Here is a 123,940-nt window from a genome sequence, read left to right on the forward strand (position 1 = left end):
AGATGTCTCCTAAAGCTTTTAACCAGGCTTTTTCCAAAACTTAAAGGAATCTATCTCATTTTCCTTTCAATTTTGTCTCTCTCTGACATCCTCCTACAGTCATTTCAACTTAAGCTATGCAATTAACCCCATGCAGTAAATCTCTAAAGAGAATAGAGTTATATTCCACAACATTGTAGATCTGGAGGAGATTTCCAGAAAATTCTGGTAAGAACTTTACCTCAGAACTTTATCAACCTGTAAAAAAATTTGTCCTGCTACTGATGCCTTTTCCTGGTCTTAAAATCAAGAGTCATACACTCTTAGAAGTGTTAGAAGGGGAAAAGGGATTTTACCTTGGTATTTATTGTAAGGATCCTTAGGTGCACACGTCCAGGTCATGTGCATCGAGATGCACCACGCCAAATGCCCACCCCAAAAGATCTGGTATAACATTATAGATCTTACTAATTATCATATCTATCAAAGATTCCCCAGTGAGAGGCTCAAGTGGGCCCCCCTCCCCAAGCAGTCTTCCCCTGGATGGTTGTATCTTAGTTTCTGGAGAGGACCTTGGGGTCCTGGGGCACACTGATCCCTAGCTACAAAGCTTCTAAAATGTTTAGTCTCCTAGCTTGACAAACAAGTCCAAGAATGTAGGCAAAAAGCACTAAGAATACAGAAGTTGTAAAAAAGGTATAACAGGGGTATAAAAGAAAAGGCAAAAAATCTTCATGGCATCACTACCATGTTTTCAGGCCCTGTGCTTTGCTTAGCAATACTGAGATTTGTAACATGAGGCCTTTGGCTGACAAGCTCCTGCTGTTGGCATAGCCAGTAACGCCTTTCCAAAAGCTTTCTTCCTCTCAGGCTATTTCCGTGCTGAGCTTGCAAGTACAAAAGCAGTGATCTGGGCTAATTTCAGGATTTGGAGATCACAGTCCCCTTCCTTGATTATTTTGGATATGCAATTCAATGCAGTCTTTAACAATGCAGCAAGAGAGGCTTTTTTAATTTATTACTTTCTTTGACTTTTCAGTTGCTTTAAAAGACTGGGCTCCTTCAAGTTGAATTCTACTCTGAAGTTAACAAAGTTTAATTAACACTTGTACTGCTTTTTGTTGCTCTGCAAAGGTTTCATTGACTCAACCTATTGAAACAAAATAGGGGATAGGTGGTCACCTGAAGGAGCAAATCAAATGACTGGGCTGAGTCCCTTCATGAGTGGACTGTCTTGGGAAGATGCAGGAAGAGCTGGAAAATGTGTGCGTGAGGACTGACCTGAGGGGTGGGTTGCAAACTCAGCTCAGGCTCTGATATCCAACAGGATCTCTGGGCTGATATTGGATGTTTCTGGGGCCAGTATAAAGGAGTTTTAATGGAAATGATAATGAAAATTATCATGGGATCATATTAAAGTATGAAGATATTTTGGAAATTTAGAGCATGGAGAAACAGAAAATATGTTCTGTGTACTATCGTGAATCTAAGCATTGTCAGTCGTGGACAATTATTTAATTTAATGTAGAAATTTCAGCTTGTAAACAGTATAACCTGCAGTAATGGCTTTATTACTGGAAGATCTTTTTCTGAAATTGAAGGTTAGACTTCAAAATTACAGCTTTGCAAAATGACATGTTTCCTCTGATATATTCACTGTGTTGCACCCTGTTGGTATTGGTGACTTATGTCAATCATCACCGCATTAAGTAGGGCATGATGCACAGGGAGAGATGTTAAAAATTAAATAATAAATGCTCTTGTCTTCAAACTAGAAGGCTTTACCAAAGTGTGGTGAGGAATGCGAGATTCCTATAGTCCACAAATTCCAGCAGGCATTAGCACTTAGCAGGATGAGGTCCAAACTAGTGGTGACAGTGCTTTTACTGGTAAAAGTTAATACCAAGTATGGTAAATAATTATGAATTGAAAATCTTGGTGGTTTATGTACAATTTACTCATGAGGCAAAAGGTTCTTGTTCTTTGCCATATGTTCTTGTGATCCATGTGTATCTCTGTAAAACATTATGTGTAATAACGGAACTAAGAACTTGTTTGCCTTTGCCTTGCCTTGTACGGCACTGAAGCTCCTTGTAACCCTTCTCCTCTATACACTGAGAGAGAAACTTCTTAGTTACTGGAAATTGATTTAAACCCCAGTGAAAACCCAGTAAGGGAAAAATAATTTTAAAGGATTAAGTACATACACATTTCTTGAATTAAACTGACCATACTGTATGAAATTACCAGTTTTGGTTACTCTGTTCCTTTAATTTTCTTACATCTGAACTTGTCTTGTAAAAGAAATTAATTAGAATAATTTTCTTACCACATGTTAGCCATTTTAAATTGACAGCAACATCAGCGCAATTTATCTTCAGTACACGTTCCCTTGTCAGAGTTGTTCTGCTGCTGATAGGTAAAATTAAGTTGTATCCAAACTCTTTTTAAACTGTTCACTCCTTTTCAAACCTTTTACATGTAATTAATAGTCATTGTACCATAAGAAACCTTCAAAACTTAGCTTGTGAGTCATGGACCATGGCCATGCTTGAGAATGCTGAGAAGTAAATAACTCCAGTAAACATTTAATTTAGATTTAGTAATTGATACAGAAATGTTTAGGGATGTTAAGCTGTATAGTGCAGGAAGGAAAAGCTATTAACTGAAGTAATGTAGTTAGTTTAGAAGAAATTAAGATCTGTAAATGTGAATATTAATTGAAGTTCTGATTTCCAATTCTAAACTAAACTAATTAGGTTGTTATTTAAAGACTTGAAATAATTTCACCATATTATATAACTTAGGTTTTGAAATTTTGTGGAATAAATGTAGTTTTTAAAAAATAAACTTGCTATAATAAATTGCTGGGTTACTAATGTGTAAGAGGGTGGTGGGAGCAGTAAAATTCCTTTCTGCACATTCCAAAGTACATTCTATTGTTTTCCCAAATCCATGAATAGAGCTGAATGTATCTTGAGGCATGAACCCCAGCTTCAGCAAGAAAATACCTGAGCCCTGATTTAATTTTTGAAGAAACCTAAGAGCTTTAGGACTCTAGAATTTCAGCTGCTCAACACTATTCATCTGGGAAGTAAAGACAGAGAGAAATTTTCCTGTTTTCAGGATTGGTTGATAAAGTGAAGTAAAGAGTTATGGAATTGATTTTTCGGATTGCAGGGTCTTAAGAGAAAGAAACAGCAAGCACATGGGCTATAGGAACATGGAGAGTCAGAAGGCTCAGTAGATATTATCCAAGTTGCTTCTGATTTTCCTCTCCCTTCACTGAATGGCATCTCAAGCCAGACCAAGGCAGTGGTTGAGGGTGGGAATCTTAAGGTCTTTTAAAGCAAGAAGACAGATTTAGGATAGGTTCCTAACACAAATTTCAAACCTGAAATATGTTTTTGGCTGCTGAGACTCATTCCCCTAACACATCTGTCCCTCGCTGTTGCTATTCACTTTTAGTTGCTTTGTGCTTATGCAGGATGCATTTCATGGACACACAAATTAACATTTAATTCCTGAGAAGAGAGAACTTCAATCTAACTTGCTTGTTTGATTAACTGTGCTTTACTCCAGATCTACCCTCTCCTTTATTTAATGGATACAGGCTTCCAGGTCTGCAAAATTGTAATGCACAACTTCATTTGATGATGGGTTGTTCATTCTTAGAAGTCCTGTTGATTCCTTCAAGGGCTTCTCCAGGAATTAGTGGAGGATGTAAACTGATTTATACAAGCTGAGTCTCCCCATACATATTTGCTTAGAGAGTTATGTCAGGTTTTGGGAGATCTTACACCTATTAGTACTTAAAACTGGAGTTCATAAATTCTTTATTATATTTTACTTATCAACCATTATTCTAACAATGGAGTGTTAAGACCAGCAGATAAATCAGCAACTGCTATTCCATGCAAATATTTTCATCTTGTAGAGTTAGTGTCCTACAGAACACTATAAACTACTTTTAATTTCTAGAGATTCAGAAAAGCGTTAAAAACAGAATTTGGGTGGAGAGGCAGCACTCCAGACGTACAACTGGTCAAATAATACATATTAACTATTCCTGATGTTAATAGACCAGAGCCAGAGGGACTCCATTGATTTCAGTGAAGTCATTTAGCTAAAGATGACCTATGTTCATTAAAAAAACCAGAAAATCACACAATAGATTTTTTTCTTGCCTACAGTCACTTTGTTACTGCAAGGTAGTTTGTTCTACAGAAGTGGAATCCAGACTCTCAATATCTCATTGCTTAGTGGTCTTGAATCTTGACTTTTAGTTCAAGCTGTTTAAAATATACTCCATGAAATCTAGTTCTTAATTGAAGTTTGCATTTCAAACATTTGCAGAGTTTGTGTATATTTCTAAATGTCTTTTAATAAATGAGTGCCAGTGCTTTCATACATCTTGCTCTAGTGCCAACAAGGAGCAGTTGTTAATATTCCCTAACTACACTCAGAAAACATGAAGGCGTGGCTTGCAGTTTGTGCATGGGGGTTTAAATGAAGAAAGAGCTCTGTGAATATCAAAGGGAACCGGAGGGGAATAAAAGAATTTGGAGCTGGAAACATCTTTTCTCTTGTGCTCTTCTGTTTTTATCATCAATACATGCACACACTGTTTTTGCAGATACGTTAAAAACAAGTGTACAAATATTATTTCAGGAGTATATGAATTTCTGCATTTACAAATCTTGAATGATCCTTCTTCACTGCAGTGTATGTGTTCCTGGATATGTAAAAAGAGAGAATTTGGTACAGATACAATGTGGAGATAGTTGTGACTGAGTCTTCTTATCTGGATTTTTTATTTGTATGTAGAGTATTCAACGATATTCCTTGATCTAGTTTTCACAGGAATGGAGGTTTTTCCCCAGTAGGGAGCAGTTCCAGGCAAGGCACACATTTCTGTCTCTTATTCAAGGTTGGCAGAAATGGCAAAGTTCCTGACACCCAATCCTTTCAGTCCTGAGTTTTCTGAACAATCTGGAAATCTTTGATAGCTCAAGTAATACTCTTTTGATGATGCCTAGTGAAAGATTTTCATTCTAACATTGGGCCATTCTTGCAAATGTTTCACCTTCTACCGGCTTGATACGAGTAAAGCCACAGGTCTGGGATGGAGCCACACAATGTCATTGCAGGTTGGTCCTTACAAAGAAGCTGCTGTGTAGCCAACAGAGGTGTGTATTCATAGCTCTTTCTTGCTTTTAACAGGGATTCCATTAGTTTGTACTAAGGTGTGAAAGCACTGAAAGAACACTGATGAAAGGAGCCTGCTTAATTAAATTTAATTTTATTTGTGCAGAGCAGGCACCACAAGAATGTAAACAATACCTTCTGAAAAGGTGGGTGAAATGTTGTGGTACTACTTGATGCAAATAGTCAGCAATGGGAGAACACATTAGGTAAAACACTTCTGGCCTGAAAAATACTTGTTGTCTGGTGTGCAGGCCTGGAAGCAGCTACCTATGTCTAATCTCATTTCCTGGCTGAACTGGGTGCTGGGCCAAAGAGTTAGGTGCAAGTGCAGATTTTGGCAGTTATAGTATCTGTACCAGCATGAAAACAGACCAGGCTTTCTACCAGAGGGTGGAACACTGTCCTAGCTTGAACCTTTCTAAAGTGCAAGGAATGTTTCCTGGAAAATGTTAAATACTGTTTTAAATTGTGTTTTTCATGAAGGAAGCAACATTTTCTCAGGGGACAAGAAAACCCTGTTTCACTGAGCACTTGGAAGTATCGGGAGCAGTAATGTGCTGTATTTAATGGTGCATCTACCTTGATGTAAATTACCTGGATGTGTGCAATTTTTACATGACAAATCCTGTGCTGGTGCATTGATCAGAACATGCTCTATTTTCTGTGAAGCAAAGGTGGTTTGTTTTCCTCAAGGCCACGGCATGCTGTGGAGGTCTAGGACTGTGACCTGTTTTTTTCTGGGGCGTAGTAAATTGTCTTCTCAGTAACTGGTGAGTGAGTGAGTGAGTGGTTGTGTGGTACTTGGCACTTAGTTGCCACCTGGGGTTCAACCACTGTGGACTGCTCATGGGAGTGTGTTCTTGTATCACCCAAGTACCCTTTTCCCTGAGCTAGGCTTCTTCTTACACACTGATGGATTCAAAGCAATTTTAAATCCCCTCTGTGTTAGTGCAGCCTAAAGGGGAGCTAATTAGGCTTTGAACATCTGCTGAAATACAGCTCATACAGCTGTGTCCTCATACAGGAGAGTTCCTGCTTCTTGCTGCTGCCCTGCTAGGTGAGTTTTCTGTCTGCCTGGCTGGGTGTGTGTGAGTGCAGGGAACTGTTCCAGTGTGGGCTGCAGCTCCCAGCCATACTCGGGGCACTGGTTACTGTCTTGCTCTCCCGAAAATGGAGGATTTCCTGTTGTCTTTGGAAATCTGTATTCTTCTCACAGATACCCCAGGCCTCTAAAATTGACCTTGACCATTTGGAATTTCACTCTGGACTCCTTCTGGAGCAGCAATCTCCATACTTTTATAGCTGCTGCACAGTGGATAATTTCCCAAGATGTGAGGCTTGTAAGTCTTGTACTGGGAGGCTAATCCCCTCCTTTTCTAAACAAGATAGACCTGGCTGCTAATTCTTCTCTGGATGTATGGGGTAGTGGTGAATATAAATCCCATTAGCAGTAATAAAACTGAAATGTGTAAATCCCTGCTATGCTGTTGGGAGCACTAATTTCCCAGTTTCTCTAACCTTCCTGCTTCACTAAAATCTTGAAGTTCCTCTTCAGGTTGCCCACGTGCAACCTCCCATATACCTTATGTATTTCTGTGATGTCCTTTCTTGTGATATGCCAACTACTGTGAATTATTCTACCTTCATTTTGCAGACCTTTGTATTCCTAGGTTTTCGTACTGTTCAAATAAACTCAATTTAACTTCTAATCTCTATCTCCATTTGCACATGTAGGCATCTTTTGTGATTGTAATTTTATTAAACTGTTATTGTAATATGATTCAATAACACAGTGAAGACACTATCTAACTACTCAGAAATGGGTAGCCCAGTTCTGTGCCAAATACATTCTCACAAGGCCATCACTCAGCAGTGCCCTGGTTACATCCTCTTGTTCAGGGCCTGGTCATCTGGGCCTGTTCCACATCTCTTACTTGCAGTAGTTCCTAATGTTTTCTGTTGTCCATCTGTATGTTTGATCATTTTTTTCCCTTCCAAGTCTGTTCCCCAGCTTCCTTATCAACATACCATGTAGGTTATACATTAAATATAAACAAAGATGCCACAATGTTGAAACTCAATTATTCTTCCTCTTTTTGAATGAACCATACAATTCCAGTATATATTGTTGCATGGTAATTTAAACAGTTATCAGTAGCTAGGGAGAGAAAAACATAAAACTATAAAGGATGGGTTTTTTTGAGCATCTTGAAAATCATCACATACAACAATCTTTGCTATTATTTTAGGTGCTAAACAAGGCTTGCAAACCTTCTTCCAAGCAGTTCAGTATCTCAAATTGCTTGAACTCAGAAGATTTCACTTCTCATCATGGTCTGTTTTGCCTTTTGTTTGTTTAAGTTCTGTGTTTGCAAAAGGAGCTGGCTGCCAATTTTGCTAGTCCTGGAGTCCTAAAATCATGTTTGCACAGTGCATCACAGCACTTTGTAAGGCTGAACTATCTAAAAGTTCCAACTTGTCCTTTTTTCACAAAGTGTCTCAGATATTGGAAAATCTGGACTACGCTATCAGCTAAATATGCAGAGCCTAAAAGCACCAATGGAAAATTTCCACAGATGCATATTGGTCCTAAAAAGAGAAGTTTCTGAACTGGGGGTCTATTTCAATGAAAGAGCAAAGGACATCCTGGCTGTATTTAAACTTGTATCTTCTCTCGATAAAGGAAAGTACTGAGAAAAGTAGGGGATAACCAGCTTCAGTATTCAAATTTTTAGATCAAGTACATCGCCTTTGATGGCCAGTATGATATAAATGGCATAAAAGTAATTTAAGTGGCCATTGTAGAGTTGTCCAAATCTCTTAGAAAATGAGAGAGGAAGAGCAGCGAATTACAGTGCTATCAAACAATTTCTAGCTTTTCTGATGTTTATTTTTTGGAAGAAGAAGAAACACAAAGTCTGTTTTCATTCATTCTGCAGTACAGTCTCATTGTACATGCAGGAACAGCATATATGGTGGTGTGTGATGATACAACTTCACATGCTGTAAAATGGTAGCTGACCTGGAAAACCATCAAAGAAATGTGAAAAAATCAAGCTACCCTGCCAGTATGATATATCTAAAAGGAGACTTCAAAAAAATCTTCAGAGTCACCTTTTGCATATTTTTATCCTTTGTATCTCTGTTTTTTCTGTTTTATTTGCATTTATAGTGCATACACTATCTCATATTTTGCTTTCACCTTATCGTAATGTTCTTAAACGCAGTTGCTTCATGGTTAGAGCAAAGGCTGGAACAAATTTCCCACTGCAGTTTCTTGTCTGTGTCTGTAGTTTGGAGTCAGTAAAACCTTCCTCATTCCAGCATCATTGACTGATTCAATTTGAATGCATCTCTTTTCCATGTATGAACTGTATCACCAATATGCAGAAGGTCAGCTCACTAAAGCAAGGAGTATAAACGGTGCGTTTCAATTCTTTTTCGCATTTTCCATCTAAATGACAAATCAGTGTTGATGCATCACTTCATAGTCACATCTAATGTGTTTTCTCTGAATTACATCTCACCTGAAGGCCACTTGTCTCTGTTAGCAAGTATTAAACAGTCAGTGATAGTTTGCTCTGCCTACCTTTCCCTCCCCAACTGCAAGTTCATACTAAAAGCATCCTTATTAACCTCAGCACATAAACCCAGCACTTTCTTGCTGATCAGGAATATTCATATCAAGATTTTGAGGCAAAAAATCCAAATGGAACTTCTGTGCTATGCAATAACCACTCATATTTGAAGAAGGAAACTTCTCAGAAGAGAAGCAATGATTTGTCAAAGAGGGAGTGCTAAATGCTCTCTGTCAGGCCAGCAGCAGCTGTCTTCTTGAAAAAAGAATTCAAAGTAGTGCAGTGCAGTGGAGACACTCTGAGCAAGCTGCAATAGGGAGTTTTCACTGCCATTCTACAGCTCTTTGTAAAAAAGTAGAAAGCAGTCTAATCTCTCCATTCTGAAATATCTTGAGGTATTTTTGCCACATCTTTTCCTGACTGTTCTATAGAAAACTGGATATGACTGTGTCATACCATAAAAAACCCAAAACAACTGCCTACAAGTTTTCTCCAGGGGTATTTCAAAGTGCTAATCCTAATATCAGATCGAAAAAGCTCTGCTCTACAATTTTAATGTTTTTAAATGTAAATTGAGTCACTGAAATAATTTATCTGATTACTAATATTATAATAAGGAATTTGAGAAAACTGAGAATTAAATTTCTTTACACCTTTCTTTCAGAATAGCTGTTACTCTCAGAATATGTGTTCCTTTAAATATCCTTAATTATCAATAGTAAAAAAATGGACTTTCCTGAACATTACAGACGGCCTCAACAGCTGTGAAATAATGGTAGTTGTTGCATTGTTTTACAATAAAAAAGTGGCTCTTAGTTTTATTGCAAGTAGTTAATTTAAAGAAAAAACTCTTGCATTACCAAAACTCCTGTTATTTTTTCTTGGGTCTCTATAGATTTTTTATCTCTTCAATCCTTTGCATTTACTTCTTTAGCAAAAATACATGTCCCAATGGCTTAGAATGTATTTTTTTGTTCTTCACTTCCTATATTGTAGCTTCTGTCCTTTTGTTTTATCAGTTCATTTTTCTTGTATCTCACATATTATATTTATTGAAAAAGAACACATCTTTGTAATGAGTTATATCTTCTTTCACTAGCAACTAATATCCCCCTGTGCTCACTCCAACCTTCACATTTAAAGACAATGAATCTGCTCCACTTTTGTTCTAGAAATAAAGAAACTAAATCTTAATTATTTTTTCAAGTTACTATGTCTGTATCTAGCCATGCATATGTAACTGATCACCATATATGTACTATTGAATTTATTTTTAATCCCAAATTTTATTTTTCAGAATAAATATAACATCTGAAATAATTAACTTGTGTTTATGTGGACACATGTCAAATGCTGAGACACCTATCTTACTGATCTTGGTTTCCTTCAGTCCAGAATTTCTGACACTACACTGGAGCTATGCAAGCTTGTATTTGCATTTTATGCCTTCCTTATTCAGGCTGGATTCCCAAAGATAACATGCAAGTGTCAGGCATGAAATTTTTACAATCCTCCTGTATTCCTTTCTTCATGAATTTGTAGCATGCTATAAAAGCCAAGCTGCTTAAAAGGATTTTATATTTTAGCCAAGCTTTCACCTCCTAAGTGTATAAGCCTTTATAAATATATCCTTAAATTTGCAGTTGAAAACAGTTCATAATAAGAAAACTAGCTACATTTTTTCTTCCATAGCAGTGTTACTACTTCCTTTAAAATAAATTGCTTTGAGAGGAATTTTTGAAGACAAAGTCTAGAAGAAACGGCACTACATCAAGCTAAATAAATCTGTCTAAAAATATCTAAAGCAGTCTAATACTACATTAAAGATTCTATTTAACTCCAAACAAGAGCATCTAGTGTTTCAATGGAAAGCCTTCCAGAATCCTCTGTAGCAAAGAGAATACAAATTCACGAGATCCTTTGAAATTTTTGATTCATATGGAAAGAAGAACATTGACTCAGGCAAATTTCACCTGAACACAGTAAGGTGTTCTGAGCTGCTGCACTGTATGTATGTAGAAGTGCAGTTCATATACCCCATTCAGAAGAGGGTTTTGGTGAACCAGTAGCTTATTTTGTAGCTTTTTAACCTGTGGAATTTATGGAACAGCCACAGTCAAAACATACCAATTTGACAAGTCAAGGAAATACATCATCAGTATTTCTCTGGAGAATAAAGGGTGTTGTTGGATTTTCCCCTCAGCTATTTCAAGATATTCTTATCATTTCTGAGGTGGGCTAGGTCATGGCTAAGTCATGCCATGGCATTATGCTTGTGCTGTGATACGCACTTTGCGCCCTGCTGGGAACAACGTTGATGTCCTTGGTACTACCAAGGGATACACAGGTCATGCAGAAAACTTAGGCTTGCACTTAAGCTGCATATGGAAAATGGACAGAAGTTTAAAATGTCACACTTTGGTGAATTTGTGTAGTTCTATAGGTTTTTACTCTAGCAGATTTAATGACATGCCTGTTTATATTAGCTATAGATAAGAACTTTCTGGAGAAATTCTGATCCTCCCTACTTAATCCTTCTCCAGCTTCTGCCTTCAGAGCTTTTTTCATTATTCCCTTCTCCTGGAAAAGAAATACTTGCTACTTCATACTTCTCATTACCTCCAATAAAACATTCTTTTTTCAGTCTTCCCTACAGAGTTTCCTTGCCAATGGGTACTGTACGATACCCACCTTTGCCTGAACTGCTGGCACCAGCTTCTGCAGAACTTGAGGACAGATGGTATATTTTATCTGGTTTTTGTGTGTTCTCAGAAACATTGATGGGCCTCTGTAAAGTTAGTAAAATGTTTATTATTAATATTGCATTGGTTTTACCTCCTTTCCAATCAGAAGAATACTGCAAAAGGTGTTTTTCTTGTTTTGGTACTGTTAGAATCAGGGAATTACAGAAAAATAAAAATGATTTTATGAGAATTATTTAGGCTTTCACCTTTTTTATAATTTCCTCCATTTCTTGGCTTTTGCTCCTGCTCACGCAGATTTCTCATTTTAATCGGATTGCTCTACCCATCCCAATTATGTTTTGTGCTTTGCATTGTGTCTCTTAGCAGCACCTCATTCCAGGAGGGGATAACTGGGAACCAGATTTCTGAAAATGGAAAAGCTGAGCAATAAGCAGCTAATGTATTGGTCTGGATGCTTCCTAGGAGCTCCAGAGAAACAGGCAGCAGCACAGGTCCAGCAGAAGTTGAATACATCATTTTATGTCCCAGGGTAAGGTCCCCAGGAAGCTTAAGTCATTCTTAGACTATGTATAGCCTTTATGCTATGACAGAGGGGATTATTTTTGCACAGACCTCTTTTGCCTTGCATGGAAGGAAGAAAAACTGCTTACTGTGGTCAGAACACTATTCTGCTTTTACATGGAAAGCAAGCTATTTACTTTTTCTGGCATTATTTCCTTTTCCTCTGAGGAACTCGCATTTTATAGAGACAGCAGTCAACAGGGAGGCCATGCTGCTCTGCAGTTTGCTGCCATTAACAAAATCAAGGGCAGCAATGGTCGAGAGCCTTTGGACAAGCAGCTCTTCACTCTTGCAGGCCAAATGAATTGTGAAAGCAGAGTCTAGCTTAGTCTCCATGGAGAAGGATGGCAAATTGTGTATTCCTGCACAACATATGTTTAGAGATTCGTTTTTCCTTTTTCTATCAGGCTTTTTCCTTCCATCTATGACCTCAAGCAGGCTGCTCCTTTGTCTCAAACCACCATTTGGCTACATCCTCACTCTCTTTCCTTCAAAGCTCCTGCTTTGATCTCCCTCAGCAGAGTGCCAGCAAAGCTGACAAAGGCAGAGGTTTGCATTTTCATCTGCTTGCTAGATTACTAGTTGAGAGCAGCAGAGAAACATTGTGCAACCTGTCAATGCAATTTAAAAAACCATATTATTCTAAGTTGCCACAGAGGGCTTGTTCAGTGGAGCAGAAGTCCTCCAAGAACCAGTTCTCTGGGGCCGTTCCCCTCTTTCATGACAGAGGAAGACATTGCTATGGCTTCCCCCACAAATGTTGCAGGGTATAAAATTAGCCTGCTGATCTTAGGAGAACAGCTCAAAATAAAGCAGTTATTTCCAGTTTGATGAAGTTCCACTCCATTTAACTAATCACAAAAATATCAATTTTCATATTTGACCATCTCTGTAAGGAGAAACAATTTACTGAGGGTCATCTCATGCTCTTGCAGTCCAGCTCACAGAAGACCCCTCTCAGCATCTTCTGCCAAACTGAAGAAGGCAAAGAGTCACTCACCTCTTTATATTAATATTTTTTAGCATAACATCTGCCCCTCTTGGTTTTCACTCTGTGATCAAAATCCCCTCAATTCTGAGTAAAAGCTTAGTAAGGACGTTGGGGTATTGCCTGTGGGTGCTTGGAGACTCTGCTGGCATCAGGCGTGGAATGAGTTGCTCTGAGATGAGCTCGTTCCCTGGTATTTCCTCCTGTCAGAGCCACAGATGTGCTTCATTTCATTAGGTGTAGCTGTGGGCATACTGCCATCCAGCTCTACAGCTGACTTTATCTCACTGCTGTTGAAGGCCAAATAATCATAATCATTTCAAGTTGATAGCACAGTATATTTCCCCAGGGAATGCTATTCAAATTAAATCAGTCATACCAACAATAATTTTATAATTACATAAAGGGAGCCGTCTACTTCAGTAACTTTTCTGAAAAAACTGCGCATTCTATCAAATGGTTATTGCTTCTTCTGGAGTTTTTTCTCCCCACAAATCTTGATACTCTCTGCCTTCTTTTATGTGAAAAAAATCGTTACTCTGATAATTAACATGGTTAAGTTCAATCAGTGTCGAAATAAAAACAAATGTAAATTTCAGAATTCATCTCTGATGTAGTCACTGGCTGCCACGAGATGATTTTCTGTTGATGGCAATAAGTCATTGATTAGCCTCATTTTGAAAGCACTGAAGGCCAGATTAATTATTCCAGTCACACTCAATGGAGAATGACATTTTCTTGTGAAACTACCATGACTGATATTTATTGGTCAGTCTCGGGCTCTGCAGCTCCAAGTTCAGCAAGGAGCTCTATTTTGAATGTCCAGAGTAATTTCCTGGTGTCACTTGAATGCTTGTAGGAGCAGATGGGCGTAAGGCCTGGAGAAAAACTGAGCCTGAGGTAGTAAGCTGGGTCACAGAATCAGAGAATTATGGAGTTGTTTGGGTTGGAAGGGACCCTAAGGCCCATCTAGTTCCCGGGATTGGGAGTGAGGAGTGATGGCTGATCTCTTTGCAAGCGGGTTATTCAAATATAACACCACTCCTGCCTTTTTGTATTAATCCTCCCATTTTTCTACAGCAGAGCAATAATTAGAGTAGAAAAATAACATCATTTCTTCTACTGCAAGCAGATTGCTGACCATTTATGGTGCTCTGAGTTAGATAAGGAAAGCCAGTTTAGGAGCAGGATGAGGCCTCTTTTTTAGTCTAGATCAAATTGATTGCAAAAAACCTAGAGCTAATGTGCTCCACCTTTTTAGAATGGGATGATTTATATCTCCTTTATGCACAGGAGATAAAATGTTCTGCTTCTTATACTCTCCACAGAAATAAAACAGAACTAAAAATAAGTCCTAATGCAGACAAGTTTAAAATAGAGCTCACAGCAGACAAGTATTCATGAGAAAATGAGTTAATGATTTCTGACTGGTTGGGGCATATATCGAAATATTAAACATAACCTTTCCTAAGTGTGTGTGGTTTTATTGCATTACTAGCAATGAGTAGAATCAAATGGCAGGAATTGTGAAATTCTTCCCTGGATGAGGCTGAATCAGTGTTTCACACATAACTTCAGCAGTGTGAAGGTGAACTTTGTATGTCCCTTCATCTCTCATTTTCCTGTACTCTGAACTACTTAAATGTGCAGTGACTGATTACTTTAAGGTGGTCAGGAAAGTTTTCACAAGAGACGTGAACTCTGAACGGTCAAAATCTAGTAATGAATTTGATTTTCAGTCACAGGATACTTCTGGATTTTATGCTTGTCTTAGTTTGTCACAAGTGTTCCTGTTATCATCAAGGTCTAGTGAAAAGCTCAAGTTCAGGAGATTTCTGGTGGGTAGGATAACAATGAAATTCTTGATTCTGACTGTGACTGTGGCTTTTTTTCTGGTAGGTGTTTTTTTTGTCCATCTTTAGAAAATCATTTAAAACTCAAATGAACACTTCTGCTGTCAGAGAGAGATAAAACTGATGTAAAGTTTCTATCATAGTATCCCATTCTCAATTTGTCAGTTCCTGAGAAATAAAATACTGGGTTATATTGTAATCAGTCACTGGTATGTTTTGGGGGCTAGGGTTCTGCAAACAAAATTCCAGAATTAAGTTTGCCTGTCCATTTCAGCTGATCTAGAAAGAAATGCTTCAGCTCATTTCAGTTTTGCTGCTCAGGAATGTCTCATCAAAGAAGAAAAAGGTCTTTTCCATCATTAATTTCCACATCTCCTCAAAATGGAATAAAATTACTTGTCCACTGAAAAATATGAGTCTCATTCCGAGCAATTGATTCGTCAAAGTGCATGTTGCTACTTCTCATGTATTAGTCTCCTTCCATCACAAACCACATTAATGTAGCATATTGATGTAATTAGTCTTTTAACACCTACAGAGACACTGCACATGTCACACTGTGCCTCATCAGTGGAATAAAGTTAACAGGGAGAACTGTTATGCATGCTGTATATACATGATCTTATAGTCTACTTTTTGTGCTGATTTTTGGCCTTTGAATTTCCATCTGGCCACAGCCTGTGGCTGCACCTTAGCAGTCCTGCATAGCTGTAGGCAAGGGCAGTGCTCAGCTCTCATTGGGAAGGTGGTGCCTTTTTCTTTTGATTTTTTTGTAACATATCATGGGGTGGTCTTTCTGTGCTGCTGCTGACTGGAAAATAATAATGTTGGAAGAGAAGCTGTCACTCACCTTCTGTGGGATTTGCCCCATATAGCATAGGGCCATCCATGCATCAGTGAGCAGTGGCCACCCTTGTGTCAGGAGATGTCTTTTGCCTTAGGCTGTCATTGCAAACTTGCCTTGTTATTCATGAAATGCACTAATTAAGCATTCTCTTAATTATAGTGATTACAGTTTCTTCATCTTAGTGATCTTCCTGTGATTCAACTTGTGTAACATCAGTTTATTGCTTCTTCTGATGAAGCATGTGAAATGCTTTCTTTTAATTTTTGAATATTAGTCTAGAAGTACAGGTTTCACAGTGTTTCCTTTCCCCAGGACAGAGATTTGACAGAATGTCAGAGGTTAGCAAGCCTAGTCCCGGAAGGGACGTCCTTGCTAAGGGGTGCTTACAGTTTCCTCTGGGAACTGATAGAACCTATCAGCTGGCCAGTTTGAATGTGGACAATTCTCTAAGCCACTTAAAGTTGTGATCACCTCTGTGATCCACATTTAAGAATAGGCAAACTCCCCCTCCAAGCTCTCTCTCATTTCCGGCGCTGGCACAGGTGGCTGCGGGCCCCGTGTGGGGCCCAGCGGGCCCGGCCAGGCCCTGCTTGGGCCAGGCCGGGCCGGGCCATGGCCATCCTGAAGCCATGGACCTGTTCCAGCCGTGGAACCCCCCCACTGCCTTGCCGTGGGCAGCCGGAGCGGCTCGGCTCTTCCCCCTCTCCACTGCGATAAGAAACATTCAACATTCCAGCTGCAAAGCTGCAAGACCGAGGTGAGAGTAACCCTTTTATTGCTGTGAAGAGCTGAAACCCTGAGGGAAGAGAGAGAGGAGATGCTTAAAGCTGAAATTCTGTTGTGAAGCTATGATATATCAGAGTATCCTGTTGTAATTTCATGAAGATATGGGGGGTGGAGTGTTCAACTCGTGAGCAAAAGCACCTGCGCTGAGATAGGCAGATGCTGACGCAGCTGTAATTTCATGAGAAGTTTGGACAGGGAGAGATGAACCAGATGAGGACTTTTGCTCCAAACGGGAAAGGAGAAAACCTCAGTCCCTAGAGATGAACCAGATGAGGACTTTTGCTCCAAATGGGAAAGGAGAAAACTTCAGTTCCTAGAGATGCTCCCAGAGATAGTCCTAAAGATGAAGATGATGAAGACCCTTTGCTCCCAGGGAAGGAGAAGGGCCTCTGGTTTTGTTTCTGAACGGCTCAACCTTAAAATTGTACCCCAAAAAACTTCAAGAGTGGACCCTCGAAAGCAGTTGCAGGAAAAGCTGCAAGTCGGGGGAAAGGACTCACACGCAGGCAGAGAGACTCCTCTTCCTAAATGGACTGAACAATATTTGGAAGTGGGCGGCTGTCTCGTTGTGATACTGTTTTCATAGCATGAGCAAGAAGAGACTTCTCTTTCTAAATGGACTGAACAAGGTTATTATGGAAGTGGTAAACAGACTGAACATCTTAAGGGTTGTCTTTTCACATTGTCAGTGGGAGAAGGGAGGAAGGTGGGGGGAGGAGGAGAGTTCTGAAGGTGGTATAATTTTTTTTTCTTCTTTTAGGTCTGTTAATAAACTTCTTTATATTCTTTCAAGTTTGGTGCCTGCTTTGCATTTCTCCTAATTCTTATCTCACAGCAGATAAACAGTAATGAGTATTTTGGACCAAACCACTACACTAAATTGGTGTTTCCGCCCGGTTACAAACCGAACCCGCGACACCTAAGCATTGGAGCCTTCATTGTCATTATAGAGATATTGTTTCCTTCTTTGGCCATGTCTGGCCATTAAGTTTTTGATCAAAATTTCAGTGTCACTAGAAAAACAATCATTTCATTCAGCTGGGATTCTCTTGCATGCCAGTTTTTCCTCAGTCAAACCCTTTTACTTCTTTCGCCCCAGAGCATGCTACCAGCATTTGTTGGGTCTGCCTTTGTCCTTTAATAAACTAATTTATATTCCCTAATATAATTTCTTCCTCTTCAGTCTTTTCAACTCCTCGTTGCCCCAGCTCTACACCTCTACATAGTGAATTTGTTTCTTTCCTTTCTTGCTCCGTTTTTTTTGGTCTTATTTTTATCATATAAGTAATGGGAGCAAAAGAAGTTGTGCAATACTGCTTCTACTGATTAAATTAGAACTAGAGTATCTGCTGCTTGGGGCAACCTTTAACAGCTTGATAATGTGATAAACTGGAAACAGACAGACCAGTAAAACTTCCTTCTTTGCCTAATTCTGTTTTCTGCGTACAATAACTACGTCATTACTATCCTCTGTGCTGGCAGCAATGCTTAGCATTAATCCAAATTAAAGAATTCATGAGACAAAGAAATAGTGATAAGCTTGGACTGGCCTATGACCAACATCATATGGATTTATAGGAGAAAGAAATGCAGCTATGAATAAATAGCCTTTCAGGACTTAAATTTTGGCCTCACTACCTTGACTCTGGGCACTTTAATACTGTTCTTTGAGACCAGCCTTTAGAGTTTAAAGTCTGTTCTTCAAATGACCACTTTTCCAATTTTTTAAAATTACTTTTATTAATATTGTTGCTATTGATAACACAGTTCACAGAAGACTCCCAGGTAAGACTGCAAAGGCACACAAACCACATCCTCTCTGAGTGGCTAAAGACCAGGGCCCTGGGACATTTAATGCCAGATGATAGGAAAAAAGTTATCAAGTGGGAATAGTATTTTAATTATTCTCTAAGTATTATAATTAAACAATAACTGCAACATATGCTGGTTATTTGCCACTTTTACTCACTGGACTTGTATGTGGTAAAGCAATGGCATTGCCAGAATATATCAGTCTGCAGAAAATGAATTAAGCAATTGGTAGATTAATGTCAGGCTGACTGACCTGCACCTGCTTCTGGGAGCTAACATATTCTGTTTGGAATTTTTGATTTAAGGAGGGGAAGTTCTGGTTTTAGATCAAGTCTTTGAGGGCATCTCCCACCCTACATAGTTAATGACAGGGAAACCTTTGCCATTAAAATAGTTCTGCTGCTTTACATTTTGAGAACATTGGAATATGCAGTAGATATTTGAAGTACATCATCAGTGTCAATAAACAAAAAAGCCCAGGAGGAAATTTGGCATTTTGTCAAAATCCAAGTTATTAAAATACCATTCTGATTCTGACCTTTTGATTTCTTCATTAGATTCATGCAAATCAGTTTCAAAAACAGTATTTTGAAATTAAGAATGTCAGCAACTCAAAATGAAGTGTTTTTACTAAAATTTGTGTTACTTGTTTTGGTATTGTTGACTAGTGCTTTTGAACCTTTTTTCATTACTTATGTTCACTCCATTTTGGACCCTGCAAAAGTTTACATCCTGAAATTCCTTGCAGACTAAAAATTTCTTTGACCAAAATCCTGCATACTGGATATTACAAATGGCACCTCCTGTGGTATGAAAACCTGTCTAAATATACAGAAAGATTATTTGTCTTTAGTCTCACATAATTTGAGATTTTCAATGCTCAGCCTTCCTGAGTGGCAGTTGATCAGTGTTTGCTGGGCTTTTGGAGGCCCTTCTACATTAGAGGTAATTTCTTTTCCATCCAATCTCTACTGCTTGTAGCTCCAGTGGAAAGTAACCATCAGCTACTGAACTGACACTGTGGCAAAGAACAAGCCAGGCTTCATTTGTATATTTTTCTTCCTTTTCCCTAAACCAGATTTTGGTGCTTTTAAGATGAAATACCTTTTTTTTATGGTGGGAACATAAATAAGACAGTAATTTCTGGGATTCTAGGTGGGATGTGAACATGATGGGGTTCATAGATTTCATGAGAATTTGAACATGGGTTGTTTTGACATCTGTGGGAGCATCTGCAAGATTGCACTTTAAATTCTCACATTTTGGCCTTCCAATATAATTTCAAAATGACAATAATGCAATCTTACTGCAAATAGGAACAGTTGGTTCCTTAAATGAAAATGACTGGTAATTGCAATTTAATTTTTTTATTAGAAACATAATTAATTTTTTTTCCAAGTAATTTGCAATAATGCCTGTGTGTTCAGGTGTTGCTACTGTGAGAGACCACTAAATATTTGAACACTTTTTTCTTTGATGGACAGCAATGGCTAAATCCCAAACCACAGATTTTTGTTAGGAGCATCTATGTTCGAGTTATTTTCTGGTACTTGGGGAAGAGACAGGAGACAGAAGAGGTTTCTCATTCACTCCCAGCCACTTGCTGGCCCTGCAGTTGGTGGCCTGGGCTGTTCTCATTAGTGCTGCTGATGGAGAAAAGCAGTGACCTGCTAAAGCATTGAGGCTTGGTCCTACCATCACGTCCCCAGAAAAGTAAATTCAGTGAAACCTGTGGATTATTCCTGTGAATAGGAAAGAGACTAAATTTATGGGTAAAAAACTTTGCTTAGGAAATACTACTGTGTGGTTTTGAATATTATGGTATGGTCAAAATCTCATCCTGACTCTGCTGAAGCTGTCGAAGGTCATTGGCTTGTGCTGAAGTCAGCAATGGGGGCTGTTCTTTGCAGCCATTGAAATCTTCCCTGTATTTTGGTGACAAATATGTGGTTATTATCATAGCACTATTCTATTCATTTTCTGAATGGGCAGAGTGAAAAATGTAGTGCAAACAGGGATATATATATATAGCTAAATTTACAGAATGTGTCCTGATCCACTTGTGGTGTGCACGTCAGTGACAGGTGAATACAGAGGGACCTTCCTTGTTTTTTGTTCCTCTCCTGGATTTCCCATACTCTCATAGCAAAGTAAAACAAGCTTTGAATCTCAAAGCCTGTTTGGATGGATGGGTATACTCTACCCATGTTAAAAGACATGCAGTTAGGGATGATACAGACCCAAACTGTGCTTATGAGCAATAAACTAAGAGAAAAACTCTAGATCTGTAAGTCTGTTAAAACCACAGTAACTTACACTGATGCCGAGATGTGTGCCAGAAAGTCAGAACACTGTATTTTTGCATGTAAAACACAATGCAAAAGGTCCAGCCTGGTGCTCTGTACCTGGCTGGAGCAGTGCTACAGTGCAATCCCATCTTGTTTCAGTGCTAGACAGTGCTTCAGTCACAGAAATACTGCTTCATAGTACATTTCATAACACATTTTCACTGCTGCTCATCCTAACATTTTAATAATAGAAGTATTATTATAATACTTAATACTTTAATAATAGAAGTATTATTACTGGAATCTTCCAGTATCTCAAAATATTTGTGAAGTGCTATAGATAAGTACAGGGGGACTAATTTGCAGAGTTTTGCACATATACTCTTTATTACATTTTATTTGTTCAACTTCCATCATCATTCTACAGCTTTATAATAAGAATGATAAAAATCTATTATGTATTTCGTGTCATTATTTGTATGACTCAGTACCTGTAAATGTAACTGATATGAGTGAGGAATGAAGCTGCATAGTTGCTCTGAAAACAAGGCTGCTTGTGGGACTAAATGGCAATTGGTTATGTGACATCAGGGGACATTTCACACATTTTGTTCCAGCATGTCACATCAAGTCGTTAACAACAATTACGATTCTTTTTTAAGTCAGTAAATCTACAATATTTTCAAGCATATGTATCCTTATTCTCCCACCCACCTCTATTTCTTTTTTCCCCTTGTAATCTCAGCACAAGCTTTCTGATTTTTCTTCTTACGTGCTCCCTAAAGGAGCTGGGCAAGTCTCAGAACCAAACAGTTCTTGTTCAGCTCCTCTCTGGAGCCTGGACCAGATGGTACAAAAGAACATGCATCCCCAAGGAGTTGCATAAAAAGCCTGTGGAGGCCTGGTACACAACAGAGCTGTACTGCCTAAAACATTTGCATAAATCTTCCTGCAGTTCCATTAAACAATGTCTGTGGCTGGGAGGAAATAAAGGTTTTGGGATGCTTCTAGCTGGGGGTTTCTTTCATTTGATTTTTAGAATATTCAGTGCAACATCCTAAAGAGGTCAGAGGAATGTCCTCAAGGGCTTGCCAGGGTTGTCAGCCAGGACCAATCAAGAAATTAAACTTGATGAACCTCTTACCTTCTAAAATTAATGTTGTTCAGCTCAATCTATGTAGTGTCATTTCATCCCTAGAAAACTGACTTATCTTTTGTAGAAAATAAAATTAAGTAAATTAGTTTTCAATCTATTATTTTAAGTTTATTAGAATTACAACATTTAAAGGGCTATAGAGAAAAGTTCTGCTAAATTGTAAGCACTTTTTATGTGTTTAAATTAACAAAGCCTTACAACACCTGTTGAGAGATGCCTAATTTTAAACTTGTTCAAAATTATCTACATAGTCAGCAGTTGAATTAGAAACAGACCCAATGAGTCCTGATTAACTGGACAACACTTTAGGTAAATGAGCCACCTAAACACCTTCCTTGTTACCTGTGGCTCGTTTGATTAAGTAGCAGAACTGTTCTTTAGAGAGAGGTTGATTCCCTCGTGATTTAAGTTTTGCATCAAGTAACATAAGCTGTGTTAGAAAGGATGAGTAAGGAAGGCTTGAGAAGGCCTAAAGAAGGGAGGGTTTGGAACACAAAGTTGTATGAATCTGGCTTGGGAGAAAACTCTTAACTTTGCTCTTAGCAATCCTGCAAAAGACAGATGCCTTACTCCTAGAAATGTGTAGTTCTGTCATGAATCATCAGATGATGTTTGTGGAATATTGTGTGAAATTCATTACAGACCTGAGGCAGACGATTCAGATGTGTTACCTTTAATTTTCATTGATTTTCCTCACTAAGGAGAAAACACTGAGATAATGTGATTAGTATTAAGAGCATCCTTAAGGAGTTGTTTTTTAATTTCTGTTGAAAAACAAAGTATTTGGGGAATTTCTTTAGATACAAAACAAAGATAAGGTTATGTGGGAATTCAGACTTTCTTTCACAACCACAAAGAATAAAAACTTTTTTTTTGTGAAGTACTGGGATAACCAGAATTTCTGTGTCTGTTCTGAGTGACTTAATTTCTTTTAAGATGGAGATAATCAGTCAATGAAAATGTAGTCATCTGGTCTGCAACCTACTTCCAGTTCTCATTTTGCTCCTACTAGATAGATCTGCCTGCCAAGCATAATTCTGGTGAATTTTTGAGATGCGGGAACTCTCTGAAAAAGATTTTACTTTAGTTGCCACCCAAATGATTTCAATCCATGTATGCACTTGAAAGAATACTATGAATCACTTGCCTATTCAGCTCTTCTCCAGTTCTCATTCCCAGCAGCACTGACAATGATAACACAACAGTACTTTTGGTCCCAAATCCATGTTTATCTACCAGGAATTACTGTTGCTGTGTCTGTTATAGCTTTCTCAGCTGTAAAAAGAAAATCAATATTCATTTGATGTTTGCAGCTGGAACCTACACTAGGTAGAAATGTAACAATTTTGCTGTTGTCAGCGTAAGTCCAGAACTGAGCTGACAAACAGAAATTCAGAGGAATGACTGAAAAAGCTTGTTAGTATGCCTGCTCTTAACCCAAGGAAGAAGTGAGCATTTGAACATTATCAAAAATGCTTTTTGAGCAGAAGGTTTGGTTACACAGCTCTTGATTCAAGGGTTTTTTTTTAAAAAATAAGATCTCTTCGTTAAAGAATTTGTTAAAGGTAATATTTGGAAGGAGGGCCTTAAAAATACAGAACAATGCTTTTTAACACTTTTCCCCCATTTGCTTCATTAAAGTATTCCCTCTGACTGAAAGTGTGTGCTGCTCTTCTGTTTTTACTTTTCTCTTCTTGCTTGTCTTCCTAAAGACAGAGAACCAGGGACTCCTTCAGTTCCTGTCTTTGATCAAGCTTTGCTCTTTTTCTGAGAATAACAGACTTCTGGGGCCTCAAGTTAAAATTTTTCAGGCTTTGTTTTCTTTTAAATACAAATGTATTTCTAACTGAAGAGTCCTGTTTTCAAAAGTGCGTAACACCCTTGGAAAGAAGATTTTAGCACATTTGTAAACAGGGTTTGGTCTCTTTTCAGGTTGAAAAATTCAACTTCCCTAAAAATAGATACAATATTTCTGTGGTTAATGTAAGCATGGAGTCATGGGAAATTAATTCCTTGATAATAAGGAAATATCTAAAAATCATTGGGCAGAATCTGTCACAATCTGTGTCAGAGAGATTGACATGGGAGAGATATTCCATTCTTAGCATCCAGAGCCAATGTGCAGGTTCATTTTGCTGCAAAAACCAGATTGCTTATGCAGGTATTCCTTCAGTAACATTTGTCTATCCCTCTTGTATCAAAGACTGCATAAAACTGCAATAGCAATGATAAAAGTGTAGTTAAAAATAGATATGCAATGTAGAATACAATAGTAATTTGCAAGAATGGAAATCCTTCCTGGCGAAGTCGTGCCCTTGAACCTGGAAGGGATCCTGCCTGAGCTACCACAGCTCTTGGCTATGTACAAAACGAGAAGCAGAGGCACAGTCCTTAGAGACTCACCTGGGAGTGCTCGAACCTCAAGGGCAACAGCATTATCCTGGTTCTCAATGGTCATGTGAGCCTTGGAAAGTTGCTCCTGACAGTGAAGGCAGTGCTTGTCAGGGGGAGATCAAAGGACAGGTGTGAGAGTCGAAGCAAAGCTTCTTTCTGCCAAAATATCTGTTATGTTTCCCTGATCCTTGGAAAGCATGAAGGTGGGAAAAGCTGCTCATTCATCAGTTCAGTGGGTACCACCCAAAGAGCATGGGAAAGGAGTTTTTATTTAGGGACTTTTTAAAATCAAAGCCATGCGAAATTAAAAGCAGGAAGGTAAGGGAAAGGGAGGTGTGTGTGAAATCATTTGTGCTGATTGTAGAAACAGTGACCAAATTAATCAGACCCAGATGGCAACATTGCTGAAGTTTTGTTTTAAACTATAGCTCTGATTTGCAAGCTAATGCTTTCACTGCAAAGACTTGGCTTTTTTGGTCATTTTTTTAGTTTTCCAGTGTTAATTTTGTTCAGATCAAATGCTTTGGATATATTTAGCAAAAATGTTCTTACAGAGATTTAAAAATATGAGGGTTCTTCGAACAAACTTTATGCGAAGTTGTCAGAAACCCACGCTACTGGTTAAATTGTCAGGTAACTTTATTTCCTGTGAGGAGGAAGTTGGATGTAGATTGTAGTCGTAAGATGATTCATGTATTTCTTGCTCATCTCCCAACTGCTTCCCTCCTACATATAATACAAGATGCAGTTTCTCCTACAGATATCTGTGCAAGTCAGTCTCACACACATTTTTGTTCTGTACACAGACAGGTGAACAATCCAGATATAAACAGATTGAAATAGTTTGACAAGGAATACAGTTCATAGAATTTTAATTGATACAGTAAATCTTCTGCATTTCTGCTCACTTAAACCAAAGAACTCAAACAAGATTCTTGAGATTATTTTATTCCAGTGTTTAAAAATATATGATTTTGTGCCACATTTTAAGGATTAGTATGTGTCAGTCTTTTAAACATAAGCAGAATGTCTTTCTCTTTCAAAGGAGCATAAGCATTTTAAAACCACAAAAGAGTCCTGAATTGATTTACAATGATTAGAAATGCTGTTTATGTAGCCTGCTTTTTGGCAATGTGCAAGTGTAGTATCTGATGTGTAAATACTGCATTCTGAGCACAAAGGGTCCAGTTCCATCAGCTCTTCCATTCAGACAGTCTCATTAAGATAAATAAAAATTCTCAGGCGGGATTAAACTTTGCTACACTATGCATAAATATTTTCTCATACTATGAAGCTAATGAGTAGACTTTTTTTTAATGTATGAAAAAGAAAGGAGATCTTTGTTCTTTTTCCCATAAGAACAGAGGTTTTTCAGTGCATAAGTCATTTAGTGACATGTCATTCAAGATAAGAAAATAACACTTTTGTAAAAACAAGCCCCCAAATAATATTTTAGTATTCAAGAATGGAATGCATGACACTGAGGTACATTTATCCTACAAATTGGCTTGCACTGAAATTGGGAATCATCTAATATAATGACGAAAAGCTCTTCCAGAGGAAAAAGTGATTCAGCTGACACACTGGCAATTACTCACACAGACTTTTCAAGTCTGTCTTTAAATAAAACATTTGTTAAAACATTTCGCTATATGCCTCATGTCACCCACAGCAAGATGAATGTTGCATTACCTTCTATCAGTTACTTTCAATTAAAAATATTTAAAAGCATGTTGATGTAGCTGGAAATGCAACAGGCTTTAGATTTTTGGAACAGTGAGATTTACTTTTTGGCGATGACTAGCAAAGACTAATGAAATGCGTATACTTGTTAATTTGATGGCTACAGAGTTTTATTCATTCACAGGAAATCTACATCCAATTTATGCTTCATAACCACCACTGATCATAACTACTGTAATTGCAGAGCCAAGTAAAGCCAGATTGGATTGCCTTTGCTTGCCCCGTTGTTTTCAGCCCCGTGCAGTGGTTAGATATTTACAGCAGTTGTTGTGATTCTTTGGTTGCTCTTTTCAGTACAGAGGCTTTAGGATAACACGGCATCATAGCCAATGAATATTACCAGAAGGCATTAATCCAGTCAGTTTGGCATAATTTATTAGGCAGCACACAAACTAATAATCTGTTCCTGTGTTAAATATTATGGCACTGAAGAAGAGAAAGATCCCATTTTTTAAGCTGAAAGAAAGTTCAAGGCAGGATTTGTTGAAAGAAGCCATATATTTAACTTAGTTAAATTGTTATGATTAGAAATAAGGTTTGCACACAGCTTCTTGTTCTTGGAACCAGTGTCCCTGAAGAAGAGAGTTAAAGAATACCATATGTACCTGAAAACTGATCTTTTTTCTCCCCTCAGGGGTACCACCTGGGGTAATAACTGTCCTATATCTGCCTTTGGACCTTGCTTTGTGTACTAGTTTGAAAGCAAACCAGTGAGAGATTCCAAGTCAAAACTACAATTTAATAGGAAAATTAGAATAAATGCAATAGTACAGAAACACTGACAGGGTCAGGATACAACCTGACACCCTGTCAGGCACGGTGGTGGTAGCAGTCCGATTAAATGGTGGCTGCAGTCCTGTTGAAGTGGTAGATGTGGTTCTGTTGAAGTGGTGATCCTGTAGAAGGGTCTGGTCCTTGTCTGAAGGTCCAGTGGTGGTTCCGTAGCTCTTGTCCTCTGGGAATCCAGTAGGTAAGGGCTGCCTGTGGTGTTCCAAACCTCAGATTATACCCAGGTAGGAACGCTTGGTTCCTCCCCCTGGCTGGAGCATCTCACAATGGGATGATGTAGTTTTATGAGTCATGCAGTGAGACTCGATGGCCCATTAACAGAAGATATCCCCGGGAGGGAGTTACAAAGGATGTGTCATGGAAGAGATAAAGAACACTGCCCCACCTGGTTTTAACAGCTTATGAAGATGGTGATAGAATACATACTTTTGGTTACATCTTACATTAACCTAAGACACTTTGCTAGTGTCTTAGACTCATATAGCAACATCTGTACTGTTAAAGCTGTGTGTGCATCCACTTTATATGTCCGTGTCCCATGGATATATAAGGTTTGGCTGAGTATTGATAGCAAGCACCCCATCAATAGATTTTATGCTACTAAATCCTTAGGAAAATTTAAAATCTGGAAGTGAATGCCTTGCTTACCAAGGATATTCTGCTAGAAACTAGCCAAAATTATATCTCAAATTAAAAACAAAGTAAGAAAAATGTATCTTAGTCACCACAAAAGAAATGGATATGAATTTCTAACCTCTCTAAGGAACATTCAGCACAATTCTGTGAGCAACACCTGGAGTTTGTGGTGTATTTGTGTATCTCAAGGCACAGTGAGTGGAAAGTAATTATTAGGACACAGCAGTCTGTGCCATTTGTTTATGGTAACATGCACTGTTTTTCAACATATATATGATAAAGGTCCCACTGTATTCTGTTCTCGTGTTAGTCTGTGTATGCAGAACTACATCTCAATCAAAGCTCTTTGTTTCTGCTCTCACCAAGAGCTGTACTTCCTGCTCACCTTAACTGCAGAAGGAGTCATTTGAAAACCAGATCTGTCTGGGGTGGGGGTGGGAGGAGGATACAGTGGGGGTGCTGGCATAAGTGTCATCCTCACACTCACCTGCCACAAAACCTCAACCCCATAATAAAAGGGTGACCCTGCTTTCTAGCTGCAACTCTCTCAGTAGAGATCAGTGGAGGAGTCCCTTTTTTTGATTGCTTGATTACTACCTCAACAAAAAATTGGTGTGTTTAAGACTTGGGATAAAATGAAAATTGAAGGAAACCCCAGCACGTGGAATTGCTAAGGAAACAGAAGCTGGGCTTTGGAAGTTTGAGTTTCCTCTAGTCCAGGGAACCTTTTTCTTGCTTTTAAAGGTCCAATATAAACTGAGAAAGGAGTGATTTTTACAGAGTTGTGGCAGCTTACAGAAGAGCTGAATGATACTCAAGGAAGAATGGCTTTAAACTGAAAGAGGAAGTTTTTACTCTGAACTTGGTGAGGCCTCAGCACAGGGCACCCAGAGAAGCTGTGGAGGCCCCAAACCTGTTCAAGGCCAGGTTGGATGGGGCTTGGAGCAACCTGGTCTAGTGGAAGGTGTCCCTTCCCATGGCAGGGGGTTGGAACTGGTCCCTTCCAACCCAAATCATTCTGTGATTCTATAATTAGTGAAACAAAGTTGCAGCTACAGAAAAGTAATTCTCTCTGGACTCATCTGGATATATTTTAGTGCATAAACCCATGTACCAGTACTCAGCAAAGATGAGATAAAATTGTGACTTTAGAAAGTTTGTCTGTTCTCCCAAGTGTTTTATAGAAGTTTTCAAACATTTAAATTACCTGTTCAGGACTTCAGAATTTCAACTTCCTTCATGTTTATTAATTTATAATAACTTTTGTTCATTTACATGGGGTAATTTAATATTCTTTGAATTTTTAATATCTTTTCAAGATTGATATTTATTATGTGTTTATAACATTCTGTTTGAATGCCATTAAGCAGTGTGGTAACAAAATAATGTAGTATATCTGCTACAGAATGTTCAGCAACCTATACTATTGTTTCTCTGAGAAAAAAAGGACCCTTGGGTATTGAGAGGCTCTAAGCAGGAGGCTGTGCTGGTAGAAGGGAATTTGAGATAGCAGGATTCCTTGAAGGTCCTCAAGAACCAGAACAGAATTTATTTGTAACAAGTTTACTATAATTGAAGTTAGTAATTGCCTCGAGATAGCATGACTCTCATTAAAAAAAAAAAAATTGTCAAGTATAGTACATAGAAACTCATGAGCAAAATTAAATTGTGAGCTGAGATGGTAAAGTAAACCATCAAAGGTGATATGTGTCCAGATTAACTCTTAAGAAAACATCAGAGGCTTTAAAAAAAAAAAAAAAAAAAAAAAAAAATCTGCTCTCCCTCTCCTCCTACTTCCCTTCTTTCTCTCTTTTTGGCTGCTGATTGTAATGTCTACACATACATCCTAATGTCTGTGGGGCTCCTTATGGGTAGTAATAAATAATAGTATCTCCAACTGATGTTCCTAGAAATGACAGCTTCTGAAATATAGTCAGTGATCTGACATATAAATCTTCCTTTGGAATCTTAGCAAATTCTACTTCTCTTCTAGATTTGTCAGCTGCCTTTCAAATTCATGGTCTCTGTGGTTTGGTTGATGTATCTTTCAAACTACATGGGATAATCAAAGTTGCCCTTGCTGGATCCCATTAGAATCTTTTTAAGAAACCCCAGGGGCCTTCACAAGGCAATAGACTGCTAGAATGGACATCCCCAGAGCCTGGTGCTCTTGAATTGCTCATTAATCCTGCATGGGTAGCAGAAAAGTGACTATGCAGGTCGCTCATCTGGGAACCAGTGCTAATCCAGATGAAAATTAGAGGATTCTTGCTTACAAGGTGGCCAAAGCTTAAAAAAAATTGCACAAACAATATTGACCCTTCCAACAATTTTTTCTTCTTTTGTGGGGGGGGGGGGGGGGAGGGGGGAGGGAGGTGGTAGTGGTGGTGTGTGTTTGGGGTTTTTTTGTTTGTTTCATTTTATTAAGCCATTGTGGCAGATCTGTGTGGTTCATTTTATACTTCTGGTTCTTAACCAAGCCCATTGTTCTAACAGCCCACCTAGCACACTGTCTTATCTAAAATGCTAACAAGACTACTACAGCATGTAAAAACGAAGTTGAAGTAGGTAAATCCAACATGTGAATGTTTTGTCCATTTTTCCTTTCAAAACTCTGCAGTGGTGCTGATGTGGATTCCTGAGGCTCTGAGACAGGACAACCAGTTGCACAGGAGTCTGGCATTCATGTAAGTCTGCTGTTCTCTTGATGCCAAAGAAAATATCCTCCAAGGTTTCCAGACAATTTTTAAGATTAAATAGAACAATCAAACTTAATTAGCATATTTTATCAGTCAGATGACTCCAAATGTTTTTATGAGAGTTACAGAGTACATTTGAATGATTTAGATGGTTTTCATTTCTTAGCAGACCTTTGTTTATGGTAAGTCAACATACCTGCATCTACTGAGACTCTTGTTCTACATTCCAAATTGTCTTGGGGTGACCTTATGATGTGTATCCCATATCGCTGCCTATGCCCAGAAATTAATTATTGGCCTTTCTATGCCTCTGAACTGAGCCTGAGAGGGGGAAGAAAAAACTGAGCAAAACTTTCTCAAAGCAGTTTGAAACTTGTTCAAGGTCACATAAAGATAGCAGGTTTTTTTTTCCAGCTGGGGCAGGGGGGAGCGAGGAAGCACCCAGCTGGCAGCTTTTCCAGTCAGCTTTTGGCCAGTTTTTTTCCAGTTCCTTGTTCTCTGGAGAGAGGCTGAGAGCTGAACTTTTCCTTCTCTGGAATTTCGGATTTTCTCCCTTTTCTACTGGACTGCCTGATTGCTGTAACATCAGAGCACATCGGGAGGACTTTCCACCGGGCACAGAGGGCCTGGCCCTGGGCCAAGCCCCAGCTCCGAGGAGACCAAAGGGAGGACTCGAACACTTTCCCAGGTTTTTCCTCTACAGCGAAAGATTTTACCATTTAACATTATTTTCCTTTCCCGTGTGCTTGTTAAATAAATAGTTTTATCTTCTTCACTTTCCTTCGAGGAAAATTTATTTTTTTTCCCGAACCTGGTGGGGGGAGGGGTGGTTGTGCCTTCTCTCAGAGTATATATATATTTCTAAATTTGGCCAAACCGGAACAAATTTAGTGGCGCCCAACTGTGTGGCTCGAAGGAAAGTGAAAAAACTTGTGCTAAGTACATTTTGGGTTGAATTTACTTATTCTGTGTTGGAGTAAAGTAGTCACCATGCTAGTTGAGTTCATAATGTCTCTCTGGCTCGATGTACTCATGTCTTTCTGGTCCTTAGGCTTCATTGAGGTACTAGTGCTTTTTTGGTCCCTAGGGTTGTTTGCCTATCCACAACTTGCTCCAATCTTGTCCTTGATATGTAAATTTTACAGAGAAGGGAGACGAATCAGGATTTCTATTTTGCTGTGCTCAGTGATAATGATTTATAAGAAGTTGATAGAGGTACAGGCAGCTGTTCGACGTGTGTATGATAAGTGGTTTCTCCGTCCTAACCCCAGTCCTAGCTTCAGTAGCCTGTTTTGGGAATTTATTAGTAATTGCACCCAGATTGTTAGAGGAGGAGGAGATGGGGTTTCCCTTGCCTTTAAATTTGATAGGTTATCTTTTGAGAATGTTCAGTATCCCCTGGATGTTAAAGAGACCACCCTCCTGGTATTTAATCTGGTAATCTTCCTCCATGTAATTCACAGCTTGTCTAGAATGAGAGCTCAGATTTCCAGGGTGACTGCTGAGACACCTGACCCAGAGGTGGAAAATCCTGAGTGGTGTGGGGAATGGGAGGACATCGGCCAAAGCCTAAAGAAATTCTCTGACCCGATAGTTTGCGATTTCCCATCTGAACAAATTCAGAAACCAGCTGAGGTGGGAAAATATCTGAAAGAGAGATACAATGACAATTCTAATGAGAACAAGCTCCTTGCAATATGTTGGGCTTTGGCATATGCCTATCGCACACTGCAGCAGCAAGTAAAGGTAGAGAGGCAAGAAGATCAATCAGCAAAGCCTGCAGACACCCCAGTCACTCAGGCTGCAGATAAACCAGACAGCCAGCCCAAACCAGATGGAGAGTCTAAGCCACTGACAGTGGCTCCTGTCACGAGGAAAAAGCACACAACCAAAACTGATCGCCCAGTGAAAGATGATGATGATGCAGGGGAAGGAACCTCAAAAGATGCAGGGGAAGGAACCTCAAAACCACCAGCGGACTCAGGCACAGAAACCATTACTGAGTCCGTGTCCATAAAGGACCTTCACAGCCTAAGAAAGGATTACACCCGACGGTCCGATGAATCCATAATAAGTTGGATGGTCCGTATTTGGGATGCGGCAGGTGATGATGTGATGCTGGATGGTGCTGAAGCGAGGCATTTGGGATCCCTGTCACAAGATCCAGTGATCGACCAAGAGATGAAAAGGGAGGCTAACTCTACCAGTCTCTGGAGACGAGTTTTGACAGGCGTGATGGAAAGATATATGTGTGGAGATGATCTCTACATGCAGCAAACCCCGTGGAAGACCATAGAACAAGGGATCCAGCGCCTGAGAGAACTAGGGGTGGTAGAGGTTGTCTTCACACATGACCCAGGATTGAGGAGTCCAGACCGGGCCAGAGTTATTCCATACATGTGGCGAAAACTCATACAGCTTGGGCCACCAGAATACGCTTCTGCTTTAGCAATAATGAGACCAGACTACGGTGCAAATGAGACTGTGAAAGATATGGCAGTGAAGCTCCGAGCATATGCAGACTCTGTGCATGGCCCAACACATGCAAGAATCGCAGCTGTGGAAACACGTATGCAGAAAATGGAAGATAAGATAGAAAAGAATCTCCAGGAGATTAAAGAGTGCCTTCTCCGCGGACGTTCCCCAGAGAGAAGGTACATCCCACGAAGTGAGCTGTGGAATTTCCTGTGTGACAGTGGGGAAAACATGAGGAAGTGGGGTGGACAACCCACGTCTGCTCTGGCAGCACGAGTGAGTGAATTGAAGGAGCGCAAGTCTCAGAAAGGAAGTTCTACCAAAAAGGAAGTAGCTCCAGTTGCCTGTAGCCAAATTGCCGGAAATGATGGAAAAGACGATGGCATGTCCAATTCCCCTGAAGGAACCTCTAAGATACAGGCCCAGGGAAAGAAGGATAACCAGGCATAGAGGGGCCCTGCCTCTAGCCAGGTAGAGGTCAGGGAAAACCGTGGTTTTTGGACTGTGTGGATTCGTTGGCCTGGTACATCAGAACCACAAAAATATGATGCCTTGGTTGACACTGGTGCGCAGTGTACAATAATTCCATCGCAGCATGTGGGGGTAGAATCTGTTTCTATTTCTGGTGTAACAGGTGGATCACAAAATTTGACCTTGGTGGAAGCTGAGGTGAGCCTGACTGGAAATGAGTGGAAGAGACATCTCATTGTGACTGGCCCAGAGGCCCCGTGCATTTTGGGCATAGACTTCCTCCGGAACGGGTATTTTAGAGACCCAAAGGGACTCAGGTGGGCTTTTGGAATAGCTGCTGTGGAGACAGAGGGCATTAAGCAATTGAACACTTTGCCTGGGCTATCAGAGAACCCGTCTGCAGTCGGCCTTCTGAAGGTGGAAGAACAAAGAGTACCAATTGCTACCTCGACAGTGCATCGCCGACAGTACCGGACAACTCGAGATGCTGTGATTCCCATCCACAAGATGATCCATGAGCTGGAGACCCAAGGGGTGGTCAGCAAGACCCACTCACCCTTCAACAGCCCCATCTGGCCTGTGCGCAAATCTGAAGGAGAATGGAGATTGACTGTGGACTATCGTGCCCTGAATGAAGTGACTCCACCGCTGAGCGCTGCTGTGCCGGACATGTTGGAGCTCCAGTACAAGCTGGAGTCCAAAGCAGCGAAGTGGTACGCCACTATTGACATTGCCAATGCATTCTTCTCCATTCCTCTGGCAGCAGAGTGCAGGCCTCAGTTTGCCTTCACCTGGAGGGGCGTGCAGTACACCTGGAACTGACTGCCCCAGGGGTGGAAGCACAGCCCTACCATCTGCCATGGACTGATCCAGACTGCACTAGAAAAGGGTGAGGCTCCAGAACATTTGCAGTACATTGATGACATCATTGTGTGGGGGAACACTGCAACAGAAGTGTTTGAGAAAGGAGAGAAAGTTATCCAGATTCTCCTGGAAGCTGGTTTCGCCAGAGCAAAGTCAAGGGACCTGCCCGAGAGATCCAGTTCCTGGGAGTGAAATGGCAAGATGGACGGCGTCAGATTCCCACTGAGGTCATCAATAAGATCACAGCAATGTCTCCACCAACCAACAAGAAGGAAACACAAGCTTTCCTAGGCGCTATAGGTTTCTGGAGGATGCACATTCCTGAGTACAGCCAGATTGTGAGTCCTCTTTACCTGGTTACCCGCAAGAAGAACGATTTCCATTGGGGCCCTGAACAGCAACAAGCTTTTGCCCAAATCAAGCAGGAAATCACTCATGCGGTAGCCCTTGGCCCAGTTAGGACAGGATCCGAAGTGAAGAACGTGCTCTACTCTGCAGCCGGAAGCCATGGCCTGTCCTGGAGCCTTTGGCAGAAGGTGTCCGGTGAGACTCGAGGTCGACCACTGGGATTCTGGAGCCGAAGCTACAGAGGGTCTGAGGCCAACTACACCCCAACAGAAAAGGAGATCTTGGCAGCCTATGAAGGAATCCAAGCCGTCTCAGAGGTAATTGGCACTGAGGCACAACTCCTCCTGGCACCCCGACTACCGGTGCTGGGGTGGATGTTCAAAGCAGAGGTTCCCTCTACCCACCATGCCACCAATGCCACATGGAGCAAATGGATTGCTCTCATCACACAGCGCGCCCGAATCGGAAAACTGAATCGCCCTGGGATTTTGGAAATAATTACCAACTGGCCTGAAGGTGAAAACTTTGGTCTTGCTGATGAAGAACAAGTGACACACGCTGAAGAAGCTCCACCGTACAACCAACTGCCATCAGAAGACACACGCTACGCTCTTTTCACCGATGGTTCTTGTCGCATCGTAGGGATGAAACGAAAGTGGAAAGCAGCCGTATGGAGTCCCACACGATGGGTTGCAGAAGCTACTGAAGGAGAAGGTGGATCAAGCCAACTCGCTGAACTCAAAGCTGTTCAACTAGCCCTGGACATTGCTGAAAGGGAGAAGTGGCCAAAGCTCTACCTCTACACTGATTCATGGATGGTAGCCAATGCTCTGTGGGGATGGTTAGAAAAGTGGGAAAAAGCTAATTGGCAGCATAGGGGAAAACCAATCTGGGCTGCTGCAGAGTGGAAAAACATCGCTGCCCGAGTAAGAAAGCTGGTTGTGAGAGTCCGCCATGTAGATGCTCACGTCCCCAAGAGTAGGGCTAATGAGGAACACCGAAACAACAAGCAGGTAGATCAGGCTGCAAAGATAGAAGTGTCACAGGTAGACTTGGACTGGAAACACAAGGGAGAGCTGTTCTTAGCTCGATGGGCCCATGATGCCTCAGGCCATCAGGGCAGAGATGCCACCTATAAGTGGGCACGAGACCGAGGGGTGGATCTAACCATGGACAGTATCTCCCAGGTTATCCATGACTGTGAGACATGCGCTGCGATCAAGCAGGCCAAGCGGGTGAAGCCCCTGTGGTACGGTGGGCGATGGTCCAAATACAAGTATGGGGAGGCCTGGCAGATTGATTACATCACACTGCCTCAAACCCGCCAAGGCAAGCGCTATGTGCTCACAATGGTAGAAGCCACCACTGGATGGCTGGAGACCTACCCTGTGCCTCACACTACTGCCCAGAACACCATCCTGGGCCTTGAAAAGCAAGTCCTTTGGAGGCATGGCACCCCTGAGAGAATTGAGTCTGACAATGGGACTCATTTTAAGAATAGCCTTATAAACACCTGGGCTAGAGAACATGGCATAGAGTGGGTGTACCACATCCCTTACCATGCACCAGCTGCAGGCAAAGTGGAACGGTGCAATGGATTGTTGAAAACCACTTTGAAGGCACTGGGTGGGGGAACTTTCAAAAATTGGGAACAGAATCTATCAAAGGCCACCTGGTTAGTTAACACCCGAGGTTCCACCAATAGAGCTGGTCCAGCCCAATCTGAATCCCTGCATACAACAGATGGAGATAAGGTCCCAGTAGTGCATGTCAGAGGTCTGTTAGGAAAGACTGTGTGGATAAATTCTGCCTCGAGTACAGACAAACCCATCCGTGGGGTTGTCTTTGCTCAGGGACCTGGTTGCACATGGTGGGTAATGCAGAAAGATGGAACAACACGTTGTGTACCACAGGGAGATCTGATTGTTGTGTGAAAGCCACCTGTAGTGTGAAATGCCAGTATACCCCTGCTTGCTGATTGTCACTGTCACTGTTTGTACATAGCTGTATATATATATTTACATATGTATTAATGTGTGTGGAGAATTAGAATATCTTAGTTTGGACATTGAGCCAACAATATGGGATAAGGGGTGGAATGTCTTGGGGTGACCTTATGATGTGTATCCCATATCGCTGCCTATGCCCAGAAATTAATTATTGGCCTTTCTATGCCTCTAAACTGAGCCTGAAAGGGGGAAGGAAGAAACTGAGCAAAACTTTCTCAAAGCAGTTTGAAACTTGTTCAAGGTCACATAAAGATAGCAGGTTTTTTTTTCCAGCTGGGGCAGGGGGGAGCGAGGAAGCACCCAGCTGGCAGCTTTTCCAGTCAGCTTTTGGCCAGTTTTTTTCCAGTTCCTTGTTCTCTGGAGAGAGGCTGAGAGCTGAACTTTTCCTTCTCTGGAATTTCGGATTTTCTCCCTTTTCTACTGGACTGCCTGATTGCTGTAACATCAGAGCACATCGGGAGGACTTTCCACCGGGCACAGAGGGCCTGGCCCTGGGCCAAGCCCCAGCTCCGAAGAGACCAAAGGGAGGACTCGAACACTTTCCCAGGTTTTTCCTCTACAGCGAAAGATTTTACCATTTAACATTATTTTCCTTTCCCGTGTGCTTGTTAAATAAATAGTTTTATCTTCTTCACTTTCCTTCGAGGAAAATTTATTTTTTTTCCCGAACCTGGTGGGGGGAGGGGTGGTTGTGCCTTCTCTCAGAGTATATATATATTTCTAAATTTGGCCAAACCGGAACATTCAGTAGTTTGTAATTTGCTGGATAGAGAGAGGTGCACAAAAAAAAGACTGAGGTTCTGTGTTCATTTGCGACAGGGCAGATGTGCTCCAATGCAAAGCCACCACTGGCAATGCTTCTATTTGATGTTATTGTTTCATTGAGGGTAAGGATTTGGAAAGAGAGGCCCCTTTGGCACTGTGACAAATGGTTTACCAGATCATGCTGTAAGTTTAAGTGTAGGTAACATAAAGGTTCTTTTACCTTATTGATCTTTATCTGATACCCTCTTCAATGTTATAAAATATGTCTATGCCAGAGTGACACAAAGAGTGGTGTTCTCTTGTGGTTCCTTATCTTTGGTTCCTTATCTTCAGTCTCTTATCTGAACATGCATTTGATTTTTCCCCTCTGAAATGCCCAATAATTTTAGAACTGAAAGAAAATCCTTCCAAATAAAAGGTCTTGGCCCCAGTAAATCCAGAAGTGAATGGTAAAATACTAAGGAATGGCAGCAAGTAATACATGAAGCTTGGAATATTGGGCCTAGAGCCAAAATATACAAGACTGTCAAAGACACAAGGTGGAAGAACAAGAAAGCCTTTGTCAGTTGCTATGGCACTTGGGGAAATTTGGAATCATTTTGTGTACTTTTATTGGCCAAGGGGCAAGGGATCCATGTCTTGTAGCTGTTCTCTGCATGTACTGTTTTGATTCAGAGTGTTACTACTGTGATCTTGAATAATCTGGAAGGCAGAAAAGGGCAGCCTGTTTACAGGCAAAGGGCCTGTGTGCTGATGTTCGTAAGGTGGCACCAGCACCATAGGGTGGACAGTGTGGGACATGTATAACCTCCGGATAGTTTAAGGAAAATATCAGGCCACAAGAATAAAATTTGAAGGCCAAAAGAACTCCAAGCCTGCAAATAACATACTCAAACAATATGGGACGTAGATTATTAAGTCTTTTCTAGGAAAATCTGCTTCTGATAGAATGGGACAAGGGAAGAAAAGCCAAGGTGTAGGCTCCTGAGAGTGAGCTATAAATGTGCTATAAAAAATGGGATAGCTGTGTGTGATTCTTTACTGTTCTTACTGGGCTGAACATGCATTAAATTAAGAAATCTGTGGGTTTGTAACACATCAAGCTGAAAGGTTATTTCTGTATACTGCAATAACCAGGTAAGAATGCAGTTACACATAGATGTATTATAAATACATGCTAATTGCTATCAGCAGTCGTGTTTTGAAGATCATGTATTTTTTAAGCATAACAAGCTGCTAAAATATCCTAACTAGTTATTTCTGCATCCTAGCATCCTTACTGGAAAAGCATTAGCAAAAAGGTATTCCATTTTAGGATTTCCACCAAGACTTTGAAAGCTCCTGGTAAAGGTGCAAGAGGGATGTGACAGACATTGCATAAAGCTCAGAATACTTATTGCCTTCTGCTTCCCAGGGAAGCAGTCACTCGGATTCCTGTAAAGGCAAAAAGCATAAAGAGTCTGGGATCTGTTATCAGCCCTCTTGGGCAGAGCTGCAGTATAGAGTGCTCTGCTTAATATTGCTTATCACTAATTTTGTGCATGATAACTGAAGCATGAACAATATACAAGTGGGAAGCAAAGTAGATCTATGGCTGCACAGTCAAGCCTATCAAAATATATTGCTGAGCTCCTACAGTCAAACAGTTCTGCAGAATATCAGTTGAAACGGGATGTTCCAGCTCACTGGGTCTCCACTCACCCTATGCTTGTGCAGCCTCACCTGTAACAGCAAATAGCTATGCTCAAGGGCAGGATGCATTAAAAATTAGGAAGGGATGCTGGAGTGAACCTGAATGATATCGAAAACTGATGGGTTTTGTTACTTGCTATGTCTTACTGAGTTGTGAGGCGATGATGATGAAGTCACTCAGTCTTGCTGAAATCACTCACATGACTGAGGAGTGTATATTACTCTTAGAAATCTATATTTGCAAAGCCATGCTGTAGAGATTACCCTGGAGAAAATCCACTCTTTTCTGACTTTTCATTCTATGAGAGAAGTAAGAGAGAAAATGATGGTGTTGCTCTGTGGTTTGTCTGTTTAAACAAGAAAGGTTCTCTCTTCTAAGCTTATCCTGTACAGAAAGAATCATCTGTGTATTTTGACCAATGTACAGGCAAACATTTTTTCTGAGAACATGGGATACAGGGTGGGATTTCCTGACAGTCCCTGCATCCTTCATGCACTTGTGTTAGCTGTGGGTTACAAACCTTACACTGGTGAACAGCCTGAAGATGCTGTCTGGTTTTAAAGCAGATCCTAAGGATCATTGTGATTTATTTCTGTTTCTTGTGTGAGAAAACACTAAGCAAAATGCCATAGGGAAAACAGTAATGTCTTGGTTTATAATAATGTGTCCAATGCATGATTTTATTTTTTACATGGTCACATGTAACTACAAACTATTTTTCTGGGAATTAATGCACAAATGCTACAATTACACTATTGTGACAAAACACATGCAGTTTATATTTCCCTGTTCTTTTAATGGCAGAAGTCTATGACTACTCTTATAGGAAGTAATTGAAAAGTTTACCTAGATGGAGTGTCTATTAATGTAACATTTTTCCTATTCATAATGCTAAGAAATATTCAAAAAGTTTCAAGGCTTGAGGACTGAGGTACAAAGGAGGCCCAGCAACAGTTTTAAAATTTAGACTTTTTCTTAGGAGGAGGGTGTTTTAATTCCAGCAAAAAAAGCTTATAGCAAGGAGAATATCACTGCGTGTTTACCTCACTTCCCTTTTTATTTGGTCCTGCAATTACAATTTTATCTGAGTGGATGGGTCCCAGCACCTCCTGAGAACCTTGGTAGGTAACTGGTGCTGCTTCCAGTAAGGTTGGAACTGGGCTACCATTGAAGTGTTAAATATTGGAAGAACAAAATCACAAGGCAAAGGGAAGAGGGGTGTTGTCTTGCTTTGGTATCTGCTTCAGTCAGTGCACTGTAACACCCATATGTCTTGCTGTGAGTAAAACATCATTTTGCCACTGGCAGATAATCTCCACAAAGATTCTTCCCTGCTGGCCAGTGGCTTGGGAATCCAGCTGGGGAATCCAGCTGGGGAGAGAGTCCAGGCGGGATTGTTGTGAGCTCCCTGTGAAATCTGTTCAGTAAATGTGGTTCCACACCCAGAGTTGGTCTGGTTAAACAAGATCTCAGGATGTTCAGGTGTAGTGTTAGATAGCACATTTTCCCCCCAATTTTTTTTTCTCTTTTTATTCTAGAAATCAATGTTTTTATGATTAATCTTGATGCTAGTGACATTTTTTTTTCCTCTTTAAATGTGCCCTTCTCATAATACTGAGGGCAATAACAAGCTGGTGCCAAGTGCAAGTCAAATAAATGGGTAATTGCTAAGGGAAAATACTAGAAACTGCTATAAAATAATATGCTATTAACAACATTTTATTTTGACCATAAATGGCAATAATTATTCTTTTATTGATATTTCAGAAGACTGGGACAGGTTATTGGGACAGGATGAGATGGGAAATTGTTCAATTTAACTTTACTTTCTTCACATTAGAAACTCTGGCGATGCTTTTTTCCTTTTTAAAGCACAATTTGTCATTTCTGTCCAAATAATTAGTTTGAGCAGTATGTAAATGCTCTTGTGATACCAGTTGCAACTTCATCATTCTAATAAGTGTATCTATAAACCAGCACACATGCATGGAAATAAACTTGTAGAGTAACTGGTAGTGCAAAAAACAATCCAAAGTAAGTTTCTAACAGAGCTCTGTAGGCCATGGCACCAATGTCATGCTTGGTGAAAATCCTATGTTTCTTAAACCATCTTGATAACCAGAATAAAATGATGGATTTGTTTACATTAATTAAACAAATTACCTAAATGTTGGATTATGAATACTCTTGTATCTTTGCTGTTTTTAATTTCTGTGTTATGAAAAGGCTTACAGTGCAAGAGATGTGTTGTGAAGAGGAAAGAATTAGAAAATACTTTGAAAATTGTAAAGAAAACATTCCATATAGTTCCTTTTTCCTAAGAGTGAAATTACAATGCACTTAAGAGAAAGAGAAATGTCAGTCAAAATAACAAAACAATATTAATAATGACCCCTAAAAGATTTGCAAGCAGGCAGGTTAATCTTTTTTTTTTCAATACACCTATCTGAACTCCAGCACAAAGTAATTAATTACAGGTTCTGGTACAGAAATGCCTCACATATCATCTTTGGATGTCTGCCTTTTCATAACATACTAATTAGTCCTTTTTACACTGTGACTTTGTTAAAACGTGGGGGGGGGGTGGTAGAACAATGTTGACATTTGAAAGGGCTGGACTTACATTCCCTGATAATTCACTGGAGTAACACAAACTGCTTTTCTTAATTACCAGACAAAAGCAATACATTTTCCAAGCTGCCTTGCTGTACAGATGTATAAATAAGCCTTAGCTTATTTAACTGGTGTGTTTTTCATCTCTGAGTAGTTTGGGGATGTTTATTTACCTGGAAAAGCTGTTACATCCCACTGCTGCTGGTGACGGGCTGTGCTGACCCTGCCTGTTACAGAGGGACTGCACATGTCTTCCCTGACTTCAACCTTCCTTCTGATGTCCAGTTGCTCTCCTAGTCTGGGTAACTGAGTTTCTGTCCAGATCCTCCAGGATTAGAATCTTCCAGAATTAACAGAGTTTGGAGACTTGGCCAACTCATTCCCCTAACGCCTCTGACTCCACCTGTCCATGTGAAGTTTTCAACTGACATTTTCACTGAAAAAAAAAGAAATTATCAATTTAACATTTGAAGTAGTGAAGTTTCTATAAAAAGGGAGGAAAGAGAATGTGTCATTTCCAACTTTTGAGAATGTCCACTCCTGAATGCTGAAGAATGTATGTTAACTGTGGAAACCTGATCTGAGATAACCTCAGTGCATTTTCCTATAGAGTGTTTCTACAGGCAGGGGGTTTATTTTTCATACTAGTTCCTGAAGGTGCTGAGATTTGTGTTTCACAAGTGTGATGAGTTCCTCTCTACCCAAAGTTAAGGGTGTTTTCTAGAAAGGGTGGGACTTTGCTGAGAGTCTGGTTGATTAGGTTTTATTCATCTAAGATGTAAAAAATAAGTCTTGTTAGATCTGGTGCTGCAGCTAGAGTTACATACATTGGACAAACACAAGACGAAGCTAAGAATGTTATCACTTCCAAAATAAAAGCTGAAAGAGAAATCCATAAATGATATTAAATCTATGAAGGCATTATGTGTTTATATAATATTAGATTTATTGCTGAAGTATAAATATTGCTTTAATTTTCTAAATTTCTTTAATTTCAGTTTATCTGCTAGATTTACAGACAACATTGAAAAATGTTTTATAAAATGGGTTTTGTTATGGCCTGAAGATGCAGCTTATCACAGGTAAGTAGAATATTGCATCGATCTCTGCTGTAGATAAGGAGACTGCTGGGGAGCAGCTGCCTTGTCACTTGAAAAAAATGCTGAGCACAATTCAAACATACTGGGGAATTTCATGTTTGTTTTGAACTGAGCTGTAAATAAAAGGGCAAACCCTGTGTTAGCAGGTACATGGGCAAGAGCAGTGTGCTGGGGAAAAGGAGAGAGTCTGAATATAGTGCTCAGGGTCTGCAAGGACCCCACGATTAGCTTTTGAGTGAGGAGGGGAGGCAGCTGCTGCACTGACCACCTCCTAAAGGCATGGACCTCATGGGCCTCTCACTCCCCAGTGCACACCAAGGGGCAGGGCAGCTTTGTTTGCTTCTGCCCCCATCCTGCCATGGTGCAGTGAGTGGGCACAGCACCCTTGGGAGCCTGTCCTCTAACCAGGGAGGGTGAGCCTGGTGAGCAGGGAGCACTCCTGGCAAAGGATGCTCCTTGCTAGGAATGTTATTTAAAGAATATCAAGGGACTGAGCGAGTACATTTGTTTAGTGTGTTAGATGAAGAGCTATTACCAAAAATAAAGTACGTTGGCACATTGTGAAATGGTAGCACTTAAAAGATGAGCAGGATTTGTGTTCCAGAGAGTCATCATCAGGTACAAGTGCATGCATATGGTGTGCCCAAGTGGCTGCTTAGTCATTCAGGAGGAAAGTGGAGAAGATGGAATTACCCATAGCAAAGGAAGGCTTTGCCCAGCCCTTCTCCTTGCTGGGAGAGGCTGCAGTTCTTGGACAGCCCGTGGTCCTGCCTGGCAGGATGTTTAGTACTGCACATCTCCAGCACTGGTGGTGCTGTATGCAATTGGGAATAAGGTGTGGTGATGACACTCACCCTTTCCCCAGGAGCAGACACTGCTGGGGCAGACAGCGAGCACTACTAGAAATGAGTTGGGCATTCTATGAGTTCTTTTGTGTTCGATCACTGCAGTCAATATAATATAATACAATATAATATAATATAATATAATTAATATACTATATCCCCAAAACTTGCTTCTTGCTTCTTCTTCCTGTTTATCTTTCCTCTCAGTAAGCTCTTCCTCCTGTGGAATTCTGCTCCATGCAATTAAGGTGTAAGGCTTATCCTGTGCATGCTTCTTGGCTGGCTGCATGGTACACTTTCAGCAATCTTTTCTTTAAAATATATTAGTACAAATAGACAAACGATATCTCTAAGATCTTGGTCTACAGCAAAATGTAACATTTTTCCTTTAAAACTTCCAATGCCTCCATGTTCCCCACCCTGCTGTTGTGGTACTTTCATCACCCACTGAGTATGAGCCAAAATATGGAGACTATTATGCAAATAGTTAAAGTGAATTGGATGGCTTGTTGTGTTTATTTATATAAACTCTAAATGCTGTCTGTGCACTGTAAGCTTCAGGGTGAACAGCCAGGCTCTGCTCCCACGGTGTGTGAGGAGTTCATGTTTGCAATAGCAATGTATCCCAAATTACAGGTGTACTCTGCACCCAGGCTGTGCTGCAACAAAGGAACCGGGGATACGGCCTCTGGTAAGGAAACAACGGCTGTGGAAGGATGTACTAAAAAAAGCTTTGTTTCAATAAATCCCTGTGGTTTTTTGTTGGGAATCGAGATGTTGGGCAAGAGAGAATTTTAGTCTGACCAAACATGGCCAGTTTTAAATGATAGTGCAGCCTTAGGAATATACAGTTTTACATTACAGATTTGTGCATTGAAATTAAAACAAGATGTGTGGAAATACACATTGTCAACATGTCAGCCTAGCCGACACCTTTCAGCTGGCAATGAATACTGATTACCTTCTCCATGGCAGACAATTCTTCTATCTAATATCATTTCATTAAAACACAGCTGAAGTGAAAGTCTGGGTTCTAATTTTAAAGGAATTTCTTGGGTAAATCAGGCCAGAAACACATGCTTTCCTTAAAAACAAAAAACAAAAAACAAAAAACAAAAAACAAAAAACAAAAAACAAAAAAAAGGAGAAAATAATAGAAGAAAATATTTCATTTGAACATCAATGTTTTTCAAAAACTAAAGCAAGTCTAGGGAAGGAATAATTTCCTGGCTGCTGATGGAAGAGTAATGCCAGCTTCTGGGGGGACCAGTCAACACCCATTTATCATTACCTCTCCTATTGTGTTTTACATTTATGCTGTGTTGCTCTAAATGTGGTGTATTTGATGCCACAGGTGTAAGTACTAGTAACAAAGATTTTGTGATAATTTAAATCTTAGACACCTGAGTTACACCCGCAGGCTTCGAACAGATCTGTTCAAGTGAGAATTTCCATTTCACTGGAAGGTTGAGCACATTGAAATGTTTGAATTGGAAACATAACTGTTATCCTTTTTCAATCTGTTCATAATTGAAGCAGAGTACCCAGTTGCCCTGACCGTGAGGGGCCCCCCTACCTTGCCCTCTGGGCCTCCTTGCAGAACCCTGTGATCCTCATCGTGCCCACCCAAGGCCATGGCAGCTGGAGGCCATCGACTGGAAGATGTTCTTCAGGTGTTGTGTCCATGGGCTGTCCCCAGCAGCAGCCTGGGAAGGCCAGTTTTGCCAAAAGGCAGCAAATGACCTGCCAGGACATCTGTGGGTTTTTCATGGAAACTCCCAGGGCTTTGGCAGAAGTTTGCTAAACCTGAACTATTTCTATAAAACATCTGTTCTCATTGAACTTGTGAAAAATTTTTCTTGTCTCCCTGAAATTTTCTGCACTGTCTTCCTGAAGTTCTGTATGTTTCTGGTACACAAGAAAGTCTGATGTTTGTGATATCTGTCTTTAAACACTTACTTACAGCACCTCATGAATTAAGGCATTTAAAACCATGTTTCATCTTTGGAGAGGGGAGTCTTTTACCACTGTGTGAAACACATACATTAAATTCTCCTTATCTCTGGGAACTTTGTCTAAGTGAAGAGTTGGAGCTTGAGACTTTGGTCCTTAATCCAATTTAATAAAACCCAGCCATTGTTTATTGGCTTCTTTTGTCAGTGAGGTGATGGGGGGCCATGTCCCAGATTGCCCTCTCTAATCTGACACCTCATATATTTTCCATTATCAGAACAAAATGGAAAAGAAAATCCTTTACAGATGCCTCTTTGAGTGCTTCAGAAATAAGATTTCAGCAGTGCTGAGATTTTTATGACAACATAATTAGAGCTTCCACCAGATTGTAAAAACTCAATTTGTAGAAAATTGTGTAAGCTGATTTAGGGTCAAATCCCAGACATCTTATTCAGGCTTTTCTCTGAATTTCCATTGATCTCAATGGCATAACTCAAGTTCTCTATTTCTAGAAAAGTATCTCCGTGCTTCTTTCCTTGCTGTTCCAATGAGCAATCTTCCTTCTTACAAAGTGTGTTTCAGAGACATATATTGAAAAGGTGTTACTGATGCAGTTAACAGAGCAAATAGGATCTGCTGTACTTGTGATGATGACTTTGACATTCATTTGATGCTACGAAGATATGAAGGTTAGCTCCAACTTCGATAATCTCTTGTAATGTAGCCTTGTGCCAACAAAGCCACAGGTGTGGACATAGAGATAAGATGATAATTTTGAGTCTATTTTGTGTTCTCTCTTATTTTTCTCACAGTTATGCTTTTAAAAGTTCAAATCTCTAGTAAATAGGATACTGAATCTGTGTTTTCTATCTCTTTTCCTTTCTAAAATGGTGTCATGGGGCTGTTTCTCAGCAAGTCCTGATCAAATTGGCTGAATTTACGAATACAAAGATGTGTTTTTCTACCTGCCAGCTTCATCTAACCTCACGCTTGCATCTGAAAGCCAGGCTGTATTTGATGTGATCTAGAGGACCACCTATAGAGGCCCACCATGGCAATAATGTTATGGAATCAGTTCAGTTAACTGAATTGCTCTTGTGGGGAGGATTATTAGTGTATATACCAGATGGAGGAGGTTCTTACTCTGCAATCTTGTTTGTAGGTCAAAAACCATGGGTAGGCCCCAGCAATGATTCCTGAATTATGTTCCCTTTCAAATCATCTAAAGAGGAAGTAGCATGAAAACTTGCTTTTCAAACATCAGATATTGGATTCCAAACTCATGTGAGTAATGTATCATTGAATATGAATTTTCTGAGATTTTTTAGAAAAATTTTGTTAGTCTCAGTAGTGTGTGGGGAGACACACTTCACATGATTATTACTATATTATAGTAATCCTGTACAGACTCCACCTGCCTCCAAGTCCCTGTGAGCTGCTGCAAACATGGGTGAAGCAATATTTCCACATAATGGAGTTTATAATCCTCATAGCATAATCATAGTAATCAATGGGTAGAAGAAAGTGAATACATCCCTTTTTACTCAGGAAGAGAATTGGAGGACAAAATCAAAACTGGGTTAAGGTCATACTGGTCACAGAAGAATATTAAGAAATCACCTGTGATTTTCTTTGCTGTTGTACAGAGGTCATTCTACCCAGCAGACTTCCCTCTGAAAACTACTAGAGAAGTGTTAGTTATTCCAGACCTTTGGTGAGGGTATCACCCTGGAAGGTTTGCAGACTGAGAGCTGTAGAACTGTTGCAGTGGGGATACTGCAACATGCATATATCAAACCAGGAGTCCCGTGGAAAGGAAATATATAGGACAGGCAGATTCTTGATAGCTGTTTCAGAGATGTTTATTTCTCCAGCCGCATGGCCGGGGCTCTGCCCAGGAACTGTTCCAGTCACGGGACCAAGGGTCCTTCTGCCCGCGCAGGGAACACAAACCAACCCATGGGAACGAGGCTGAGCAGGGGCAGGGAAGCCCCGTGTCTGTGCCCTCAGGGCCCCTCTGCCAGGGCTACACGGCGGGGGAGGGACCCCAACACCTCACCCGTTTTATTTTAATAGAAGGAGAATGAAAACAACTGGATAAACATAACAAGAACAGTTTCAAAACAAAACAAGCCACCCTCCTGAGTCTTTAAATGTCCAAACAGATTCTGTGGAACATCTTAGGGCTGACAGAAGGGAGACAGAACTCTCTGAGCATGCTTTGTGGGGAAACTGAGGCAGGAGAGGGTTTAACTTCTTCCCTCCCCTTTTTCATCCCCCACTCGGCATTGGAAAGGGATTTTTGGGGAAACAATTGGCAAAAGCGTGGTTTTGTGAGGGAAACCATGGGTGAAAAAACGGATTGGGAATACACTGGGGGTAATAGGACATAGGGTAAAAGGGAAAGGTGGGATTAGGAAAGGGAAACTGTAGGGGGGGCTTACAATGGAGATATTGTCTAACATGACTACGATTTTTTGCATATATACTGCCTTTTACAGGAACACCATCAGGCCCAGTGACCTGCGATGCTTGTAACCCTTTTCTACCTTGTATAATTTTGAATTCTACCACCTCTCCATCTCCCAAGCTTGGGATGCATTTTTCAGGGTTATTCTTTTTAATAGCAGTTCTATGCACGAATATGTCTTGCTGGTTGTCACACCTTGTTATAAAACCATAATTTTGCTTAACATTATACCATTTTACTATCCCTAAGATTTTAGCTACTATGATCTTTACCTTTTTCCTAGTGGCTGCTGTTTTCTGTCTCGCTGCGTCTTTGCTCTCTCCTTCGGTCGCTCCCGTGTTGGAACTGTCGGGGCTGCTGGTGCCTGCGCGCTCTTCCCGGGGTCGCGTTCAAGGCCGCACGGGCCAGGCCGGGCCGCGCCGCTCAGTTCTCCGTGTGTCGCCTCCTCTGGTCGCAGCTTCGCTGCCGATGCCGGGCGCTGTACCCACGTCTCGGCCGGGCCCCCGAGCGACGACCCCCCCACACCCTGCTCCAGCGCGCGTCTCGGCTGGGCGCGGCTCCGCTCCACCGCCACCGCCGCCAGCCGCCGCCCCTCTCGGTCGGGCGTTCACGGGGCTCGCTCCACCACGCGCTGTGCTGGGCCGGGCGGGCACTGCCGGGTCCCGCCGCTCCCGCCGCGCCTCACTCCGCCGCCGACACTGCGGCTCGCGTGGCTCCGCCCGCACGTGGGCACTGCCTCGCTGCTGCTCGCAGAGCGCTCGGTGCACGTGGCCTGGGCCGCACGGTCCCTGCGCCAGGCTTCCCTTCGCCAGGACACAGCTGACATTGCTCAACAGTCTCGGTAATTAAACAATATTCACGAAAATATTCTTCCATTGGCATATATTTTGACTCCAATATTAACTGTGTCCAAACGGTTTTCCAAAAGCCCTTGGTAAGAATTAAATCCCAAGAAACATAGAAAAAGTTCTTAAACAGCCATGCCAGGAAGTGTTTCAGTTCTTTTTGAGCTTGAATCAAGCTAAAATTTACAAATCGTTGTTCAAGAATCATTTTAAGTTTAAGATAAATGTCCATATGCGGCTCTGAGAGCCAAGAGTCTTCCCACGGTTCCTCCATAGTTTAGATATGGAATAGCAAAACAAAACCAAGAAGAGGAATCCAAAGTTTCCAGGGTTTACTCACACAAATCAGTCGCTTAGGGATCGGGGATTGTTCTGCCTGCATTCCCACCATTATGTTGCAGTGGGGATACTGCAACATACATATATCAAACCAGGAGTCCCGTGGAAAGGAAATATATAGGACAGGCAGATTCTTGATAGCTGTTTCAGAGCGATGTTTATTTCTCCAGCCGCATGGCCGGGGCTCTGCCCAGGAACTGTTCCAGTCACAGGACCAAGGGTCCTTCTGCCCGCGCAGGGAACACAAACCAACCAATGGGAACGAGGCTGAGCAGGGGCAGGGAAACCCCGTGTCTGTGCCCTCAGGGCCCCTCTCCCAGGGCTACACGGCGGGGGAGGAGACCCCAACACCTCATAGAACCAGCCACATCCGACATACAGGCAGCTTTGATGCAAATTCCCTTTGGTGAACATCTAGAGAGATTTTCCAAGCTCATTCTGTCTTTTTTCAGGATGGGTAGCAATCCCACGGTGCTTCACTGGCAGTTCCCTTCACTGAAAAGGGAAAGGTGGCTCACAGGAGTCTCAACATCTCACTTTGCTCATATCTCACATAACACAGAACTCACAAACATATTTTTGAAAGAGACAGGGATACCATAATCACCACCTTCTAGAAACGGCTGCAAAGCCATAATTCTGCATACAAGATACTTTTCTTAGCACACACTGAGCTGTTTCATTACCTGGGAGTTCACAGCTTTCCAGAGCCTGACATTGTAGGGAACAGAGCATTGAGATGACAAATAGCTTGTAAGCTTTTAACAAGACAAATAATCTTTTATACCAGAATTGCTGTAGTATCTTCTTAGAATGGACTTTTCCAGTAAATCGTTCTTACCACCCATTTTTAACAGAGCTGAATTCACCCCTCCTTCTCTAGGAGACTTCAGATCTAAATTCTGCAGCTTATTTAAAGCATTGAGACTTGGCCCTGTATGATGCTGGACCCCTTCAATCTGTGTAAAGTCATTGCCTACAGGCAGTACTCAGTGTGTCCCACCCCTTGGCCCTTGTCACACTGCAGGAGTCTCCAACTATTCCTGCTTCTCCATGTTTCCTTTTAACAAAATCCCACTGGAAAGGGTGTAACAATGTAAGACTAGCACAACGACTGCAGGCCAAATCCTGCTTTCCTCTTGTTGTGCTCTCCAAGGGGCAGGTGGCATCTCCTCATCCATGCTCAGGTGTTTCCCACCCTTCTGGGGCCCTGTTTGCTGCTGACTCCCAGAAACTACCATAAATCACTGTAATACCAAATGCCAGGGCACACACTTCTAGAGGTCAGCTCTAGGCAAGATGAACTTTTGGCTGCCAAGATCTTTGTTTGCAGAAGCAGCAGGCAGGCTAGGGGCATATTTCTCTATTTATTCTTGAAGAACCATCCTGTTTGAGAGCTGTCAAGAAAAATTTCAAATCCAAGTTTTCTAATACATTAGTTATTAATTTTTTTTTTGGTACAGGAGACTGCACTGGCAAGGAGGAAAGAAAGCCAGTTTGAGACATTTGCCAAGATTTTTGTTGGGGTTTTTTTGGTATGTGGAGGTGAGGGGAGCAGGGAGAAATTCTCCAGCTCCATCTAAGTGATACAAGGTCACTTAGATTGGCATAAAAATACATTCTTTTCTGCTGCTGTGGGAGATGTAATCTGTTCATTTTAATGGCCAGTGAGCAAGGGCCGCCAGCACCGCCTCAGTGTTTCTGTCGCTGCTGTTCTCTTCCGGTGCCTGCCCTGAGGCACAGGTCAAGCTTCCAAGCAATGACAGAAATTTTAACATTTTAGGTAAGTGATGAAAGCTTTAATAACTGTAAACCTCAGTAAATGTTTGAAGGAAAATAGTCACCAATTTCTCTCTTTGTGTGAACAGACGAGAATGACATTGTAAACTGCATAGCCAGGCTGTAGCAATCTTGATGTAATTCCCAACACGGTTGGAAGCTTTTCATCTGATTTTTGGGCCTCTGGCTTCACATGCCCTGTGCCTCTGCTCCTGCTTTGAAATGGGATAATGATATTCCCTTTTTCTACCTTTTGACCACTGCAATTACAGTGTCACATTAAGTGTTTCTACAGCACATAATAGATCTTTGGTGTTGCATAAAAAATCAAGCTGCTTTAAATCAGTTTACATAGAAAGTGGATGAGTAAGCCATCATAAGTTTTCTGCACAGCTGGTAGAAAATACATTAAATTAATTTGAATATTTTTTTAAGTCCAGTTTGTAAACTTAATTTGTAATGATAAATGGGATTTTTATACACCATTTCTGTGAAGTGAGCATTTGTTCTGTATGGGATTTTTTAAAAAATCTCTTCACAGTAATAGATGATGTGTTGTAATCCATGTCACAACCTCATAAAAACATTGTCTGAATTTGCTCTATTAACTGAGGGGGTTTTTTTCCATATACATGGCAATCTTTTTCTTTAAGAAAACACTTTACATCATGTTGTCATGACAACAGAATATGGTCTTACGTGGAAATGCTGACATTTCTCTCAGTGTTCTTAATGCACTCTCTGCTCACTCCTCCCTTCTTGGCCAGTTCTGAGGGTCTCTACAAATAAATTTATATCTGCAACAGAGAGATGGATTTGGGGGCCAGAAAAAGCTGACTGCTCTCTTTTTCCTTTTCTGTGTTTGTGAGTCTGTGTAAGTGGGCAATCATTTTAAAGCTTGAGGACACTATTGTACCAACATCTGTAACATAATTCAAAGACACACAAATACAAGGGCATTTTCTGTATCACCAAAACATATCTAAATTGTCTTTCAACCAAAAATGTCTGTGCTGGAACTCATGTTCAAGCAGTCTTGGGTCTGTCCCAAATAATGTTACAGAAAAAGAGGTAGCCTGTGATGAAAACACAGAAGACCTAGAACAGGCTGTAAAAAATAAGTAAATTCTATTTTGTCTTATCCTCTGGAGATGTTCATAACATTGAAAACATGAATATGTGAGTTCTGCAGTCCTGAGTATTCAGATGCCATTCAGGTATTTCGTCCCTTACCAAAGAGAATAGGTGTGGCGGTGCAAGTGGCTCCAGCCACTCTGGCCACTGAAGAGGATACCAACACTAAGCTGTGGTGGTCAAGCTCCCAAGCCTAAAGCAGCTCACTCGTGGTGAGGGTCAGAGCCCACAGTCCCCCCGGTCTAGGATTTACATGGTTCCCTATGATTGGTTCATGTTTTCCCCTCCCAGTTTTATGTGTAAGGCTATGTGTATTCGTTTCCCTTAGTTACTATGTATAAGTTCTAGAAAGTACCTTTGCGCTCGACACCCCATTGGTTCCTTCCCCCATGTGTTGTTCCCATTGGTTCCCTCACTGTTAACCCCGCCTACTTGCCCTTATCTCATTGGCTGTACTCTCTTTCCCCGCCTTCCCTATCCCCACTATAAACTCCCTGGACCCCGTTATAACTTTGGCTCTTTGTCCCTGTCCCTTTCACAGAATAAACCTCTAAGTGGGAACCATGTGGAGCGTCCCCTGTCTTCTTCTCAGCCTCTGCCTGCTTGCCCACACACCTGCGACAGAGAAGATTGCTCCCTCGGGTGAGCAGCTCTTCCCATCCTTTTTGCGTGTGCTGCCTTTCAGACGGGGTTGCAGCCGGGACCTCCGGGCTCCTGTCTGTTGGCACGCTGGGCGCAAACCCATCACATAGGCAGCGATGAATTGTAACTGTTCCAATTCCCACAGAATTATGTCCACAGTAAGTGGAGGCCACAGAAAGGGAAACATAGAATAACTGTAAACAGTAACATGTATGAAAATGTTTATTTCATGCAGCTTCCCTGATTCAGGCAGAAGAGTAAGACCTGAAGATGACCTGTTAGTTCAAGTTTACAGACATTATTCCCTGTAAGAGTGAAAACAATCGTATCAATTTGCCTCTGCTTTGCTTTTCCAGATAATACATTAACATTCATTTGGAGAAATCTCTTCTTTTTGAGAGAAGTTAAAAGAACAGTTTAAAGCTTCTTAAACCTTTTTCAATACTTGCATATTCTTCTGAATATCTGAAAAGATGTTTGTAGGTAGAGTCCCTGGAATGGACACTGGAAACAGCTGGGAGAAAAGGTTAAAAAGACTCACAGGAGATGGCTGGTGAGCTTACATGTGAATAAAGGCTGATACTGGAAATACGCCCTTTGTTTCAAGCTATGAGAACATAGATAAACTTACGGATATAGTTCTGCATGTGAGTTAGGCAGAGAAGATTTTTTCACATCTGTTTCCTGTAGGGTATTTTATCATCTTCTAAAACACCTGGTACAAGCAACTGTTAGGATATTGCATGATAACATGCTGTGTATATGGTCCGCCTTGGCCATACCTTGTTTCTTCACACAATATCGTAAATAGGAAAGTCTGACAGGGACTGCACAAGCATAAAAGGATTGTTGTGGCTTGGGGGAGAAGCTGAAGTAGCAAAGTAGAAGAGTAAACAATGGACTGATGCAATCCACAGACAATATTCTCTGATTCAGCAGCTTGTGAAGTGGTTAATTGGCATTGATCGTGTTGTTAGTTAAACAAGAATATTTGTTTTTATATGCAGGATGCAGACAAGGTTAGAACTTCCTTGCTAAACTTTATGGCCTATTCAGACATTGAAGCACCACTTGAAATCTCTGAGCAAGAGATGTCAGAAAATAAAAACAGTAATAATAATAATAATAATGTATTTCATCTACTTGTTTGGTTCATAAAAGTACAACTATAGAAGAAAATGGATGGATAATTCAGAAAAAGACTTTCAGCTACATGAAAAAATTAATAGATTTGAAGTTTTTGCCCTAGTGCTGAATGAAATCCAGAATATCTGATGAAAATGAGATCACTCAAGAAGCTTCATAGTGAGGGACTTGGGAGGCTGGCATTTGTGGACTCAGAGCTGTTCTTGTAATCGAATGCAGCATGCTCAGTACCTCCTCTGTTGTAGAGGAGATTTGACCTCTAGGTTTGATTTGTATTAGCTAGTGACTATTCTCTACTTTTCACCCAAGAAAACTTCAGATGAAAATTTTATTAAACAGGATGTAGGTCTCTGAAAACTTTCAATCCCAACTAACTGGCTGTTTTGGGTAGGAAAAGCTTAATTTAAAAATCCCCAGCCAGCTGCAGTTATAAGCCTTCTTATTTCATTACCCATATGTGGGTCTTTCTCTGCAAAAACTTTCCATGCCAACTCTACATCACCACGAAGACTGGGGTGGGTGTGGGCGTGTGTGTGTGTTTAAAAGTGAAGATAGATTAGCTCAACTAATGAGTGTAGCTGAGCTTAATTAAAATTAATAGTGAATATAAAAATTAGAAAATAATTATGGCACCAAGTAAAACAGAAGATGAAGAAAGTAACTGTAGCAGATTACAAAACTGCAGTGGGAAGCTGCCAGAAGACCTGCCTTTGGCTTGCTAAATGGAATCATGGAATTGTAGAATCATTTAGGTCCAAAAATACCTCTAACATCTAAGAATAAACAAAGCAGTCAACCTATCTCTGATGTCAAGCATAAAAGAGTTTGTCCACTTAGGAATTGATGTAAGTGGCAGGGAATGAACTCCTGGGGTATTACAGTATCCTCTGGTGTGTGGTCAAGGCAATAGGAGCAAAGGGGTTCCTGCCTTGCAGTGACTTCCCTTGACATTTTTGTGTTGGGTGTGAATGTGATCCAGTGGTCCAGTCATAGAAATCCACATACAAAGTGTAAAACAGTAAGTTTTCTCCTTGAGATGCTTTCCACAATAAAACCAAAAGAACTCACAGGAGGTCAGCTTGGGAAATATCCCCAGTGTGTTGCACCCTGATGGAACCCTGCTATGGATTATGGATTACTGCCCTGGTGTACTCAGATTTCTACTTCAGCTAAGACAGCATTCAGACCTCCCACATATTTTCAGTTTTAGCTGATAATATACCAACAGGATGACTTCTGAATGAAGAGCACTTCTCTAAGAGTAAGTTTTATCTTTCTTTCTCTCCAATTCTGGGCATTAGTCTGGTTGTGACAGGTCATTCCTTTGAAGCATCGTGAGTGACAAGCATTTAACTGAGGTGCTCATGTCACGATTCAAGCTGTTAAAAGTCTCTGTCAATCACCAGAAGTGAGTCTTGCTCCTTCTGCTTATCTCTCTTTACAACTTCCTCAGGATCATAATTCTATCCCAGGAGTTCATTCCACCACATTTTACTAAATATGGACGATTGTGCAGATGACTGTGTGAAGCATTTTAAAAGCTTCAAGTAAGGCATTTTAAGAGAGCAGACCTATTTCAAATTCTCTCTGTTCTGGTTTTTGGCTCAGAGAATTCTCCTTGATAATTTGTAAACTAAATCAAAATTCTTCAGAAAGCTGTGGCATGCCAGGCTAAGTGGGTTGTGAGGAGCCCTTATGTCCTGAAGCTTGTGCACAGCCTGGGAGTCTGGGAATTCACTGAAAACTTTTTATATGATCTTCCTTCTCTAAAGTCAAAGAAGATTGGGGGTTTTCCTATCCATTGAAGTTCTTTAACAACAAGATTGTAGCATTTCCTGAAAGAAAGAGGAATGAAAATCTTTTAATTCTCTTACATGCGTTGCTGATTTGTTCAGCTGGAGGAGATTTATGTGGGCTGGTGCAGTGCCTCTCCATTCAGTTAAGAGTAACCTTAATGGTATTTCTTGTGGGCAGACTTGCTCTCGTGCTCACCTTCTTTGTCAGTCAGCTCATTTATTTTAATTTCCATCTTTTGAACAAAACCAGGTCTGAATTAAGTGAGCTAGTGTATCTAACCAATAATGCATTATTGGAACACATTATGTGATGACTGCAGTTCTTCTTTCTGTGCAGAAAATCATGTGTTAGTACAGTGTGGAGGATGTCTTCCCCTTCCAGAAATCATACCTGGGGAGTTGGAACTGATGGTCTAACATCCAACCAAAGGTGAAAAAACTCTATGTGATGGACCAACCACAGCACATTTTAAATGACCACCTCTGATAAAACACTTGAAAAACAGCTATGCTTCATCAGAGACATTACAAAAGTCATTAATTTTATGCTATAGCCTTCTCATTTTAATTTGATACTTAACTTCATTATCCTGTAGTTTAGATGGGCACTTGATTACATTTTCATTAGTGGTGAGCTGTAGGTAGCTGTCTCACTGTCATCTTGTTTTCATACACACACTACCACAAAACTGAATTCTGTTTCCATGCTTTTAAGATTCTACAGTGGCATAAATTTCCTGATTATAACATTTACTGCTCATTGAATGATAGGAATGATGATAATATCCTGCTGTGCTATAGCATTCTTAATCAGGTGACGTTGAAGTCACTCTGTAGATTAAAAACCCCGTATTTTCATGTGTTTCAATACTATAGCCAAGTGAATCAGATGAGAGAAGGGAAAAGAAAAGCCTCAATCACTCCAGCCCGACTTAGGGAAGTGTGTAGCAAAATCTGGAATCAGATGCACAGTTTTCTGTGTGTTCTGCAGTGGCTGGATATTAGTGAGCCTGGCTGGGCTTTTGGAATTCAGCAGGGAAACACCTGGGGCTTCTGCAGCCCTTCTACAGATGTGTACAAGGGCAGGGTCACTGTCATATCTCTGATGCTTTTGCAGTTATCAGTCTTAAAAAAAAACTGTTCTCTGATGCCATGGAGACTATTACTTCTGAAGCAGTGGAGGAATCAACAGCCAAACCAAACTCAAAGTCCAAAGCCTTTGAAGTTTGCCCATCGTAATTTTTAGTTGAGTTCCTCACTACTTTGAAATAAAAAGTAATACTGACTAACACAAAATTGCTGAAATTTAAATTGCTTTTACACCCACAGAAATGCAGTGGGTTTCGAGTTTGACTGATGCACAAAAAGAAGGAATTCACAGCACTTTTTCATAAACATTTTAATACCTAATTTAACACATAGTTTGTGATAAGAAATGAATTTAATACTTTGTAACCCGGGCATGACATGATAGGAAATTTTGCTTTTTTGCTAAGAGGCACATATATCTAAGGGAGAGCATAAATAGGAACCTGGAGAGCAGATTAAAAGAACTTCAAGAAAGAAACTTGGTATCTGAATCATGTCAGGGTTTTACAAAAAAATGATACACTTTCTGGATCACAACACAATTGCAAAACTTGCTCTGAGCCTAAAAGAAAATGGAGGCCAGTGCAGAAAGCACAAAAATATTTGTTACTGTTCTGGGCTAATGACCAATTTGAAGATGCTAAATTTCTGCTCCATTTTCTTTGCTACTGAGTGATCTTTTTTTTAATTGCAAGCAAAATTTTAAAATACCAGGATTATTCTGATTTCAGTTCATTGCATGCATTTTAAAAAGCTGAAATACCATTTGGGTTTCATATTTTTGCACATTTTTTAACAAATATTTATTTAGCTGAAAAGGGAATTTTGTCTTTCAAATTAAAGTGTAATGAGATTGGAAATTCTGCACCCATACCCCCATTCTCCTTCAAGTCCTATTTGAGGTTTCGTGTAGACTAAATTCTCTTTGAAATAATAGATGTGTATGATATATAGTGAGCAAAACAGCAAAATAACATGATTGCTATTTAATCAAAGCATAAGGGTGTGAAGCTGCCTTCCCATTGTTTGCAACTACTACTGTGTGTCTTGGAAAATTGGGAACAGTTGCAACTATGGGTAGAGCTTTTGTGTATCAGATCCAGCAGTATCATTAAACACAATGTGACTCTATATTCCACCTATTGAAATATTTATTTATTTAGAGAAGAACCCAAATTATTTCTAAGGGATTGTAATCATAAGTGAATTTGGTGCTGGAACTCTTTTTTGCCTTTGAATCTAATGCAGACTGATAGTTAATGGGCTTCTCCCTGTGATTCACTGGTGCCAACAGCTGTGTGGTTTTTCTGCCACCTTTTCTCTTTTAAACCAATTCATGACTTCTGCTAATGCAGTATCTTTCACAGACCCATAAGTGAGTGAAAATGTAGTAATTTTTTCCTAATGTTGTGCCTTTCTAGTTGTGAAGGGCCTGAGAGGCTCAGCCAACTTTATGGATTGTGCTTTGGTAGCCTATGTAGAATTCAGATATATGGGCTGTCCTGCAATCACAGTTTCTGTCTCAGTGCAGTTTGGTCTCCCTGTGAAGCTTCTGTTTGCAATACAGTTATCAAGAAGTTATTGATCAGGTAGGAGTCATCACACTGTGCCATACAGCCTCTTCTTTCTAACTTTTTGTCATTTTGTTTGAATTGGTTTCAGTTTTCGTAATAGTACTTCATGGGTATAGTACAGAAATTAGTGGTATTGTCACTGAAAATATTCACATCATCATTAAGAACACCTGGTAAATTAGATGGGTGCTGTTAGTGAATTTACCTGTTTATTTTCAGGAGTGACTTTTTCTAAGAGCACATGGGATGCCTTTCTGTGGCTATCACTTGTGCAGGACAACAATCTGGTGAGGTTACCTCTTGTTTTCTCACCTCTGCCATTATGGGCTCAGTCAACTGATAAATTTTAATGCTGTTCTGTGCATCTTTCTCCTAAAAAACCTGGCTATATCATCGATGTTTTCAGATGATTGACTAGCTGGCAAAACACGTTGTTGGTAATGTGCTCCATCTGCTTTGTGTTCTCCAGGATCCAGTAGCAGTTGGTAGCGAGACTACCAAGGCGGCAGTCCAGACTTGCATTGTGTCTAGTGTGTAGGATTGAAGGAAAGAAACGGAGGAAGGGGTGTTACATTTCCTCTCAGTCTCTGTACAAGCAAGTAGGACACCTTAAATACTGTTAGAAAGAATTTCACTTGTGTGTCACTGAAAATACACTAGAGAGACATTTTTCTAGATACTTGTTCAAGTAGTCCTTTATTATATGTCTCCAGTCTTAAAAACTAAATAAATCTCATGCAGTTTAGCTCTCCAACAAAATTATCTGAACAGTGAATGAAAATGCATTTCAGTCAGTCCTCCCACAATGTCTCTGCCTTTTATGTACACTCCTATGCATTTGTTACCCCAGCTATGCTGGATGTGAGCTAGGGCAGAATAGGTGGGAATTGTAACTTAAGTTAATTTAGATAAATCCCCAAGTTTAGGAATATGTTAGGTTTAGTTTCAGATCTTGCTTCTCTTCTGCAGTTCATTAGCTTCATCCCTTCTCCATTCTGCAAACACATTGCAGGCTTTTCTTTCATTTTCAGTTTGCTGGTCATGAAGCATAGGTGTGAGACCCAGAGATTGAAATCTAGGTGTCTCAGGCATCATCTTAGCAGCAGCAAAACAAACCTCCTCAAGCCTTAGCCCTGAAGTTGTAAAAGAAGTGAGAAAACACTGTCTCCCCAGGTGGGTTTTCAGGCCTTCTGTTGGGTCTTCTAACAAGCATATTTGCATGGTGGAGATATTTCTTGGACAGATACTAACTCTTGAAAATGAACTGAAACTGTGAAGTCTCATTTCACATAAACAGTTATTGGGATGATCTTTCAATTGCCCCCAGCTTGCGCAAAATTTGAACTGATACCACGTCCAAAGGCAGAAGGCTCCATGTCTTGTTGCCACTCCTCTGAATCATCCAGGTATTAAAATAGTAAAATCCAACAGTTTCCATAGTGACTGTTCTTATTTAATATTTTACTTCTCCTGTTCTCTCTCTGCCTTTAGAGTTGCTATACCGTTTATTTTCTTCTACCAATTACACTTTATGACTGATGGTTAAAATACCAAACTCCAGAGACCTATTTTCCCCTCTGTATATGCCCATGGTTGCTTTAATGTTAATAGAAATCACATTTGTGGAGAAGCTTCATCAGTTTGTAATTTACCCCCTTCACACTAGAAATCAGAATCTAGTTTATCAGCATTATAAAGCTACCCTCCTGCCAACCTTGGCCCTGTCCAGTCCTTGCTTGCCTCAAAACCTCACACTTTTCCTGGGGCTTGACTTTATTTGTACAAAAACAGGTCCTAAGACCACATAAAATTAAACCCATTCTTTCTGTGGCTGTTTGTACAGTTGCTGCCCTGAGAGTGCTCAGCTTGTGCGCTGTCAACTTTGCTGACCTGGGGTCTGGGGAGAAGCTCCTGGTTTAGTAAATCCTAAGAACGTTTTGCCGCAGATTTACCCCTGCTTGGGAGGGTGCAATCAGGAAAGCACCATCCGTTTGATACAATTAAGCAACTAATTTCCTTGGCCTCTTTTTGATAATGGGTTCAGTACACAATTCAAAGTACTGCCATTAGGATAGATAAAAATCTTGACACTGCACTGCTTCAAATTGTTAAAAAGGGCAGTTCCCTTTGTTCGGAATAAAAGCCTCTTAAAAGATTTAAAACAAGACCCTGAAAAAGTGTGAGGTTTAAGAGAACAACAGGGGAGATGTTTTCCTGACTGTATGATATCGACTGAGTCTGAACCACCAGTTCTTGAGAAGTAGTACCTTTCAGACTGTAGATGAATGCTTGCTCAGAACTGTTTGGTATCAGAAAGGATTGACTTGTTCAGATTAGGGAATCTGGAGCAGAAGTTAATCATCCAGTTGAAACCAAACAAATAAGAAAAACCCAAACACTCTAAGGTACAGTCCTTGGGGGTTTTGTAAAAATCATTTTCTATTTTTAGGCTGTCCAGGACTTGAATCCAGCTTGAACTCTGTAGGAAGAATGTGCCACCTTTGAGGTACAGCTCCGTCCCAGTGAAAGAAGAGTCAAAAATCCACTCATTAAGCCCAGCAGGGGTACAGGTGATCACAGAAATCAAGTCTGTCACATTGATCCCTTTGTCAAGAAGATCAGGTGAAACCAGATATTCCTACCAGCACTGTTTATGTCATACCCTTAGCACTGCACCCCTACTATTCTTTGGCAGTTTTCTGTGACCTTAATACAAGAAAAAAGGATGGATGAGTTTCCCAGTCCAGGTACAAATTTCTAAGCATAAATAATCCCAGAAAATAAAGGTTTTGTCTAAGGCATCCTACCCACAGCACAGAAGTACCAGAAAGCTCCTGTTCTTTCCTCATGGCCTTTTCTTTGACAGATACATGTGTACTGCCCTTTGTGAATAGACACTTCTCCCTCTCAATCTGTTCCCTCAGCCCTCTCTATCCTGTGCACCCACTCGTATGAGGCGGGAATTGATATATTTTTAACTTTGCATCTGTGTGGGTGCATGTGACTGGCAGGCTGCCAGTGTCTGTTGTTTCTGAACTTGTCTTCAATCATTTTGGAAGTAAGCCTTGTAGGGAGACACTAAGCAGGGATGAAAAAGGATTTCAGCGTACCTTCTATGTGTGGCAGTAACTAATCACTTAAAAGGAAAACATAGAGATAAAGTTCAGTGCAAAATGGAATAGAGCAGAAAAATTCAATTTGTTCTTTTAAATCTCAGTTGTGAAACACTTCAAATAGGTGATTATGTATTCAAAAGCTAAAAACTACAGCCAGATTTTCTATGGGGCCAGATAATATCCTGGCACCCTTCTGCTCTGGCTCCATTTCTATCACCTAGAAAGATTGTGGAAACAGAGCAGCCAGCCTGTCCATGTCAAATGACAGCTCTGCTAGGAAAGTGACGTATGTTAAAGTCAAATTGTACTTTTAAGGTGTGATTATTTAGCCCAGACAGGGCAAATTATTACTTAATCTCCTAAACTCACTTCCAAACTAATAAGGTGCCCCTATGTGAAGCAGCATTCTGACATCCAGCATGGGCATTAATGTTATTTACAGAATATAGTGTGAAAACAGTCAATTCACAAGTCACTGAAAGATGTATCTTCTTTCAAGGCAAGTTTGCTATCTAATGGAGATGTGATATGAAACAAACAGAAAATCCAGTGCCAGGCATTATGGTATGATGTTTACCATGTAGGTAGAAAGGAAAGCGTTCTGTTGTCAAAGTATAAACACATTGAAACATACTCTAGCATGAAAGGGATACTCAACACAAATCATAGAATTATTTAGGTTGGAAAATACCTTTAAGGTTATCAAGTTCAGCAGTTAACCCAGTACTGACAAACCCACCACTGAACCACATTCCTAAGCAACACGCCTCCACATCTTTTAAATCCCTGCAGGAATGATAACACCACCACTTCTTTGGGCAGCCTTTTCCAATGCTCGATCAACCTTTCCGTGAAGGAACTTTTCCTAATGTCCAATCTAAATCTCCCCTGGTACAGCTTGAGGCCATTTCCTCTTGTCCATCCCTTTCTTGGGAGAAGAGACTGCCCACCTCACTACAGCCTCCTTGCAGGGAGTTGTGGAGAACAATGAAGTCCCCTCCCCATCCCTGTCTTCCAGCTTAGGGGGGGGCTAATATCTCTACCTAGAAAACCTGTCTTTCTACACAAACGCTATTTCATAGCGGTTGAAAACCCCCCCTCCTTTCAGCAGACTTGCTGTAGGATCTGTGGCCCACCTTAGGGAATACTGGAGTTCCCTCTGTTTATATATGCTCTAATGACCTTTAAATGGTCGCTGTTAATGCAGTTGCCTCAGAGCATGATGAGCATGAATGGTGGAAGATAGCTCAGACCTTACTGTGGCTGTAACTCAGGTTCCCTTGGTTATCTTCAGTAACATCTCTTTGTCCCTGTTCTTGTATCTGGAATAACAGGCATATATTGCTATTTCATAAAACAGCAAGATAAAAGCACTTGAGAAATAATAATGAAGTATTTCAGCTGTTCAACCATGCAGGCAGTCCAGTAGATACAGCATGGTCACTTTTTTCTTAGTTGGAATAACAGCACAAAGGTGTTAGAAGGGTTAACAGTGGCTATGCAACATTCTGGAGATTTAATATGCTAATTTTTCATACCTGTGTATAATTTCTTTGTATTCTTTCACTTCACATTCTTAATTGTGACCTATTTTTGTCTCAAACCTGTTTTGGATTATTCTATATGGAGTGAAATTTTACAGCTCTTTTGTCTTTTTTTTGTGCTAAGCCTTCTAGGCTGAGCATATTTCTCTGTTGTGCTCTTCTTTATCTTCAGGGCATTAGTTGTATTTGTCATAAAATGGAAGAGCATCTGATAGAAGAAAAGTTTCCTTTTAAATCATAAGAAAATATATTGAATGTAATGTGTGATTTTGCAAGTCTTGAATCTCTTCAGTAGGTTTTGCCTTCTGCCATTAGGTCTCAGATTTGTTGTGTTGTATTTAAAAAAGAAGGCCTCTGTAACTTTGGTTACTTTTAATATTGGAGACATTTTGTTTCATATTGCTTAGTCACGTGCTTTTTCTGTTCAGCTCAGTTCTGCTTCTCTGTGTGATAAAAGTAACAGATCTATGTGCTTGTCTAAAATAGTAAACAATCTTAGTAATTAAACTGGGAAAACAATACTTAATTTTGCTAGTTTACTGTAATAGACTGCCAGTACAGAAGCCAAAAGTTGTTCCTTCTGCTAAACACTGTGTGTGGCCCGTAGACTGTCCCAGTAAGTCAGCTGAAATAATTTCATTAACTTTAGATTAGGCTCAATGTTATTTGTCTGTCACGAGACTGCAAGATTTAGTGTAATAGCAGGTTTTGTGCTGAATCATCAGTAGGTAGTATCCAATTTATTACACTGGGAATGTGAAACCTTTGAGCACAGAGTATTTGTCCTGTCCCATCACTGCCTGTCTTGGCATTGGCAAGGAGTCAAGCCTTATCACAATTTCTTCTAAATATGCTCCAGAGATGGGAAAGCTTCAGGAAGTTGGCATGGTCACGAAGGCAGGTAAGGAGGTGGCCTTTAAATAACCTGCTGAAACTGAGGCAAGATGAAGGCAGAATTTCACACTCTATATTGTATATCTGAGTATATTATTTCATGCATCCAACTTCTTAATTTAGGTATGTAGATGGATTGTGGAACAGATAAAGTTGTCTGTGGGAACTCTAAGATGAGGGCAGTGACTTGTGCGCTCACTACATTCCCTCTTATTGAGAACAGTTCTTGTACATCGCTGGCCACAACACTACCATAGAGGCTTTTCCCCCCCCCTCTGTGCTCTCTCCTATCCTACATCCTAGTGTACTCACAAAATATTATTTGCTGTGAAGGCTGCTGGCTCTGAAAACTGTAATGTAGCACAGCTAATCTTACGGGGAAAAATTTAAGAAGACCAGTGACCATTAAACTCATGGACCTTGAAAGACAAATTGCAGGAACTTGTGCCTTCTGATCAACAAATCAATATGATTACACAGAAGCTTCTTATTGTTTAAAATACACTCCACATATCTCACAACTTTGACATCATACCCTACTTGTACACTTTGCTTACTTATACATTCTACCTACTTATCCATATTTATACAGCTCACTTACTTACACATTCTATAACTTATAACTTCCACATATCACACTACTTATACCTCTTACTACTGTTACATGATACAGTATGTATACATTTTGCAAATGCTGTGCATGAGATCTCACATTGCTTGAGTGGTTTCTCTATTTTGTCCATGAGTTCTGCACACACCTTTCTGATAGTATGATTTGTTTTAATTTAGTGCAGCACAGTCCTCTTTTTTTTATCTATTCCTTGCTATCTTGGTATTTAGTTTTTCAGCTTCTTCTTCCTTGATTCTTTTCCACTTTAGCACAGTTTACCTTTCAGTCCTTGATGAATTCCTGAGGGCTCTAACAGGTGGGGCTCCTGGTCCAGGCAAGCAGCGTCAAGATGATGACAGCAATCAAAGACAAAACCCATCCCGTGATCAGCAGCCAAGTTAGCCCAGGAAATCCAAACAAGACAGCAAAGGACAGGAACCAGATATAAACTTGTCCTACTTCTCTCACTTCTCCCCTGGAACCTTCAGACTGGAGCTTAAAAACCCTCTTGGGGCTGATGTGCTGCAGCTGAAGGTGGAAAAGCCAGGTGAAGCTGGTGAGGGTAATTCCAGCCTGGTCCCACTCTGAGGGCTCTGATAAGAATAGGTAAAGATGGTTTGCCTGGGGCACACTATCAAGGTTCAAATACCTTACAACAACAAATAAAATAGATTCATATAGCACAAAACATGACAAAACTTGAACATTGCTTCACTTCATTGGGGGTTTATGCATTACTTGTTGAACTGGTAATGGTAACAACAGAAAGTAGATTGAAAAATAAAAGGTGAATGGGAGAGGGGCTCATCTTTGTCCTTGTAAACCAGTAAGCAGCTAGACCTAGTCTATCTGTCACTTTGCTTCAGAAACCCATGCCAGTATAGGTGTATGAGGCACTTTTTTCTTACCTTTGAAGAACTGCATTTCCCCTTAACAGGATGCTAAACTCCTTATGGAAACACAGATAGTAAAAGATCATGTTAAATTTATCAGTGAGTAGTTTTCTTCATTGACAGAGTCTAGTTTCGGGAAGTATTTAACAAAGAACAGATAAATCTAAGATAGATCATAAAAAGTAATTCCCTATTTTTTTTCTACTTAGCCTAATTTAGACTAGCTCAGAAGACCTTCTTTAATCATCTGATATCATAATACAGAAATGTGTTTAGCCTTACCAAAAAAAAAAAAATCTCAGAGCTGAATCACTGAAATAATTGATCTATTTAAGTTCTGCTTCAGACACATTTCAAGGGCATACGTTATTTCTACATGTCATTAAAAAGACTTGGTGCATTGCTACAATTAATTATTTTATTGATATTAAAGTGGAATGAGATTTTTGGCCTCTCAACTCAATTGTGTGTGGGTTTTCTTAATATGGTGTTTAATTCTGTGAGGACTTTGAAGCTATATATGTTAGCCGATAACTTGAAACTGAATCCTGAACCCCTGACTAGTAATGTACTTGAATTTGGAAGCATTACATGAAAATTAGTTTTTGGAGGTTTGGATGGATAAAAAGGAAATTGAAAACACACACAAAAGTGCAAACCACATGACTTTAAAAAGTTGTGTTTTATGACTTAAAACACTTGTTTTTCACAGGTCCACAAAGACTGCCATGTTCAAGGAGATGAGCAGTTTTCACTACATATCACTTCTGAAAGTGGTCAGCACCATGTCCTGTCTTGGGAGACACAGCAACAGCACCTACCACGTTTCGCAAGTAAATCTCAGGGCACCTCTACTTAGAGATAGGAAAAACAGAGGACAGGGAGCTGAAGTGACATTTGGGACATCACCCAGCAGCCAAGACAGACAATCCAGATCTTTGGAACATTTCAGTGCTGGAAGGACACTTCACGAAGCTTTCTTCCAGTATTCACTGAAAGGTTTGCTGTAGAAATTTCTTCCTGGCCTGAAGCAGTTTGTGGCAGCAATCAGAGACAGTGCACTATTGATTTAACTTACTCCTGTTCAGGCACTTTCTAACTTGCTTTGGAGCCTGACGTCTGTAAATCAGGGAGCTGCACAGTGTCACCCTCAGTGTGTAAATTCACCTTAGATGGAGAAAAGAACTGGGCCACATTTGTCTAATCTTTTTGTGAATACTTTTGTGAATACTAAGTGCTTGGTCTCAGTGACCTATTGCAGTTCTGACTTGACAGGTTAATTATAAGTTATGTGGAAAAAAAGTATTTATTAACTTTAAACTTTATTGCACTTCAACTTCACTTGCTTGTTCCCTTATTCTTGTTTTAGTAAAAGGTAGATAGGAGCCCCACATTTATCTTACTATTTCTTCTGTCATGTCCACTATCCCTGAATTAAGTACTGCACATTTTTTATATTTCTACTCTCTTACACAACAAAATATATTGAATTCTTGTGAGGTAAATAAAAGACCTTGCTCTCATTAGACAGATGTCATTTGAAAGGGCCAAGACTATGTTTCAACATTGTCAATCTGCAACTGTAGAGAGGCTCAAGATCTCTGTCTTTCCATGATTATACCTCTGAGGCAAAGGCTCAGTAGGAAGCAGTTATGTCTGTAGAGAAAACAAATGACACTTTGTCCTATCATTCGCAGCCTGTGAAATCTCTTTAGTCCAAACTGAGAATAGAATGCTGTCCTGAGAGCAAGGAACCCATTCAGACAACCATTTGAAAATACTTCTAAACCAGCCACACATCTACCCTCTCTCAGTTACAGAATACACATTATGTTTCTCCTAACAGGAGGGATGGAGCTGCCATCCCTTCACATTTCTTCACCAGAAAGATTGCCAAGCTGGAGCCATGCAAAGCAGTGGCTGGGGACCAGGACCAGCCTTGTATCTATATGCTGAATCCCACCCAGGATGCATGGGGAAGTAGGGGAAGAAGGTGGCCTTTTGTCCCCAGCTGGAGAGCTGGCACAAAGTTGCGCCTGTCTGTGCTCAGGAAGGCAAGGTGACCACTGCAGGGTTGCTGCTCTAAGCTGGATACCGGGGAGGCTCAACCTCTTCTTTCTGAAGGAATTAATGGTCTTCATCTCCTTTGGCACTGACGTTTCCAATATTTTCTTCAGGGAGGACCCCTGCAGGAGAAGAGCTACACTACACCTCTGTTCACGTCCTAATGCACTCTCACTGTTGCAGACCAAATTTCTGCCTCTTTTTCTCTGCTGTCAGTTTCCGAGTGGCATTTCTTCCACCACCAGTGATGCCTCTAGTGCCTCTAGCTTTGTTGGTCCAGCCCTTAGTTCCTCTCAGGAATGGTTAGTACTTATGTTCTCAAATGCATTCTGAATTCCACTTGCAATGAGCATTTAAGCTTATGGTATATGCCATCCTTTATTTCCCTATTCAGCAAGGAACACTAAACCTCTGAAAGGCAGTGCTGCCTGTTCCATGCTGCTGTGGGAGAAGCAGTATTTGCTATGATTCATTGCAGTACCAAAGAGCTGTCTTGGATTCTCCCAAGGCAGATAACCTGCTAGAGAATCAGTGTGGCATTCACAGGTACAGCAGATGCATTATTACAATTAACAGTGTCTCCTTTAAAAGTAATGTACTGTCAATATTAATAGAACTCATCCTGTGCAATTCTCCATGAAAATGCTTGGGTATGAAATACTTAGACTTGATCAAATTGCATCCTCTGGCATTAATAAATAAATGCCTTAGGTTTTATCAGAGCTCAGATCAATGGTTTTTTTGCCACAGAAATTAATAAACCCAGCAGACACACAGTAACATGTAGATGCATTTGAATACCCCAGCTGTAGTTGTTCTACTTCATAGGCTGGCTTTGCTGTTCTTTAACCTCTGCCATAAGGCCAAACCTAGGAGAAATGTTGAGAGAAGGAGAAAGAGAGGGAGGAGGATGGAAGGAGGAATTATTCAGAATGCAGGGAAAAAGTGGAAGAGGCACATGCCAACTGAGTCTGCCGAGTTCTAGAGTTCATGGAATTGCTGTTAGCTGGAAGGCAGGATTGCGCAGTGCTTTATCTTTCTGGGTACCACAGAGAACAGCAGATAATTCTTCCAGAAACTTAAAAGTTTTCTTTCATTTGAAATGGCCCTTAATCAGGTACTATGAGCTTCTGAAGAATAGTTTGGAAAATCTATCTTCTATTTACTCTTATCCTTGTTGCCTAATCTTTTGTAATTGTCTGTATTATAGCAGGAAATGCTGCTTCTTCCTTCTAAAAAATACCAATTTTGACTATACCAATATGATTTTTTTAAATGTAATTATTTTATTTGTTGCTTGTGCTGTATTTAGAAATCTTGGCAAGGCAGGAAATTAAAAAATAAAAGGACTGCTGCTTCTGGGCTATGACGGTTTTGCCTCTATCTATTTTTATTCAATAGACAACTATTCTCAGAGTCTTATTTCACAATCATTTGCATTTCATGAAATAACAAATCCCTGAATCCTGTGCTTGTACAAGCAAATACTTGTATTTCTTACATTTCTCTAGTTTCTCTAGGTATCTCTGCAGACTCCTGTACTTCCTTCTCAGCCTGCAAACAAACTGACAACAATAAATAGAGTGCGGATCCCACATGTTCTTTTCAGTTAGGGTGAACAGGAAAATATGGGCACAAAGCCATTTTTTCTGTTTTTACTTGCAGGTCACCTTTGGGGGGTGAAAATAATTTATATCTTGGGTGTGTGAAATGACAGGCTTGTCCAACATAAGCCTGAGCAGCTGCAAAGATCAGCCTGAAGGCCTGGAGGAGACCACCTGCCATATGGGATTCCCGAAGCTCTTCCCGTACCTATTCACTGCAGCAGCAACAATGCACAAAATGCTGATGAGAAGAGTAAGCATTAATTGCTTCTGAACTTCACTGTTTTATGACCAAAAGTTTACTTTCCATTTCCAGTTAAGTCATCATTCAGTGAACCTTCATAATGCTTTTGAGCTAAAACCAGCCTTTATTGTGTTTAAATGTAATGTAGGGGGCAAAGCTGGAATATAAGAGGTCCCTTCGATGTACGTGTGATGAGATGTCTGAGCAAGGAGATTGGTGACATTTTAAGGGCAGCATTAATAGCAGTCAGTCCCATGGGGCTTGACTCCAGCACGCACAGGGAGTGTCCCCATCCCAAGTATTGGGGGTCTATGGGAATCTCTCCTGGCCCCTCTGGAACAGGTGCAGTTCCAAGGTTAAAATCCTGATTCCGACTCCAAGCTGGAAAAAATTGCCTGTTTCAACCAGGTAACCTTTCATTCAAATGTCTTATTAAGGCAGTACTTTTTAGGTGAGGACATGGCAAGTGCCTGTGTGGTATTTGTGGCAATGGCTGTGTCTTTGGCCGTGAGCACACACTGGTACCCCTGAGCACAACAGGAGGGGAGATGTTCAGCCATCATCCCTTACTGGCTCAATGGTACCAAGAGCAAGAGAGTGTGGAGAAGGGCCAGGAAAAACGTCTTCTCTGGAGCTGTTTGAGAGGCACAGCACTGGATTTACTGCAAAGGAAAGGGAATATTACATTTACTGAAAGAAAAATTCCGCTCCCTCCTTCCCTTCTTTGAGTTTCTCCAACTGGCTTGAGAGTCTGAACATTTTTTATCTTTAGGAAGTGATAACCACTATGGAAGAGCTAAGGAAAACAGAAGCAAAGAGATGCGTTTTATTTTGCATTGAATGGAACAGTTCTGCTTTTGAAGAAAAAAAAAAACCCTGCCTTTTTACTTTCCTAGGGAAAAAACCCACTATTGTTTGCATATTCCAAACAAAGAGGCAAAGATGAAACTCCACTGAGCTGGTCATGGTTTCCCAGAAGTTCAGTTTCGGTCCTACCATCCTTTTTTTTTTTTATTCCCTTCTCTAAATTTCCTGACTGATCTGCTCCAGTGTTGCTCTCATGCTGCCTCCTTCCCAGTTTTCTTTTGAAGTAAATTTAGTGGGACAGTGAAGACATCACTAAGGACAAATGCAGAGTGAGGACACTGACTTATTTTAACACACAGGCTCAGATCTTTGTCATATTAAGTGATTTCTGAAGGACTGCAAATTCTGACACTGCATGTGCACAGATAGCTCAATTTTAATGTGATATAAAAGAAAAATCTGCTTAGTGTTCAAGTAGAAATTTGCACTTGCAAAAAAAGAAAAAATAATCCTAAAGAGAAATCTATCTTGATAGCTCAATTTCATTTCTTCCAGCTCGAGAGAAGCAATTGTGTCCTTCCCTTGTTTACAATGCAGTGGAAGGAAACGAGTCACTCTCAGTGATGTGAGCTGCAATTAACAAATCAATAGCCCCTTCCCCTTAACAAAAGCCACAGTTCTGTGCTGGGCTGATATTTTATTCCTTTATTGTAATCAGCATGATGGATCTTTCTTTAGTCACTGCAGGTGTGTCCTCCCACTTACAAACTCGTGTGGCAGAAACAGGTGTGAGTGAGCAGAGGGCCTGAGCTGAGCTCCCTGCACAGCCCCAGCCTTTACAGCAGCCGGGTCCCTCTGCTCCACTGTGCAATTACTCACCTCGTTCCACTTCAGTGCCCTGTGTATATTCCTAATGACTCACCATATGACTAAGTGGAACAAATCTCCAATGACATAAAATGCAAAACGTACATTTTAATCAGTAAAATATTTAGATGTCTGCTGAGTGTATGTTTATGAGAAAGTTATTTGTTTCTAATCACTGAGAGGTGCTCCAGTGGAACTAATTGTGATAGATTATTTTCTTGGTTCTAACAATTTATCTGATGAACTTAGGCTACACTTTTTCTTTGTCAATGGAATTTGTCTGGACTTCTCTAAATATGTGTATTATTTGTAACTGTTTGCCAAATTGCTTTACCAATGGTTCTTGGTTTTCAGATCATTTGTGAGCTGTTTACAGCCTAGTACTTGCCTATGAATAGGAGAGATACATAATTTTGTTTGGATTAGTCATGTGGTCTTTAACTGGATGAGCAGGACTTCTGATGTGATCTTCAGCCCTTATGAATTCAAATTTTGCTTCTTGTGGCTACTTATTGATTCACTTGTGTTTCATGGCTGCTTCCTTTTCATGCCAAGATAATCACTAATAAATTTATTTATGGAAAGCAAGCATAAACTGGACATGAATATACAAAGCTTATTCTGAGCTTGGGGATTTTCTAGGGGGAAAAAAAGATTGGGGGAATTAAAAATAAATGACAGACAAATATTTATGCTCCAAGAATCCTTCACTCCCACTGAAACACACACAACATAGATACAGCTCTCTCTTTAAATAAGCGGACACTGACCCTGGTGGTTTTACACTCAGAATTCCTGTTGGCTTCCACTGTCTGGAAATTGGCTGAAGGTTAAGTATATAGATAAAAGGTCACCAGTTGTCACAAAATAAGTCATAACTATTACAATTTGTCATTTAACAACTTGAGAAACATTAAAGTAATGAATTCTCTATTATACTTTCCTAGTAAATGCATTCTTGGCATGATAAGAGCATCAAGTAAGAGTCAAATGTGTGAGTATAACCCAGAAAAATAGCTGACATCTGGGCACTGGAAAATGAAAAGCTAACTTTTCCTGTAATGTAATTAACCCTTGAAACAGCTAAGGTTTATTTGAATGGGGAAGCATCACAAGATACATTTATTCTTGTCATTGGGTCATTTTTGCCTTTGTTTGAGAGGTGTCATACTTGATAGAAACCAATTAGAACTGAATTTGATTTTGCGAATTATTCATTTAATCTTTAGTTCTCATTTATCAGTCTAGAAAATAAGGTAATTGGAATACATAGTGAACATGGATTAAGTGATGTATATTATAAGAATATTTGAAATTTGTTTAATAATTTTATATATTTCAGCCATCGGGAAGTATCTTCAAAGACATGGACAGCTGTCATTATTTGACGTATATATATATATATTTCAAAATCTTGTTTATTCCAAAACTGAGGTCTTTGTGCCAGTGTTCAGACCTGTATTTCACTCTCCTTGTTTTTATAGACCATGTTAATGGTGGTGTGGCCATGATGGTCTGAGATATATGAGAAGTAATTACAGAAGTGTAGCTGAATGTCAGTGGATACCTAATAGGAGTTTAAAATATTGTCAAGGCACAATGATGTACTGTTGCATGATACTTATATAGTAAAACCAAAGTTAACTTTAGCAGGAGTTTGGGACAATGCTTTCAGATTTCAAGGATCTCTTGAGACTAGGGAAATACTCTTCAAAGGGGACCAGCAGTGCTGCCCAACTCTTAAATGGGCCCTTGCATTAGTTCAAAAGATTTAGCACAGAGGAAGAAACAAATAGTCAGCTGTGCAAAACCAGTAGCAGACATTTTACAAAATTAGTGAACTTCCCCCATCTTCTGTAGTGTATTTCCTCATGTATTTTTTTTCTTTACTTTTTCTGCTTTGTAGGTTCTGTATATATCACTGATTGCTCCTGAGAGTATATAAAGATTCAGTCCTCCTGTGCTAGAGGTCAAAACCACATGAGCACTGTCTCCTCTTAAGCATATACTGGACACAAAACCCAACAGAACTGCATGAATGGTGGATTGAGGAAATGTCAGAATTGCATGGATTAAGGGGTGAGGAAAAGTATTTTCAGATTTCTGAGAGTGTAAAAAAGTTCAGATGAGCTGGAGGCATTTTATGTCTCTCCCAGAACAGTGTTAGAGCTTCCCCGATCCATGAAACAGGGTCTGAGAAGGCAATGCCAGGCTTTCAGCCAGCTTGTGCCTTCCTGAACAATGCCAGTATTTGGAACCTCTGCTTCATAGGGATATGACAGAGTCAGCCCTGCTGGAGTGGGCCTTTGTGCATGAGTGCTCTGGGTCCTGTGTGCACTGACAAGGACACTCAGTCTGGGGAGCAAAAGACCTCTACAGGGCCATGATGGGGAGCCTGTTTTCGAGGGAGCAAATTCCAGACTAGTAATGAATAAAGAACCTGCCCATACCAGGAAATGTTATGCCTCTGTCTAATGTGTGAGAATCCAGGGAATTTCTTCTTTCCTAGCAGTTAAACTGGATGACAGAGTCAAAACTAGGTGTGAATGCTCAGGAACACTCAGCTGAGCTATACCTGGCTCCAGCTCCCTCTGCTCTTTGCTCTGCAAGATCCATCCAGTTTTGTCAGTGAGAGACTCAAGCCCTTCTCCCTGCTTTTCAGTGGTGCTGGTTCTGTCTTCCCAGTTGCTCCTCTCTAGTTCAGGGCTGTTTTTACATGTTCCTCACAACGGATAAGTAAGGCTGAAGCCAGCCCAGACAGGCAGGATTTTAATGGTCAACAGACTCCAGGCACATCTGGTTTCCCTATTGCATTGGTGTCATAGGTTGATACATTGCAGTCAGTTTTCTTCTTAGTCGTTGCTGGAGCCCTCCAGTCTGGTATTGCCATCACTGAACAGGAGCTGAGCTCCCACATGGATGGGCATTCTGTCCTGCACCACATGGTGGGTAAGCACAAGATTGGTGTATGGATTTATGACGCTGTGTGTTTTCACTCAGGAATAGCCTTTAAGAATACCTTGCTATCTCTAGGAAGCCCCAACCAGTGTTAAATTATAGCGCTATTATATGGCAATGGCACCTGGTGGTTACTGGAAGCAGAGTTTATGCACTTCTTAATGAATCAGGGCACCACCAATATCTTACCAGGGTAGGGGGTTAATATATCAATAACCAAACTTCCCTTTGAGCCAAGCAACAATCAGACCTATGAGCTTGGTTGATTTTGTATGTCAGGCTGGGTACACCTTTTAAAGCACAGAGATAGAACAGCTTTGCATTCTGAATAGCTGTGTTGGTCACAGCAAAGTATCCCAAGTCCTTCAGCCTCTTCTAAGTTTGAAATTAAACATATACTGCATTTTATTATATGGGTATTTATTTCTCATAGTGCTTTCTTGAATTTTGTTTTTGTATCCTGGAATATCAGTATGCATTTTCTAGTACCTCAAATGTTTTCTGTAATACAAATCATGGAGTCACATCAACAAAGAAAATTCATCTTTCCTCTTATTTGTATTCAGCTCATGTAATTTTATCCTGGAATGGTAAAAATAGGTTTGAGAGATTCACATATAATGTTCATCAGATCTTAATGAATGTGTGAAGTGATTCCATCACAAATGTGTACTTATAACTTCTGCACAAGGTCAGACTTTGTCAGTATTGATTTGGAACAGAATTAAAATGCCAGAAGTTGTCCAGTTTATCATCAAGCTGCTGAAACCATCTCCTCTCTGATATTTCAACAAAGAAGCCTCAGGCAATCACAGTAATTATTCTGAAAAGCAAATCTCAACTACTTTTAAATGCAAAATTCTCTGTCCTAGCCAAATGATTGTTAGCAAGGGATTACAGCATTATAAAAGATACTTTGCCCTTCCTTATGCATGAATCAATCTTGTTTACATCTGACCAAAAGACAAAAACAAAGAAAAAAATTCAGTCAAAAATTTCTAGAGATCAGGTTTCAATGCATAGTAGATGTTGTCAATAAATACAGAATACTTCAAGTGTTCAATAATACCTACTTTTTAGCTGAAGCTTCTTGTGAGATAAATCAATACACTCCAATAAGACCAAAGTTTGTTCTATGATAACCTTCAAGTTATTTCAATTAAAACAAAATAACAAAATATTCCCTCACCTGAAATAATCTTAAACCTGGTAAGAGAAGTTTTTTCTTTCAAACTCAGAGGCAAAGGTTGGAAGGCACATGAACAAACGAGAGAGTTGTGGGACTCTCACTTGTTTCACTGGAGCAAGTCTTCTTACATGCTGTCAGAGTAGCTGAGATAAAAATAAATAAATAAAAATAGAATGTCACAGTAAGGAAAAGTACATGTCAGCCATAGCCTGCTCCTGCTATGGAACTAGGGAGAGAGGAACGAATTACAGCAGGGTAGACCTGGAAGGCCAGGTTCCATGGCAAGCAACAGTTAGCACATCCTAATCCTGTTTTTTAAAGGGGGTCTTACCTGTCTGTCTTCAAAGAAGGGCTTAGAACAGGGATCTGACTGGAATTGAAATGTTAAAGCTGTAGGGAAGAACAGGCTATATAGATTTAAGACACATGGCTTGACCTCAGTTGAGGCTGGATTCTCTGTCCCCATTAAGTGACTCTTGCAGGCTTTTGTAGATCATGTTCTGCCTAAAACAATGCCTGGGCTCTCTTTGGCCACAGTGCAGTGCAGCACCCAAGTCCTCCAAGCCAAGGACAGCCTGCTACGGAGTATTCCCCTTCTAATGAGGCCAGATCTTCTACCTGATAGCACTCTACATCACTCAACTGACTAGTTCATTTAGGTTTAAATGGCCCTTCTGCCTGAAGAAAAGTGTTGGCTGCTGTCTTCATCTGTCATGGCCATCTGCTCTACTCTTCTTCTCAGCATGACTAAAGTAACTTACATATGAGAACAGATTGTGGGACACACATTAACCTCTTTAGAGACCATAAATGATCCCCCAGGAGTAGAGAGCTTACCCTTTAACTCTGATTCCCCTTCTCTTGCAAGCACACATGCGCCACTATTCCCACACCTGAGTGTTTCAGGCTTCTCAAAATAACTGTCTATCTAATTTTCTCTTTGGGGCACATTTTGCTTTCAGTTTTTACAGACTTTCCACTGACGTTAGTGAAAGCTATGTGCACATATTAAGGGCAGCATACGTCCCAGAGTCAATGCTTTCTTTTTTCTCATGTCTTTTCTACTATAGTGAAATAGCATCTTAAATGTGTGTCATTAAAAAGTAATAACATGCTATGACTTTTTGAGCTCTGTCATTGTACTCACTGAATGAACTTAGATAATACCCGAGATAATCATCTTAAGTACCTATCATCAAACATCCTTCCTGTAAACACAAGGTTGATGGGGGTTAGTTGGATAAGATATAAATCTTACTATCAATGGTTCCTAAAAGCAGGTTTTATATAGAAAGATATAAGTGGAAATGTTTCTTTATTTAGTGGATTTTTAAAAAATAGTATATATTTCCATATTGATTTACTTCATATGTCTAGACTTTAAGACAGTTGCTACACAAGAATGTTGCTTTTTGACAGTCCCCTCTTTGATAATGTTTCAGTTATTAGATAAACCTACAAGTTAAACAGCCGCATACTTCAAGTGTTTGAACCTTTCTATACCTTTGTGTAACACTCACATTGCAAAAATTTGATCATTTGACAGTTTTGATTTTGAACAGAACTTACAGGACTTTTGAATTTCAGGATATATTTCTGTAACTAAGCAACACTCAGAACCACACAAAGGTTACTGTGCTGATGATAAGAAGGTGGCACTTCACTAGAACTCAGTTCATCATATCACCTCATTTCCTATTAAGACCTAAAATCTTCTCCCAGATTTTCTGACAATGCCAAAGTATACCCAGGTCTGCAATTCCTTAGAGAAAGGCGGTGCCTTTGTGTTTATTCTTGTCAGCAGAAAGGGACCTGGGGGTACTGGTTGACAGCTGACTGAACATGAGCCAGCAGTGAGCCCAGGTGGCCAAGAAGGCCAATGGCATCCTGGCCTGGGTCAGGAATAGTGTGGCCAGCAGGAGCAGGGAAGTCACTCTTCCCTTGTACTTGGCACTGGTGAGGCCGCACCTTGAGTACCGTGTCCAGTTCTGGGCCCCTCAGTTCAGGAGGGACGTTGAGACGCTCAAACGCGTCCAGAGGAGGGCAACGAGGCTGGTGAAGGGCTTGGAACACAAGCCCTATGAAGAACGGCTGAGGGAGCTGGGGTTGTTTAGCCTGGAGAAAAGGAGGCTCAGGGGAGACCTTATCACTCTCTGCAACTCCCTGAAAGGTGGTTGTAGACAGGTGGGGGTCGGTCTCTTCTTGCAGGCAACCACAGAACGAGACAGAATGAGAGGACACAGTCTTAAGCTGTGGCAGGGGAAGTTTAGGATAGATGTCAGAAAAAAATTCTTCACTGACAGAGTGATTGGGCAATGGAATTGTCTGCCCAGGGAGGTGGTGGAGTCACCATGCCTGGACATGTTTAAAAAAAGACTGGATGTGGCACTCAGTGCCGTGGTTTAGTTGATGAGGAGGTGCTAGGTTAGGTCATAGGTTGGACTTGATGATCTCAAAGGTCTTTTCCAACCTAGTTCATTCTGAAAATTCTGAAAAATTAATTTTGCTAAATAATGCAACATACTGTAAAGTACAATAATTTAGCCAGAACTGCATCAAGCTGTGATATCAACAGAGATACATTCTGAAGGGTAAGAAACCATGAAAAGAAACTGGGTGGTTCCTTTGAAACCTGCCCAGAAGGCCCCACACAGCTATAAAGACTTCCGTCACTGTATCTTCAACTTTTCTTGGGGAAAAAACCAAAACCAAACCAAACAAACAAAACCCAAAAAGGAGCAAATGTGGTTTATATTTATTGGGAGATGGAACTGCAAGAGACAATATGGTTAGAAAATACTCTTTCCTAATCTGGTCACTCACTGAGCATTGAAATAAACTGAGACACCAACTATTTGCTGTCCTGCTTTATGTTCTGACTCACAACCCTCTCTCCCATCAAACAGTGCTTACCTACAAGAATAAACCTATTGAATCCTGAACAGCCAACCCCAGTGAAACTCCCTGTGCTGCCCAGGATAAGTGAAGGGTGCTGAATAGGATTCAGTTTGCATTTTAGCATTGTTTCCACTTTGCTATCTGAAGTCCTACTTTTGTATCACAGGGGAAGGCTAATATTCTTCTGAATGTGACAATTATTTTGTCAGCTGCCCACCAATCAGCACCATGCAGAAACACCCAGGGATGTTTGTACGTTTGCCTGTGCAGAAGTTTACACATTGAGTGCAGGCTAACAGTCCTATTCCAAGCTGACAAGTTTTTTCTATGTGTATCTATTGTAATCGAGGATTTATACATTCAGTTTGTTCAAGAATTTTTATGCCTCTGCCACTGACAAAACTGAGAAATAATTTTTCTTCCTTGAAAAGTAGTTTGTAAGAAATTAATAAGATAGGAATGACAAAAAGAAGCTTAAATGGCTTGGGCAGCAGATATTTCTATTTGCAGAATCAAGACCAGCATGAATTTGTCCCTGCCTGAGGGTGATGGTTAATTTTGGTTAAAGATGTCAGTGTCTTTCTGTTGTGGCATCCCCAGTTGCATAATGAGGATTATAGTTCTTCTCACTTGCTGTGACTCCATGTAACCTTTGCTGGTCTACCCAGCCCTCAGCTATTAAAGAACCACAGCCCTGGAGAGCAGGAGCACAAGTCCCCAAGCTGCTTTGGTGAGTGTTCAGGGTTTGTTTTGGACAGCTGGTGTTAAGCTTGGTTTGCAAAGAGTTTAAAAGCCTTGTGATGAGATAGCTGCTTCCCTTCTCCTCCCGAGGGCTCAGAGGCTCTGCAGCCAATACAGGCAACACCAAAACCTGCAGGTTCACAGATTAAGCCTCTCCCCAGAGAGATTTGTCTTCTGTTCTTGCCCTTCCATGTGAGATTCCCCTTCAGCCCATGTGACTTGTGGGTGCTCTTTTCCTTACTCCACCAGTGGCTGTACAGCTCATTTTGTTCCTGACTGGTATACCTTAAATATTGTTTAAATATTAACAGAAAACCAAAAGATTCCACATGATATAGCTGAAAAAGCACAGGGGAGAAAAAATGATAGATCAGTAAAAAGCTCAGACTCTACCTGTGTCTCTCCAAGCTTCAGTTCTGCAGCCCAAAGAACAAGGGTTCTGGCTCCAGGTAGCCACAAGGAAGAAAGAAATTATCAGAGATCTCAGGTAATAAAAGCTTTTGTTCCTCTTGATTTAGCGAATGCAGCAAGAAGTAGCCTGGCCTTTGGCCAAGCTAGGCTGGCAGCTAATGCCATGCTCAATTGGGAATCTTCTCCACAAGTAGGGGAGCAAACTCTGCCTTGCAGACAGTCTCAGCTCCCCTGTCGCCCTCTATTGCACAGCAAACAGGAGTAACTGGGATTTTTTGTATGGCCCAAGCATCAGAGAAAGGAGGAAATGTAAATGTCTGAGGTTCAGGTGAAGGCACTACCCAGGTTGGCAGCTTGGCATCATAAGTGGAAAGACCTTAAGTAAGAAATGTGTTAAAACTTCTATTGTAGGCACAGGATAACGTATCCCTGTGAAGATCTCATCCTAGTCTCTGCTAATTGTTTCTCAGCTTAATTCCTAAAGCATGAGATTTTTATATTCCCTGCAAGGTTTCCTTATATTAACTATTTTAATGCCATATGTTCTTGGCACCCTGCATGTTGTGATTCAGCCCTGGATTCTGGTAAATTTCTGAAAATACATTTACCTTCATCCCTATTCCACCTGCTCTTCTGTTGTCAGTGTCCAAGACTGTAGCATTTGTGCTGAAAGCTCTGCAGACCTATTGGCATCTCTCACAGAAAGGATTCTGCCTTTAACTACAATTTGTTCATAGTTATACAGCCTTCACAGAATCACAGAATCAGAGAATGTGCTGAGTTGGAAGGGACCCACCAGGATCATCAAGTCCAACTCCTGGCCTTGTAATTAATGTGTTTTAGATGAAAATACTTTTTATATCAGCTCTACCTGATTAACACATTTATTTATATAATTTTAAATACTTTTTCTATAACAGTAATTTACAAATCAATAATTCTGGCATGCAATTTTGTTTAATAACATAGGCCAACACTTAATTAGTGCCTCATAATCATGTCAAAATCCTGCTAACACAGTAATATAATATGTGCTGAATGATTTGTTGTTCTAATCCTGGCCTGCTGAAAAGGAAGCCATAATAAACATCTTTTATAATTAATATACAAATGTAAGGAGATTGAGCTTGGACATATCATCTGGATACAGCTTTTGTGGAAATGGTAAGTGATGGTTATGTAAGTTTTCTAGGCCATCAAAATACAGTCCTCCCTGAGGATGTACTAGAGTATGTGTGTACAAGGTCAGGATTAAAATGTCCTCACTGAGCCTCTCTTTAGCTCTATCACATGCAGCTGTGCCTTGAAAACACTTTGGGCCAGAGACTGTATTTTTCCATTTGTTTTTGGAGAATCTGTAGGAGCACTGCAAGCAAATGATAATAACTCCCAGTGAATCTCCTACTTTTAGAGTAGTCTCATGGGATTTTCCTACCATCTCATGACAATGATGTTGCCCTATTTATTGACCGACTGGGGGGGATCAGCCTTTTGGAAATGGCTGACAGACCACCCCAGCTGAACTCTAAACAGCTCCTGTATGTAAACTGCATTAGAGGAACTCCTAAAACTAGCATGTTCTCCCAGCACAAATAGTGCAGTGAAGTTGACAGAAACCAGTCCAGGATGTGTTGGCTTCGGTGTGTGCAACTTAGAGAACACATCATGTACAGGCACCAAGTCATTTTTTGGTGCAGGATCATCCATTTATTATGGTAGTTACTGAAGAAATCCTGGAAATAAGCAGAACAATTCTAAAAAGAAATGTATACTCATACTGCCTTTCTCTTTTCATTTTGGTATTGAGTTTCATTGCCACAGATGATGCAACACCATCAAGTTAAGCCTGGTCTTAACAGTGTAGCACATACACTGTTGGTGTGCAACTTTTCTGGAGCCTCATTCACCTGTATAGCATGAAGAAAGTACTTTGTAGGTATAGGAGGCACATGTCCTGTGGCTGCATTTTGCACACTTGGGTTTGGCTGCAGCAAGGTCAAAGTACCCACATATTGGATGGAGGTGCCCAGGAGTACCTTTGCCCAGATCCTTTGGGTCTTCTTTTAACCTCATTGTCAGGGCTTTGAAGATTCCTGACACCGCTCTGACAGACCCCACACAGTCATGCTTTCCATAGGTATCTCTTAGAAAAACTGGTTAAGAAGTAATTGAGCACTGACTACCAAACATCTCAAAGTTTGCAAAACAAGTTTTAAATCTGCTGAATCAGGTGAAATCACAGCCTACTGAGAGCCACCTGTAAGCCTCCTTAGTTTATACATTTGGGGAAAAGATTAAGTAGTGGCTCCATTAAGCCATATGCATATTCATGCAAGATTTGTTATTTGTATACTCATTACTTTTTCTGTCGTATTTAAAAATCAACACCTTTTGTATGCAAATTTCTCCTTAATAATACTTGCCAGCCTTCAAATTAATGAATTGCAAGCATAATTTTGTGCATGACTTTGAATCACAGAACAAATTAAGATTCAGTCACAAAGATGCCATTTATCTTCTGTTTTGCAGTAGATGATTCTCAGTGGCCTGTGCGTCAGCATGTAAATGTTCTGGCTGGAGATACACAGGCTTGTACAAACAAATTAGTGAAAACTTCATCTATTGATAGTGCTTATTTTCTTACGTTCTTGTATGTTTTCAGTAACTGCCAAGTACCCTGAGCATTTTTACCAGCTGTGTGTGTATTTATATATACACTGCATTGACAGAATATCATCTTAACACTACGAACAATATATAAAAGGCCTCCTCCTCACAGATTCATAAGGGTTATGTAAAGATTTGTGTGACTTAAATGTGCCTACAAGTGTTGTCCAAATTGTGAGAAATGAGACAACTCTTAAAAAAATTAATTTATTGAAAACAGAAAAATTGAAAAAATACAGAAATTAGAAAAATATAAAAATTTGGGATCCTATGGCTCAGTAGATGGTATGCCCCAGGAGCGCAGGGATTTGAGATCTTCTGGCTGAGACAGCCGTAGACCTCAGGTAGAGAAAAAGAACTTGCAGTGCTGGGCTGACTTTAAAAAAATTACTAAAAGCCTCTTAAAAGGGGTAAGGCTTTGAATGCCCCAGCACCGATGGCTCCCACAGCTAGCCTGGAGAGAGCAAGAGGGGAAAAGAGAAGAGGGCCCGCCTCTCAGCTTCGTCCTTTTTATAGTTTTTGCTCCGCCCCCAGTCCGCCCCCAGTCCGCCCCCAGTCCGCCCCCAGTCCGCCTCCAGCCCGCCCCTTCGCGGTCCAAAGCGATTGGTGCTTTCCTTTTGATGGATCATCTCCATCCACCAATGGCTCATTGTTGTCGGGGGGGGGGGGGGGGTGGTAGTAGTTGAGATAAGGGGAATACAATACCTTCATTAAAATTCAGGTATTCAGGTTGCCATGGGACTTGCCTGCAGAGTAATGGCTCTGTAGCTAAAAATAGCTGCTGGCTATTAAGACTGGGTGAGGTTTTGGCCTTGGAATCAGAATGCAAGTCCAACACATCTCAAAACACTTGTAAAAGTATACAGTAAACACAGGAAAGGTAACTCTTATGGTGTATAGGTGGTTTGAAGTTTGAGAAGGGGCAAGTTTGTGATTTTTAACTGGGAAAATTTTAACTGGGAAGGGTGCAACTCTATTAATAAACTACTTTAAACAAATGAAAACACTGATAATGGAACTGGATTTTTGTACCTGGGCTGATGGGTTAATTTTAAGATTCAATTTAAAAATATTTAACTCACAATTAATTAATTAAAGCACTTAATATGCAAAGACCAAGCACAAATAGGGGTTTCATGTATGACACAAATCATAGCAAAATCTAAACCTTACACTTTCTAATATACTAAGTAAAATAAGAAATTTCATGGCAAAATTCTCTTACTGTTCTTTCTCAATCATCCCTTTCTTCGGAGTCCCAGGTAGCGTTACTGGCTGGGCATTTCCACAGCATTCTGTAGAAGCTGTTTCTTGTGGTCTAATTGCTAGTTGATGCATCCATCTCATAACCCTGGGGCTTGATGCTAATATAGCTTGAGTCAGAGGAGTAAGGGAGACTGGGTATGGAATTCTTGATGCTATAACAGCAAGGCATATGTGCATGCCAGCCAGGTGTGGCAGCACAGTGTTTTGGTTGAATGAGTGATCCCTCAACCAGGAGAAACGATGTTTAAAAAATGCAATGAAGTAGATGCATATTACTGAAAGTTTCTCCTAAATGAAACAATGCTGGTATTGAGGGCTGTTCATTTCACACTTGAGGACAGGTTTAAGGCAGGTTGTTATTTTGGTTTCATCAGCTTTAGTTACTGCTTGGTTGGTAAAGAGGAAAAAAATTAATCAACTGCACTACAATTAATCTGTGATATGATATGGCATGAGCAGTTATTACTCATAGTGAAAAGCCATTTACCAATTCATCCAAAAATAGCATAGGAAAAATCTTATCTGTAAAAATGATCATCTTATGCATTATTTCCATTTATGCATTAGCTCACTACAGACACTTCTTATTAACTTTGGGAACGGTTAAGCATTTCCCTAATGTGCGTATCTTAGTAGGATTTTCCACCGCTTGTGTTACCAGCTGGTATAATGGAATTTCAGAAGAAATGGTTCTTACTTGTATCCCATTGCATTTTCTTGGTTTTTCAGTTTTTAACACCTGCTTTGAAAGCCTTTTTGATATAATTCAGTTTTTCTTATATTTTTGGGGGTGGTATTTTTTCACAATATTTGTGTTTTCAGGAAAGGTGCTCAAATCAGAAACAAAGAGACAAAGATTTCAGAACGTTTTTCATGTAATCTGCAGGATATTTAATTTGGTCCAATCTTCATTTCTCAGAGCTTGTCATGAGGTGTAGGCAGTACCTTGGGATATTTTACTATAAACAAGGACTTCTATTGCACCTCTGTAGTTTTGTCTTTCTGCCAAAATAATAAACTCCACTATTTTTTCACTGCATTGCTATTTAAATAGTCAATAGCAGCAGCACTGAGTGTCCCCAGTAACAGACCAATGCCAGCTGTCTGAGCTGCCGTCAAACCTGTGAGCAACTTATTTTTTATTATGGCTGTGAGTCTGATGAAACATTGTAGTAGTGAGTTAATCAGGAAAACAGTCTGCTTTTGTCTATTTGCTGTTTGCTTGGCACATAACTGCCATGGGCATGGGCTTATTCCCATCCAGTTAGACTGTATTTGGTCTCAGCTAAATTATTTTGCTGTCCAGTCTTGCTCCAGAGCAGTGTGCAGAGCACATGAGTTATGGCAAGGTGTTGCTTAAGCCCTCCTGGCACAGGCAAGATCTACACATACCTTCTCACTCTAGTTGTTTGCCTTTTTTTCATTCATGCTTAGATCAGAAAGATCTACTTAAGGTTAATGAGCCAATTGTTGTTGTAAAAAAACAGTCACAATGACTGTTTTCCTGCTTCTTACTATGTACATAAATTGATACTGGAGATGGAGAAGTATTGTAGCGTTCAGTATTGTTCTGTATACAAGCAGACAAAAGTTGCTTGCTGGAGATAATTACCCACTCATGTACAATTCAGAAGAACAAATGGGTCTTTCATTAAATTCTTGATTCAGTACACACATTTTCTTGCACTTTGTTCTTAAACATAGTACATCAAATATGTCTTTTTAAGTTTTGAAACAAATTTAGAGTAAATTATACCAAGATGAATTCTGTTAAGTTCCCCAGGACTTGTTGATCTGTCCACTTAGGCATATGCAGGTAAAAATTTGAGTCCCTTAATGCAGCATTCATGCTGAGACACAGGAGGAAAACAAACGTTGTGCTAGGAAATTACCCTTTTAAATGATGTAGCTGTATAGTGAAATACCTGTTTTCCAGACTTTTTCAGTCTTTTATATTGCCTATAACCACTAAATATGCGATTAGTTTTTTATTAAATTTCCAAATTGCAACTTCTTTGTTGCTTAGACTACAGAGGTAAAGAATCTTCTGAAAATATCCTCTCTTGGTTAGTAAGTCTCCCATCCCAGACTTCGTCTGGGAGTCTCCCATGTCCCAAAGAAAAGCATTTTCAACACAGTCCCCACCCTATCATCTGTGTCCACATTTACCCCTACTGAGATACTTTTGGTTGCCTACAGAGTCCACAGTAGACTAAAGTCTAACTATCCATGCATGTCCAAAATTACTACTTTTCAGCACCCTTCTCAGCTCCTTCATTTGTTCTCTTTTATGATCACCTGACAAAGTCTTCACTAGCATAGATTCAGCTCTGCTATTTTGTAGTATCCACAAACCTTTCATTGTCTGCCTTGCTGTCTTCAATACTAGTTTACTAAGTCCAAAGCAGTTTTCATTTGCTTATAGCAAAATGATTTAAATGTGATAAAAATAAGGAGACTAATGAGAGGGATTTTTATAGCACTGAGAAAGCTGGGATTGCTACTTGTGATTGATATCTGTAGAGCTTCAAACCACTCAGTTCTGCTTTCTCCAACTACCATGCCAATTATTATAGAAAATGTTAGTGGTACAGTCAGCAAGTCATATACAGCTGCTGATTTCTCAAGTTAGCAAGGGAAATGCAGGTAGTTCTAAAAGACTACAATTTTAGAAGGTTAATTTGTCACTGCCTGTTGAGAAAAAACAGAGAAACCACTCAGAGATGCGGAAATAGGCCAATTTTGTAATAGCTGCAGATGTTCATTACAATTTGTATGATGAGAATTTTGTTCAAACTCTGTTCATATCACAGCTAAAAGACTGTTAAGAAAGTGTTGTAAGAATTATTCTATTTTCTGTTCTCTTTTAATCTTTGTAGCAGTAATGAGTCATCACAGAATTTCAGTCTTCAGTACATTGCCAGTTTCACAATCACATCAAAATGCTTAACAAAAAGAGAAACTATGCAAGTCAAATCCCTTTTCATGAAAATTTTTAAGAGATTGTTGATCTGCTTATGATAAATCGTATTTCTAGGGCTCTTCCTGATGCAGCATTTTCTAATCATAGCTATGAGGTAGATTGCCACAGAATCCCAGACAGAAGATGTGTGAAATATCATTAGGAGTTTATAATGTGTATAATAAGTCATATCATCCATCAAATGTATGCTTGTTAAAGTATCATGATGGATAAATTACCACCTTATTCATGATAACTGAAATCATACATACAGCTTCAACAACAATATTGGTTCTGTTTGCAGCCTATAAGGGGGAAAATTACACAGGTAATCAATACTGCACACTTTTGCTGGACACAGAGGACCTGGTGCTGTGTGAAGGGTCCATATAAATCCCAGATCCTGGAAGCACCAAGCTACCCATTGGAAAAAACTTGGCCACTCTTATTCCAGGTTTACAAATTAATTCCTGAACTAGCTGATCAGGAAGTGTGTCAGATAAAGTTGGCCCTAACTGGACAAATCACATCTGCTCACAAGTACAGGGAAGCAGTTGGCAAGGCAGGGTGTCCATTTCCCTACCAGAGCACTGAGGATTTATTTTCATTCTTGCTAAATTGCCTCGACCTCCCAATAGTGATGTTCAATATCTGTAATTGTATTTGTCTCCTGGAGGATGGGCTAATGGAAAACATTCCTATGATAAATACGTTCAGTCCAATTTGCCATTAACAGATGATGTGGTGACTTGTCAACTTTGCAAAAGAAGCATAAAATGGTGCCCCACTCAAAGCAGCAGTAGGTAAACTCATTTTCCACAAGCTTAGGTGGTAACTCGAAATGCAAGGCAATGTGAGCTAGGATCAGTAGCTTCTAGGGATGTGCATATCTTATTTCTGATGTTTCTCTTGTTTTATACTTTGCATAGCCCAAAATCTGTTCTTTAACTTCATGAATCACTTTATATACTCTATCAAATTTAAAATATTATGCAAATTTTTCAATTTTATCCTTAACTTTAATCCTTAATTTAAAAGGACAGTAGGTTCTTAGACGTGTTTTAACAGTAACTTTCTTTTACTTTAAATGTACACAAATGAGGTTTAGTCATTCTCATTTGAGAATCCTCTCTCTCTGAATTTGGGTGTCATGAAAAATCACTTTTCTTGGATGGCTCCTGCAAGCCACAGAAGCAAGAGCGAGAAATGGTGTGGAGGTTGCTTTAGGAAGCACAGTAGCACCTGGATCTGAATTTCTGCATCTGAACTTTTCTTGGGGCTTGCAATCAGGAGAAAATCTGAATCTTTCCCTGGATTTTTGATTCTCTTGTCTTTAGTATGAAATAATTTCTTATATGTGTAAGAGCATTCAGAATTTCCCACAGGAGTAGGAAATTTAGGCTGAGGAACTTTAGGAAATTTAGTCCTTCCTTGAAAACCTCACCAGTTCATTCTGTTCCATCTACAAATCTGCTTGCTGTATTCTGTAAGTGAAGATCCCTGGCTACATCACTGTCAGTTGTATTAATGTTAGTATTTTGAAGAGGCTGGTTCAGCCCTCATGGAATTCTCCCTTCCTGTCAGTCACTGGCATGTGCCGTTTGTGCCTGAGCTTACTGATGCCATTTCTCTATTGCAATTTGGTGACATTTGCCCACTTTGTGTAAGGACATGCTGAAGTAATACATTTTCAATACTGTTTTATTAAATTATTTTCAGTTACCTATACTAAGTACTTTCTGTGAAATATTTTTTATCTCCATGTTTAAAGGGGGAATGCATAACAGGCATGGCAGAACAATCCACTGGATTGCATCATGCAGTGTTGCAATCCATGTTGCATCACTGCTAATAAGAATTGCCATCATTTTCATTTTCATTTCAAAGACTCATCTGAAGAATGGAGCCTGATGTAGCCAGGCTTAATACAGATACACAAGCAGACACAGACCTTACTTCATCATGCAGATGATTGTTACTCATACTGAAAAATCATTAAATTATCTGCAAAGGACAGTATTTCACAGCACAAATGAAACTGTAAGAGGATTCTCTCATCTGTCCTTTAAAATAAAAAAAGATAAAGGACAACCCAAGTGAGACTGTATCACAGTATCAGGGCTGATTATTTCAGGGTAGTATAAGTTAATGCATGAAGAGAACTGCAGCTTTCATGTTGTTAGTTTAAGTGTTAGTGGAGACATTAATTTTGTTGATAACAGAAAGAAATCCAGTCCCATAAAAAATATAAGGCAAAATTCTATCCATATTAAAATGAATTTCAGGCCATTGCTTACAGTTATGGTGGAGTATTTAAAGGAAGAGGAGATGTTTTATTCAGTGCTGGCACAGCTTATCAACAGCATGTGTCTGCACTAGCAATGTGAGCCTGCTGTACTCCATCAAAGGCTGGGGCAGTCTATAAAAACATTCAAAGAACTGGGAGAAGCAGCAGATTCTGTTCCAGCTAAGAGAGACAGCAGCTGTGTGCCAGGATGTCGTACTTCCTGCTGTAACAAGTAACAATAGTGAGCATAAATTAAGGAGGTGGAATGGGAAGTGATAGAGAAAGAGTAACTGAACAATTTAGTGACAGTAATTTACAAATTGTTTAACTGTGTGGCATATCCCAGAGCCAGCAGGGCTGGATCTAGACTTGGATATCCCTTCCTGAAGATTGCCATCGTTCTGCTGTTGGTTTGGATGGAGAATCTGCAGACAAATAATACTGGGAAGCTGAGCCTATAAAAAAATGGACACCAAGATGCCTCATGCAGACAGTGCTATGCTCAGGAACAGTGAGTTGTTTTTGGATGGCACTCCATTCACTTGCCCCATGGCTGAGAACAAAGATTCATTTCACATAGGTCAGCTGAGAGCCAGCAAATAGAGGTGACCTTCAGGTACTCAGCTTGGTTTGTCCCTCTGGGTTGGAACTGAACAGCCTCACATCATGCTGCCAGTTCTCTGACTCACACAGCTCTCTCTTGGCCTTTTTTTTTTTATATATACACAGCAAAATTCAGAAGGGGAGCAATTCTTCCCTAAAGTATCTGTACCTTCCAACCAGCAGTGAGGCCCCCAAGGAACAATAGAATCTTGAAAGTTGGCAGTGATGCTGAGAAAGAAACATGGCCATGGGATGTCACCACAGAGATTTACAGATCCCCCAGCAGGCTCACTCTCCCAGGATACTCTGGAGCTTCAATTTAAAGTTACACTGCCTAACGTGATTATGTCCACCTAGAAAAAAACAGGGCAAACAGCAGCTGTCCACTGTGGAGAGAAATTGCCTTTCCATATGTGTTGGGATTTCTTCCTTCCTGAACTTGCCAAGAATGATATATAAAATAAATAATTCTCTCATTGTATGGAGGAAGCAAGAAGATCTCTCACTCAAGACCCAGGTATGGATACTCAAGCTAATTTCCGTGGCCTCCTGTAAAATGCCATAGAGCTTGGAGTTTCATTCCCAAAGGATCTGTGTTCTCAAGTGTCAGCATTTGTTTCCAGAATAATTTCAGATCTGCCAGGTGACATTTCAGCTCCGTTAATTTCCTCCCCTTTTCTTCAGTGCATTTTTATGGCTGCCTTTCCAGTATAACACTCTATCAGCCTCATAGAGAATATTTTGAAGTATTTGGCCTCCCACAGTTGTACAAAATTCCCTAGCAAATCCCCTACTCTTTTAGAAGAAAGTATAATTGCACTATGTCTCTTTTTCTTTTCCAAAGCTGAGTGGGATTTACAATACAAGTAGAGCATCAAAGGAAATAAAACCTATTTGTAAGTTTTCAGCTAGCAAAAGAGAAGCACCCACCCACCTCATTCATGTGGGTGTTCTTGGCCTGTACCAACAAGGTACGTGCTTTAAAATAAGATTGGAACAATAAAGCTTGGGAATCATTCAGCTGAAATCACCAGCCTGCATACACTTGGCAGATTAAAACTCTGGAAAATTTCAGGCTGACATTTAGAATGAAGTGAAATTGTTTAAACTACATTTAACAGTAACTTTTCTGTAGCCTCATCTCTTCACCTTCCTAGCACAGAGTCAATGGGCAGTCCTCGGCATCTGTGCTGTCTGGCTGGGATGGTGGCAGTCTGAACGGACAATATACACTGCACATACCCTGTGGTGATTCAGCAGGCTGCAGAAAGACACCTGGCAGAAACTTTGTGCAGGTCAGGTTAAAACCCTTTAAAACCTGGAATATCTGGAAGATATTTTGCTGTATCCTATGCTGGAAAACCACCTCTGGTTCCTGGCTGACTGACCTCTGGGTTAACCCCTAGCCTGTGTTAACCTTTAAGGTGTGTCAATCCCTAGTTTAACATAATGCTGCTGCACTGAAAACTGCAGTTATGCTGTGCTTAGTGTAAAGTGTGGCTAAGGCTCAGGAAGAAATTTTTTAACCTTTACTAGAACTACAAATTGTCTCTTCAGGTTTTTGGAGTAGATGTATCAAACAAGTTGTTGGTTTTGGCTTGGTGTTGTAAAGCAGCCATAAATACCAAGAACTGGTTTTCCATTATTCCACAGTACTTTGTGCAGTAACAGCAAAATTTGCCCAGCTCTAACTAAATTTTCTTTCCCTGTTTTATGCTAATGCCAAAGCTTATTGTTTCAGTGACATATCCCATTTGGAAAGTGGTAGTAGAAGGTTCATTTTCTCATCTAGGCAATTGGTTTCAATCCGCATCTTGAGCTGTAGCTTCTGTGGTTGAAAGGTATGTGCTAATTTCCTGACATAAGGGTATTTATTTTGGGGGGTTGTGTTGGTATCCTATCCCATGGGTTTGATTAAGGCCCTTAGTTTGCAGAATTATAAAGTTCATTGAAAAATGTCTTCATAGACCATAGAAACCATAAAAACAAAGCTGAAAGAGATCTCTGGAGATTATTCCAAACTCCTATTCAAAGCAGGGTTAATTTCAAAGTTAGATCAGGATACTTAGAGCTTTGTCCACTCAAATTTTCATACTCTTTAAGGATGGAAAGAGAGAGAGAGAGAGAGAGAGAGAGAGATACTATGATATTATGGTCTTCCTTCCTTCCTTCCTGTTCCTGTAAAGACAGACAATCAAGGAATATACTCATTTAGGAAAAACAAGCTTCAAGAACTGCTGACTCTTGCATACAGCTAAAAGAGTTTATGGAACTCATTTCACCTGTGAAACAAAAAATTTTATTCAGAAGTTACACATTTTTGATTTTTTTTAATGGATAGAAACTTTCTGACTCATTTCTATCTCTTAGAGAACTCAGCCTCCATTTTCCTAATTTGTACAGAACCATACCACTTTATAAGAAGTGCTATGCTAGTCCCTACTCCAGACCAGCTAAGAATTGTTCTGTTCCTCTTATTTTACCCAAACTCTTACTCAGTTCTTTGGCTGCTGCAATTTTTATGTTGGGCATTCATACTCTACATTCCTAGACCACTTGTATTCTCAGACAAGGAGAGTTTTAAAGATGCTAATTTATTACGTTTTTGTGTAATACCTAGCCAAGAGGGCAGTGCCTTCCTTATGGATTGGAATCATGACTTAAGAAAAAAAGTTAAATAATAATAACAACAATCCAATACACTGACCTATGTAAAAAGTATTATTTCTTTAACTATCCTGCTCACCTCTTTGTGTGTTCTAGTGATTTTGAAAGTGCATGGAGAAAGGTCTCTGTGGGAGATGTTTGTCTCACACTCCCAGTTAGCTACCTAAGAAAGGAAGGGATTGCTGTCTGGAGAGTCTGTTCTCTCTGCCTTGATTAGATGTAGAAAGATGCTTAACTTGGAAACAAGTAATGGTGGTTGAGACATATTGCAATGAGAGCGGGAGCAAATCTGGGGTTCAACTTACAAAGAATAGCCTTACCAATATGTGGAGAATATTATTTAGTTGCTTCCCCATTTTGCAATATCCTATAGGCACTCACTGAAGCTGCTAGTAGCCTGGATAGAACTAGCACAGCTGCTTTATACAGGATTAGCTTCCACATAAGGATTCTGTGCCATGCGAGTGTTTTCCCTTCGGTGATAGGCAGAACCAAGAGATGGGGTGGGAGATGAACACCACCTGGCATTTCATAGCACAGTCATCACAGGAATGGTAAAACCTACTCAGAGGATGCTGTGGCATAAGCATCCTCCTCCCAGACACAAAGAGAATTTCCAGGAGCTGAAAGCCACTCATAGCCTGACCCTGAATGAATGTACTGCAGTGACATTTGGGCTGGTCATGTTCTCAGATCCCTGGCAGCTGGAGCACCATGGAATGCCCCTGGGGCACAGCCTGGCTCACTGCAGAAGGCTTTAGTGATCTGTGTGAGGTAAGCAGGTGGCCTTGCTGTCCTGTTAGATACTCACTATGTGCTCTCATAGGGCAACTGACCTTCCAGGCTCCATAGCTGTGTTAGTTTGCCGCTAGAAAAAGGAGGCTTTTAGTTACTCAAATGAATCATTCCTGTGTCATATCCAAAGACCCACTTCAGTGGATTTTGGTTGTTTAACAATAAGTCACATGTAACTTCTGGTCACCTCATGAACAATATTGACTTGATTCTACTAAACAGAATGAAGTGAGCCCTCACGTATTAATTGTAATGTGCTGGAGCTTATTTTTAGAAGCTTAGAGTACTTAATGTAGGAGAGTTCTGTTGTTCTAGCAACTGCATGTGTACCTATCCTCAAGAGCAAATCATTGTAGTCAAACCTCATCAACAATCAATAATTCATCTTATTTTCCACTATGATGATATACATAAAATAGTACTTACCTACTTTTGGAAATATAACTGTATAATCTTTCTTTCAGTCCTTGTTCTTAGCAGGCAGAATTTTAGTGAATATCTGTAACTACAGGCAATTTTGTGGCTCAGAGAAAATGTCAGATAAATAAGGGTGTAGCTCACACTCCACTAAACCTGTGGAAAGACTCCTATTGACATCAGTAGGGATTCTACAAGGGTTTGAATGTTTCATCCCCTTTTACCCCGTTTTTCTCATACCCCTATCTGTAATCTCCTCTATTAAGTACAGTTCACCTTGTACATGGTAGTAAATCCCTGTATAAGGGTGAGAAGAATCTGTTAATGGATAGAAACAAGTTGATGACAGAAGCCTGTTACGGTTTCATAGGATTATGGTGTCAAAAAAATCTATAGACACTCCCAGAAATGAGAATTTTGCAAGGAGATTTTCTTCCACTTTAAGCCAGAATACTAAACCAGAATACTGTGTTCCTTAAAGATATGAGAAACATTAAGAAACCTCCTGGGCATTGCCTCACTGGGGACTCTATCAAGAACAAGTTAAGCGAATTTGTTTCTTGAAAAGCTAGCCAGGCTTTTTTTGTTTTTTTCCTCTGCTTTCTTTAATATTACACAGGGAAGCACTCAGAAGGTCTTTAGAACCTTTGTTCAAATGAGATATAAGAAAGCATCAAACTAGGTATAAGATGGAATGCATGCCTGGAATATATATAATACTCATTTGAAAGCGTATTTCAGTTTTAAGACATCTGCAAATCTAGAGCTGCCTCTTTCCTAGCAGACTGTGAACAGAAAAAGTAGAAAACCTTCAACATGTCTTAACTTTACAAACAGGAATTTGGTGCTTTTCTCCAATTATCTCTGTTTTCTTTTCTTTTATTTTTCTCTCTAACCATCTGCAGCCCCAGTGAGATCTTTGCCTTCCAAAGCCTGGTAAATTCACATTTGATACAGAAGCACGTAGGCTGAGCACCAAAGCTGCAGCAGGTCTTTGCTGTGCTTTCCCTGGCAACAAAGCAACACTAAATAATTCTCATGCTGCCCTGTCCCCTTTTCCATTCTGCTTCTTGCTTTTCCACCTCCTCTAGGTTACTGTCCCATCAGATGTAGTGATTCATCTGTTTCTAGGGCTTTGGCTGTAGGACTTGAAAATGAAGATTAAGAAGAAAATATTGCAGCATTTGGGGTTTTTTTCACAGTCTCTGTCAGAGAGCTAGTTTACAGCTTGTTCCCTGAAAGCTAAAATAGTCTTGCTTAGAGGTTATCCTCACAAGTAGTTGCATCAGCCTAGCAAAGGGGAGAAGAAAAGGACAGTGGTGAGCACACTGAGCACTGGCCTTGACAATCAGCAAAATCCTGATGTTGTGACACTCATGGGGCCAAAGACAATTAACAACTGAGTAAGTTATGTGTGACTTTGCAGACTGAAAGCTGTCCTGCAGGACCCACTGAAGGGTAAAGAGGAGTAGGTTTACCCCATTTTTTTATGTCACCTGCACTGCTTACTGCTTAGTCCTGGTTAAGGGCAGATGCACCTTCCCATGGGTAACTCCCATACTATAAATCAAAATTTGGGCTGTCCTGTTCATCTGTCATATCTTAAGTTCTTTTTAAATCAGTGTAATATAAACGGATAAAGATTCAGCCAGTAATTTTTTAACTTAATTTTTGTCTTTTAAATTAAGTTTTTCTGTGTCCTATTTAAAATCCTCCACACGCTTTCTCCAGTTCTCCATACAGTACAGACTTATCTGCTGCACACACTCTCCAGTGATTGAAAATGCTGTGCTTTTCACTCCCAGTGCAGCCAAGTCAAGCTGATAAACATGCTTCCCTTCTCCTGTATGTCACTTTGCAGTGTGCTGAACTTATATTTTCATTAACTTGACTTTAACAAAACTTTTCACAATTCTCCAGGGATAACTGCTCCCCAGTGTAACTACTCAGAGCTCCACTGAAGTCAGACAACTTATGACAATTGCTACCAGCTGAGGTCTGGCCTGACAGCACTGGGTTGTGTCTGACACGTCAATTCCTCATGAAGCAAGATTCACTCTAGACTGCTGTCCTTTCACTGGGCAGCTTTCTGCATGAGAAGGATTGCATGGTTTCACCAAATAGGAGTGGATGAGAGTGTTTTTCAGCAGAAGTATCTGCAGCTATTTCTGCAGAAAGTTCTTTGAAAGCAGTTTTCATTGAAAGGGAAAAGGGAAAGACAACCTTGTTGTTTTGAAATGTAATTTTCTTGCTGAATTATTTATTGCCCCTTCTGCTTCTGTTGCCTCAGGTGTTCTTTCAAGTGAAATGCCCTTAAAGCTGATCACATCAATGCCACTCTGTCTCTTCCCTCTCACTTTTCCATAGTACTACATTTCCTTTTTTTCTTACATCTGCTAAGAGAGCTATTGCATATCATTTGCAGAGCCTACAGCTTCACAAAGTTAGCATGCTAGACAGCTTTGAGTTTCAGGAATGTGTCAAAGGTTTTTTCCTTCACTTTTGTCCTTTTGCAGCACATAATACTTGCAAAGATGCTGTGGTCGTTTCTTCCTTTTAGTTACACTACATGATTCTGATTATCAGATAAATTCATAATCTCATTGCACACCTACCCCTATCTCTTTCAATTTGGTAAATGTCATGTTGCTTGACCCATGACTTATCAGCCTGCTTGCATATTATGTTTAAAAGTCAAGTTCAGAAATCACCACTGTACTTTATACTAAATATTTAACTCATGTCCTTGGCAGTAAGACAAACCCCTAACCATAGACTTAAAAAGTCTTCAAAATCAGAAACCATTATCTACCCAAAAGGTTTATTCTCAGTTCAGCCATCTATAATTACTGTACAATATCAAGCATCTGTCTATCCTATTTATATTGCCCATATGAAATTATAACCATGGTTTTATTCTCTTTATTTCTATACTGAGAATTAGCATAATCCACATTCTTTGCAAAAGTAATCACTCTCAGCCATTTAATAGTATTAGGTTTTCATTTTCACTAAGGCTTTAAAATCTCTTTCCATATTAAATTTGTTAACAATTCTCAATTAAAAGTATTTTCTAGGTATAGCTATCTGTTGTTCTTACTTTATAAATGTAGCAGCAAGAGCAACTTGATCAACATCAGTAGCATTAACATAGATTTATATATTGAAAAAGAAGGGAATAAGGCTCCTGATGCAAATCTCCTCACCAGGGTCCTACTGAACAGCGAGGGTTGCAGTGCTCAGCTCAGCCAGTAACTAGAAATACATTCACTGCATGCTGGCTCAGACTGTAGAACTAGGCATATATTCCTCATATGAGTAATTCCATTGCCATCAATGAGATAATTTATATAAACTAAATTCACATATAGCTGTATGTTTTCAGGCTCATGCTATATAAAATCACATAAGTGTGTCTGAAAAAATGAGAGGAAGTTCGGGGTTTTGGTCACAGATTAACTCTGTTGCTTTTTCCAAAATCTCCTCTTCCACTCTGGCTGTTTTCTTTTGATTCATTTGACATTTGTTCCATGTCTTACCTCCATTTCCCAGTATTTTTAATTTCTGAGGCTCAGCCTTGTCCCCCTGTGTCCCCTGAGTCTAAGTAGCAGCAAACTGGAAGTAAGCTCTTTGACATCATCTTCATTTTTCAATGATGTGAAAAGACACAGAAGTTGCCTGGACATTCCTGACCTGCCTTTCCCAGAAAAATCCTTTCTTGAGTATTGAGAATCTGGGTGATAAAGTATCTCATAGATTTTGCCACTTGTAAGCCACCTTGCTGAGTGGGGGGTGGCAGTGAGCTGTTTCAGGATGAGGGATGTTTTCCCACTCTGTGTGTATGTATGACACAACACTCCCTGCCAGCATCAAAACGAAATACCAGTAGCTGAAATATTTCTAATAAGTGGAAGGAGTTAATTTTTCCTTCAGTGTTATCAGCTGCTTTTGGTAGAATATTAAAATCCAAACCATACCACAGCTTATAAATTCAACAACATCAGAGGAACTGGTGGCAGAAGCTTATTGACTACTGGTATCAGGATCCTTTATGTGTAATCCAACCAAGCCACTGTAACATATTCCTTTCTGAACACAAGTACCCTCAGTGCATTATCTGCTTGTGCCAACCAGCTCTTTGTAGCAGGACTTCAGACAACATAAAATGTATAAGATACACAAGGAAACTAAACTGCATTGAGATGTACATAGAGCTCCTTGTAGAACAAGTCATAAAGGCTCGGGGTTTCCTTAGTTGTGTCTTTTCCTTTTGGTGATGGGAAATAAGGAATCAACATCCATAATTCAAAACACAAATAAAAAATTGAAAATTCTACTTTTAGAATTAGAACTAATTTTTGCTTTAATGCTCAGACTTGAAAACCAATTATTTTTAAAATAATATAAATGCATTGTTTTTGTTCCTCTGCTGACATTTATGGGAATTTTTTCAGCACAGAGCAGATAATCTTAGACTGGAAAAAGTGAAAGTGGATATGCAAAATTCTGGCTAAAAATCTTGATAAATTGTTGACAGTGCGGTTATTTAGTCTCCTCAGTTACAGCAGTCTCATTATTAGAGACTACTAATAGCAGCAGAATTTTACTGTGTTTTTAGTAAGTTCCAGTAATTTTAATTGTGCTAGTACAAGAGTTTCAGTTAAGGAAAAATTTGAAATATAAATATTACAGTAGGGAACAATGAAGAAGTAAAGATCAAATTCTGTGCTGAAATATACAGGCCTCTAGGATTTGGGAGGGGGAGAAAGGTTATTTAGCAGCTCATTTTCTTTGGTTAATTTTAGGTTGTCACTTTTTTCCGGCATTAGAAGTGAGCAGATGGTACTGATATTTTGCCCACTTTTATCATCGCTAACTTTTTCTTTTGGAATATTCATGTAGCCTCATTGTCATGGAAATGCGCACACAGGAAACTTTAAATCAGCCCAGCTATGTATGTGCTTTTGCAAACCTCTGTTTTCCTTATTTAGCTATGAAATGAGCCTGTTTTTTCATTAATCTACATAATTTTAACATTTAGTGTTTTGAGAAAACCTGGTGAGCAAGTGTTGGCTGCATTGAATTAATTTTGGAGTACAAATACAGGGGGACAGAGGCTTTGGTAATGCATTTAGCAAAGGCAATAGAGTGGTCTCAGAAAATTCCACTAGACCATAAAACATTTACAAAGGTGCTTTTGGCTAATCCTCAGAACCATTAAATATTTATGTAGGGTCAGCTTCTCCCTTCAGTAAACTGATCAAAGTGAGATCAATGATGACCTTTCCTCTGATCCAAAGATCTCTTCATCAAAGTTCCTCTGATCCCTTATCATATCACAGTATATTCCTAGAGATGTAAAATGGAGACACGATCTATAAGGAAGATAAAGAAGGCAAACAATAGTAGCAGATAAATTTGGAGAATCCAAATTATTCACAGTGCAGCTGTGTCTGGGGAAGACCTGCTCTCCCTGCATATGGTCGTGTGGCAACTCTGCGCTGCCACCTCCTTGGCAGGGACCAGACAGGTCCCTTGACAGGGAAACTCAGTGGCCAGAGAAGGACTGAGATCCTGCAGTGACATGCAGCAGAGTAGAACTGCAGCTGTGTCCTGATCCAGGGCAGTGCTCTCCGCTCCCAATGCACCAGAGCTCTCAGGTGAATGAAAGTAATGTGTGGATGTAGAAACGATTCTCCTGATAAAGCCAGGGCAGAAGGAGCCCCAAAAGGAAAGCAGAGGTCCTCTGTGCACAGCTATTCTTAGTGCTTCTCCTTTTAAAAAGAAACCAGCAAAACAAACAAAAACCCCAAACAGTTTCTCTCAAGTCAGAACAATTTCATTCAGTGCAATTATTCTCAGCTTGTTGGGAATATGAGGGAGTCTCGTTTAATTTTCAACTTTTCTGGTTTTTTAATTCCTGTATTAATCCTGTCTCCTGAAGGATGTTTGTGAATCATCAACCAAAAATTGCTGATTTTTTACAGTCTTCTCCCTCATCATAATGCCAAATCACATTCTGAATAGCCCTAAATCTCAATTTTAGTTGAAATCGCATTTCTGGAGTTAAAATATTGAAAAAGCCTGCTTATGTTAACTGTCAAACTTTTGTGCTTCTATACCAGATGGTAACTGTCACCTTGAAATTAGCAAGGAGATAAATAATTTGAAGATACAGATTGAGTGATTTATGGGCTTCCCCTTTTCATTTCAGTGCAATTACAGTCTCACTTGAGATCACTGCTGGAACCTAGATGAATGTTACAAAGGTATTTGACAAAGCAGAGTATGGACTCTGCAATTGTATCTTGCCAGTGCCTCTTGAAGAAAGTGTTATTTGGATGAAACTTTAAACCAACACTGTTGGCTGTGAAATTATAAATTAGCTGCTCAGAGCTCAACTGTAAGTAAGCTGAATAATACAAGATTCTCCTTCCTCTATATTTCTCGTCTCTTAATAAAATCTCTGAACAAATATCAGTTAATCTAAATGAAATTTTGTAATCTGGGTAGTGCATGAGGTGTTAAAATACAGAAGAAATGGGTATGTGTACCTATGACCCACAGCCCAAGCTTGCTTCAGTCTATTTCCAAATGTACTGTAATTTTCTAGTCTGATTACATATACAATTACAGATTTTTAATATTTCTGGATATTCAGTCTGGCTATCTAATTTTATTTGATTAATTTTCAAGACATATACTCTTCTTATTGCAATCAGAAATATTGCTTTACTTTGTACTCAAGAAAGTAATTTCAGTTTTCTATTCCTGTGTATCTACACTGTAAATTTTTAAAAAATGTTTATACTGCACTTAGAATCTCCTTCTGGACACTTGGGATAGGGTTTAAGCAGAAGCTAATAAAATTATTGGAAATCACTTGGGCATGAATTCATGCACACTCTAGTTAGTCCTCTTAAGATCCTCTCTGGTTTTAGCTGAAATTTCAGGCATATTACTGAGTCTGTAGGTTTGGACAAATTATCTCTCTTTTTCAGAAATCTCCAATTACTGTGAATGAGTGTGGGCACTGTAACATTGCATAACCTCTGTGCTTTATTACTGGCCTTTCTTAAAAGCTGAATTCCTAAAAAAATAGAAAATTTCAGCAGAATGATCAAATATCCTCCTCAACTCTAAAATGTACTTTTGAAAAAGTATTTTTGAGAAAATATTTTGATCCAATACTTCATTTTAGTATAGTTATAACTTCCTGGTATTTAGTAGCCTAACAATGAGAGAATGAAAAGAGGTTAGCAGCTGAACCTAGGTCAGCTTCATGATAACAGAAATTTCTGCTCTTTTCTACTTCAGCTAGAGGACAGATTCCCAGATCTGTGGCATTTAGTTCTTTCATTATTGCAGTTTAAGTGTGATTACATGTTTTACATATCTGTGAAGTCACCTTATTTCTAGTTTTAAAAGTTCTTTTATCCCAACCTGTAAATTGAGAAATCTCTCCTCTATCCTATGTTCTCTTTCTCTTTTCCAAACCTAACTACTTGCAGGTATAATTGGGTGACCTCTCCACCTTTTTGTTCCTCTGGAAGAAATTTAGAAGAGGAATAAATCTATCAAAACTCCCATTGGATGAAATAATAAATTTGCTCATTTACTTTTTGGTACCTATGCTCAGAATATATAGAGCAGAGAGTATATTGCATAATGTCTTCTCCTCTGGAGACAGGCCATTGTAATGATATTAGCAATACTATTCCATTATAGTTGAGCTCATGCATACAAATGAAAAATAATTTAAGTAAATTTCACATACTTTTTCTTATTTTAAAGAGGTATTAGACTACAACCCTCTAAATGAATTTTTCTCAAACATAAACATAAAGCTCTCATGTCTGTATTGAGCCATAGTCTTCCAAGACTCAATAATCCGGTGATCACTTGACACTTGTACTGAAAATGCTGTTGTCTTGAAAAGGTTTTGTTGTCATTGTTGGACTACAATTGTAGAGCTTCCACAAAAAGGTAATTTGGAAAGATTTTTAAAAGAAAGCAAATATGCAAAGTTTGTGTGGTCCCTGAGTGTTCCTTCCTGCTTCCCATGCACAGTAAGCAGGGAGTAGGATGGCTCTCTGTAGAGTATGGAATAGCAAACAGGGCTTGTGAGAAGGATCACAGATGTCTTTTCCTCAAGAGGAGAGAGGGTGCCAAGCATCAGTTGGCATGTGTGTTGAGACCATCTGGGATGTGAACAGGGCCCCGGGTTGATCCCCACATCCTTGACACAAGGATGAAGAGGGAGGGTCAGTCACTATGAGTTTAAGGAAGCCTGTGACACAGAAGGAGCCAGGGGAACTAAGTGCTTCCTCCTCCCTTGCTCAAAGGAGGTCCAGCATGAAGCACAGACCCCTCCCCATTCCCCACAAAATTCATCAGATTCGAGGGCAAATTCACTAAACATGCAGATTTTCCAACACCTGGAGAAGCAGCCTGAAGAAGGAAAGAATTTTCATCTTTCACTGTTGCACAGAAAACGCTGTCTTGATGTATGTATAAGCCATATGTATAGTGCTGGTGTATCAGGGAAATCATTTCCCTTCTACAGACTAACAAAAACGGGAACATCCCTGTCTGACTGGCGTATTTGTCATGGGTGAAGATCAAACAACAGCTGCCTGAAGGGCTGGCAAATTTGACCAGTCAAGAGCAGAGATGACTGAGATCCGCTCTGGTTGCCCACAAGTGCAGAAGTGGTTACGTGGCTGCTGCTGAACTGCTGTTGGTTCTGCTCAGGTGCCTTTTCCAAAGTTAATGCAAAGTGAGCAGATCAGGTCGTGTTTGCCCTGCATCCCAGGAGGCCCACGATCCAGGTGCAGCAGCACAGCCCTTCCCCTGGCCCAGGGCTCTAGTGGGAGAACTGACAAAGCTGGGCATGCACAGGGGGCTCACCAGCTGGTGCAGCTCTGTTTGTTAATATGGCAAAAAGTGAGCTGAAGCATGTAGTTCACTGCTTTCCACATCTTTGCAAATACTGTTGGGCCAGTGCACAGTAACAACACAGAGGAAAATTTGACAGAAACAACCGGCTATTCTCTTCAAGTGAAAAAAGGAGGCTTCTCTTTAAAAGTGTCAGTTTTGCTGAACTACAGAGTTTGCCCAAAGTGCAAGCAATGAGGAGAAGCCAGTAATGAACTGGGGCATGGTTTTACTCAGCTTGCTGACTTCAGAAGCCAGGGCTCAAAATCAATGAAATCAATAGAAGCCCTTTCTTTACTGCAATATTCTTCACTGTGGAACTCCAGTGATATTTGAAGTATGTCGGTATTATTGAGACACTTTTCATTTTCTGTGCACGTTTACTGGACATGTGATCACCTTGTTAGCCTAAATAAGCTTACAATGCTCCTCTGAAAGAAGGAAAGAAAGGAAAAAGAGAGAAAGACAGATCAAAGGCCAGGAAACTTGCAACTGCACTCTTATAGGGGATGAGCAATAAAGTACACAGTGATATGCAAAGAGTTAGAGTAACAAAGGCATTGAAAATTTTACCATTATAATGGAAATATTTTATTTGCAAGTAGAAAGAAGACTTACTTGTAATTCCAAATATCTTAGTAATGACCCAAAACAAATCACAACTACACCAAACAGGGAATGTTCAATGGTATCACTGAAGAAAACAAACAGTAGTTCACATGCACTATTGCCCTTAGAAGTGTAAGTGCATTATTACCCATAACAGTTCTCCTAGTAGCCATTAAATTCTTATTTAGTAGAGGAAGCAAAGAAATAAAGCAACACCTTAGATCCAGAATGGCCAGAGAGGTCTCCCAGTACACAAACTGGAATGCAAAATACCCCTATTCTAATGCTAATGGCAATCATTTCAGTGTAAGGCATAAAGCAGTAGGGCCATTTTCAGTAAGATACAACTCCCTCCACCAGACCTTTATCTTCCCTTTCACATATATTCAGAAAATAAAACATGGGCTGTGAATCCTTAATTATAGGTACATATAAGCACTGTTTTGAAGATGGTGCACTGTTTAGAAGATCGCATACTGTATTGATTTTCCCTCCTAGTTTCCTCAATGTTTAATAATAAAAAGAAACAGAAAATAATTACATCTGCTGTGATATTAAAAACACTTCACACTCTGCTCTGTTTTGGTCCCAGAATTTCTGTTCTTTTCTTTAGAATGACCCCAGCTCATTATGTGGGAGCCAAGACAAGAGGGAGCTTTTATTAAGCTTTTTATCTGAAACTATTCATTTTAATATAAGAGCATCTTTTTGTAACATAAAATTCATTGGGATTTTTCTGTGTCCTGAGGCATGTATGGGAGTCTGAAAAATAAGTGTCTTGCTGCAGTACTGCTATTTCATTGTGCTCTGTGTGTGCAAATGAAATCAGACTAGTCATGAAAGAAGGAAAGAGGAAAATTAACTGAAATATCCATAGATTACTCAAAGAGAATATGGAAATTAATCTACTCAGCTGAACATCCCAAAGGCCAGCCTGAGACAACAAAGCTGTTGCATGTATCAGAGCAGTTGTAAATAAGCTGAAGAACATTTTCTGGAGAGACACAGTTGGATGGATCAACACTTTACAAATGTCATGGCTGGTGGAAGATGTCCCTCATCTTCACCTCACTGGCCTCTCTTAGTGCTCTGAAATGCAGAAGCAATCTGACGATAGGAAGGTGAAGAGTGCTCTGCACCTGGTTCAGCAGGACTTGCTTCTTTGAGTGGTAAATAAAAGATAATCCCAGCTTGTGCAAGTGCATCAAAGACATGTAAGCACTGCAACCAAGCAGATGCAAACTGCACCCTTCCACAGACACCCAAGAACTAATGTGCCATCTAATGAGGTCAGAGACTACAAGGCCAAGAGAAACCTCTGTGCTATTATTATCTAGCATGTTAAACATCTATGAACTTACTCTTCTTTGAACTGGAGTTCTAAGAAAAACATCTACTTTTGATTTTCAAATTATCATTGATAGAATTCTTCACAACCTTGATTAAATTGTTGCAAGATCTAATAACTCCTGCTGCTAAAACTGTGAATCCTATTTTTAGCCTGAATGTATCATGCATCCATATCTAACCACTGGGCCTTTGTTAAAGCTTTGTTTGCAGACTGAAGATACCATAGTAGAGTTATGCTCTCCACACTGGTCCTTATATGCAGTTGTCTCCTTTCCCGTTCATCTTTTCATCACTAAACTGAACAGAATAAACCTTCTAAGTGTTCCTGCATCTATCCATAATCAAGCAAAAGCCTTTTGAATTGTACTTTTCCAGTACAGGCCTCACCAGTATTAAATAGAGAAATAATATTTTCCCCTAATCAGTATTTCACTATCTGTATATTCAAAGACTAATCCATTTGGTCTCAGCATCACACTGTGATGGTTATCTACCAGGATCAGACAGCTTTTTTACAGAGCTTCCGTGTTAGTCTTCTATCTTGTAAATATGGCTTGACTGTGTATGTAGGTCTTGACTTCTGTTTGTACTATATTTTTTATGTATCTTTAGACGTCCAAGGATGTGATCTAGTGCACTCAGATAAATAATCTGTTTAGGCTATACGTATCAGGAATTTATTTCCACTTCATTTTTAATCACTGTTACAATATGTTCAATTTTTGTTAGGTTCTAACAGTCCAAAAATGTTGCCTTAATCCCTGAAGATATTTACTGAAGAGAATTGCTATGGAGTCACAGTTTTCAGAGTTAACAATCAAGGGACAAGGCTCACAGGAAGGGAGAAGAGAAACCATGAGGAAACTGCCCTGATAATGTCATTAAGTTTATCTAATTTAAATATACCATGTTACATTGATCTTAAAAACTCATGTCACCTTATCTCCTATGTATTATCTCTCAGCTGGTTCTCCTCAAACCACTGTGCTGGATAGTAAAGTCCCTGAGCACCTCTAATTGCCAGACTCTGAAATCAGTAAGTGATCAGGCAAGGCTCAGGGCTGAATGCATATTTTCGCTGTACTTAAAAACTTTTTAGTATATAATAAGTGATCTATGCTTTGTGATTTTGTTTTTCTTTTAATTTCAAGAAACAATTCATGGTGTGTAGTGATCACCTGTATCAGTGTGCAGCTCCTTGGTCTACTGCATAACAAAGACTGAAGTAAAGATTTTGCCTTTCTTTTAGTTATAGAGTTTAGAAGTTTTACTGTGATCCATAACAGTTCTCCTGACACATCAGCTATTCTTCCCTTTAATGTTATCTTGCTTCCTAGTTATTATCCTGTAAAGGTTGCTTGCTGGCAAATCCTCTTTATGTAGACTTTTAAAATTGTGGCTGAAAGTCATTCCAACACAAATATCTGATTTCAAGGATTCATGTGTTTGCTAAGTTTTCATTGGCACTGTACAAACATCATAACCTTATCTTGGATAACCTGATGAGGAACACATTTTCTATAGGCCAAAAAATTAAGAAAAAAAATTTATGGTGTATTTATCATTTTTAGAAGTTTTCTGACCATAAATGTTCTTGTCTGTCAACATTTCATGAAGTCAGTTGCTAGAATAGAAGGTCAGCTGGGACAAGAACCTAGTGTGGGAACAGGAAATCAAAACAAGATGTAGAAGATGAAGTTTCCCCATTGCACTGGTCCTGTGCAGAGTCATGTTAAGTATCTTCTGCTGCTTGGTTGGCTTTAAAAGCCCTGCTTAGCACAAAACAGTTCAATGAGCTTTATGTTTAACAGAGATGTATATACAGGGGGGTAGGAGCAGCCTTTTATATGGCAGCATGCAATTTAGGGCTTTTTAAGGCCGTAGTGTCAGAGACTCTTAAATCACAACAGAGCTTTGTGCTAATTTTCATAGCATTGAGCTCTGTGCTTCTGGGTAGTTTTTCTTAATTGGGCTTCTTAAAATGTACTTTAGAGTTACACGTCGCAGACCGTGATTTATGGGCATAGATCTTGCTTCTGCTCATAAATAAGAAACTGTGCATCCTCCCTACAGCTGCCTGATCCATGAGATACCTGTAAAGTTGCACTGTCCCAGCCAGTCCTTTAGTTCATTCCCTGGAGGCCATTACCAGATGTTCTCTCAGTCTGCCTGGTTTAGGGGTTTTGTCTGATCTCTTGTCATTCTGATTATGCAGTAAATTAGTTTTACATGAGGAGGCCCTTAGCACTTTTTCTGGTCAGCTTTTCAGGTGTTCTGCCTCAGGCCTGACCCTAACTGCAGTCAACAAAATCTGTACCAAATTGGATTTGAACCTTTTCTTCTGCATCCTTCTTCTGCATCTGCAGGTTTTTATATCCTCCTGAGGCTCCATTCAAAGTTCACCTTCTCCTTGTTGTTACCAAAAGAGCTCAAACTACAAGCCAGCCTTCATAAATTTGGCATATAAAGCCTCATGAACATCAGTCTTAGACACTTTTCTTCAGCTCAGATGAAAAACAAACACTATTCTCATTTGCTCTGGTAAAACAGGAACAGGTTGAAAAGGGTCTATTTTGTACTTCTATTCACAATTTCTACACAGATATCTAGTTCAAAATTCAGTTTCAAGATTTTTTGGGTTTCTTTCCTGTAGAATTTATTCCTTTAGTATGTTACTGCGAGTAGTATCTAGTGGTTTCCTTTTTTTCACTGTGTGGAGTGAATGTTGCCTGATGTGTGATTTGTCTTAAATACTCAAAACTCCAGCAGAAGTTTCACAACAGTATGTGTGCTCACTAGGACATTTTGTGAAAGCTCTATACATGTTCTTAATTAAATATTCTACAGATGCAAGTTCTATAAGCAACATTTGGCTAGTAAATAGTCTATTTTCACCAGTACAGGAGGAGAATTATGTCAAGTTGTCCCTTCCTAAGCCTCTGCTCCTCAGATGTTTAACAAATTAAGCAAAGAATCTGCTGCTACTGCTACTCTTGTTTGTTTGTTCATTCATTTGTTTTAGAAGACAATTTTTCTCTGAGATATTTACATGCTATAGCATTTTATTGCTCCTGGTCATGCATGCACACATCCATGCTAGGCCACTCTGAAGTGCTGTTGCTCCCAGTTTGTATTTGGAGAGGTAAGGCATAAGGACAAAAATACAGTTCTGAGCAGCACACAAATGCAGAGATGCTGCTCGATCTGATGGTACAGTGGAGCAGCACAGGCTCAGGTGCAAGAGGCAGGACTGAAACGCTACATTTCAGAGCCAGAGGGCTCAGCAGTACCTCTGGATTTCCGCAGGACATTGAGACACCAAATACAGGCGTGCTGAGTGTGATTTCTCTAAGGTTACACAGAAGCAAATCCATGTCTCCTGTGATAACAGCAATCACGAGACCATCCTTTCTCCTGTTTTTCATCTGCTGGGTGTGCAGATCTCGCTGCAGGGACTAAGTGCTCTGAAAGCTTTGCAAGCATGTAGCCGGCAAGGAAATAGAGATACCAACCCTGAACAACAAAGCAGAGACAAGTGGAAGAAAGGATACCACTTACACAACACTGCTGTAACCATTAGACTATACTGCTTCAAAAATATATTATTCTTTAGTTTGCATCTATTTATAGTTTTAGCTCCAGAATATGTTAATTCTTGACTTTTATTTTCAAAGATCCATATTCTTCAGTTCTAGTAAATGTCTTTGAAATATTTCCCTTAAATGAAAACTTACATATAAATATTCAATGAGTTCTGCTGACCAGAATAGATGTGCTCATTTATCCTTCAGGCAGACATTTTGGAGAGTCAGAAACAGTTATGCTTACATGGGGTTTGGTCCAGGAAGTACCTTTCTCTTTTAGTGTCAAGATTTCTGTTGTTCTTGATGCCTTTTCTTGGTCTTAAAATCAAGAGTCAAACACAGTTAGAAGGGATTTTACCTTGGTATTTATTTTAAGGATCTTTAGGTGCACATGTCCAGATCGAATGCACCGCAATGCCCACTGCAATGCCCCCCCCCCCCAAAAGATCTGGTATAACATTATAGGTCTTATTAATTAACATATCTATCAAAAATTCCCCACTGAGAGGCTTGAATGAGCCCCCCTCCCCAAGGAACCTTCCCCTGGATGGTTCTATCTTAGTTTACAGAATGTGTTCTGGAGAGGACCTTGGGGTCTGGGGCACACTAACTCTTACCTTTGAAGCTTCTAAAATGTTTAGTCTCCTAACTGAACAAACAAGTCCAAGAATGTAGGCAAAAAGCACTAAGAATACAGAAGTTGTAAAAAGGTATAAAGGGGTATAAAAGAAAAGGCAAAAAATCATCATGGCATCACTCTGAGCTCAGTATCCACTCCACACATGTGATGTTGATGCAAAATATCATCTATGAATCGTGTTATATGCACTCATTCTTTTTTCATTCCATTCACTATGCTGAAGAGATTGTCCCTTGTCATTGCAGGGGCGTTGGACTAGATAACCTTTAGAGATCCTTTCCAAGCCAAACTACTGTTTGATTCTATGATTTCTCCCTCCTTGCAGTTCCCTCCCATGTTTTTCAACTTGGTTTCATGTCTTCTACAGTCTCTGGGGTTTTTTTGCTTTGCTCACAGGCTGTGTTTTCTAGGCTTGTTTTAGCATCTCTTTTCTGAGCTGGCCAAGGTCTGTAAGGAAGTTAGTGCTAAGAACCCAGGACATAATATTATTTGATAAAGGATTCAGCACAGCTGTAGTTAACAAGAACTGGAGATTTGGGAAGCCTGTTTATCTTGTTTTTATTGAACAAGACCTGGGAATATGAAAAAGAGCAGTTAATAGCATGTGTAATGCCAGAAAAATACAGACTAAAAAGGGAACAAGTCAGATTTATCTCTAACCAAACCTGAAAAACAGCAGTGGATGGTAGATCTTTACAGAATACAGCATAAAATTAAATAAACCAGGCTATAGTCATTTCTGTATTCAGCTCCTCTAGCTGCAGTCATGGTTTAGTTCCAATACTTTTTCCTGAATATCTTCATAAAAACTGTTATCCTAGATAAAATTTGTTTTAATCAGAATTAGTTTCATTACTAAGGTGATTTCTGACCTTTGTTCTGTCTCAGTTCATACAGCACAGCCCTTTCAAAGATACTTAGACAGGCTGGCAAAATTGCCTTCCAACATGATCAGGTTTTGCACATAGCTTGCCGGAGTATGAACTATAACAGAGCAAATATCTTCCATGTTATTGAAAAGACCTTAGATATTTGTGATCAATTCAGCTTTTACAAGAGCTTACTACATTCAGTATTTGCACAGGTAGCCTGAAATTGCTTAACTGTAATGAGCAATGAATATCAATCATATGATTACTAATGAAAATGTAAACTAGCATAAGCAGAATTAATTTCTGTTGAAATCTGACCCCTCAAAATGTAAATTGACTTGGTTCTGTTTTAATGGAAAGATTTTTTTTTAACATTAATATTTTAACAAGCCATGCCAATTTGATGTAACAGGGTGTCCAATTGTAAAAGCTTCCTCTTTCATTTGCAGATGCATACATCTTGGAAAGTTAATACACCATATGTAATGAGAAATCCCTCCATGGTGATTTAAAGCCTGGAGGACTGTTTGTACCCAAAGGCCTCATCTTAAAAGATGTGTACACACTGATCCTGATACCCCAGGTACACTCTGTAAGTCAAAAGGCTTGATCCTTCAAGCTTCTAAAAATTATGTCATCTGATGTCCTTATCAAGATCCCTTTAAAGGAGGGCAGCCCTTCCTCTAAGGTATTGCAAAGACCACTGCCAAGAGAGACGACCAGGAGCAGAGGAACATCAGAGTCAATAACTATGGAACTGAGATATTGGTACTATAAATCCCCCTTCATGACATGACAAGGATTGGAGCTGCTCTTCCTGTTGCTTAGCCTGGTCTGTCTGCATGGTCCTCAAGAGCTCAAAATATGTGAAATAGGTGACAAGGAATAGGTTTGTTTCTTTGTCTCAACTGCCAGTGAATGAATTGCATTTCAGTAGAGCTGTTGTACCAAAATATCTGAGAAGACTTGGGGCTATTTCTGAGATTAGAACTGAATTTCAAAATGTGCTTGCCACATCGAGCTTGGTGAAAAAGTTTGCCCTGGAAAGTTTAATTTCCTATCAAGCCATTATGAGAGAAGCAAAGGAAATGAGACATTACAGGAGTTACCAATCACTGCTCAATTCCCCAGTTCCAGCATTTCAGCTGAATATGGAAAACCTTGTTCAAATCTCTTGAAAGGGGCTTGGCTCCACAGTCTGGATGAATGTCCTGATCTCCCAGTTCTGAAGTCTCTCTTGTTTATCTCTTCCAGGTCAGTGAGCAGTGGATAGAGCTCCTTCTCCAGAGGAAGGCTGAGGGTGCTGCTCTGGCTCAGCAAACACACTGCAGTTTAGGACAGCCCAGGACTGCGGCCAGGCAGCAGTGCCCTCCAGGTTCCCATAGCCCCAGAGCCCCATGCTAACCACTGGACCATCGAAGGACTACTGCACTGAAGGCCTAGCTAGTTGTAAATCTACCACTTTCATCTTCCAACTTCAGATGATTTGCTGCATGCTAATTAAATTTGAGGATTTTGATCAGCAGCAGCAGCCAGCAGTCCAGGAATGGTTAGGAATTCAGTGGTACCTGTTTCAGAATGTTTATTCATTTTTGTGTTTGACTTAAACATTTTTGTGTTTGATCACTTCACTTTGAAAGGAGCTCTGAAAATACATGCAATGAATAAATACCAGTATTAAGTTCCATACTTGTTTGTTATGAAATTCATTGTTTTAAATCAGAATTTCAATGCTCACACATGCTACAAAGTAGGATCATTGTAAATTTTAACCCAACATTCATTTATTGCAGGGTACAGCCATAAAATTTCCAGAGGTTATTAGATGTTTTTACCTGTAGGTTCTTTATTAGTGATTTAAAAGTTGTTAGTCAGAAGGCTTGCTGACATCAAGCTTTTGTTGTTTTATTTTTTACAGTGAGGAAAGCTGGTCAGGAGTCTGAGTCTTCACACAGGGGTAGTATGCATAATATTATGTGCAGCCTTTTAATAATACAGCAAAAGGATATGCAAATATACCAATTTCATTTATAGAGTTGAAATCTGCTTCAATAATTCTTGTGAGATAAGAAGAGATAAACTATATATACTCATTTATATCAAAAGCCTATTGACAGCCAGCTTTTAAGAATAATGCTGGTGCTTTCTTTGTCCTAAAGTACAAGTTGGAATTTTTATTTTCTAAGAGAAATAGGATATTCAAGTGAAAATGGGCTATTATATACTGTATACTTCCCATACAAGGCAGTCTGCACTGGTGTCTAGCTAGACATCTATCATGCATCTTCTTCAAGAGCCTAGAGAAAATATTTTCATTACTAGCCATTATCCATGTAGTCCTTCTCCTACATCTATCAGCCAGTTTGGAAGTAGCATTCAATGCTATATACTGAAGATTATAACCTGTATATTTAAAATAAGCAATTCAGCTGAGTTTTCTTCATGACGTTGATCCCAAGAAACAACTGAAGTACAATTTGTACTGAGGTGAGCTGCCCTAATATAGTGAGATGCTCTTCCAAAAATCTTTCACTCTTTCAATATGACCCCCTCAAAAGTACATACTTGTAAAGCAGAGATAATATGTAAATTTTAAGAAACTGCAACAAGGATATCTGGCACAAAATGGCCTATAAACAACTCTCTGATACACCAGTTAAATGACATCTACTGTTAGCATTCAAAAGCTTTTAGCAGTAAAAAGAACAGAGTATTAGTCCTTTTCTGAGTAGCTTGAGGTTGTTCAGGGACACAAAGGGTATTTTTGTTGTAAGAAAGTGATTTAGCCCAACTTTGCTGGTCCAGAAAATGTATAGAACACTTTTAGCCAATTTCCTTGAATTGATCTGGTTATTCTCCTGGGTGTAAGTGTACCACTATTCTCATGAGTAGATGTCAACTTTGCAAGCTGGTGTAACATTTCTTGTATGATTAGTCTGTTCAAGGTGGTTTTGGGATGTAAGCACAGCAGTAATTCAGAGGGTCCACATGCCATTCCTGTGGGGGATGACTGTGAGTCCAGGGTCTCCACTGGGTTGAAGATCAAAGGAGAGGCAGTGCTTGATTAGTTTGTCAGCTCTGATACAGCCAAGGTGCATGTGCTCTCTCAGACAGACAAATCTCTCTAGGCAATAAGAAGGCTTGATTTAGTCTTGCAGGGATTTTTTTTATTACAAGCAGAGTGTTCTTCATTAACTCTGATCTGTTATTTTTGAAAGCAAAAAATTTTCCAATGTTAAAATCTGCTAGAAACTGCCTGTACATATTCATGATCGAGGACTAGCAGAGGCCAGACCACCTATCATTGCTGAGGTTTTGTTCCACACTAGTTTCTTTAGATGTCATAATGGTACAATTTGCTTAAAATAGGTAGCCAGTCATAGAATCCCCAATGTCATTGGTATTTATCATCCAACCACACAGCTGGGCATTCACTGTATGATACAAATGGCTCTGGCTGTGCTTTTTGTCTGGGGAAGGATCCTGAAAGTGACATTTGCTAGATATTTCTCTGTAAATGTAAGAGAAAGAGGGGGGCAAAAAAAAAAGTAGATTTCAACACCTTTGTAGGTACCGTCATTTTCATTCTGAAAAAATGAGTGACTGATTTAAGCGGAAGTCATGAAGTTTAGTAGATTCTGCCTAGGTTTACTGCTGAAGCTGCATAAAATATTTAAAAGTACTGTAAGAGGCCTAGAGTAAAGTACCTCTAATGCAGCTGTTCAAGTCTCAGTTTATGAAGAATTAACACCCAGCAAAACTGTGAAAAGAAGGGGGAGCAATTAATAGCAAATAGAAACATAAGATTTTTTATTGACCTAGTTCTTACTGAAACCTTTAATTCCCATCCCATTAAAGATAAACAGTAGAACAACAGGAGCATAGAGAACAGTGAGTTATCTGGACTTGATCTTGTAGTTAATATAACATGAGGAAGATGTTCAAATTAGTGCCTCAGCTTTCTGTATTCAGCTTGAGACAAAAATGAGCATCTAAGATAGTATTTGCTGAAGATCCTGACTGACTGAGAGTCACAGTGAATTATGTGATGAACTGGCTTCCTTTCTCATAGCAAGGATCTTGACTTTGAAGCCTTTAAAACTCAAGTGTGCTCTGAATAATGAGAAAACCCTGACACATGTAGCTGTAACTCTTAAAATTACTATTATTTTGTGTGCCATCACTACTAGTTACCACTTCCTTAGAAAAATACAGAGGGACCATTGGCCTTGCCAGTGCCTAAATGTCTTAGATCAACCTTAACACAAATGGCAATTGATCAAGCTGGCCCCAAACTGAAGCAATTGAAACATGTGTCGCTGGTTGACCACCATGTCAACAAAATACCATGAGTGGGCTGCTGGGAAAAATACTTTCTTAAACTCATTCAAAGAAATTATCAAATATGTCATTACCTGTTTTTAATACCTAATATCTGCTCCAGGGTTACCTAATCCTAAATGTTTGATTATCACATTCACATTTCATCCTGTACAAAGCAGGAATCATTCCCAGACTCCATCAAACAAAAAAGCTTCTGGGAAAACTCCGTGATGGATCAAAACGTGGGTTTTCTTTTCACTCTTCTACTTCCCCACATTGGCAGTGATCCTTCAACTGATTTCATAGAGGGATAGTTTCAAATAAATATATTCTATATATATAAACATCTTATTATATGCACATTTTAAATGAATATTCCCTGCAGGTCTTACTTAAGAATTGAAAATGCACCAATTTGCACTATATTTAAACAATAATGACTGATGGAAGGGCTGTTTCTTTTCAGCTAAATGTGCCAAGACTTAGCTTATCTGGTAATTAACTGCTGGGAAAGGCCTCCCTGTCAGTCATTGCTGCCTAAATAAGTATTAGATTGGGGGGAGGGGAGGAAGGCTTGTCATTAATCACCAGGAAATTTCAGACAGCTGCTGTTTTGCTGTAATAGAACTTGCAAGTATTAAGAAAAATCACCAACAGTTACCTTCCAAGGTATAATAATTATACGTGGGCCTGCAAGTTGTCTTAGATATGGCTCATTTATATAAAGCATTTAGACATCAGCCCAATAACTGGTAAGAAAATAGGACTATAAAAAACTTTTAATTTTCAGTACACTCTCTGTTGCACTTGATTGCTTTCAGTGTGCTTTCAAGTGAAAAAACAACAGTATTTGCTAGGGACAGCCATGTGTCAACTTTCAGAGACTGGAAAGAGCTAAAGTCATCAGCCTCAGGTTCAGGCAATAAGGAGCCTGTTCTGAGCAAGGATGATCACTTGGTATTTCTGTGTGGTATTGTGCTTCATTGCAATAGATAGGAAGTATAATAAATAAGAATGTAGTAGTAATTAAAAATTACTAAAAATAAATATCCATTTAATATTTTTATAAGTACATCTTTCTTACATGTATTTAAATATAAAATAAAGTTATATAGATGAATGTCACTTATATAAATATGTCAAAATATAACAAACAAATAAATTTAATCTACCACATCAACAAAACATGGTGATATATCTTGTATTTCCACATAGAAAGCTCAATTCATAGTTGTCTGGTGGTTCTTTAGCTCCAGCTTGCTCAGAAACAGTTGCATGGAATCATGTCTACAACCCATGCACTCCTACTGGGCTGTTAAGATGAAACTTCACTTTCTCCAGCCCTGAGCTGCTCTGTGGAGATGCTCCTGAGAGCACTGTGCCAAGACTCACATGTTGTCCTGTCCCTGAATTATTTTGGTCCTGCTGTGAAACCAAAATGAGCCACAGGCAACTGATCCCAAGTGAAGCACCCCATAAAACTTCTACACTCAGTCAAGTGTCCCTCCACCTGAGACGAAAAGGGACATTGGCTCCATCTGTTGCTCTGTGTACATGTGCCTGTCTCCAGTTTTATCCTGTGAGGAGAAAACTGACCTCCATCTTTCCACAAGGCAGCACATACAGGAGGTCTCTGCTCTGCCAAGGGGATCTTGGGCTCTGCCTGGTGTGTATTAGAGACTTCCATGCAGGTTCTAATATTTTCACATGAGGAACTTTGTCACACAAAGGCTTTTCTCCATCTTAGCAAGAGGGTGGTTCATGTCCCTTCCCTTTTCTAGCAGAAATATTCAGTACAAAAAACCTTCACAGCAATATATTCCAGGATGAACAGTCAGCTAGTATAGTTTCCCATGGATGTTACAAATATTACCAGCTTTAGATGCTGGTACCCATATGGACTGAAATCCTAACCTCATCAAAATGGGTGGGAGCTTTGCCAGTCATTACACTGTGATCAAGATTTCACACACTATATCTTAAAATGTAAAATACCACCATATGTGATGCATGCAAACCCCCACCTATTTGCTCTACCTTTGGCAGGTATTCTAAATAAAAATGTTAAGATGATTCCTACACTACTTATTTTTCTGAAATTTCAGTGGAGTTATATGTACTGATGGCACCCAGATCAGAGTAGGTGCTTCTAGATATACTGCCAAATATACCTAGTTTGAATCCTAAGATTTCAGGACAACAGGTCTAATAAGGCTTATCAGAGACTATAATAACACAGCAGGCTTTCCTGGGGCAAGTAACAATTAATGAAGCCACAGGATTGATATTTTAGCCCAGACACAAAGCATAGTTGATAATTTGATACCAATACATTCCCCTATGCAGCAGAGTTGTTGAGCTTGCTATTTTGTAGCATTTGTACATAGCATATCACAGAGCTCCCTCCTGAGCAAGTCAGCCCAGGTGTGTGCACACTGCATAACACCCACAGCAAGACTGTGCCTGCTTGGAAGGAACGCCCTGGCACAGAAACAGGAACAGGAGAACTCTTCATAGAAAGCCCATGTCACATTATGGAGAAGATGGGATCAGCGACTCAGAACTTTGTTTTCCAACACAGAAGACTGAACCTAAGTCAAGTAGAACAAAAGAGTACATTTGTTTATTGTACACATGAACTGGAAGGCATGCATTTTTTCTGGTAACCACAAATTGTAATTTAGGCTTAACAGGAAAGGAGAGAATGGAACATTTTCATTGAGACATTTCATATATTACCTAGTATTTCATGTGATTTTTAAAATAACTTTAGATGTTTTCAGATTTATGTATATTAATATATATAATGCTCCACCCTAGTTTTAGGCTCCGTGGGTGGAAGGTGCAGAGCCCCGCCAGACGCTTCCAGCAGCTCCAGAGGGAGTTTGCTTCACTGGTAGTGCTGCTGTCTCTGCTCCAGCTGCTCTATTACCTCTGCTTCTGCACCTGGTGGCCCCTAACATGCAAGTGTTGCTTTCTTTGTGAGTTCAGCAAATTAGAGAGGCAGCCATCAACCCAAGTCTCCTCCACTATGCAGCACCTCGAACAGCTCAAGACTGGGTGTATATATTTGGGCTGTTATTATTTCTGAAGCAGCTTCAAATTGCCTGAGAATGTCACAGTAAGCAAATGAAAGACAAACGAACTCAATTAAAGATAAAGGGGAAGGAGGAGCTGGATTTTCAAAAGTGCTTATATGATTTAGAGCCATAACTCCTGTCATAACTCCCAATTCACTGAGAATTGACTGTCTAAATCTTTCAAGCTCTTTTGAAACCACCACCCAATAATTTTTCCCTGGGCAGGTATCACTAGCTATTGCTTTTCCCCAGTGAGATAACTGTATCATAAATAACATTCAGCAAAATAACTCCATAATACACAGTTTTATAGACTTTTTATACACTTTCACAAGGGTAAAATACTGTCTGTATAAAAAGTTAAAATGGTTTAGTTCTGCCATGGATTAGTACCTATTTAAACTGTAAAATATTGATTCCTTGCAAAATCTCATCTGGGGTAGTGCTTTCCAAGTCTGTCTTCCATTTCACTTTGGTTTAAAGGATCAAAGAAGTTTCACTGACCAATAACCCAGTCTAAGATTCAAAATGAAATGCATCTAAGGGCTAAAAATTTGTGTTATGTTAGAGGTAGGTAAAAGCTGTAAAAATGCATTCACTTCACTGAAATGAAACCCAAGCCCCACCTTTGTGGCCTACAAAGTTAATTTTTTAGTGCACATGAACAAGAGGCTTCTTTAATTCATTCTGAAGTTTTTTGAAACACAAATTAGTCCTTAAGTTACCAATAAAAGCAAGAAAGTTTCTATCCCCCCAGTAACAACTACATTCTGTGATCTGTTAATTGGTCAGTAACCCACCTAAGATTTCCCATTTTACATTGTTATTATAAGCATTTTAAAATCAAAATTTGATGTGGTACTAAGTTAAATGCCTTGAAGAATTCTGTACTCTACCTAAGAGAGCTGCCATTGTCAACCAAGCACATACTTCTGCCAAAATAACAATATATGCCTTCTAGGAATGCTGACTGGCATTCATTATGTTTTTAGGTTCAGGTGCTTTACTGACATAGTCCTGAATGAACTGTTTATTATTTTAGTCAGTAATATCAGACTAACCTACTTGTTATTCTCTACATCATCTTTCTAATATATGGAGATCATGTTGGCAACGACCAGCTGTTCAATAATTTTTCAGATTGTCAAAGTGTATTAACATTAATATTACTGGTTGTGAGAGACTTCAGTCAACTTTAAGACTCCTGGGCTGGAGCTGTCTGTGTAGGTTGGTCTGAAAACATTTTTGGTTTGAATATGTAAAAGATGTTTTGCAACATTTTAGTTTGTTTCATTTCATAAACTTTCCTGAATACTTCTGCCTTTCAAACATATTCTGTGAGATATTGCCATCTTACTAAATAGCAGGGGATGTATTTTGAGTCTTTCCTTAAGAAATCCTGTAATCCTGTACATTGTTGTCCTAGGTTACAATGTAAGATGTAACCAAAAGCATGTATTCTATTATCTTCACAAGCTGTTAAAGCAGGTGGGGCAGTGCTCGTTATCTCCTACCATGGCTCATCCCTGATAACTCCCTCCGGGTACTATCTCTGTTTAATGGCTGATCAAGGACCCACCACATGACTCATAGAATTACATCCACTCGTTGTGGGATGCTCCACCCAGGGGGAGGAGCCAAGCATTCCCACCTGGATATAATCTTTTTGGAACAGTAGGGGCAGTCTTTACCTATGGGATTCCCAGAGGACAAGAGCTATCACTGGACCTTCAGGTGAAGATCAGACCCTTTTCTACAGGATCACTGCTTGAACAGGACCATTTCATCACATGCTACCACCACTGTGACTAACAGGGTGTCAGGTTGTATCCTGACTCTGTCAGTGTTCTTGTACTATTGCATTTATTTTAATTTTCCTATTAAATTGTAATTCTGACTTGCAATCTCCCACTCGTTTGTTTTCAAACTAGTAGAATTGTTTGCCTTTCTCATTGGGGTAATTCTGTTTCAGTGAAACAGGAGCATAAATATGAGAAGCATTTGATCAAGATTTCACTGCATTTCCAGAACAAATAGTAACCAGTTAGAAAAGGATGTGGTTTATCTGTGATCTGTCTCCAGTTTATAGATGGATATGCACAGGGTTTTAATCTGATATCAAACACAGTAGTGAGGCACTGGCACAGGCTGCCCAAAGAAGCTGTGGATGGCTCATCCCTGGAAGTGTTCAAGGCCAGATTGGATGGGGCTTGGAGCAACTTGGTTTAGTGGCAGGTGTTCCTGCCATGGAGTCACTGTAATCAGATAATCTGTAAGATCCCCTCCAACCTAAATTATTCTATGATTCCATAAACCATTGCCACAGATGGGTTATATAATCCATTTTAGTATCTGGTCTTCCTTATATCTAAATATATTTGAACAAGGCCAAGTTTTAATTTGTACCAACAACAAAGACCTTAGCAGCTCTCTGTTCTTATCTGCTCTGCAGGAAAAATAATATATGAGTGTACATAAATATATATATGTGCAACAAAAACTAAAGCAACAAAGGAGAGAGGGAAGACAGATGCATTGGCCAAAACAAATTGTGGCATTCCAGGGATGATAGAAATTTTAGAGAAATGAATCAAAATTCAATCTCACATTGGGGCATATTTGCAGAATAGTCCAATACCTCTGGCCAAAAGGCAAAGCAGGTGTTTTGAGGATGTAAGAATGTTCTCAGAGTGGATGCAGATTTCTCATGTGTCATCCTTATTGCTCCTCAGCCTTAGCACAAGGTGATATTTTAAGCAGCAAGATCAGAAATAAGAATATTCCAGTTTGAACCTAACAGTTGCCAAATGATACGATAAGATGTGCATGTGCACAATGACAAACCAAATAGGTTCACTCAGTCATGAGAAAAAAATATCAGAAAGGTTGATGTATTGCTGTTATTATAAAATACAGAGTGAAAATGCATCTGAGAGTAATTTTTTCCCATTTCATTATAATTTACAATATGCATGCTCAATAGTAGCCATTAGCTCTGTAAACTATGACATAATTTCTTCCTAGCTAATCCTAAACAGTGCCATTATAAGCAATTTTAGCATATATTATTGGGTCAGTGAAAATTTTATTCTCTGAAAGACTGTAAGAGAACAAAGCACTTTATGAAAAATGTACCATGTACAGCCTGGAGTGTTAATCCACCACCAGTGAGATTCCCTGGCTTTAATCAACACTGTGAGTTCAGAAGCCAAGTGCTTCTCCTCTGTGTGTGGGTGGCTCTCTAGTACACAGTAGTCAGAAATGCCTCTCTGGTAACACTGGCAGACCTGTCATCAAAGTTCATGGTCTCTAGGAACCTCAAGACAGAGAGGTTCTTCTGTAGCTGAGTATTTTTCAAGCAGGTTAACTTGGTACCTACCACTGAGTAAACTGCTACTTGCTGGCAATTATTTCCCTGTCTGGTACATCCATCATAGGAAGGAAGAAAGCAAGTGCTAAGGAGAGCTGAAGTCTTTTCCATTTGAAGACTCAAGATCCAGGAAGTTTCATCTTCCTAGCGTGAATCCTATGTAACAAGGAGAAGGAAGGTGAGGGTATTAATGGCAGACTGAGGGGCTGTAGTGGGAGTGTGCTGCTCTAAAACACCTGCAAGGCTTCTCTGAGCATGGGATTTCATGATGTCAGAAACCTGGAGGTTCTGCACTTTGCTGGCTCTTCTCTCCATGTCACAGCCTTGGAGTGGAAAGAGGCTAGGACAAGACCAGTGTGTGAGCCTGTGAAGCAGTAACCAGACATATCAGCTGATGTGTCTCCAGGTATTATAAATCACAGGTGTGATTGTGGCAACCCATATACGGTGATTTTCGGGCTTTTGTAATATAGAGACCTTAAACACTTTCCAAAGGAAGCAGAGATTTGTGTAAGGTGAAGTTAAGTCTTACGGGTTTTTCTCCCTCAGTTACTTTTCTTGGATCCCTTATAGACCATGACCCTCTGGGGCTCACAGACTGCAGGCTGAAAACTACTGCTGTAAACACACACAATAATCAAGCAGTGGCACTAATATTATTTATAGACTGTCGTTCACTCCATGTTTGTTTTGACTGTCTGGATTGCAAGCTTTTCAGGGCAGGAACTGCCATTTTCCATCTACAGTGCTCAACACAGCAAGAACTTGATTTCAGGTGACAATACTGGAACCCAACAATGAATAACAATAATGAATGAACACAGTGATTGTCCTCTAGTGTCAGGAAGGATTCCTCCATGGAAACCAGCAAGCCAGAGACCTAATTAATATGAGGCAGAAGAGAAGAAAGAAGTTTTATTTCCCACTACAGAATCTATCATTTACTTATTTTTGCAACTATTTTATTGATGTTGGGTGTAATGGGTAGTCCTTCCTATAGGCATTGTACTTGCATAAAAGTGCAGTTAAAGTGTATAAAATGTTGTAATATGCTTGTTCTCTTACAAGTGGCTGTCCAAACACCGACACAAATATTGTACCCATGCTGTTCATTCCAGAAAACTGACATTTCTAAAGATGAGGCCAAATGTGTTTACAGATATATTTCTGAGTTTATTCAAGCTGAAAGGTACTTCTCATCTTTTGAAATGTCAGACTGCTGCTCCAAGAAAAATAAGTACAAGCGATAGGGCCACTGTTGTACAGCTCCATTTTTAAATGAGCAATATCGGATTGAAGATCCCAGGACTCGTACAGTTCTGTGTTTTGCTATGATATATTGGCTGCACTGGCAAAATGTAGTTGAGTGCACTGATTATTTGCTTCCATTGAGTAACCACACCAATCCCCAAATTCTAGTATCCTTTACCACCCTTCTATCTGTTTAAACATCTGTGATATCACCCGAGGGGCTGTACTTTTTAAATGAGAGATTTAATAAGCTGCAGGGCACAGGTTCACTAAAGAGCTGCTCTGCAGATAGCTAAAGAGAGGCATAAGGGGAGGACAATGTAGTGAAAAGTCTCACTGTGAATCTGCAGTGAGCAGGTTCTCTGTGTGTTACAGGAGCAGATGGGGAATGGCAGGACTGAGAATGTCAGAAAAATCATGATCTATGTCTTCTGCTTCCACTACCTCTCCCAAAACTTATCTTGACCTCCTCTCTACTTTAGAGCCCTCTATTAAAATCAATGTGTAATATCAGCCCTCATACCATACTGTTCCTGTACCTTCCATATATATGCTGGCTGGAGATATTTTTGTGTAAAGCAGCTCTTAAGAGTATGGACTGTGCCATTTTATTTTTATCATAGATGAACTCAATAGTTAATTTTTAGTATTTACCTCAAAACTGGTTGGATATGAAGAATGCACCACACTAGGAAATCAAAGAGGAAAGCAGAACATTAAAAATGGTTGACGAATCATTTGACTGTTACAAAACCCCATTTTTGTTCCTTTGGTAGTATTGGAATTGTGTTAAGAGTTTGCTGCAAGATAGTAATGTGGATTTGCTATTGCTGTTGAAACCTCAATTAAACCCCTGTGCCAAATTACCCAGTCTACACTTAGCAGTGGAACCACTTTGACACAGCTCTCTGCTAGAGCAAGATGACTTGTTTAGTTTAATATTGCTCAGTACAAAATTAAAGGTTAGATTATCTGTAGCAGACGCAAGGTTTAAGTGTGGCAAAAGCACTGTGAAGGATCAGATCAGCCAGCTTCCATTAAAAGAAGTAAAAGATGAAGCAGCTTGGAAAACTTGCCTGCAATTTTTTGATGTTTGTCTTTTAGGATTCCCTTTCCCATAGTGAAGGTGTCTGTTGTTGATGCTTATTACAAACCTCTTTGCTTGACACAAGCTGGTTTATTTTCACTGCCTTTTCATACAATGTCATCACAGTCTCTCTTCTTTTATTTCCATATGACACCTTTCTGTGAGAAAAAATATTGACAGATATTTTCTGCTTGTACAGAGAATAGAGGTATAACAATAATTAAATTACTTTTAAGTAAAACTGGTATTGTTACTTCAGAAAGGGCAAGGGTACACATGGAATTTGTCCTAAAGAATCTGTTCTATGGGAAATTTTATCAGATAAGATTTGTATAAACAGTATGAACATAATATCTGGCTGTAAAGAATAACAGTCCCTAAATAGAACTTAGGAAAAAAATTACAAGATCAGTCCAAATCAAGGAGAGTAAGATCCATAATAAACCTCTGGTCACTTCCAGTAGACATCGGACAAGGAACCCAACTTGCTATCACTCTGCTGTTATGGTACATCTCAATGAAGACTGAATTTTTCCAGCATCTTCTACATATCTTCAGATATGTTCCTGACTTCAGATGTGTTCCTTCTGGAGACACTCATGAAACATGCTGGAAAGTTCAGCTGTGTGAAACATGGTGCTTTAAAGGGATGCTAGAGAAAGCAAACCCATTGTTCCCTTCTCTGCCTTGCCTTTGGAAACCCATACAAAGAGGGAGGTTGAAGGCTGTTACAGAGGCAGGAGGTGCTGCCTCGTAGTCCAATAGTTTTGTGTCCAAAGCAGCAAACAATACTCTCTTTAATGAACAACTTAGATGACAGTGTGGTACTCAGTACTTCTGAAAAGGCTCCAGACTCTGGTACGTGACCTACCACAAACCCAGGCAGGAAATTTCAAGCCTTTCAGCCTCCTTCCAGGTAATACACCCAGGTGTTTAACTGGTTCAGATGATGCTTATTAATGGGTACTGGTGGTCTCATGTTGAAATAGTTGTGATAATTACTAAATATAAACAATTTATTTTAATTAAGGACAGCATAGAAAGAAAGAGATTAAAGTGCAGAGCAGTATCAATGTGTAGTAAGATTATTCTAGCGCATTTTTTGTAAATAGAACCTATTACAGTTTCATGTAAGCTGGAATAAATTTGCTAAATGCAGTAAGTCTGATATCAGATAGGATTTGGACAAACACTCCCTTACACACAACCTCTCAGAAGAACTCAGTGTCTCACGTTTATGAAGGTGTGTGTTGTAGACTAAGTCTATATTTACTGCTGCAGCAAACATTTACACCTAATGAGGACAAATGTATCCTCTTTATGCCATAAACAATTGATTTCTGAAGCAAAGACAAGAGAATTATATATTATGTATTTCATCTGTAAAATTAATTAACTCCTTTGATTTAGCTGAGAATGGTGATGTTTTCTGAAGTTCAGCTTTACTGGAAATTGACCTTTCCATCTACAAACATACCATTTAATTTACAACAGAAACAAAACCTTCGGAATTGTATTTACTCAGAAACTTTAATAAAGGTCAACCCTTTTCAGAAACAATTGTAAATGTGGCATTTAGCCTTCATATTTTGGAAAGTGTTACTTGAATCTTCACATCCAAATAGAACATTGCCATTGAATTAAAAACAGCTAAATACATAAGAACAAAGATATTTTACAAAATTGTCTAGATGTCAGGTGTTGTAATTAGCCTTTAGCCTTTTGTCATAGACTGAAGGACAGGTGTCCACCAACAAAGGCGGGAACCTCCCTTGGAATGAAAAGTGTGACCCCCTTTCCCTCCAAATTATTATAACTTTGAAATTATGGGGCTTTCAGGCAAAGATGTGGGAAAAGGAATAACAGTTCTTTACACGTGTGTATATATATGTGTGTGTGTGTGTGTGTGTATATATATATGTATGTGTGTATATATATGTATAACAAGGCAAACAAACAACAACACCGGCAGCAACAACAACCAGAGCCAGAACCCAGCGCCAGCCTCTCTCGGCTGTCGGGCCCTTTCCCCTCGGGTGCAGTTCCGCTCGCAGCCGGCAGGGGCGCTGGCGGCTCCCGGCCGGGCAGGGCGGCTGCGATGGTTCCCCCGCGCCTGCAGGGGGCGCTGTGCCGCGAGCTCGGTACCCTCAGGTGGTGATGGCGGGCGGGCTGGATGGCGGAATGGGCTGCAGCAGGAACCTCGGAGCGGCGGCTGGGACGGCAGGGGCGGGCACCACCCCCGGGGTGGCGAACAAAATGTAACAGAAAACTCCCCAGCCTTAGCAGGAGCTGTGGGGCTTGGGTGGATGCGTATCGTTATCCCGAGCTCTGCGGCTTCTGTGCTGGAGCGCAAGGTGCTGC

At 39.9% G+C, this 123,940-nt stretch overlaps 1 long non-coding RNA gene across 1 annotated transcript; it reads left to right on the forward strand.

The window, feature by feature from the left end:
• Positions 1–45,396: 45,396 nt before the first annotated feature.
• On the forward strand, positions 45,397–110,153 carry LOC109145728. Its single transcript, XR_002047380.1, has 3 exons — positions 45,397–46,442; positions 52,267–52,367; positions 109,723–110,153. It is a non-coding gene; the product is annotated as an uncharacterized LOC109145728 (long non-coding RNA).
• The last annotated feature ends 13,787 nt before the right edge of the window (positions 110,154–123,940 follow it).

The sequence above is a fragment of the Corvus cornix genome, chromosome 4A (genome assembly GCF_000738735.6).
Source record: "Corvus cornix cornix isolate S_Up_H32 chromosome 4A, ASM73873v5, whole genome shotgun sequence".
NCBI lineage: Eukaryota > Metazoa > Chordata > Aves > Passeriformes > Corvidae > Corvus > Corvus cornix.